This window comes from Mytilus edulis, chromosome 9 (genome assembly GCF_963676685.1).
Source record: "Mytilus edulis chromosome 9, xbMytEdul2.2, whole genome shotgun sequence".
Classification (NCBI taxonomy): Eukaryota; Metazoa; Mollusca; class Bivalvia; order Mytilida; family Mytilidae; genus Mytilus; species Mytilus edulis.
In genome coordinates this window covers 69,726,553-69,870,731 of record NC_092352.1, presented here as the reverse complement: position 1 = coordinate 69,870,731, position 144,179 = coordinate 69,726,553, and the positions used below count along the sequence as shown (strand labels likewise).

The 144,179-nt window shown below is 32.0% G+C and overlaps 6 protein-coding genes across 9 annotated transcripts in view; 5 read left to right on the top strand and 1 right to left on the bottom strand.

The window, feature by feature from the left end:
- LOC139488918 (uncharacterized) overlaps nt 1-11,584 on the top strand; it is a 16,905-nt gene extending 5,321 nt beyond the window's left edge. The window contains exons 5-10 of the mRNA XM_071274886.1: nt 145-231; nt 1,322-1,673; nt 2,350-2,523; nt 6,653-6,781; nt 7,451-7,565; nt 11,329-11,584. Of these exons, the coding sequence (XP_071130987.1) occupies nt 145-231; nt 1,322-1,673; nt 2,350-2,523; nt 6,653-6,781; nt 7,451-7,565; nt 11,329-11,584 (1,113 nt within the window). The remainder of the gene's footprint in view (nt 1-144; nt 232-1,321; nt 1,674-2,349; nt 2,524-6,652; nt 6,782-7,450; nt 7,566-11,328) is intronic.
- A 17,076-nt stretch (nt 11,585-28,660) lies between these two features.
- On the top strand, nt 28,661-33,695 carry LOC139490414 (uncharacterized). The gene is made up of 3 exons (XM_071277214.1): nt 28,661-29,030; nt 29,930-30,366; nt 32,756-33,695. The coding sequence occupies exons 1-3, from the start codon at nt 28,695-28,697 to the stop codon at nt 33,669-33,671; spliced, it is 1,689 nt and encodes a 562-aa protein (XP_071133315.1). The 5' UTR covers nt 28,661-28,694; the 3' UTR covers nt 33,672-33,695.
- Nucleotides 33,696-63,125: 29,430 nt separating this feature from the next.
- On the top strand, nt 63,126-65,348 carry LOC139488926 (uncharacterized). Its single transcript, XM_071274903.1, has 2 exons — nt 63,126-63,416; nt 64,007-65,348. Exon 2 carries the CDS (start codon nt 64,044-64,046, stop codon nt 65,049-65,051), a length of 1,008 nt encoding a protein of 335 aa, XP_071131004.1. The 5' UTR covers nt 63,126-63,416; nt 64,007-64,043; the 3' UTR covers nt 65,052-65,348.
- A 921-nt stretch (nt 65,349-66,269) lies between these two features.
- Nucleotides 66,270-80,230, top strand: LOC139488925 (galactoside alpha-(1,2)-fucosyltransferase 2-like). 3 transcript variants are annotated; one of them, XM_071274900.1, is made up of 6 exons: nt 66,270-66,344; nt 75,131-75,227; nt 75,499-75,649; nt 76,447-76,500; nt 77,695-77,763; nt 78,698-80,230. In XM_071274900.1, the coding sequence occupies exons 4-6, from the start codon at nt 76,449-76,451 to the stop codon at nt 79,687-79,689; spliced, it is 1,113 nt and encodes a 370-aa protein (XP_071131001.1). In that variant the 5' UTR covers nt 66,270-66,344; nt 75,131-75,227; nt 75,499-75,649; nt 76,447-76,448; the 3' UTR covers nt 79,690-80,230. The 3 variants fall into 3 exon arrangements, with proteins under 3 accessions (XP_071131001.1, XP_071131003.1, XP_071131000.1); XM_071274902.1 differs by lacking the exon at nt 75,131-75,227; XM_071274899.1 differs by lacking the exons at nt 66,270-66,344; nt 75,499-75,649 and adding an exon at nt 72,597-72,970 and having other exon boundaries at nt 73,581-75,227; nt 78,698-80,006.
- On the bottom strand, nt 71,299-71,625 carry LOC139490135 (uncharacterized). Its single transcript, XM_071276986.1, has one exon. The coding sequence runs from the start codon at nt 71,623-71,625 to the stop codon at nt 71,299-71,301; it is 327 nt and encodes a 108-aa protein (XP_071133087.1).
- A 12,887-nt stretch (nt 80,231-93,117) lies between the features above and the next one.
- LOC139488924 (kinesin-like protein KIF19) lies at nt 93,118-140,610 on the top strand. 2 transcript variants are annotated; one of them, XM_071274897.1, is made up of 20 exons: nt 93,118-93,439; nt 95,481-95,561; nt 104,938-105,048; nt 112,390-112,477; nt 114,602-114,738; nt 124,023-124,148; nt 125,023-125,302; nt 126,019-126,203; nt 127,226-127,382; nt 127,912-128,008; nt 128,676-128,753; nt 129,755-129,810; nt 130,156-130,343; nt 130,783-130,996; nt 131,550-131,674; nt 132,549-132,646; nt 132,981-133,506; nt 135,541-135,595; nt 139,681-139,743; nt 140,343-140,610. In XM_071274897.1, exons 1-20 carry the CDS (start codon nt 93,377-93,379, stop codon nt 140,456-140,458), a joined length of 2,844 nt encoding a protein of 947 aa, XP_071130998.1. In that variant the 5' UTR covers nt 93,118-93,376; the 3' UTR covers nt 140,459-140,610. The 2 variants fall into 2 exon arrangements, with proteins under 2 accessions (XP_071130998.1, XP_071130999.1); XM_071274898.1 differs by lacking the exon at nt 93,118-93,439 and adding an exon at nt 94,521-94,598.
- Nucleotides 140,611-144,179: the final 3,569 nt, after the last annotated feature.

Here is a 144,179-nt window from a genome sequence, read left to right as displayed (position 1 = left end):
TAGCCTTGTCTGAGGGTAATAAACGAAGGATCTCTAATGGTAACATTTACCGAACCGTGAGTTATCAACATCGAAATTAAAATTTGCTTTTTGGAGTATAGTGTGTTAGCGGTAAATGTATATGTTTGTTGTTAAATATTATAGCACTCTATCGTTGAAGTTGAAACAGGGACAAAGACTGTTAGTCGGTATGAAATACCAGCAACTAAGGTTGTAGAGGAAATGTTCAAGGTAATATTTAATGTTTGTACAGTTTTACCATTTGACTATTCCTTTCATATGACACTATTGTCATCATATCTTATCATACATGTACCTTGTGATATGATTTTAAAAAAACATCGTTAATGCAATAATATCATAACTTACTTGTAATTGTAAGTGAATTATAAATGTATGGTGAGTTGTTCTACATAAGAAATAATCATATAAATTAAAATGAGGTATGTCATAAAAAAAAAAAAACAAGAACTTATAGTACTGTAAACAAAACTTAATTAAGAACTAATTCTATCCTGCCATGCTCTATGCTCATTTTAACATGGGTAGGCATTATATTTGTTAACATCTTAATACCGAGCGTTAGCGATTTATTTCGATTCTTATAGGAATATTTGAACTTTTTCACTCCGAAGCGGACCTATAGTAGACGCTCGGAATGTCGCCATTTTGATTTCATGAACCAAACACGTTATAGAAAATCAGCATTTTATCAATAAAAAAAGAACAGAAACATTTAAACTTACTTTTAGAATGTTTTTATTTAATTTCCTAGCGAGCAACACCAACAAAAATGTCCACTTTGATCTCTGGCGTTGTTCAAAATTCATCTGACGTTGCAATTCCAATTGTGACGTCAATAACGTGCAGCCCATGCTCTATTTGAATTAGAACATGGCTTTGTACCAAAAGCGTAAGAAGAACGTCATATTAGAATTTCGAGTTTAGCCCTTTCTATCGCATTTCACGGCGATTTAATTTCTCGAATCTTCAATTTACTTGTAGATACATTGTAATATTGTTAAATTATAGTTCGTTTCTATGCGTGTAACATTTTAGTGTTGTGTTTCTGATGTGTCGTAGTTCTCCCTAATATTTGATGTGTTCCCTCAGTTTTAGTTTATTATTTTTTCTCAATCGATTTATGAATTTCGTTCAGCGGTATACTACTGTTGCCTTTATTTAATAAAATAAATATCCAAATTGTATTGTATGTCCAAGTACAAAATGAGAGAGAGAAAAGAAAAACTCAAGTACAAACAACTTTAATGGATCAAATCTTGAACGATTTAACGATTACATGCACACATTTTGTTCTCAGAAATACACTGATCCACCAATATGGAAAGTCGTTATGGTGAAAGGCGATGGAAGTATGGCTTATGTTAACACTTCGCATTTAGCAGATTCTAATCTTCAACCATTAACAACTGGTGTCACACCGAAACAGTTCAATGTTGGTCGAATGGGTATACATGAACCATTAGAGTTTCATTTAGTGTCGATTGCACGATTTCTAGATGGTGACTTCTGGCCTAATGAAAACCAACAACATTGGGATAGCAGTTGTCAAAATTATAACATGCACAGAAATTTGTCAACGACAAAACAGAACCTGCTGAGGACTTTGAATGAATATCCTTCTTCCTATCACCTAACATCAATGCCATCGGGTAAATATAAGATTTTCAGTTGCTTTTCAGAGGTAATTTGTGCATTCTTGATTCGTTAAATGCCATATCAAAACAATCTAAAATCTTTTGAATATGCAGTACAAGTAGATATAGGAAGATGTGTTATGAGTGCCAATTAGACAACTCTTCATCCACATAACAATTTATAAAAGTAAATCATTATAGGTCAAGGTACGGCCTTCAACCATGGGCCTTGGCTCACACCGAACAGCAAGCTATAAAGGCCCCAAAAAATTAGTAATGTAAAACCATTCAAACGGGGCAAAAAAAAGGTTCATCTTACATCTCAGAAAGTTCGATAGGCTGTTTAGGTAGTGTGAAGGACATTTGAAGTTCATGTTCCAATAATAGAGTAACGGAAAAGCAATTTGGCACGTGAATTCAAAGAAAAAATATTGCTTAATTTTCACTTGCACTGTGCAATCAAGTTTGTTGAGATATTCACTTCATAATTGTGTTGAACACTAAACGTGCACTAGGACAGGGATCTTGCATAAAATGCATTTTGCAATGCGTTTGAATAAAAACAAAGCACGTAATAATTTCTTATGAAGTTATGAATACTAATTACATAAAACATTTCAAATATCAAATAAAACGTTATGTGCTGAAAATGTTTATTTATGAAAATCAAACTATGTATAAATTTTCCCAGAAACTACACACACATTAACCGTGCCTTTAATTTGGCCAACTGGAACATTTTCCCTGTATCAACCAGTATCAGGATGTCCAAATTCTCATATAATGTTTGAAACTGGATGGAGATATCACGACGACGAAGACACTACGCAAAACAATTCGTGGTCCTCAGGTCATCATTTAGCTGGTAAGCATTTTTAAAATAATACTATATTTTAGAAATTTTATTTGATTTCAAAAGGATGTTTATAGATAGTTCTTACATTTTGAATCTTGTTTGCCTTATAATTGCTTTTTTGGGGGCAAGAAATCCCTATATGTATTTTTCATTTTTGAAATCCAAATTTTAAATAGATTCATAATTAAGTATTGGAAATTCTTTTTATTTCTTCACTATTTATCTCTCCAATATTAATACATTGTTTGAAAACTCAAGACAAACAGGTGATGTATAATGACGAGGATTTTGACTTCGTCTACGTTGATGGAAAAATTTGAACAAACGTACCACACTCAAAAGCAAATTCAATAAGTGGTAGTCCATAAAAAAAAAACTACACCAATCGCTACCAATAAACAGAACAATAATTATTAGAAAAAACACACGGCATTTTCCTGATTTGGTAAAATCATTTGCCGCAGGAAATTGTGGGTTAATCGTGGTTAAATGTCTTCAAGGAGCAGAATATGAAATATTCATAACACTCACATTCATCAAGAAGGGTCAAATAAAAAACATGAAATTATTTCATAAATTTTCTCATTTCAACCATTTAGTGTTACGGTGTCAGTTCTGGAATCCATAAGTCGGTTTAAAAAAAACTTTTAAGATTGATCGTAAGTCATGAACAATTCAGTATACTTACGATCAATCTTAGTCGTAAGTTTTTTTTGGGGAAACTCCCACCAGTACTTTTTTTCCCTACAGATTGTTGTAAAATAACTATTGATTAATTGCCATAAGTGGCTACAATTCTCATGAAAAACACCATGTTTGGAACCTAAATAAAAAGATAGACATCATTTTGTCACCAACGCATGTTGAAATTGATGGATAAAGTTCTCTTTAATCATTCAGATAAAACAAGAGTCTTTCTCCGTTCACTGATTTTTAGAATTCGGAAAATCTGTAATAGTGCAACAGCTTAGTATCAAATTTGATAAATAAATCATGCAAATTTTGATACAAACATAGGATTTGGCACATATCTTCCTTAAGGTGTATTCAATCATATGAGGAGGGTTAGCCGACATATTTTATTTTTTCAAGGCGGCCATCTTGAATTTAAAATTGGCATCGTTTTGCTAAATATTTAAAATTTGAAAACAGATCAATACCTTTTTATTATGATATAGGTCATGAAAACTATTACAATTACAACAAGATGACATGAAAATATGTCCAAGAGAAAGTAATTGTAAAAATAAATCACCACTTCCAGTTAGGATTGTGAAAGTTCATACAATCGGGTTAAATGATAGTGGTAATGATATGCTATAAAAATGTCCGTTTGGTATATAATTAATTATCTAAGACAAGCAGTAAGGTAGATTAATTTATTATTCTATCATATTTTTCAATATATTTTGTTCTAACAGCTACAGGAACACAATGTTGTACATGTCAAACCAGGTTTGTCGGACTTGAATCCACATTTATGTAACTACTGGCAAGATGCTGCTGTGGCTGCTAATTGTGTCCAATTTAGAATCCACAACCCATTTGTGGGCTCATTAATCCACCCAAATCGCCAGGACTATGTATACGATGTTCATGTGTGACTGCTTCTTTCCATACATGACCACCTTGACATAAGGCTCGTTTGGTGTGCTCTAGCCATGCATCTCTTGCGGACGGAATTGTGTCATACTGTCTTTGTTTGCGTACAAACAATTCAGTAGATAATCAAGCCTTGATTCATTGATGTTAAATATTGTTGTGTGTCTGTCGTACATCACTACAAAACAAATGCCTCTTTCTATTTCATATCAGCTTCACTGACCAATGCATGTTTCTTACTCAATCATCCAAACACCTCGGTTACCTCATCAAATATTTTCCATGTGTGCCATGCCGACTTCTCCTCATTTCCACGAAAAGTGGAGACACTGTTTTATCTATTTAAAGCATGAAAAAATTGCATGACCTCTGATTAAAGGCCAACAGCATGAAACATTTTGTAAATCGGAAGCAATCTCACAGGTCTTTTCCTTTAATTTTCCAAATGCAACCGATAGTTTCTCTACGTGTTTTGTCTTGAAAAATGATGAACTGATAATCAGTGTCCACTTACACCTCTTTCAATTGATCTTTTGATATGAACAAATATCCTTGTGTCTGTTTCCTTGTGATTACAAGGGCTACTCATACTCATGAATAAATAGTCGGAGCATAGAATGACATTGTCGGGCAGAGAAAGTGGTTTTGGTTTTGTTTTAAGATATGCAAATTGATGAATATTCCGTATAAAATTCACATATAATAGATGATGGTCTTGGTGTATAGATTCTGCGTACTGACGTTGTTCATCATCATAACAACGTGTTACATTGTTCTATTATTTGTGTTTGTTCTATTATTAATATAACTAATACTTTTACTGTTTGGTATGTTTTTGATGATATTCATTTGACGTGGATCGGTTGTTATGCATCCCGTCAATGTGTTGTTTGTATTATCTTTGATTTTTCTGGTATACTTTGTACGTGTGACTTTGTGTGTGTCTTTGGTACATATGACGTGGCTCTGTACTATTAAACTTCCCGCAATTTTGTTACTGTTTTATTATAATGCCATTATGTTATTGTTCTATTATAATTTTGAAAATACTTCCAAGGACAAAACTATTTTATCCCTCTACTTGTTTGACGTTGACATTCTGATGTCAAACACAAGATTGTACACAAGAGTTGACCTAGCCATTCAGTTATAGGACTTCAATTATTTCAATCCTTTATGGGTTGATTTAAAACACAAAAATAAGTAAGCAATGAACGTGGTTTGTTAAATTTGATAAATGCTTTTTTTATGGTTCTTTGTTGAATAATTTTCGTTTTTGTCCTGATTGAGATTGTGACACGGTGATGACTTCTGCATCCCTATTTTGACAATTTTGTCTATTATGTCTGTTTTGTTCACGCATCGCTGTAAATATAATGGAATTTGATGCGACTGTAAAACTAGGTTCAATCCACCATTTTCTGCATTTGAAAATGCCTGTACGAAGTTAGGAATATGACAGTTGTTGTCAATTCGTTTGATGTGTTATTATTTTATTTGCTATTTGATTAGGGACTTTCCGTCTTGGATTTTCCTTGGAGTTCAGTATTTCTGTGATTTTGCTTTTTTCTACTATGCATAATGGATCCTTCTTTTTGAATGTCCATATAGATTTAGAAGCAATTACAGAAATGTCCAAATGCCTTGTTTAAAATGAATTGGGGAAGCATCAATATGGTGTAATAACGATGCTGCTAGAGTATCATACAGTTATTTCTAAAAGGCTAAAGGGAAGATTCCAGCTTCCCCATTGTGAATTTCCGTTTGTATGTATTAACATTCCAGCGGCTTTCGATGGATAAATATTCCAGCTGCTACGCTATTCCAAGTCCTGCATTTCCTATCAAGATTTCCTCGGTAGAGGATTGTTGCTCACAACGAAACGAAGAGTTCTAAGTGGTGAAGTTTAAGGACGTCATCACGAGTCGGTTGACCGTTATTAATCATTGTTTTTGAATATCCGTGATGTTAGCGGATATGTACATAATGTCCTTACTACGATCCCTTTATCTATTCCCGAAATGATCTACGAATTAAAATTATAACCTTGTTTGTACTAACACCACAGGTGCAACATTTTGGGCAATGTCTGCCTACACTTCAAGAGCAACGGCAATCATTTTTCTTGGTTTTTGTTTTTCCAAATCTTTAGTTTTCTATAGTGTTTTGTATACTATCGTTAGAATGTTGTGTGTTGTTGTTTTCTTTTGCAATGGCGTTGTTAGTTTTTTTTCGACTTTTGAATGTCTCTCTAGTATCCTTTGCCTCTTTTTAACAACTTCCTATTTTCGTCGAAACTATTTCTCCTATCCATAAGTTATGGTATACAGAATTTTTTTTTGTGTATATATTACATGGCAAAAATTCTTTGATTTCAATTTCATATATTGTATTTTTTATTTTATATATCCCATTCCTATTTAATAACATAGTTGTCACTTGTGTCATTTCACAAATATAACGACTCAATTTGTTAAATAACAAGTATCTAGATCTAGCATAGTTCATTTATTAATTGTTACTCTTTTCTTTTTAGGTGACACTCATAATAAGGTTGATTCAAAATTTTATTTCTGTACACAAGTATCAAGCATTGCTGGTGTTTACCATAGAAACTGGCCCGTGGGAAATTACTGTATTCTCAAGTATGGTACTTGCCCATCAGGTTAGTTACGTGTTTGTAAATTATTGTTGCCGTTTATTATTAGACTCCGTCGTTTATTTGTTTTGTAGTATACACATGCAGGTGTTCGAACTGAGGGAAAAGTACGGGACAACTCAAATTTGCAGACCTACATTGTTGGGCTAAATTTGAGACCAGGTTTATATGAATTATGTTGTTAGCCCTGTATAACTACTGGTTATCCGACGGAGAACGTTCGTCGCAAAGTTGCATAATAATTAAACGTAAACCCTATAATAGAATGAAAATTTGATAAGACGGCATGGTTAATCACATCATTATCATTTACGATAGCTGATCTGTAAGTGCATGAGAGCATTCCTTGTCGGGAATGTTTAACAGAGATAAGGTACAAAGGGACTAATAAATTGCAAAAGAAAACACCGTAACTAAAAACAGGAAAAAGAAGATGAAATGACAATAACAATAACACTTCACCCTACACAAGGGATTAAATAACACTAAACCAATTAAATTTAACTGACGTGCTACCGCAGTTTCGGTAAAACCTGCATCTTTTGTGACGCTTTCCATGATATAAAAATTCAAACAACGTTACAGGAATTTGACATTGAAAAGACTGGTAGTTAATCAGATGAACAAATCTTTAAATAAAAAAATAATTACCTTTTGGTTCTGTTTATCGTGAAGGTTTTAATGAAGGTAGCATTAACTGGGACGACGAAAACTCTGCAAATAAGAAAGGAGGAACTTTGCCAAGTGGAACATACGAGGCTTCTGATACTATCATTTATTATTGCTGCAGGTAGATTATCTAAATTTAAGATTCATGATAATATTGAGATGTGTAATGCGTAAATGCGTTTGATTTAGAACATGTTTAATACTATGGTAACAAAATAATAAATATAGCAAAAGAGTTCAACCCTTTACAAAAAAGATATCATCACGACATAATGGATTATATATATTTCATATATGACTCCTGGTATGTTCCAACTATCATTACAACAACTCCGTCGTCTTATCCTCAAATGTAATATCATCGAATTAGAAATCTAACCGGCTATGTGTTTGCTGATTACCTTACCAACATATGTGAGTTAAGTCCTCGTTTATATTTAAGTTTGTGCCACTCATTCTTTAATGTTCGTCGTTTTCTCGCTTTTTTGTAATGGAGTTATGTGTATGGAATTTGACCTATTTGTTGTTGCAAAACCTCTAATCACTGTAAGACCTTGATGCAGAAGTGTTTTTATTTAAATTGTCACTGCTTTACCTCAATAGTGGAAGATATTAGCAAGCAAAATCGAGGGAATTGTGCAAATGATGATACAAGCATGAAAATTACCACAAAGCATCATTATTATATACTTTGTAAGAAATAACTGCTGGCCATTAAAAAAAATATTTTTTTCAAGATGGCCACGGCCATTTTCTAAAATGGCTGTTTTCTTTAGTTTGAAAATACTGATTTTTCTGGAAAACTTTTCTTTGAACTTCTTTTAGTAAAAACCAATTACCAGGTGTGGTGGCTACCTTCCTTACATCACATATTTATTAAAAATGAATATTTGATATATCCAGTATTTGCGCATGCGCGAAAATGTAGCAAAATTCTTTCAAAAACATTTGAACTATTTACTATATAATTAGTGTTTTTGGATTTCTAATGATATTATGAATTGGTTTAATAACATTTTTCAAGGTTATGATACACATGTGTTTCACACTTTTGCGCATGTGCAAACTATTTATAGACATCAAGGGCGATTTTTATGCACTACCAGGCAATTCTCAGGTATTCGATGGTTAAGGCGAAAATGTGGTTAATCCCGGAGAAACATCAATTGTAACTGCAGATCAGCCACTTTTGGAAATGCCTAAGCAAATTCAGTGTACAATGGACAAAGGAAACAAAAGGAATAAATTTTCTCTATTCAAACGATTTGAACAATAGTCAACATTTAGAACATGATCTTGACCTTAATATACATCTGTTGAACCACAAATCAAAAAAAAACATCCGTGTCAGGCATTAATAGGTTTAACAGCAACACTCATTTAGTATATTTCTGATATATGGCCGAACATTTAATAAAAAATAGGGATGGCAACGAGTTCTTGACTACTCGGGTATTCGATCGAAAGGCCGAGTACTCTAGTACAATATTGGTACTTACTCGGATACTCGTTTGCCTTTTATAAATCTTGAAATATTTCTCCTCACATTTCCTATCATTTTAGTTCAGTTCTAATATCCCCTTCATAATACTATTTCAAATCCATTTACCTCGTAAAGGAGTTTACCGTGAGACTACTATTCATTATAGTAGTACCAGTAACGTCCGTTCTTCCGATGGGATGTTTTCATGTGCACTACATGTAACAAAGAAAAATAGAAAGTCAAACAGTCGTTCATCTGAATATGTTGACCAGATCATATTTCTTAACAAAAAGAAAATTGAAGTGTCCTGCGGTGAACCCTACGCAACTGATAAGATAAATCACAAAAATACTGAACTCCGAAAAAAATTCAAAACGGAAAGTCCCTAATCAAATGGCAATATCAAATGATAAAACAAATCAGACGAATGGACACCAACTGTCATCTTCCTGACCTGGTAAAAGACCGAAAAGAGAACGCTCTCCGTTACTGAATTAAAGTAACTAGTACGCTGTATTCGTAGATTTTTACTATTCGTACGCGTATTGTCAGCTTATAAATCATTCTGATTATAAAATGCTAAGTTTTCCCTGCTTTCAAATTTTTCCTGTTCGAACTCTTTCTGGTTTTCTTATTGTAACCGTATGTTGAGATTGAACAAATCAGTTGAGTGAGTGTTCGTGTGATATATTGCGTTGAAGGTTAATTTTCTGGTGAAATGACTCATCACGGTCAGGCTGGGAAACTGTAGAGGCAAATGATAACATTAAATCTTTACTGATTTAGTGTTTTAAATGTTCTCCTTCACAACAACAAAACATAGTGATGCGCCTGATAAAGGAGGGAGATACATAAAACACAAACATGCAAACCAAAACTACATGTGACATCTACTATTGGTATGGGTATCAAATTTGATTCTGAACTTGTTAATTATTAGATATACTTAATATGTGGAAAACAAAAAAGGCCTGGAAACATTCAATAAACACCATTGTCCTATATCATTTACTAGTATACATTAAGTCGAATTATTTGATTCGAACTTATAACGTCAAACCAATTGGGCCTCGTTATTTTAGTAGTATAGATATATATTTGATATGTATTCATTTAATATGATCCATATAACGAGGAAGTAGGTGAGAAATACCACCTAACAAAGATTTCAAATAAATTTTAAATTACATTAATCAAAATTACATTAATCAAAATTACATTAATCAAAATTACATTAATCAAAATTACATTAATCACATCAACACACATTTAACCAACCTAGCAGAATATATCCTGCTCAATGTATGCCATTATTGGTCGCACTTCAAAAACAGATTAGATTTGACCAACACAATTGTTAACGACCTTCAATTCCAGGTTTTCTAATACAAGAATCAACTGTTTGTGTCATACATGTGCATATATTTGTAATCAGTATTTTGCATAGTTTTGAATTTAAACAGTTACATTTGGTGAGCCATGCATGTGCATATGTATACAAACATAATGTTGAGCCTTCTTTTAATTTAATGATAACAAAATTACAATGTTGTATTGTCATTACTTTAAAATAAATTTATTTAACGATCGATAAAAAGTAAAATCACAAAAATTCTGAACTCCGAAGAAAATTCAAAATGGAAAGTCCCTAATCGAATGGCAAAATAAAAAATTCAAACACATCAAACGAATGGACAGCAACTGTCAAATGCATTTTCTTATGTAGAAAATGGTAGATTGTACCTTGTTTCATAGCTAGCTACATAACATATAGCAAAAAGTGGCATGAAATTGTCACATTCCCCCAAAATAATAATTGAGCCTAGCATTTCAATATCTTTTGGTGTTACCTTTTCTTCATCTATTTACATTACTCTATCAAATGAGTATATCAAATTTCGGTGTCCCTAGTCTCATCTTTTCGTAATTTTAAATACAATATTGCTGATGTCAGCCCACTATGTGGGCTATATTAATCCTCACCGATTCAAAGATGAATTATACATTATTGTAGCCTTCATATTTGAAAAATCCATTGTGGCAAAAATGCATATGGGCAGTATAGACCTGTAAAGTGCATTGAATCATGACGAAAAAAGGGGAGGGATAGACTGCATGATTTTTAGCTCATTGAATACAGATAATTTGTTGGAATAGATGTTATTCAAAAATTATTTACCCAATCTGCTATTCTAATTCTTTACATAATTTTATATTCAGTTGAGGAAGATTTTATTGACAACCGCTTTTTACGGGAGTACTAAATCAAATAACTTGAAATCAAATGAAACGATCATGTATTACTTGGAAATTTCACTTGACTTTCATTTACCTTTAGTTTTCAAAAGATACAAAATTAAAAATTAAGGTAAAAAATATAAGTTTTATTATATACTTTCAGAAGTGATGGTCATAATGCAAATAAAGTGTTTCTACCGTTGGACAAACCATTTTATCTTCTGAAGTTTACAGGTGACTGCCAACAGGTATATGGGATGACAGTTCAAGAGGAATTCTTTCAGTTTGATGACCAAAATACCAATAATCACGGCAGTTGTCATGGTGCCCATCCTTACGACACTGGATGCGACAAAGATCAAAATTTACATTTCTGCTACTATGAAGCTGATCACCAAAACTCTATTATATTTGGATAATACAAATGTAAAATAAGTTTTCAAGCGTTTGTTATATCACTACGACTAAATATTTTTAGCAGAACAAACACATTTTCGTTTTAGTCATATACTATATTTGACATTTGTTGAAACGTCATCTTTTTTATGTAATTGATCATGTTGCCTTTTTATCAATCGTAACATTAGTACGTTAAACTCTTTATGAATTTTATCATTTAAGACCGTAAACAACTCTTTGCTTTATAAATACGTTTTCGACTTTTCTTGTTGGTAAACATAATACGGAAAGTGTACACAGAAGTAGAGTTGATTTTACTACGTGGCATAGTTCCTCGTTATTTAAAAGTGCATCGATTTTTCTGTTCTCATGTAAAAAAAACTTATCAGTATGTATGATAATGATATCAGGGTTCAGGGTTCGTAAGCAATCTTTTTCAATGCTACATCTCATATTACTCATTGACATCTGTATGTTTGTACTTGGAATTTATTTCATTTTTGGTTTTGATCCTTCGACTGTATTTTTGCCTGGTCGTTTGGTCATTGACTGTTTGGAGAAATATATATTAAACGTTCTGATCCTCTCTTATATTATTAATGCGATAGCTCTAGAAAGACCAACTGATGAGTTCAAGTGAAGTGTTGCCAAATGTTAAAAATAGTTTTCGAATATCGTGTGTTGAGTTTCTACAGGGCATACACTATATGGAATTTTCCTGACAATGTGATATGTGTTATATGCAATTCTTACCACCTATATGTACATGTGAACGCACCGTTAATGCATGCTTTTCATATCCGTCTTCCCAGTAGTTAACCACATTTAAATTATATGAAATTGAATCATACAGATTTATGGATTTTTTTCCAACAAAAAAGTTAGCTATAAACAATTACATATAAGCATTAGAAATTATTCAATTGCCCATCTGCATGATTTAATGTATAATTAAACTTAAGTCTGGCACCAGTTACTGTATTTTATGTATCATTGTGTATATCTGCAGATGGGTATGAGTCAACGTTTATGATACAGTTGATATGTCTTTAAATGACCGACCTCTAGTGGTTATAACAAGACTTAAAGCCAATGTCGTTGTAATAAAACTAAGTTAAATATATTAAACTGGAATGAGGGATCATAAGATGACATCAAAAATAAGTTGATACTCAACGCACAAAACTTTGACTTAAACAGGTATCTTGATACATGTGATGAAATACTAAATAATCTTTGAATCTTGAATATAAGAATCAACGAGGAAATAAAAAATCCAAACCGTGTCTATAAGATTTTTTTTAGGATAGATTTACAAATAACACTTGATTGGAACATTTAAAAAAACCGCTTTCACCCCATTAACATAAGAATACTTATTGACATAATCCAAAGGATTGGTCCACGTTATCACGTGTACAGCTACACATAACAAAAACAGCCAAAAGCATACCGTTCTTAAAAAAAATTCCTTTTAGACAACATCTTCCTGCTATACCCCAAAACGCGGACAAATACATGTATTTTGTATTTAATATTCTCCGTTTTGATTTGGCCGGTGCAGGTCCCTGATATTAGTGATAACGTACTGGGGAAATCAGGGTTTAAAATGATTATTGATCTTGATGATGGGCTTGTATGTTCAAATGATTTTTCAACCAGTTGAATGATCTAGCGCGTACATGAATGCAGTATGTCTGAATTTTTATTTTTTTTAAAGCTGAGGGAAAATGTGAAGTATCCACAGCAATATATGGCTTGGACAGGTTTCGTTAGGAAACTAAGAGTTACCAGTAAACATATAGACAAATGTTTTGCCGGAATTGTATTCCAGATTATATTAATGCAACCTGTGGTATCTGTAAGTAATTTTGTTATGATGTGAACTAGATAATTGTAAAACAGTATACTTTTAATGCTAAGTTTGAAGTCACATGTCGTTATGACAGCTCCAGCTGTTGAGGAGCTCAACATTGAGCATTTACATGATTTCCTATGTATATTAATGATATTATCTGAATAATCATCAGTCTCATCTTTAAGATTTGGTTTTCTTTTTCTTTTAAATCTAGTTTCTGCTGTTTCATTATATATTTCTTTTGAGTGTTTCTTCTATATGTGTAAATGAGTCGTTGGTTAGCAAGGGTGATTCTTAATCCCTTTCTGAGTTCACTTTAACTTTTTCCAGGCATTGCAATCAAATCAAATGTATATGTTTGTTCTTGCTACACTGTGAAATATATAGTGGGAGAGTATGGAATGCCACAACTGTCTTATGATAACAATAACCATATAATTAAGGGCAAAGATTTATTATTAAGCAACTGTTCTATACTATAACGACATTTGACTATGATACTCTGTCAAATCACTAAGATACATTTATATACTACAAAGACACTGTGATACAACATGGAGCTACATTGTCATACTATTCTGTCATTTCACTTTGTTATGAAGATAATAGCTTATAATATGATGACATCTTGATATAACAATGAGCTACATTTTCAGACTGATTTAACTATGTGAAATCCAAATTTTTATAGAACTAGTTTCAGAAAAAGACCGAAATTTAAAATTATGTATGAGTTTTTAGAATTTTTAAGAATCCAAATACTAGTATGGTTAGTACCACTATTCCAGTAAACAGTTTCGCAGTATTTCTGAAGACCCTCTTTCACTGCGGTCAAAATTTAAGTTAATCTAATGGACAATTCTTTAGTGGAACATGCAAATGGGCCGGCAATGTACCGTTGTTTGTACGGAATTTTGTGAAGCTTAAGCAACACGACGGGTGCCGCATGTGGAGCAGGATCTGCTTACCCTTTCCGGAGCACCTGAAATCACCCCCAGTTTTGTGGTGGGGTTCGTGTTGTTTATTCTTTAGTTTTCTATGTTGTGTCATGTGTGCTGTTGTTTGTTTGTCTTTTTCATTTTTAGCCATGGCGTTGTCAGCTTGTTTTAGATTTATGAGTTTGACTGTCCCTTTGGTATCTTTCGTCCCTCTTTTAAGTATCGAATACAAAAAAAGTAAATCCTTCGATTGGTTGTTCAATGTTATGTTCTTGTCAAATGATATGTCTTTGTATGCGGGATTACCGGAGTGCTAATTTATTCCTAATTCTTTTGCAAGACATTCGTAGTAATATGGTAATACGATTTACATACAAAGACACTATTATTTCAAGCTTTGTCAGCAGAAACAAGAACATACTTATCACGAAGACATTTCAAGGCCTGTTTTTGCCTGAAAACGGAAACTCGACAAAATGAATCAGTTACATCAACAAATATCATATGATTAGCTCACCTGGCCCATAAGCCCACTTGCCGTCTGTCGTCCGTCGTCTGTCGTGAGTCGTCCATCGTTATTGACTTTTACAAAAAATCTTCTCCTCTGAAGCATCAGGGCCAAATTTAACCAAACTTGGCCACATTCATCACTAGGGTATTTAGTTTAAAAAATGAGTCCGGTAACCTGAACAACTAACCAAGATGGCCGCCATGGTTAAAAATAGAACAGAGGGGTCAAATGTAGATTTTGGCTTATATCTCTGAAACCAAAGCATTTAGAGCAAATCTGATTCGAGGTTCAATTGTTTATCTGCCCTGAAATTTTACCATGATGTTTACTAACAAATATCCTTCTTTACAAAAATATTTTTTATTTCAATTTGAGAAGAAATTATTTAGTCACTTTTATCATACACATATTTTGAAATAATTGAAGATAAAGATAAGGTTTTATAAGCCATGTAAGCATGATTTACAGAAAGACATAGAGGTCATTAAAGATTGCATATGTTGGCTTAAATGTTGATTCAATTATAACACTTTGCATCGGAAATAAACACATACATTCTAAAACCAGTTTTTGGCATTATACGGGTTATGTTGTTCTCATAGGTTTTATAATAGTAAAACACTAAACCCCTCACAGGAGTGGTTGTGCTTGATATTCATATGAAGTAGACCTAATCTGTCAATCAGTTCAATACAGGTCTGGAGCTGACATGTCAGTAACTGCTAGTAGTCCTTTATTAATATATGTATCATTGCCATTTTTTTTTAGTCTCTTTATTTACCTACTCTAACATCGCACTAGGACTTTTTTCAGTTTTAGTGTGCGTATTGTTGTGTGTTTCTTTTTTTACACTGGCTAGAGGTATAGGGGAACAGTTTAGATCTAAAAAAAAACAACATGTATAACCCCGCAGTATTTTTGCACATGTCACAAATCAGAAGCCTCTGGCCTTTGTTAGTCTTGTATGATTTTTATTTGAGTTTCTTGTGTATATTTTGAAATTTAGTATGACGTCCAGTATCACTGTACTTGTACACATTTTTGTTTAGGGGCCAGCTGAAGCACACATACGGGTGCGGGAGTTTCGTGCTGTATTGAAGACCCATTAGGGGCATCTGCTGTTGTTTGCTCTTTGATCGGGTTGTTTTCTCTTTGACACATTCCCCACTTCCATTCTCAACTTTATTTTATACAAATTAAATTTATGGCCGACACATTATACAATGTTATAGGAGTTTTAACTATTAAGCAACAATTTAAAACAAACTTTAAGTGATAACATATGTTTTCCCTCTTTATCTTAAACTCTATCATATATAGGAGATACATTAAGCAGCAAAAATAGTTAAATAGTTAAAAGTTCTAAGTTGCATCTTAAAAGATTATTTCCTTCAATATAGAAGGTCTGCGTCATATTGATTCTTTCCTGAATATTGACATAGATTAACTAACTAAAACCTATGACAAACGTAGTGATTTTATTTTTGTAATTCTCGAAATTCTATTAATAATTGAAAAAAATAGTTTAAGAACAAAAATTTAATGTTTTATGCTGTTATTTGAACCAACTTGAAATCCGTCAAAATATTTGAACATTTTAAATAAACTCATCATAGATACCAGGATTAAAATTAATATATACGCCAGACGCGCGTTTTGTATACAAAAGACTCATCAGTGACGCTTGAAATAAAAATGTTAAAAAGGCCAAACACACGTTGAATTGCAAAAGAAAGAAGGAAAACACACACCAACAGTATAACTAAATCCGACCAAGAAATATCATTGTTTTTCCAGTTTTAAATATATTGTTTTCTTGAAATTAATATTCGTGGTGACATTTCATATTTAAAAATTACTAGATTAAAACAATCATATCTCGTGATTGTGAAATTATAATAAAATCTGTGTATATCTTTATTTAACGCATGTTGTCATGTCCGTGACATGTTTTAAAACAGCCAATGAATATATATTTGCGGACACTGATAAGCTAGTTCAGCTGAATTATACCATACGTATGTTTAGTACGATAAATGACATATTTGTGAGATAAATGAAAGTCGTATATCAGTTCACTTTGTAGTTCATCATATATTTTATCAATGTTCGGACTTTGAATATATAAATAATAGGATTGGTCAGGGATACATTTCAAACAGAAATTTATCAGTACAATAACAAAGTTATCAGTTTTAATGTTTGATATCAAATAACTTAGATTAATATTTTGAAAACAACAAAGTTTCATTTTCAATAATTTTCTAACTGGCTATAGGGTAAGTAAAATGATGAGCCCGATATGTATGTTTCGCTTAAATCGCGGGTAGAACTGTTACATGAAAAATTTGATAATTTAACCAAACCAGGCGTAAAAAGAATACATCATACTGATTCATCAATGATGTATAAAAGCATATATTGATGTTAACTATCATGAACTTATAATAAATTAATAAGAATACCTTTCGAAGAGCGAAACACCTTTGAGAACTAAATCACCATGTTGTTTTGGATGTTACATAGATAGGTTTACAAAATACATAGCTGAACAAACAGCCAATATTGTTTGAAGTTAACTGTGCCTATTGAAGTCGACATGTTTTAAAATCATTGTTAATTTAAAGCAATTACATAATTTATCAAATGGAGTCAATTTGCATTACTTAGACGAGCTAATACATCAATGCTGCAAAATAGACCAAAACCCCCTTTAAGACATTCTATTACAAAAACGACATGATCATCCATCATTAGTATAACTCGATATTCATATCAGTCCGTACGACACGTGGTTTATGTGTATGTGATTAATTTAGTGATCGTCTGTTTTTTAGAGAAGAAATATAAAGTAAATTTCAACATAATAGCTAACTAATTATACACCTAAATAAAACCCCAAAAGACTTGTAGAGATAAATATTAAACAACATATGTATACGGAATGTTCTATACCTTATGTTAAGCTTTGGATGTTTCTTGGTAGTTTTGAATATACCGGAAAAGATTGCACGACATAATTCACTATAACTAAAAGTACAAGTTCCTGCATGTAACAAACATATCCAAAATATCATTCAGAACAAAGACATCGTCTAATGAATGTTTAACTACATTTATATGAACAGGCACATTAATATACGTTTAAACATAGTTTACTGTGTACAGTTAGTTCTCCATCATCCCTCTCTATTTTAATCTTGGTTAGATGACCAACAAAAAAGTCAGGAAGATATTATTTTTAAAGAAAGAATAATTGAGTTCACCTCGAGGTAGATTTTAGAATATGAGTAGTCCAAAAGAAAAGACAATAAAAGATTCTTAAATATTAGAGTAATTCATGTAAAAGTATATTTGTAGTCTAAATTGAAGTCTTTTGAAAATCAGTAAAGGAATCACGAAAAAACGCGATTGAATATGTGGAGCTCCAAACAGATTGAAACCAGGAGTGTTAACATTGTAATTGTATTTTGCATGCCTGCATCACTGGGAATGTGAATCCAGACTCAGTCCTTTTATTTCACAACCAGACATTTTTGGTTTTGTTTTCCTAAAAAAGGCAATAGGGGGAGGGTTGAGATCTCACAAACATGTTTAACCCCGCCGCATTTTTGCGCCTGTCCCAAGTCAGGAGCCTCTGGCCTTTGTTAGTCTAGTATTATTTTAATTTTAGTTTCATGTGTACAATTTGGAAATTAGTATGGCGTTCATTATCACTGGACTAGTATATATTTGTTTAGGGGCCAGCTGAGGGACGCCTCCGGGTGCGGGAATTTCTCGCTAAATTGAAGACCTGTTGATGACCCTCTGCTGTTGTTTTTTATTTGGTCGGGTTGTTGTCTCTTTGACACATTCCCCATTTCCATTCTCAATTTTATTTTAATGACTATTACAAGTATGTTTTTGATTGATTTCTACACATAATCGTTTGACATTGCTTAAATACGAGTTACACAATAGCGTAAATTTAGATTTTCATTAAATGTGATTGGTTTGACATATATGCCATTATTATTGATAAACTTTTTTTTTAGTTCAATTGATGATGGCGGATGATATTTATATTGACAATTCGTCATTGTCTCAATATTTTAAATTGCATTTGGCGCTTTTGCCACTACAGAAGCATCCAGTTTCATTATACAACACATGGTAAGATTAAACTACTCTGTTCATAATTTGGACAAATCTTAATACATCTTTTAAAATCTCTAAAGTCTTATAATTCTGTAATCAGAAAACCCGTCTGATAAATGGAAAATTAAATAATGATGAAAAGCGAAATAGAACAAACCAAACTTACATATCAATATAATGACGATAGTTTTGCTGTGTTCTTTTGCAGTGGTCAAGAACACCCAACAGATTTTTTTTTCTACATTTGTACATTCGTTAATGTTTGCTGGTCGTTTAGCTTTGTATCAAAAGTTGCTTTTCAAATGGAAACTAAAGCCAACCATATATTACAGATGAGCTTGATAAAATATTGTTATCAGAAAATTGTTCATACATAGTGTACCATAGACTTAAATAATGGTGTTTACAGAGTAAACTTGGTTAAAATAAGGAAGATTCTTAGTCGTGAAGTAAGATCAAATATAAAGGTCAAGTGAGTTTTTGATGTGTTTTGTTATTTGATTTTGCCATGTGATTATGGACTTCCCGAATTGATTTTTCTCTAAGTTCAGTACTTTTGTGATTTTACTTTTTATACTTTGACAAAATTGATTTTTTAGAGTGTTCAAATATATATATTCATTAACTTTAACCTCTGATCGTTCTGAATATGTAAGTAATATTCACCTCTGGAATTTTGCATCAATTGATTGATTGTCTTTATGTTCTTTTCATCTTGAAGTATTTCAGGAATATAAAGGACGATAATAAGTTGACAATTCATAAAATATGTAAGTCCTGCTATATCGGTCGTCTGTGAAAGACGGTAAAAAAAAAATTAGGAATGCTCGTAAGATTTTGGTTATATTATGCTGTATAGGATAGTGACATATATTTTGTCACGAAACAGGACACCTAGGGGAGTTGTGGAGAGGTTTATTTATCAGGCGGAGAGCACGATAGTTCTCCTTCAAAACACTTAATTAAACACTTCCATTCGATCATACCTGAGACATACTTCACCAGGCAAACTATTTGTATGTGTGCATATTTTGTTCTTTAGACATCCTTTTAGAAGCAGTTAACAAATTAATCTCATAGTATAATACATTAAGGTAAGGTATATTTGTATAAAAATGTTTTAAATAATAACAAAACAAATCATATGCTTTGAGTTAGACTTGCTGTCTTGTGGTGCATAATTATAATCGTGAAAGTGAAAATGTATATGTTCCTTGTTTATCTTTTCAGTATCGTTATTGTAGTTTCAGCTTATGTGAAGTTTATTTTTGAAGTCCTTCCACTTGTCAGTAGTTACCATGTAAACCTAGCTGTCACTGTATTTCTTTGTGGATCAGCTGTTTTATGTGTTCTTGTTTTGCTGAAAACGTAAGATTTTTTTTCTTTCTTTTTATGAAAAATCACTCTTCGCATATTACATATTGAAGCGCAGGCAAAATATTGACTGATGTCTACGCCTATTGATATCGATCAACTTGAATTTGAACTTACACATTATCCAGATAAACATTTTGTTTTTAATTTAATTAATGGACTTCGATACGGTTTTGACACAGGCATAAACGTACTACCAAGCAAATCTTTGGAATGTAAGAATTTATTGTCTACCAAGAAATTTCCCGATGATGTTACGAAACTGGTAGATGACGAACTTCGTAAAGGATACCTTATTGGACCATTTACCAAACCTCCGTTTGATACTTATAGAATTAGTCCGATATGTATTGTTGAAGGAAAATATTCGGCTCCTCACAACAATGATGAGCATCACAGCATCAATGATTTGATAAATAAGGAAGACTATTCATTGACCTATGTAAGAATTGACGACGCTATAAAAATAATTAAGTCATTAGGAATTAAAAGTCAATTATGTAAGTGTGACGTAACCGATGCATTCAAATTAATACCTGTACATAATTCTTTATGGCGATTTTATGGATTAAAATGGAATGACATGTACTATTTTTATACTCGTTTAGCATTTGGTTGCCGTTCAAGTCCCAAGATATTCGATACATTATCAGTGGCAATATGTTGGATCTTACAAAATAATTACGGTTTGCGGCACGTGTTACATTTGTTAGACGATTTTCTCCTGATTAACAATCCTTACGTAGATGCTACAAGGAATATGAACACAATGTTATATGTATTTAATAGTTTAAAGATTCCTCTCAGCGCTCATAAAACAGTTGGTCCATCTACTTCATTAGAATACCTCGGCATCATTCTTGATTCAATGCATATGATTGCTAAATTACCTGATGAGAAGCTTGTTCGAATTAAGGATATTTTATACAGCTATCGTAATAGACGTTCATGTACTAAGCGTGAAATGTTAAGTTTATTGGGTCATCTCAATTATGCATGTAAAGTAATTATACCAGGGAGATCGTTTGTGTCGTATTTATTGACATTAGCACACTCCGTTAGAGAACTTTATCATCACGTTACAATTACAAAGGGATGTAGAGATGACATGGCAATGTGGTTTAAATTCCTAAGTCAGTGGAATGGTATATCATTTTTTATCAGCGATAACGTTATTAATGCGTCCGATTTTCATTTATTTACGGATGCTTCATCAACAATCGGATACGGAGGTTATTTTAGGAAAAGGTGGTTTCAAGGCATTTGGCCCGACGATTTTATTCGGCCCGATGAGGAAACTTTCTCAATGGCTTACTTAGAAGTGTATCCGATTGTTATATCTGCTATTTTATGGGGGCATGAATGGTCTACTAAATGCATTCTTTTTCATTGTGATAATATGTCTAGTGTGTACATTATTAATAAGGGTCGTTCAAAGTGTAACGTAATTATGAATCTTGTTCGCCGTTTAACTTGGTGTGCGGCTAAATTTAATTTTGTTGTACATGCTGTTCATGTACCAGGGAAAGAAAATAACATAGCAGATGCTCTTTCTCGTTACCAGATGAAGCGGTTTCGACAATTGGCTCCGGACGCTTCTCCAAATCCATGCACCTGCCCTCCTCATTCCGAAATTCTGTGGAGTTAGATCAAGCAGTCGACAGCTTATGGAATAAAAGTATCAATGTGAATACCCGCAATGTTTATTTAACAGGATATAAATGTTTTATTCAATTTTGTGGCAATCATATCACTGGATTCAACTCAAGGAGTTTCAATATGTCTAAAGTTTTGGAAGATTTATTGATCTATTTCGTGGCCCATTGCCAATCAGTGTTAAAACTGAAATATTCAACAATCAAATTATATCTCGCTGGAGTTCGTTTTCATGGAGTTAATTTTGATAATGTGAACCCACTTTGTGATAAATTTGGTCATACATACCAACGCTTGCAAAATGTGTTAAATGGAGTTAAAAAATCTGAGAGTAAGCCATTACGACAAAAGTTGCCAATAACCTTTAAAATTTTACAGGAAATAGTAACTTGTTTGCAATGTGGATTTTTCAATCATGATTATATGGATTTAACATTTCAAACAGCATGTGTTCTGGCATTTTATGGTTTCCTGAGATGCAATGAGTTTACATGTAGAACTGTGTTTGATCCAGATTCAAATTTATGCGTTTCTGACATAAATTTCGTTTCAGAATCCGAAGTAACTGTTAATTTAAAAGCTACAAAGACAGATATATTCCGACAAGGTATTATAATTTCCTTGTTCAAGATAGAGGGCGTCGTTTGTCCGTATAAATTGCTATCCCAGCTGATGAGTGTCAGATTAAACCTAAACGCAAAGCAGAATGAATCGTTTTTCGTTGAAGACACCGGAAAACCACTTTCCCGGAACTATTTTATAAGCAAACTGAAAACAATACTCATAGCATTAGGATATAGTGACAAGGATTATAGCGGACATTCTTTTCGATCAGGTGCGGCCACAAGTGCTAGTTCTCAAGGTATTGAGGACAGCATGATACAAACACTGGGACGTTGGAAATCAGATTGTTTTAAACGTTACATTAGAACTTCTAAATTGGATATTAAATCCGCGCTGGAAAAGATTAAATAAAAGATACAATGCAGAAAACGTTTTTTACAATCGGTTATAACTTTGTAACTTGTCCTCCATCCCAGCTTTGTGTCTTTTCTTCTCACGTTGACACAAGGCTTCATCAGGCACAACATCTTCAATCTTTTGGGGTTACTCAATTTGCAACTTGGGCAGGCAACATAACGTTACATATTTCGTTTTGGGCTATGATATTTTATTTTGGCCAAATATAATATCGTTTCCCCAAAACATTTCTGAGTAGTTAGGGTGCCTACGTGCCTTAACGAGGATTAGTCTAATCTTGATTGCTCAACAGCTCTATTTCACGTCGGTCTATGCCCACAAAGATTTACACTTATGCGGTACCACGTGGAAAATCAAGTAAGGCTATACCGCTCGGGAACGGCTTGCTAAAGTACTCTGAGACAAGTAGACTGGTAGTCGTACACACACGTGTATGCAAATACCCCTATGTTGACGCATTTCTGTCAAAGATATGTGGCTAGCTCAGGCACAGTATTTTAGCGGCAAATAATCCTTAATTATCTGAGAACACACTATCATTTTATTTACATACTGTGTGTTTTGTGTCAACTGCAGGTAGCATGTAATTTGTTTTGTTCTTGATCTACAATATGACAGAACTGAGTGAATTACATGATACTAGAGAAAAAATATCCTCAAGCATTCACACAGTGTGCCGCGCACACTGCTCGGATAGTTAAGTATAATGTTGGCGTCAGTTAGTTTACATTCATCGCTTTTTATTCACTGACGCCAAGGAAGTTTTCTGTAACATAACGTGTTGCCCTTAAGCCCAAATATTTGTATAATAAAAATAATTATTTTATTATGTTTTATATTTTTTCAGTACTCGAACAAATCAGACTGGGTATCTTGAAATACTTCCTGCTGGACGTTTACAGGCTTTATATCAACAATAACTACTTTCGTAATTATGGTATATTGTCTGTGATCGTTCTTATAGACGGTCATTAAAAGCTATCAATTATCTGCGGTCAAGGTTAATTTATATTTATTTGTACATCTCTAATCCTTTTTCACGTCTGTAATTCTCTTATCAAAGTTCTATTAAGGTCAACGCATTGAGGTTTTATTAGTTAATTGGCTTTGGTCTGCTGTGTCGGTATTAACTTTGGATCATACGCTTGATGTGTATTTATTATGTTTGAAACATGTTGTATAAATTAGAAATTTTTAATTGATGTTTATATTAATGTTTCATGTTCTGTCCGACTCGGCTTCTGTTAAAATCATTATTTATTTAGGTGGACGATACACATTTTATTACTAGATTTATGATGTCTGTGGTAGAGACGGCAATGTTTTCTTAACCGTCTCATGACTTGGTGCACGTGTTAATTTTTCAATCTTTGTCAGGTTTATTCAGTCAGTTGCATTGATAGTTAGTAGCAGTATAGAAGTGCAAAATTCAAATCAACCCTCCAGCCGCCCCAACACCGCCGATTTTTATGAAGATGTTGTGCCTTTATGGTTCCCGTTATGTTACTATTTTAAATGATCAGGCCAGACATTTATGAACATTTTCTGAGTAGTTAGGGTGCCTACGTGCATTAACGAGGAATAGTCTCATCTTGATTGCTCAACAGCTCTATTTCACGACGGTCTATGCCCACAAAGATTTACTCTTATGCGGTACCACGTGGAAAATCAAGTAAGGCTATACCGCTCGGGAACGGCTTGCTAAAGTACTCTGAGACAAGTAGACTGGTAGTCGTACACACACGTGTATGCAAATACCCCTATGGTAACGCATTTCTGTCAAAGATATGTGGCTAGCTCAGGCACAGTATTTTAGCGGCAAATTATCCTTAATTATATGAGAACACACTATCATTTTATGTACATACTGTGTGTTTTGTGTCAACTGCAGGTAGCATGTAATTTGTTTTGTTCTTGATTTACAATATGACAGAACTGAGTGAATTACATGATACTAGAGAAAAAATATCCTCAAGCATTCACACAGTGTGCCGCGCACACTGCTCGGATAGTTAAGTATAATGTTGGCGTCAGTTAGTTTACATTCATCGCTTTTTATTCACTGACGCCAAGGAAGTTTTCTGTAACAAAACGTGTTGCCCTTAAGCCCAAATATTTGTATAATAAAAATAATTATTTTATTATGTTTTATATTTTTTCAGTACTCGAACAAATCAAACTGGGTATCTTGAAATACTTCCTGCTGGACGTTTACAGGCTTTATATCAACAATAACTACTTTCGTAATTATGGTATATTGTCTGTGATCGTTCTTATAGACGGTCATTAAAAGCTATCAATTATCTGCGGTCAAGGTTAATTTATATTTATTTGTACATCTCTAATCATTTTTCACGTCTGTAATTATCTTATCAAAGGTCTATTAAGGTCAACGCATTGAGGTTTTATTAGTTAATTGGCTTTGGTCTGCTGTGTCGGTATTAACTTTGGATCATACGCTTGATGTGTATTTATTATGTTTGAAACATGTTGTATAAAATAGGTAAACTCGAATATTTACGTTTTGTTTTTTGTTAACACAATGAAACTGTTTTTGTGGAACAGTATAATACCAACATTATTGATGTTAACATATACTCAATTATCCTTCGGGAGTACCGAATATCAACTAAAATTAATACTCGTCTAATTGGTTTTCTGTATGAATATTGCTACCTTATATGTTCTGACTGTTTCGGCTAAATTGTCATTTGAAAATGCCAGCTTCAAAATACAAAAAAAAGCAACAACAACATAAACGGTTACCATGCAGTTAATTGTTGTGTCAAACTCTCAAAAAACAACACATATCTCATCAGTTACAAACATATATATCAAATAATATTACGTTCAAAGAAACAATGTGTCTGAAAAATGAAAAAACAAACAGTTACGTTCACTTCGGGGTTTAGTGTTAAATAAATGTTCAAACAAATTAAAGGCGTTTGCAATCCCATGCTTTCAATTTCAGAACAAGTTAGATGAATGTCTAAATATTTAATTTTGTAGAAAAGACTGATCAAAAGAACTATAGAATATATAACTTATCAATAATCTTATTTCAGGTTGAAACGGGAGCTGCTGCTTTTATGTTTTATTATTGTCACGTGCTTGACAATATTAGCGAAAAAACGTCTAGGCCGGAACGCAAAAAGTAAGCATAATGATCAATAGCTAAGTACCAGTAAAATAAAGACTTTTGTTTTATTTTAGTAAAAGACAAACCTTTTGCCAACTACAAGGGTAGATACAAAAAAGTTGAGTATTTAAGCTTAGACTAGTGTAAGAAAAGAAAAAAAAAGCTTACTTGTAATTGATCGATTCGAAGAAACCACTAAAAAAAAACACTGACTAAGATATAAGGTTATGATATAGATAATAATTAACAAAGGTACAAGAATTATAATTTAATATGCCAGACGCGCGTTTCGTCTATATGAGTCTCATCAGTGACGCTCGGATCGAAATAGTTAAATAGCCAAACAAGGACAAAGTTGAAGAGCATTGAGGACCTAAAATTCCAAAAAGATGTGCCAAATACGGCTAAGGTTATCTATTCCTGGGATAAGAAAATCCTTAGTATAACTTAGGATATCTTGATTTGTTTTATTTTGTGTTGTTTAAAAGTAAATTTTCCAAATTCAACAACTCTATTAATTTTATGCATATGTATGGGTTTTCAAATTTACATTATTTACACATCAATGGGTTTTGATCATTTTAATCTTGCAAATCATGCACATTGCGTGCATGATTTGTATGTTTAGTACCCTTTATTATTCATTCGATTTCAAGTTTCACTGACAGAGAAGTATATAATTTATTGCAAGAATCATTTTTTAAATAACCTAAATTTACGATGCAAATACCGATCTTATCAAAATACATTGTAAATAGTTATCAAAGGTACCAGGATTATGCTTGTAACCCGACTGTCACTAGAGAAACAAGACTAAATAAGGTAATACAAAACATGTATTCGATATTTTGTTGTCTAACTCATTTGAGTATTCAACAGTCCATGAGCAAATATATGGTTGACTGCTTTTATTAAACTTTTACTTATGCTAATTTCATGCTGGCATTTATGTTACATTATTCAATATAATTAGACTATTTTCAGTTCAAAAAATAGGTGATCGACACCACAGGAACATTTAAACTAATCAGTTGAAAAAAAACTGCAATGCAAAAAAAGTAGTAAAGACCAATCAACACGAATCATACCTTAAGCCCGGTGGTATTATAAATGAAACGGAAGTGTAAGCAGAGCCCTTCCTGTCAAGTTGCATATGACGTGTTGCTCATGTAAATACAAATACGTCTATACGTCACATTTGCGACAAAGGGTACATTGTTATATTGATAAAGGCAATTAGAACTTTTTATCCGTCTTCTGTCTTCCATGCAGATGAATAAACTTTTGATAAAAAAAACATTTTAAATTGATATTTTTATAATGCAGATTAAGATTTATCTATATTTTACGCCTAGATGTAGCTAGGTCTGCCACACCTATTTTGAAAAATACAACAATATAAGCAGTTTTTTTGTTGTTTTTTTTTTTTTCAGAAGAAACATACCTCCTAGCTGGGTTGGATATTGTTAGACAGTTTGGTCTCACTAGTGTTGTCTGTATTCTTTTATCTTATTCATCAAAAATATTCAAGGATGTGTATAGGTAAGATATAAATAGTTTATGCTATGTAAAAACTAAAATCACAAAAACACCGAGCAAAATTCAAAATTAAAAAAACCATAATCAAATGGCAAAATCAAAAGCTCCAACACAACAAATGAATGAGCAACAACTTGACTGCACTTCTCTGAATAGTATTCAGCACTTCTATGTTGACATGAATTGTCCTTGGGATAATCACATTTATAAATTAACTGTTCAACAATTTGAAATACTAAGGATTTTATACTCTAGGACGAGATAACCGTAGATATGTTTTGCTAAACTTATTGATATATTGGGTCGTGGGTGCTCTTCAGCATTGTACTTTATATGTCTTTTTAAACTTTTTAATTCGAGCGTCACTGTGTAAGTTTTATAAAGACAAAACCTACACATAGAGAACAAAATTTTATGCAAGTTATCTATGATAAGTATAAGTGTGAAATTATTGTATATTCGATTTATAATCCTAATACTAACACATTCCTCTTAACATGTACTGCTTGACTTGTCAGTATCTAAAGATACATACAACTACAGCAAGTCTTTCTATTTAGATGGTACAAATTATATATTTTGATGTACGTCCCAAACTAAATTATTGTATAGTAATTTTCATCTTACACTTGTTGTCACATGAAACAGGTTCCTTGTAATTTTAATGTTAGGGAAATAATAATCAGTTTGAAAAAGCATGGCCTTGTGTTTTGCCAGAAATATTAATGAAATGAATAGACAGAATGTAGGAAAATACATTTTCACATATCTATAGCGATACATTCTTAGTTATGTTTTACTTAATACAAATATATAAAATAATCAATAATAGGACCGACCATTTCAATTTGTTTTGTATTATATATGTTTAACTCATTTGCAATTAGGCATAATTTCGAGATAAATCAAGCAGTAAGTAACTGGTATCATTATTATTGTTTATTTATATATTTTCAGCAAAAATATACGAACACATGCCAAGAAAATTGATATTCGGATGATATCTATTAAAGTAGCAGACACCACATTTCCACGATTGAACAATATATATTCATGGTTTAAAAGAAACAACTTAGATTTACTTCCATCTTATAACACGAAATCCGACCAATGTAATATTACACAACCTCATATTGTGCTGTTATGGACCAACCAAGCACCCGACTTAAAACTGTTAACTTCAAAGATAGGAAAAAAAGATAAAGAAAAAGTATTTACTTCCACAACTAAATCCTGCATTAAAGATGACTTGACTATGTTTTCAAAAAACATGGTACCTGTTTTACTGTTGTGTCATATTGCAATTGATGACAAAAACCATATCGAAAAACAGGTAATTTTGTTTGTACTTAATGTGTTTGAAACACATTTAATTAACTATTAACCTGTGTTACTTATTAATCATAAAATCTATCCAAAGCAACCAAAGCTACTTTTCAAATAACATCATTTTGACAAGTCAATATAATGATATACTAGTAAGAAGATGTGGTATGAGCGCCAATAAGACAACTCTCCATCCAAGCCACAGTTTATAAAAGTAAACCATCAGAGTTTTTTAAGCATACATCGCCGATGTAAGTGTGCAAGGCATCCGTTTCTAGATTGATCTTTATTATGTATGCTCGAGAAAAAAAGATAGTTTCATGCACAATTAGAAAAGACAGCCAAACCATGTCCAAATTTCCTTATTGGGGTTTGCAACCTTATTTATGTACAAAAGTATACCATTCTTAAAATAGAACTAATTCTTTGTTAAATGAATTGATTGAAGACAATTGCCTTTTTTGTAAGGTCATATTAATGACAGTATTAGTTACTCCTTACGTTTACTGTACAGCCAAGACGTTAAAAAAATGATCAGTAATATTGGACGCAGTTAACAACTTGAAAATATAATTTGTATTCAATAGTATTCGTTGGAAACAAATTTTCGCGGATTCGATGGTAAAGGTGAACCATGCAATCAAATGTTAAACGAATGACAAATTTCGTATAGACCTGTATGCAGACTTCGGCGAAACCACAAATTTAAATATCCACGAACATATTAGATTGTCTTCATCCACGCAATTTGGTATCCACAAATATAAATGATTCCACAGTATCTCTGCTGGTAATTATAATTACATAATTTATTATTGGCGATTTATGATAATAAAGTCAAAATATGACGTCTAAAAATATACTGAATTTTATTCAAATCATTAGTTGCCAAAACATTATTTGCAGGCCAGGCGCTTGATATCATACATCGAAGAGAATTGCCATACATTTACGGAGATAAATGTCCTATATATGGTGACAGGAGTAAAAGATTTCAAACTTAACCTTGAAGAAATTAGTTTTGAGATACAACGGAAATTGAAGACCAATCACGTTACAAACAACATTTTCTGCAGAACCTATACAATAGATGAACCAAAGTTAAAGGAGGGAATTGGACTTTATTTAGAGAAATCACTGACCAGATATATTTTAGAAATGGCAAAAAGGAACCAGACAAGTGAAATCATGAGTAATACGTTGACCAACATAAGAAATGGAAAATTTCAACAATTCCCGTTGGAAACATCGACCACCAAGGATTGGAAAGTAGTAGTCTCAGAATTTCAACCGAGCACACCAGATAATTGTGAGATGCATGAGCTGGAAGTTTTGTTAGAGAGGTACCTTATGCATATAGGGAAAGCTCCTTGTAAAGTGAATTTCAATTAAACATATCTCATCTTACCTGCTTTTTTTAGTATTTGTCCAAATTCTATTAAATATATGAAGTTTCATCTACCAATTTCGCAAATAGCCAAATTTAAGACATTACCCAGCATATTTGTAAATATTTGCCAGTGGAAGATTTAAAGAACACGTTAGTGTCAGATCAAAGACGGAAAAAGACTGATTATTAGTACATTGGATAAAATCTTTAGTTTCAATTCACTACTTAAAGACCCAGGTCACGTGTTACAAATCCTTTGAATAGAGTTTCCAGGATTTTGCCATATGCATTATCATTGAAAAAATATTCAAGGTAAAGATTGTATTTCGTAAGCAATTTACGGGAACTTTATAACTTAGTTCGATATTTTGAGAAATAAATGTCATTTAATGTGCGGTTGCGTACCATATTCTAGTATTTAAAATTGAATCGTAAAATTTAATCTAAGCAAAATTTTACCTCGTACTTAATTCGTACCTTATACGCAGGTTTGAATCAATAGGAGAAATACGTATTGTGTATCGACACACTTTTGGTAAATGTAACCCTTAAAAACCTTTAAAAAATATTTAGGATAATGTGAAAGATATAGATAGTTATATTCCGTTGCCGTCCGTTAACTTTTTATAAATTTCTTCTTCCTGAAACTACTGGGCTAATATGACCAAACCTTGAGCACAATCATCTTTCTGGTATCTTGACTTACAAAATGTTTCTGATTTTCCTGTCTTAAAAAACAGCATGGTTACCAAGACCAAGACCAAGCAGAACATTTTAATGATATGCAAGGTTTTTTTTAATTTGAAGTATTTTGCAAACCGTTAAAGTACGTAGAAAAAAAGTAAAATCACAAAAATCCTGACTCAAAACGGAAAGTACCAAATTAAATGGCAAAATAAAAAACTTAAACACATTAAAAGAGTGAATAACAATTATCCCAATCCATACTTGGTACAGACATTTCCAAAAATATGACTAAGGCAAATGTAAATTCTACAAACATGTGTATTTGGTCAAAAATTATCAGACGATTTATTATAATCACCGTAGTTGATTCCTTTCTTTTTACTTTCTTTAAATATTGCTTATTGTCTTATTAATACACAAGACTCTGTATTCTAAAACGAATTAGCAAGACAAGACATACTCGACAAAAAAGTAAATAGTGGAAATTGTCAGTTGGTTCTTTTAAGGAGATAACGATTTTTACCATGTTTGTGCGGGTTCTCTGTTATCCTGAAAACTATAACAGTCAGAGAGTTTAATACACCAAAAAACAAGAAAAGATTAATATTTTTTTTAAAGGCGAAATAATTAGTCAACTTTGACAAGTTATTGACTCTGAATGACAAATTCGTATTGTATTTCTATTTGTCTATTATCTTAAACAAATCTAATAAATCTAGATGTATTTTATATAAAAAATGACTATCAAGTTAAGATTTTCTAATTAGTCAAACCGATAAAATTATCAGTCGACTCCGAGCGTTAATTGTTTTCTTGGAAGTGGCGATCTTTACCTGTTATGCATTTTGGAAAAATAAAAAAAAAGCTGTCGGAGAAAAATTATCACAGTTAACATTATCAGCAAAACCAGCCCTACAGTTTGGTTTGCACATCATACATTTTCAGTTGACTCATTATATGAGTAAATTGCATGATCATTTTATTAACAATGTTTGCATGTTTGTCAAAACCGTGACAAATTCACAAACCTGTATACCGTAAAAGGAGAGGCAAGGCATGATCTAGATACAAGTCGCATAAATGAAATTGTCATTCAACTCCTTATACTTGTTGTTAAACACGTTATTGGTCTATTTTTAGCTACATTATGCTTTAAAAGTATAGTACAGACTTGCAAGTGATAAAACTAGAAATTTCACAGGGAAAAAAGCAGAACAGGTCAATCCTATGCTATATGGCATATGATTTTCATTTGCTTTAAATTTTATCATAGCTTCAGAGTAAATCAATGTATATAAACGAATTAACAGTCAAGTCGAATGTCCATAGCATTAAAAACACTACACATTTCTCAATAGGTTTATTTAATCTGTAGACATTTCAGTCAATCAAAGAAGCTAAATGTTTGATGAAAAAATAAAAGAATATTTACAAAAATTCAAGATTTGTTATCTCATAAGCAACACGACGGGTACCACATGTGGAGCAGGATCTCCTTACCCTTTCGGAGCATCTAAGATCACCCCTAGTTTTTGGTGGGGTTCGTGTTGTTTATTCTTTAGTGTTCTATGTTATGTCATGTATACTATTGTTTTTCATTGTTATTCATGTACTACATAATTTGATTAAAATATTGTCTTCTCTTTTCTCATTAGAACAAAAGACGTATCAGCATTCGGCTTTGACGACGATGTTATTTCCATTTATGTAAAAGAATTGCATCAGGAAGCTGACTTAAAACTATTCCTGGACAAATACTATCATGGAAAGATTTCGAAAATACAGATTAAAGTTTGGGATGATGGGAACAATATTTCCAACTATAATTTAAAGCAAGGAAGCAGAGTAGCCAGATCCGATGGAAAATTTGGAACACTTGGATTGTTTTTGAAAGACCAATCTGAAAACATTTATTTCACAACATGCGAACATGTTATTAAAAAAGATGATGATGCTTATAGCAACGAAAATATTGTAATAGGAAAAAGTATCCATGCAGTGAATACTGGACCAGACGTGACGAAGGTTGAATATGTTGACCTATCAATTGTTAAAGCAGAACCATCCATTATCCAACATTGTCAGTTGGGATTACGTAATAAAGCCGATGAATTCATTGAAGGAAAAATTATAGCAGCGCAAGTTATCAAATCGGAAAGAATGAAAAGTCCAAAAGTATACAAATGGGGTGCAAAAAGTGGTTTAACTAGAGGTACATATAAAGGCTGGATATCTAGAAAGGATGAAAACGACAGATTCGACCAAAACCTTCATAAAATTGTATGCGACACAAGTAATTTTTTTGAACAAGGTGATAGTGGATCTTTAGTATGCTTTGAAGCAACCGGATCACCACAATTTCAAGACGAGACTGTGGCTTATATATTTGTAGGAAAATTAGTATCTCCTAAGGAATGTCAGCTAGAACAGCATTCCCAAGATAATATGTATTATTGCTATCATGTTTCAAATGTTTTTGATTGTACAATAGGTGACAGTGAAATAAAACCATGCTTAATTCCAAATTCATCTGTTGGTCGTTATGCAACAGGAACAGGTATAGAGTCGTAATTGTTTCCAAAACTATCTGCTCCTTTAAACAAATGCTCCAAAATCGTATCAAATTTATTTTACCAGTATTTTGACATTACATTTTTTTCTTGTTGTTGTTGTAGTTTGTATACATGTAGCTTATAACATGTACTAAACGTATTTATTATTTGTGTTTGTTTAAACACATGCAGTACAAAATGTACTTGTCAAAAAAGTTGAATGAAATAAGTTTTAATATTTTATGAAATTTATTCTAAATAAGTATAATTAATATAATTTTAATAACAGTATCGACTGCTAATAATGTTGGTATCCGATGAGATACTTTAGCGAAACGAATCGAATTTGATTAACCAACTTCAAAGAAAACTAGATTAACGACAAACAGTGTACAAAATCATATAAAGTGTTCATTTTCACTGTCATATGCGAGGTGTCTACTACATTTAACTTGCACACTTAGTTAAGTGGTTTTGTTCTTATAACGTGACTCTGTACTTTAAAAGATCCCGTCAGTATGATATTGTTCTATTATATGTCATTATGATATATTTCTATTATGAATTACAATATACGTTGAACCACAAACGTCAAAATCATTCAATCGCGTAGTGGAATTAACTATTTTTGGATTCTTATAAATTCTATATATAACTTTTGGACTAGTTTAAATCTCGGTCTATTTCTTAAATTTATTCTTACATACTTTTGATTTTTTAACCCTGTATGCTAACATTCCCATGAAAATTTTAAAATTGTTTGTACGTACATTGATCGACAAATTTATGTGACGTATAAAATTTTCTGACGTCAGACACTCAAATCAATAAATGTGTTCGTAGATAGTAGATGTTTTTGTGTTCTGTTAAATTGTTCCTTTTAAAATTGTTAAACGATGTTGACTGATGTACCCATATTTTGACTATAATATTTATTGTGTCTGTTTATTTAACGCATCAATGTAAAAATATCGGAAATTGATGAGACTGTCATTAAAGTGAGAGGGTTAGCGCTATAGAACCAGGTTTAATCCACCATTTTCTACATTTGAAAATGCCTGTACCAAGTCAGGAATATGACAGTTTTTGTCCATTCGTTTTTGATGCGTTTTGTTATTTGATTTTGCCATGTGATTATGGACTTTCCAAATTGATCTTCCTCTAAGTTCAGTATTTTTGTGATTTTACTTTTTATGTTTCGAAAATACAAAATAATTTGAATGTATGTTTTCACACAATTTCATTAAAATATAACTTTATAATGTATGATAACATGTACAGGATTAAAGTCTACAAAAGTGTAATTAAAGCAGCTGATTCTACAACATTGTTTTAGTGTTATATTTAACATTGCCTTAAAAGTGCGAGGCTTGGATAGCCGCAAAACCCGGATCCACCTACCATTTCTATCTTAAAATATCCTGTACCAAATTATATAAATGTCAGTTGTTATCCTATAGTTCGTTTCTGTGTGTGTTGCATGGTCGTTTTTTGTTTGTTTCAATTCAGTGTTTTTGCTGTTAAGATGTTTTCCTCTTATAGTAGTCAGTGTTTACTGCTGTTGCCTTTGTTTACTTTAATTTTTACTGAATCCGGTCTTTTGCCACAGAAATTTTTCAATTTTCAATTTTCAAACAATTTTTATCATGTATTAAAAAGAAACTTAGATTGAAGAAAAAGGAAAAGTATTTCTGCTTCCAACTTTTCCAAGTGTGCATCCTCTAGTATCATAAAATTATGTTGTTGTTGTTAAAATTTTAAAGTCCTAACAGAACATTGCTATCATTAAGAAGATTAAAAATTTATGGTGACACTTGAAATTGGAACACGAACGTTAAAATGCTAACTTGTATGCGACTGGTTATTTTCTCATTTCAATTTCCACTTCCTTGGTAGTTTACATTTGTTTTTTTTTTAAATAACACTTTCGAAATGAAAAGATCCCTTTTTACACTCCTTTATGAAGGGAGCGTTCCCACACTATGAGTATACCATTCTCAGACGATGATCAGGTCTTTTAAATCGTAACACCGCAATCATCAAAAAGTTATAGCGGGTCCAAAACAAATCAGCACGTTTGAACCCCTAATAAAGGAAAGGAGTAATATATAGCAGTTTTAGAAAATTGTGAAAATGTAATCTATAAGCTATATTTTGGAAATTAAAATGCTTCTGCTACATAAATTGAGCTGTTTTTGACAATACAATGCACAAATATCGCGTTCTAGCAGCATTAAGTCATGCTAAATTACTGAAATCTTCAAAATGTTAGCATTTTGGTTAATTTTTAGACGGTTTCCGTCTAAAATGAAAGTGGCCGCATTCGTGTTCATTCATAATATTGAAATGTTAGTTGTATTTGATGATAATACAAAACATATATAAACGCTGAGTATGAACACGGATGTGGCCACGTTCATTTTTGACAAAAACCATCTGAAAAGTGACGTTTTTTGGCATATTTGTGTTTAAAAAGTGTCCAAAAACTTTTGTTAGATGAACCTGAAATTTGAGGCCAAAATCGGCCCTTACCGGACCTACTCCTTTGACTCAATTACGCCTTTTTTAACATCGTTACACTGGCTACCTATTCATTACTGTTGTCAATATAGTCTTCTTTTTTATGTGTACAAAGCCCAGCATGGCACGGCTCATGGCTTTCTTCAAGATTTAAGTACGAAATATTTACCCAGTAGATCCTTTAGGTATAAACCAGTATGCTCTTGCATCCTCCAAATAATGTCCGAACGAAAAGCTAAGACGAGAGGCGTTTTGACAAGGCCGCCCCTACACTTTGGAACAGTTTGCAATTGTCCATGTGGGGTGTACATTTTTTAGATGTTTTTGAAACAGCAACTCAAGACTCACTTATTTCGAATTGCTTTCAAGGATTCATATAGATTTCAAAAACTTTCAATTAACTGCCTTGATTTTTTTCTTTTTTGTGTATATTTTAGAGGACATGAATTTTATGTTTCATTTATTTCTTTTTTATTCTATTACTAGTTTTATATGTTTGTTTGATTTGTTTATGTTTGTGCTTGTTGATTTATTTATTTACTTGTGATTGCGTCCTTAGAATTTACGAAGGGTTTGATTTCAACTTCACTATTTGGAACCCCTGTTTGAATGGCTTCTTTGTGAGCAGCAACTCTCTTTCAAGGAAATCATAATAGGAAATACAATATAATATTATTAAAATTAATATAAGCAATAATATAGTGTTCGTGTTTTTCTATTTGTCATTTTTCTTTTACGGCTGGCTGTTTTGGATGTTGATTTTCGACTTATAAAATATCAAGTTTAATTATGTATGTAGATATTCCACTAAAGTGTATTGCTATATAGGTGACAGCCCGAGAATAAAAACAAAAACCTATTTTTGGGGTGGATACAGATACTTTAGATTTCCAAACAATGTATCTAAAATGCATGCAAATATTACGCAAATTGTTACAATTCTATGCCAATAACTGCAATATTTGGGAAAACAAGTATCGTTTCCTATTATAATTGCTCTGATAATAAACTCATCAAAGATAATTACACAATTGAAATCTTGTATTTGCGCCGGACGTGCGTTTTGTCTTAAAAAAGACACTTCGTCTTAGATGTATGTTTTTATTAGATGTTAGTGGCTTTGAACTAGCTGTCCGTTACTGCGATTACCATCAGATCAGTACTTAGTGTTTTTTTGTCGTATAAATATACAAGTAACCGGTCATGTTCACTCTTTTTTTTTGTAAGATGTATTTCTATTTGTATCCATCTGATGAGTTAAGGTTTACCAACTGATTTTTATAGGTCGCTCTTATGTTGTACATTTACACAACTGTACCAACTAAGGAGGAGGGCTGGGATCCCGTTAAAAAGTTTAACCCCGCCACATTCGGCATCGATGTGCCTGACCCAAATCAAAAGGCTGTAATTTAGTGGTTGTCGTTTGTTGATGTGTTAAACATTCGTTTTTCGTTCATTTTTGTACATAGATAAGGTCGTGCATTTTCTGTTTGAATTATTTTACAATTGTCATTTCCGGGCCCTAGATAGCTGACTATATAAATACGGAAAAGGCTATGTGCATTGTTAAAGGTCATATGGTTTTGTGTTATTTGGTTTCTTGTTAAGAGTTGTCTCATTGGCAATCACACCATATCTTTTTTTTTAATCATCGGTGAAGCTTAGATAAAAACTAGAGGCTCTTAAGAAGGACACAGATGAATGCATGACCAAATTGTGTTTGTAGATCTTACTTGAATGAAAAATCTTGCTTCTTACAATTTTCTCTATCTATAATAAACTTGGCCCTTTAGATACAGGGGAAGATATTTGGTAAAAATTTACAAAAATTTACCAAATAAATGAAAATTGTTAAAAATTGACTATAAAGGGCAATAACTTCTAGGAGTCAACTGATCATTTTGATAATGTTGACTTATTTGTAGATCTTACTTTGCTAAACATTATTGCTGTTTACAGTTTATCTCTATCTATAATAACATTCAAGATAATAACCAAACACGGCAAAATGTCTTTAAAAATTACTAATTGGGGGGGGGGGGGGGGGGAAGCACCCAACAACCAGTTGTCCGATATATCTGAAAATTTCAAGGCAGATAGATATTGATTTAATAAACAATGGAACCCCTTGTCATATTTGTGCTTCTTTGTTTAATATTTGTTTGTTTTAGATTGTGACACAGTGATGACTACTGTGCCCATATTATGACAGTGTTACCTATTATGTCTGTTTTGTTCACACATCGTTGTAAATATAATGGAATTTGATGCGACTGTCATACAAGTGAGAGGTTTAGCCCTATAAAACCAGGTTTAATCCACCATTTTCTATATTTAAAAATGGATGTACCAAGTCAGAAATATGAAAGTCGTTGTCCATTGGTTTGATGTGTTTAGTCATTTGATTTTGCCGTTTGATTGGGGACTTTCCGTGTTGAATTTTCCACGAGTATTTTTGTGATTTTACCTTTTTATACGCATTTTCTAAATTGAGGCACTTTTTGAAATGCTTGAAAAAATTAAAGCATTTCCTAAAATGCCTGCAATAATCAGTAATTTTCAAAAATGATTATATTTTCTAGGCATTTGAATAACCTTAGCCATATTTGGCAAAATGTTTTGGAATTTTGTGTCATCAATGCTCTTTATCTTTGTTTGACTTTTATTACTATTTTGTTATGAATGCAATGGTGAGTGCAGACGAAACACTCGTCTGGCGTATTAGATTTACTTTAAATAACTATTAGCATGTCGTAATGTTCTATAAATTTGTATTCAATTTGTAACTTGTGTATTTATCTATCCTGAATGTTTTTCTTCTTCATTTATTTGTATTATAGTCCTGGCATGTAATGGTGTCATTTTCGTGTTATATTTAACTTGCCGTGAAAACGGAGGGCTTGCCTAGCCACAGAACCAGGTTCAATCCATCATTTTTATTCTTAAAATACCATGTACCAAGTCAGGAAATGGCAATTGTTATTTTATAGTTCGTTTCTGTGTGTGTTGCATTGTCGTTTGCTTTTTTGTTGCACTTTAGTATTCCTGTTGGTTCGTTGTTTTCCTGTTATATTTGATGTTTTTCCCTCAGTTTTAGTTTGTAATCCGAATTCCTTTTCCCGAAATCGATTTATGACTTTCAAACTGCAGTATACAACTGTTGTCTCTATTTAGAAAATTGTTTTTAATAACAACCCACTTACTATATGTGACAATTTTGAATCTGTTTATGGCCCCGCAACGAAGTTGTCGGTGCCATATAGTTTTACCCTGTCCGTAATTCCGTCATTTCGTAATTCCGTCATTCCGTCATTCCGCAACAAATCATTATAGGTGGCACGGTAGTATTTGCATTCCAGAATTTAGGTTGCTCTTTTGTGTACCCTACTTAGGTAAATGAATCTAAACAGTGTGATTGGACAAAAAATACAGTATCAACTGAACATACTTTCCCAAACTGAGGGATGAATCATGTGTAGAAAAATATGAAATAATTTTACATACAGATGAAAATGAATTTTTGAGAATTTTTTTAATTTTGTATTCACTGCACCATAAAAGACCTAAAAGTAATAGTGGCCTTAGGTTTTTGAAAATAGCAAAAAAAGTAAACGGTCATGATATATATTTAAATTCATTTCTGAATAGTAAAATGAAAGTAATTCAGTTAACTGTGAATGTAGAATTTTTTGCAGTGTTAGAAAGTGGTGAAAATTCTAAAAAGGCTATCATTATCCCTTATGGGCCAGGAAATACTACCGTGCCACCTATACTGATTTTTTTTTTCTAAACGCCTTCAGATATTGGGCTGGTTTTAAGTATGTGAGTTAACATGATGAGTTACAGATCAAGTTTAAATTTCGTTCCGCTCTGCAATTTTTTGCCAAAAATTACGGGCTTTGGACTTTGATACATTTTTGAAATCACAGTTATACGGACCATTTTTCTAAATGCTTTTAGTTATTGGGCTTATTTCGGTATATGAGCTAACCATAATGAGTTACAGATCAAGTTTAAGTTTCGTTCTGCTCTGCTTATTTTTGCCAAAATTAAGAGTTTACAACTGTGAAAATTGTTGAAAATCACACTTATATGGACATTTTTCTATACGCCTCTATATGTAAGACTACCACCATATTGTATCCACATGACATTGTGTTATTGAAATTGCAGATTTTTCAACTTTTTGAGACGGGGCCATTCGTGTCGCTTAAATATTTGTTTTAATTTTTTTTATTTTAATGTTACACATACACAAATAAATATTATCCAATCAAGGTATAAAAGCTGTTTTAGCTTGATGTAGTAAAATTGTAAATGATTTTAAATAACTGGGAAATGTATATTCTATAGAATAAGGGTAGTGTTTCTGATAAAGTATTATTATAATTATAGAATAACTACTGGACGAATTTAAGTAGAGAAAAATATTCAACGAGTGACCAAACAACACATTAATTCACGAATGCGCGTAGTGCATGAGTAAATTATCAGTGCTATTCGGTCATGAGTTGAATATTTTTCGATATTTCAATTCTTTAATTAGTTATTCTTTTTATCACATTGGCAAACGGCTTTTTTACATAAATTAATGTAAAACATGTAAGGATCTATATCTTTTTTCTACGCATTCACAGTTTGGGTTGATTTGCCGTTATCGACGTCTTGTCAACGCCTATTGTTGTATGACGTCAGAGAGTGAAATAACCACGTTTATTTCACATGTGAAATTATCGGGTATATTTTAACTGGGAAATCAATGTAATTCATTGCAACCAATGTAATAATTATCATTATTATGTAACTCATGGTTAAATATATAGAAACCGTAATTAATTACAATATTATACCACTTTTAATCACGAGCTATTGGTTAAATTAATCACTTTGAGATTAGTTTTTGCAAATCATTAAATGATCTTATTATTTTTTTGTTATATAGGTATTAAAGTTTGATTAAAATTTGTCGAAATCTTTAATTCTAAAAACCATAATTATAACGTTTGTTTTCATTAGCCTTTGCATTTATGCCATATCTAATCAAGATAGTGTTGTTCATTTTTTTTCTGGTAAATTATCCTAAAGAATAACACTATTTAATCAATTGGCATGAACACAATCACAGACATAGTTCTTTTTCATTAATAAAAACTGAAGAGCAATCAATTTGTACTTCCTATCTCTACTGACGATGATAAACACGAAGTTATTTATTTTCGAATGGCAAAGAGACGATTTTTGAGCGGCCCTGGTTTAATTCACTATTTTCTACATTTGAAAATGTCTCTTCCAAGTCAGGAACAGTTGTTGTCTATTCGTTTGATGTGTTTTGTAATTTGATTTTATCATGTGATTAAGGACTTTCTGATTGAATTGTCCTCGAGGTTCAGTAGTTTTGTGATTTTACTTCTTATTTAATTATTCACAAAAACTAAAATGCTTGATATTCGAATTAAAGAGAATGGTAGCTTTTTACATTGTATTTTTTTTTTTTAAATAATTGAACATTTTTTGTTAATAAATCATTATTTTGAATATTTGAAATACGCAATTTATAGAATTTGTTGCTACTGTTTAACTATATACTCTACGGATTCGACAACAGTTTTTGAACATTTTGTTTGAAAATCGTCCTTTTTAGGGACTTCATATAAAACAACTAATGTAGATTAAAGGTGCCTTGTATCTTTTAGGCTTTATAAACAATCTTTGTTCCCTGTTATAAATGTTCGTACTAACGACATAGTAACATATTTACCTAAAAGGGGTAAAAAAGATATATTAGAGTCATTTTGTTAAAGTTATTTTTGATCATCAATATTTCTTTCCATGTGAAAACTTGTTATATGTTTTAAGATTGTAATATATGTGATAGAGTATATTTGATGTAAAAGCATCAAAGTTAACAAATATACATTTTAAGTTCATCTATATTCAATATTTTTAATGTCATAAAACTACATTTCAAAGTTAAAGATAGAATTAATCTTTTCAATAACAAAGTTTTATTGTCCGATCTTATCAATTAAGTTTATTTTTTTAAAGTTGAAAATTGTAGAACCTTGAATTTTACCCATAGCGGGATTGGTAGCTTGTGGTTTGTCAACAGCCACGTTCGGTCGTTAGAGATGTTCAAGCTAGGTAAAATGTGTACGCTGGCGCTATTCCGATAAAATGTGTACGCTGGTACTATTCCGGTAAAATGTGTACGCTGGCCCTATTCCGATAAAATGTGTACGCTGGCGCCATTCCGGTAAAATGTTTCCTTTAAGGTGTTTTAGTGCTCATTCAACTGGCACATATAATTTATGTTGGACAAAGCAAACAAATTTTCACGGAAGGACATGAATATAATTCAGAAATCAAGTTATTTGAAAAACAAGCCCCAAAAAGGGAAATTAACCTTTTAAAAGTCTGCACAAACAATTCCATGTCCAAATTGGTAGATTTACGCTTTTCTGAGAATTTCCAAACAATACTTTATCGATAAAATGACGTGTACTTAAATGTACTTCAAAATACTGGATTGAGCGGTAGGCGTTTGTTAGCTATTACCTGAACAAGTACTGCTGGTTTGTCGCGAAACGATATTGTGTCACGAATCATTTGGAAATAAAAGGAATGTTTTCAATAAAACTAAAAGTATTTGATCACCAACAGAAAGAGATCGGTATTACTCATGAACAGTTTACAAAATGAACATTCGTAAAATGTTGACTTGTAAGAAACAATACAAATTCAATCCTGTAACTTTGAAGCAAGCCGACACTAGTTTGGAGCCAAGAGATCCAGGTTAAGAGAAACAGAAAAATATCAGAAGGTATACAACTTAAGCAAAATGAGGATGTTAAATTTGATGTATGCCATTTTGTGCTTCTTCGTTACACTTGTTGTTTTATAGTGATTAAGATGATAACACAATGTTGACTGCTGTACCCCTATTTTTGACATTTTTACCTATTATGTCTGTTTGTTCTGTTTACGCATCGGTGACAATATAATGGAATTTGATGCGACTGTCATACAAGCGAGAGGTTTAGCTAGCTATAAAACCAGGTTCAATCTACCACTTTCTACATTTGAAAATGCCTGTATTAAGTCAGGAATATGACAGTTCTTGTCCATTCGTTTTTGATGCGTTTCGTTATTTGATATTGCCATGTGATTATGGACTTTCCGAATTGATTTTCCTCTGAGTTCAGTATTTTTGTGATTTTACTTTTTTTATACGCTTCACGCAAGAGCTAGTGAAAATGATTCGTTCCAGATGGACGGGGTGTAGAATTTACAGCGATTCCACTCCTAGGTGATTCTGTGGACTATCCACGAGAGAAGAGGAAAACCAAAGCAAGCAAAGTTAAGAATGAAGGACCAACGACGTATAACAAACCAACTTCAACTGCAACTTTTCATGTTAACGACAAAAATTTAAAAGCAAGTGGGAGAACCGGAGTTCGTTTAACTTCTTCCAGTTAGGTACTAAAAAAGGGACGAAAGATACCAGAGGGACAGTCAAACTAATAAATCGAAAATAAACTGACAACGCCATGGCTAAAAATAAAAAAGACAAACAGACAAATAATAGTTATCATGACACAACATAGAAAACTAAAAACTAAGCAAAACGAACCCCACCAAAAACTGATCTCATGTGCTCTGGAAGGGTGAGCAACATCTTAGTTAATGTAAATAATTTAGATAGCATTTACTCAGATATACTGCACGGTTAAGTTTTCAGGTGAATACAAATCGCCTATAGTAAATGATAGTCTGTAAAATATGTTATGAATAATGAAAGTATCCCAAATTCATGTATTTAGTTTTGATGTTATATTTGTTATTCTCATCGGATTTTGTTAAATGTCTTAACGTTTGTAGATCTTATTTTTGTCTGTTGCATTCGTGTGTTATGGTAAAGATAATTAATCATCCAGTTCATTTATTAGATTTTAGTTTGGATCAACGAAATTTATACGATATATTTGGTTTACAGTTTGATTCAGAAGAATCACCGACATAGCTAGATAATACAATAAATTATATATTAATTACTACTACAATTTCATATCAATTAGTATTGTAATTTTCAATTATTCAAAATAATCCTAATTCCGTCTAATTTTTGGAAAATCTTTTTAGAAATTCAAATGTGACGTTACTTTAAAAATTCAAATGTGACTTCACTGCGTTGACGGCTTTGGCTAACTCGGCTGTGTATTTTCATGTGCTAGTTTAGGTTGTTTTAAATGTATTGTATCCGTTTTTATTCTGTAATTAGTTTATCATGTGTATCTATTATATAGTAATTTTATAAAATTTACTGTGCAAAAGTATGAATTATTCTAATTAATGATGTTCTTAACCCAGGCAGAAAACCCTAGCCGTATTGGTCGCAAAGTTTTAGAATTTTTAGTCCTCTTTGTACTTTCAACTTTGTACTTTTCGAACTTTTTTCATCTGAGCGTCACTGGTTGGTCTTGTGTGGACGAAACGCACGTCTGACGTATTAAATTTTAAATCTAGTACCTTTTGTTAGCTATAAATCGTGTGTTTCTCCGTCCTATCTGTTCTCCCATTTATTTTTATTGTAGTCCTTATATGTAATGTTGTCATTTAAGTGTTCTATTTAACATTACCATAAAGCAGGGAGGTTTGGCATGCCACAACACCAGGTTCAACCCACAATTTTTTTTTTCTTAAAATATCTTGTACCAAGTCAGGAAAATAGCTATTGCTATATTAAAGTTCGGTTCTGTGTGTGTTACATTTTAATGTTGTGTTTATGTTGTGTCGTAGTTCTACTCTTATATTTGATGCGTTTCCCTCAGTTTTAGATTGTAATCCAGATTTTTTTCTCAATCGATTTACAAATTTCGAACAGCGGTATACTACTGTTGCCTTTATAAACTCGAGCGTCAACTTATCGAAAAGGTGTCTAGCCAGTTAACGGTCACTTCAAGTTTAATCATATATGTAGGTAAATTAAAAAAATAAATACACAAATGCAGAGATATAGGCTAAAATCTAATAAATGAACTTGATGAGATATAGGCACAACCATGTATGTTCGAAAAGTTATAGAAAAGGGATACGCTATTTCAGTACTACCAGAAAATATATATCGAAAAATGAAAAATATGATAAGGATATCGGGGAATTAGTTATTGGCCAGATTATTAAATTGACCAAACAAATGTTGCATTTCAGAAGTTAACGATACAGCTTGTGTGATTAATCCTTTAACAGTAGCTTTTAATAAATGAAAGAAGTCCTTTTCAGTTTCGATTTGTTGATATAACAATGAATGACTAAACCAGTTTAGGTTCAAATCTAAAAATGGGTCAGTGACAAGAAAGTTTGAAAAAGACAATAATTTATTTAGAGTGACTATCACCATCTGGAGGAACATAGAACTTATTTAGGTTTCACTTGGAATTTAAAAAGTAAAACACAGTATTTTGTAATTAATGTTCTCCCTTTTAAACTCATAGAGTAAATGTCAGGTAGTTTCAAGAGTAGTTTGGCCGCTGCAGGTCTCTGAAGAAAGTGATAAAGCACTGGGGAATCAGGGTTTTGATCTTGATGATGGGCTTGTATGTGCAAATAATTTACAATAAGTTGAAAGAACTAGCTCGTACATAAGATGTAGTATGTCTGAATTTGTTTTTTTAAAAGCTGAGGGAAAATGTGTTGTATCCACAGCAAAATATGACTTAGATAGGTTTAGTTTAGTGAACGTATAAAAAGGTTGGTCGATCATACCGGCATTATACTTTTTAGTTTCGTAAAGGAAAACCAATTGCACGTTGCAAACTGTTTTGCTGGAATAGTATGCCAGATTATATTAATGCAATCTGCGGTAGTTATATGTAGGTGATCTGTTCATGCTGAGAACTAGATAATTGTACAACAGTATACTGTTAATGCCAAGTAAGAAGTCTCTCTGACAGCACCAGCTGTTTAGGAGCTCAACAGTGAGCATTTATATGATTTCCTATTATACATTTCAGTCCAATCAAATGTATGTATAAATATACAATTACTGATCTACCGTCGCCTACATTAACCATACGTTAAGAGAATATCGATTAGTTGTAGTTGTCCCTAATTGAGCATGTTAATAAGGGGAAATGACCCGTTTTGATTATGATTTTTTACAATATCTATTGGTCTAGAGACTGAAATTATTTTATAAAATCATTCACGGCAGTTAAGGAGATCTATGAACTCAAACTTCCTTAAAATGCATTGTGACTTACAAGGCTTCACATTAACTCTTGCTACAGACGAATCCTTCAACACGAAACGTTCCAGACATGAGTAAGCGTTTTACTAAGTTTTACTTATAGGAGTTTAAATAGCTAGTCAAAATGTAAAAGATTAGATTTCACTGTTAAAAAAAAACATTTTTCACTTACAATGAAGTGATTTTGTGTGGCATTATGCATATAAGTCTGTTGCTTTAAGACAAGATTTGATTTAACAAAGTCTAAGATGTGTTTTCATATTTCCCTTTACCATAAAACGGTGTTTTTTTTGTGTTGGCTTTTTTTCGCTATTTCATGACAAAATGGGCATTTAAAATTTTCACTGAGTATACTTTTCGCTGAATGAGAAAATACACGCAAAAATATAACTATCCTCTTGTTATAGATGAAAGTAACACAACATTGATTGACTGGCAGGTTATCGAAAACAAAAATATACCAGTAACCCAAACGAAAGTATACAGAACTTTTAAGGAACGTAAATAAAATGGGGCATGCTAAAAATTGAAGGTTTTTATCAATACAGATATAGAAATACTCTTGTAAAAGTGATTCGTATTATTATATTTTTACATTAAAGTCATATGAAACGAGTGAGTGGTGAAAAATAATGTTTATCCAATTCTTGAATCAATACATGCATATATCATAAACTTAGTCCTCTGTGCACGATTTTCTCATTTTTTTACGCAAATATATCGTATAATCGTCAATTTTTTTTCTCTCTGTCTGTTATGATTTAACAAATATGGCTGCTCATTAAATGCCTTGTTTTGAAGCCGAAGTTTACCGATTGTCACCTTATAGTAAACAAATAACAAAAAACACGGGTATTGGGCACGTGTTTAACATGTACAATCAGATACTTGTTTATTTTAATGACAGATCCATACGTATTGCGATCACCGGATTTTAACCAAGAGGGTTACGCTCAGGTCACTATGCATACGGAAAATATGTCGACGAATTGCTTCCTGGAAGGCAACAATTAATAATAAGTAAACTTTCTTCTAAATGGTGACAAATTAAAGAATTTTCCTCAGAAAAAAGTATATGTACATAAGTTGTATAATGAAAACTATCCATTTAGTTATAAAAAACATATGCATATTTTTTTCAATTTGAGGTTTCTTGTGACTTTAAATGCGTAATAATTGGATTATGACACCTATCAATACAATAGCTCGTCGCTAATCAGCATCTTAAGGACGGACGAAAGATACCAAAGGGACAGTCAAACTCATAAATCGAAAACAAACTGACAAAGCCATGGACAAAAATGAAAAAGACAAGCAGAAAAACAATAGTACACATGACACAACATAGAAAACTAAAGAATAAACAACACGAACCCCACCAAAAACTAGGGGTGATCCCAGGTGCTCCGGAAGGATAAGCAGATCCTGCTCCACATGTGGCACCCGTCGTGTTGCTTATCTAATTGTGTTGTTGTCAAAATGTGTGACACGCATGTTTTGCTGATTTAATTATTGTGAAGACAGAGATTTTAATTAAGTTTGCTCATTCTTGTGATCTGTTCAAAGAAACGAAAGACTATAATTAACAGTATTGTATATAAAAATTTGATAAATCTTGGAATATGTAGGGAAATTTACGCGGGGTAACATTTTTGCGTTTCTTTAGCTACCGCGTACAAACCGAAAATAAAACACGCAAAAAGGCATCGATATAATGTATCTGAGATATCAAAAATAAAAAAAAAGTACAGAAGTTCTGACCTTACATTTTGGGACTTTTTTTATTATTATTTCGAATGGTTTCTAGCAGACTTGTTCTAAAACATATAATTCTACATTAGTCAAAAGAACTTTAATAATCTCCTCAACATATCACTAAACATTAAATGTGTAATAACATCAATACATCGATAGCAATTACAAAAAACATGATTTAAATCATTAATGTCAATAAGAAAAGAAAAACGTTTTAAATAGTATATTATTCATTGATGTTATACGCAGATTAATTGCTATATTGGAATATTATGGACGATCTGTTGATAAGGACGTCGCTTTTTCATTCGTTATACTCACACACGTAAGGTTGATTAGACCTCTACCATCTCCATAACGTAAGGGTTGTTCAATGGTTGAATAGCGTTTCTTCTACACAATATTTTTTTGATTTGGTCACGAAAATCTTTAATGCAAAATACGTATATGATTGGATCCAACAATGGGTTTAGTAAAATCAAAGTATTACAGTAATATAACCATCTTATGATGTCTTCACTTTGTCCGATGAATACAGAATAAATGCCAACAAAACAGCTGGGGACATTAGCTGTAAGTGTAACTAAAACTACTAAACCTACTGTTTTGAAAGCTTTTTTAGTTGTATTTGCCAAATTGAATATGTTGTCATTTGCATGCGCACGGTTGTTGTCTTGTTTCTTGTAGATCCTGATCAGTGTTATCGTATAGATGACGACGATCAATATACACAGTATTCCTACAGGCACGCGCATGATTATATCCACGAAGTCAGTTGTTGTACCAATATCGCACCACGTGGCATGTGTATTGAAGCGCAAAACATCAATTACAATTTGGAGAACTGAAACTATATGACAGGCAATGTATCCACAAATAATTCCTATACTAGACGTCAGTCTTCTTAAACTTTGCCGTTCTGTGAGAAATGTTGCATTGAGTCGCTCCAAGCACACTAGGAAACATTGATATAGGGAGAACATATATGTCCCTGATGTTACACCTGTTAAAGAAAGACACGCATAGCTGAATGGTTCGTCAAATCTAGAAACGGACGAACTCAATCTGTTAAAAATGATAATTTCGGTAAGAAAAAGAGTGTCACTTATGCTCAAATTTAGAACCAACTTGTGAAATCCCGAAGTTCGTAATTTTGATGATTTAGCAAATATAACAAGACAAAATATGTGTAAAAGCAGATCACAAGAGATAACTATGAGAAATGCAGTTGCTCGTAGCATTTTCTCTTTGTAGCTATATAGAGTTCCATCCAAAAAAATCGTTTAAAGATAGTCTCGTTTCGACTTTAAATTATTTATCTGTATGATTATTTGTAAAGTATAAGTATTTATTATATAAACAATCCCTGGTGAAAAGGTTTATTCATATCTAGATGATGTCTGATTGGTAGCTTACCTGCTAGAACGTAAATAATTGGATGCCACTTATCCAAAGTTGATGACGTTATCTTGCAATAAGTCTAATATCACCGGAATGGATATGATTTACATCGGTCAGAAATGTAATTAAAAAATCTTGGAAATAAAGTATTCTTCAAACTATTAATCGTAGAGTGAAAGCTTACAAAGGTTAAATGATGTGTTTTCTATGAATAATGGCATAAAATCCCACAATGATAACCCTTATAAGTTACTAAACGCAGTCAATAATGAATAAGTATGTACTCTCATATGAACTTTTGATTCGTTCAATATTCATTTCTTTCATTTAATTGGTCAATATTATCCAATATTATAGATGGTGCTGTGTTAGACAAGTCTAACAATATTTGTGAGTATGATAAGAAAGCCAGATGCATGCATTTATCGAAACACATTTTGTTTATTGATAATTCAGATTTTATAAATTCCTCTGTTTTTGTTTTATGCACTTTAAAGTTCCTGACAATTACGAACCTATACTAATACAGTTACACCATATATTTGGTAAGGACGTCAAACGATTTGCTGGCGTTACGAATTTTTCACGGACGGTACGATTTAATTGTCGTAACACGAGTTTGCTAGGGGTCAGCAATAGTTCTTAGAGTCTTTTACAGTTTACTTCGTTCTAGCACAATAATATACGGATAATTACGGTCAATAGAAAAATGACTTCAGGCTTCTGTAAAAATATTCCTACTTAAAGGGCCCAAGGTAGTTTTTGTTTTGTCGTATAGGTATACATAACATTATCAAACATGAACAATCAACAACTGATGATTTCGATTAATTGGCTGAAGTGGAATATAGGACACGAACTATCAGGGTAGTGGTCATGCTACGTGATGACAGACTTAGAGTTGACTGGAGGCAGAGGAGATGGTGGACAATGGACTGACGTCTTCGTAGACCTATTGATGTCCAGCATGATGTAAACATGTAGAAAATTAAGCAGCAATTGCGACCTTTTTATATTAGACAAATTAATGTTTCCGGAACTGCTGCATGTCGGCGATTCTACTTCGTTTCAATTTTCGCTACGTTTGTTGTTGAATTTTCAAAACATACGGGACAGGTCCCGATTTGAACAAAGAATTACTACGTTTCGATACGCTTCGTTGCGTATATTTCCGTTTCGATACGCTTTCAAAACGTAGTAAAACGTAGCTCTTGAAACGGGACAGTGTGACTGGGGTTTAAGCCTAGCGGAATGTAACAAAACGTGCTTACTACGTATCGAAGCGTATCAATGCGTGGTGGAAACACGGGTCTACACGTACGAATACGAAGCAAAACGTGATAGGAACGTAGCACAAACCTAGTAAACCCTAGCTTTCAAAATAACGGGACATTTTAATTCAAAACGTAGTTGAAACGTAGCATTTTAAAACGGAATAAAACGTGACAGTGTGACTGAAGGAGATGGTGGACCAGCTATGGACTTTCTTCTCTATGGACTATCCATATCCAGTATGATGCCCTCATGGCTGAACTGTGGATAATCAGGCAGCAATTACGACCTTTGTAAACATAGACCCATCTATGTTTCAAGAACTGCTACATGTCGTTGGTCCGATAATTACGAAGGAAACCACCTGGTACAGACAGACAAAACACAAAAAAATCATCGATTTAATGTCATCATAATGGATAAATCACAAGATAAGTTATAACTGATTATCTGTTTAGAACAAGAATGTGTCCAAAGTACACGGATGCCCCACTCCCACTATCATTTTCCATGTTCAATGGACCGTGCAATTGGATAAAAAAATATAATTAGGCATTAAAATTAGAAAGATAATATCATAGGGAACATGTGTACTAAGTTTCAAGTTGATTGGACTTCAACTTCATCAAAAACTACCTTGACCAAAAACTTTAACCTGAAACATGCACTTTCATTTTCTATGTTCAGTGGACCGTGAAATTGGGGTCAAAAGTTTAATTTGGCTTTAAAATTAGAAAGATCATATCATAAGGAACATGTGTACTAAGTTTCAAGTTGATTGGACTTCAACTTCATCAAAAACTACCTTGACCAAAAACTTTAACCTGAAACATGCACTTTCATTTTCTATGTTCAGTGGACCGTGAAATTGGGGTCAAAAGTTTAATTTGGCTTTAAAATTAGAAAGATCATATCATAAGGAACATGTGTACTAAGTTTCAAGTTGATTGGACTTCAACTTCATCAAAAACTACCTTGACCAAAAACTTTAACCTTAAGCGGGACAGACGGACGAACGAACGGACGGACAGACGGACGGACGCACGGACGAACGGACGCACAGACCAGAAAACATAATGCCCCTCTACTATCGTAGGTAAGGCATAAAAATGTGGTGGTTCGTACTATTCATTTAACATGTTTAATATCAATGATTTAAAGTTCGACAAATAAAAGTGGTTGGTTTGGATTGTTGGTACAATTTAGGTAGGGTAAATGATTTAGTGATTGATTAAAATGCTGCACTTTATTCTAGAAATGTGCACACGGTCAACAAGTTTAGAGCCCTATAAGATTACTAAAAGAAGCATTCAATTGTTTAAATTACATGTTTATGCTATAATCATAAAATAAAAATCGATTTCTATCATGACCGTTTATTTCTTTAAATAACCTGTGCACTTTATTATGATGGCACGTGTCCGATTATAAATGTTACACTTCATTGGAATATGAAGGTTAACTTAGTTTTAGTATGATACGCAAGCGTTGTTATACAATCAGAATAGCGGATTCTTCTGAAACATACATGAATTGTAATATTATTCTATAATAATTGCTTCATTCAGTCATTCTGTGACGCCCAATGACAAATATTCAACGCATATTATTTACTCAAAGAAAATAAATACCCCTCCTCTAATAACGAGATAGGCCGTGGACTATTCAACCGATCAAAAGACTCACGGGGTTGAGTTCCTTGAAACTAGCGAGAAAACGTAGTACTTGAATCCCCTGTTGCATTTATTTAAAAAGAGTTCGATTTTAAATCCATATATGTATATAGCGTAAAAAATAGTGTTTCCAACAGAGTCTTTGAATTGCCTGTTGCATTAAGGCACATAAGCGTATAAAAAATGTATTGCCTACAAGACTTTATAAGCTAGCAAAGTATACACTTAAAAGCTAAATAATTGTTCATTGTTAAACGAAAGGACCCATTCCCGCAAACACCCGCAAACATCCTTAAAATTTGAAAGTTCTCGTATAAATATAAAATACCAGTTCCAAGTTAAAAAGTTTTGACTCGAGCATCACTGATCGACATTAACACTTAAAAGGCGCTCCTTGTGTATGATAAAATTGTGCTGTTATGAAAGTTTACAAATGAGAGGTTTAGCGCAAAAAAAGCAGGTTCAATCCACCCTTTGCTACATTTAAAAATGCCTGTACCAAGTCAGTAATATGACAGTTGTTAATCCATTCGTTTGATGTGTTCTATCATCTTGATCATTTGATTTTGCCATTTGATTATGGACTTTCCGTTTTGAATTTTCCTCGGAGTTTAGTATTTTTGTGATTTTACTTTTTTCCTGTTCATAACCTTTGTCGTAAATTTACAATGATAATTATAGTTTTTATTCAAAAGATACATAGATAAATATCTATCTAGCTGATTTTAATTGACATGTTTGACCAAGCTGGTCAATTGATACATATTTTGATAGTTTATTTATAATACAACCGTGCCCATATAAAAGTTACAGAGAGGTTGAAAAAATGTATACAAAATATTAAATGTGATAACATAATATATATATATTATTATATACATTGAATCAGATATGATTAATTTTACATCATAATCATACTGATAAAGGATATCAGTTATCCTAGATATTTATAAATAATTACATTTAATGTTTCCATTATTTATATTGGTGTTGCTTTAACAATTTTTAGGCGTTTTCATATAATGTGTGTTTATAAAAATAGTAAAAATACAAATATGAGAATGCAAAACAAGTATTTAAAAATGTTGACAGAAATAGTTTTAGCGTTTAAAAATGTTGAAATTATGTTTGAGAAGAAGAAGTTGATACATCTTATGAAATTGCAAAGCAGCCTGAGTTTCTTTGGTTTTTATGAGTTCAACAGTTTCTTGATTTCATGATTTCTGCTTATTAGTTTGTTTTGTATCAATCTCTTCCTTTCATCTTCTAAAGCCGGCAAACAAAAATATGGTGGTTTTCTTCTCCAATGTCTTCATGTCGGTATATAGAACTCTTTTGTTCACTTCTGTTAATATGATACCATCTCCTACTTTCTATTGGAAGTGAAGGATTTGCAAAGTATATATACATCTCGGTCAATGCTAATGTTTGAATAATTTTCAAATTCCAAATTTACCTTGATTTTCCTGTATGTGATTCATTTAGGAGTGTTCAGGATATCCTTATTTATTTTAACTGGTCAATCAATCGAAGTTTTGAGACTTCCCGGTAAACATTATGTTAGGTCGGTATTTTGCTCATGAAATATGTTTGAGAAACCAGCATTGTCCAAAATGGTTTTGATGCAAGTTATCCATGCAATACCATCGTTGCATATATCAAAAGTATAAAAACATTATATAAAATGTTTTATCTACTAACAATTTGTATCAATATGATAATTTTATCATTCTACTATTAATGCTTCTTCTAATGGATATCTTCCGGTTTCCCTGCACAAGGTCATGCTTGTTGTAGATCTTTAAGTGTATGTTTCATTATTATACATTATTTCAATTGGCTAACAATAATCATCGTCATTCTGAAATCCAACTTCATTTCAAAATGAATTGTAACATACACGATGATTGTAATCGTGTTGTCATGATTATAGCGAAACAATGCAATTATTTTGTTGTTGTTGGGTTTTTTTTTGTTTTTTTTTGTTTTTTTTTTTTATAAATGTTAGACCGTTGGTTTTCCCATTTGAATGGTTTTACACTAGAACTTTTGGGGCCCTTTATAGCTTGTTGTGTGAACACGTTGACCGCGCGTACATTTTTAGAATGGACTTCGGTCAACCTTTTAGACCTCAATGAATTTACAAAAAGAAGCATTCAATCCTGAAATGAATTTACAAAAAGAAGCATTCATTTTTTTTTAATGATTTTACAAAAGAAGCATTCAATTCTTAAATAAATGCTTATGGAATTTAAGGTGAACTTGTTCGATAATGTTTCCAAATTCCAAAACTTCACGTCCGTAAAGAACAATTGGTTTCACCAGTTAATCAAATAAATCTATCTGACATTCTATAGATAAATTACAAATTGTAGAGGTATTGCTTTGTTTCATAAAATAGAATGACCAACGTAGATACAAGTATCTTGTTTAAGGGAGGGGAAATCCTACTTTGAAAAGGATCACACTGATTCACACAAATTTTTTCTGAAACTGACATTATCAAGATGCTTGATTTCTTGATTGACAACATATATGTTACGTTTGGAGGACGTGTTTTCAAACAGACTGTCGGCATTCCAATGGGAACCAATTGTACCCCTCTTCTTGCCGACTTGTTTCTTCATTATTATGACGCTGACTTCATACCGGAACTTCTTAGGATGAAAAAAAAAAGAAGTTAGCGGTATCCTTTAACTTTACCTTCCGCTAAATAGATGATGTTCGCTCACTAGATAAATCAAAATTTGGTGACTAAATTGCACGCATTTATCACATCGAATTAGAGATAAAGGACACAACAGATAAGGTAAGTCCGTTTAATATCTCGACTTACATCTAGAAATTGACAATGAGGGTCAAACAAAACTTTACGACAAAGGAGATGATTTCAGCTTCCCAACTTTCTATTTCTATGTTTCAATATTCCAGCTGCGCCTGCATACGGAATATATATCTTCCAATTGATACTATATTCCCGCGCTTGTATTTCCTATCATGATTTCCTTGATAGAGGGTTGCTGCTCACAGGGAAGCTAATAAACTAATTGGTTAAGCTTAAATCATTTCTTCTTCTTTTACGGACGTCATCACGAGTTAGTTGACTGTTATGGAATAACCGTTTCACAGATGATATCGGATAGGTTTCTTACGTCGTAACTACAATCCCCTTCCCTTTTCATGAATGTGACTTACCGAATTAGACTATTGACAAGGTTTGTAATAACATGAGCAACATGACGGGTGCCATATGTAGAGCAGGATTTGCTTACCCTTCCGCAGCACCTGAGATCAACCCCACTTTGTTTGTTGGTTTGGTTTGGGGTTTTTTTTTTGGGGGGGGGGCGTGTTGCTCAGTCTTTCATTTTCTATGTTGTTTCTTTTGTACTAGTATTTGTCTGTTTGTCATTTTCATTTTTAGCCATAGTATTGTCAGTTTATTTTCGATTTATGAGTTTGACTGTTCCTCTGGTATCTTTCGTCCCTCTTTTACAATTAAGTGTCTTCCCTTTTTTAAGTGTACTGTACATAGCTTTCATTGCTTTTTCTGATCGCTTTTTCGTTTTTTAATTGAAAGATTTAGATCTGGTAAGCAACAGTCATAGGCAGTTGAATTCTTTCACATTTTCAAGTTTGTTTTCTTTATAAATGAAGTGTATATTATTAGACTGCCTTTCTTTTGAGTAAATTCAAATTTTGTTTTTAGATGCATTCATTTTCAGTTTCCATGTATCGCAACAATTAAAAAAGCAATTCAGTTAGATTTGAAGGTCATCCCGTGTTTCTGACATTAGAACAGTATCATCGGCGTATTATATCAGGACTAAAGGCTTTACAGCGGATTCCATTGAGTGTGTAGCGAAAGGTAATATCTTTGGTTAGCTTGCTTGTTAGCTGAACCGTGAAGTCATTATTGTGTCAGGTATACTACCCGCCTAGTCCAACATACAGATTAATAGGTTTTCTGTCGGACAAGTCTATTCTTAAAGTAGGGTAGTTTACCTAAATTAACAATGACTTCACGGTTCAGCTAACAAGCAAGCTAACCAAAGATATTACCTTTTGCTACACACTAAATGGAATCTGCTTTAATGATTATGCATCCTTGTGTTGATTCAATGCTAAACATATTGCAATTTTATAGAAAATCCTTATACTCTTATAATTGGTAATTTGGTGACTGATAGATTATTGCATGCAATGCTAGCATTGATTTCATTAAAACAAGTTTATTAATGTAGTTATTGAATGGTTAAAACATATAAAAATATGGACCAAATCAAGTACACCTTCTAGGGTGCGCTCGACTTTAGTGACTCAGCATGAGGTATTTTGGAATTTACAGGTTTGTTAGAACTTTTTGTAAAAAATAAACGTCATAGAAAAGCAAGTGAGTAATCTATGTTTCAAATCTTATAACAAAGATCTCTGTATTTAAGGCTGTGGATTTTCTATAAAAATCTTGGTTTATTTGCCACAAAGTACTCTTTTTCTATCAAATGCAATGAAACAGTAAATAATAATGCTTTGCATCAAGTTTCCCCTTGGTATATATACAAAATAGCTTATCTCTATTATTCATTATGTCTGTAGTTTTGATACAATTGAAGTTTGAAAAGTTCGTACAAAAATGGCTACAGAAGGGGTCATAAACCTTTAATAAACAAAAGATTAGTTTAGAGGCAATTTGATATTCATGAAAAACCTTTTACATTCTTTGATAATAAAAATTTTGTAAGTTTTTTTTTTATAAACGACGAAAACAATAGAGGATAAAGATTGTCACCTTGTCATACTGCAGTGTTACACGGGAAAATATCTGACTTTATATTATAAATAACTCGTGAATGATTTAATATTGTTGTACATACTATGTATCAGTTTGTGCATTTTCCCATTGATATTATTCAACTTCATCTTAAACCATTATCAGTTTCTCAATGCTGTGTCGAAAGCCTTTACAAAGTTAATAAAAACACATAACAGATGAGAACAGCTATTTCTTTGAGGATCTGGCTAAATCGAATAGACATTGTAATATAAATAGGTTATCTGTTGTTGTATATTTTTTTTCTAAAACTGACTGTTGTGTATTATTGAAAAATTCTCAAAGTATTTTGTAAATTGTTCATTCAGAACGGACGTAAACAGTTTTAATATCAAAACAACTCATATTCGTTCAATCTTTATGAAGATATACAAAGCACAAAAATATTGAAACTCACCCAAAATGCTAACAAAACTTTTAAACACACTTATTCGGAACGGATACAGTTACGATACCATTAAAGATGGCATATTTTGGTATTCATCTGGATTCATTCATAGAGTCTGTACATCGGAAACAAATACATTTATTCTAAAACCAGTTGTTTGCATGTAACGGGGTTTCTTCTCATATATTGTATGATAGTATGATACTAAACCCTTAACTGCAGTGAGGTGCTTCGTGTTCAAATGAGGTCTAGAGCTGGCACGTCCTTAACTGCTTGTAGTCCTTCGTTAATTTATCATTGTCATTTTGCTTAGTTTCTTTTGTTACATTTTTCGACATAGAACTCGGACTTCTTTTGAACAGACTTTTACTGTGCGTGTTGCTGTATATGTGTTTTATTCCACTTTGGCTAAAGGTATAGGATGAGGGTTGAGATATTTGCTGTATTTTCGGCCACATCAGATATGCAACAGATTGAATGCAATGCTACATTTGATAAAACAACGAAAACTTCGCTACCTTCTGTATTATTGAGTATCGAACATATGTTCCACAGTGTAACAAATAGCGAACCATACAGTAGTGCTCCCAAAATTGTACCAGGGGTTACGTTTGGTGGAAATATTTCATCATATGCTGTCAGTGTTACTGTATCGCGATCATATAGACAAAAAATTACATTTGCATACAATGGATCACATATCTGTGCTACTGCGCAACATCGTCTAGAAACCGATACCTGCTGGGGTCGTTCCTCAACTGGATGTTACAATAAAACAACAACATGCGACTCTACCTGTTTTCTGTCAAACGAATACTATAAACGACATACTATAAATCTTTTTGACAGTTTAACGTCAAGTTCTAGTTTTGGAACTTGGACAGAGTCAGACTGGTTATCAATGTATACGACATCAAACAAACAACTAGAATGTTTCCATAGAGACGAGGGCTTCTACAGGTTCGAAAATAATCAGTACCTTGAAGAACCGAACTTACCTCGCGTTACATGTTCAATAGGGCAACGTTGTCGAATCACACTAGGAAAATATCTCCCTTCGTCCTTCCCAAAAGCATATGTAGGATGTGAAAAGGATAACGGACACTATGGTGGCTGTGAACAAGAACATGAAGTATGCAGCACCTGGCAGACATCACCAGATGGAAATAGAATAAGATGGGCTCTAATGTGTAAATACTGTTGCAATGAGAGTTTGTGTAACAACCCCACGAAATGCAGTAATTTAGATTGCGATCTAACTTCGAAAATGAGTCATGGAAATCGTGTGTTTTTGTTGTGGTTACCGTTTTATACTTATTTAAAGAATAGAACTGAACAGGTCGTCTATCTATGATAATAACCCTTATAATGGACTGTGAATAGATCCTGTTTTTAGTTGTAATCTCTGTCCGGTTTTTTTAAGTTTAACTGTAGTCGGTCCTGCCTTTTTTTATTAGTTTATCCTTCACAAACATTGTCATCCTCCCTTTTTGTATGCTTTTTTTCAAATTTCATCCTAACATCCACCCTTCCGTAAAAAAGTTATACAGATAATCCTACAGAAGAGTATTTTCACAAATAAGTACTAAAACACGAATCAAATCTTTTCTCTCAATGCTTGAAGCAAAAATTCATTCAAAAAATTATGTATACGTACAAAATATTCCATAATTTAAAGTAAGAATAAAAATATTCCATAATTTAAAGTAAGAATACAATTAAATTGATAAAATATGTTTAAGACAAGTTGCTGTCTTTAAAAAAAAGAAAAGCAATACATGAACCTTAGACCGCTGACTGCCGGGTCACTAAAAGATTGTTTGCTGAATTTGTGTTTGCTTTTGAATTGAAATAATTGACTGTCAATAGAAGAAGCCAGTTGAAAGTATATATTTACAGCTTCTCTTTGAATAGTTATTTTAAAGCTCGACTATTTTATTTATTACTTGGGAATGTACATAATTTTTCCGATTATAACCATTTGGCAAATCATAATTTCTACTAACCGGATGACTTATGCAAATTGCACAAACCTATCGCAATATAAATGTATGCACTCAGTTTGCTTTGTAATCTGGAATTCTGGATTCATTTATTTTTATCTATCATATCTTTATATTTTGTTTCCTACATGAATGCCTTTATATTCTCAACTCGTATTGAAGCTGTCTTTACTCATGGTATAGATGTTGTATGCGGCGAAACCTGTGGCATGCAATTGATTGGGGACCCATAAAACATCTCAAATTTTAAGGATTTCCTGATTTTACTTAAATCCATTCAAACATTCTACAGGAAAACTTAGTTTTGCCGAAGAATTTCTTAATTCAGAAGTTTATGAATACCTGTACACACTTTCAAAAGTAACCAATTTAAATAAAAAGGTATGTAGATGTAAAAAGATACCAGAATTAAAATGATGTACACCAGACACGAGTTAAGTCTACAAAAAAAGCATCAGTGACGCTCGAATGAAAAAAGTTAAAAGGCTAAATACATTACAAAGTAAAGGAATCTATTCCTTGGGTAGACAATCCTTAGCTTTTCGAAAAGGTCAAAGTTTATAATAGGACAGTGACTCAAAAAAGAAACAAAAGAGAAACAACTCGGAAGTCAGAATACCGTGAGTAATGATGACCGTGCTTGAAAGTCACATGTAAAGCTCATTCTGCCGTGTCCTGAATTTAGATAACAAAAACGAAAATAAGCTTTCACGAGTGTTATTGCATGCAAGTAGTATTTTAGCGCACGAAATAGTAAATAGAAAGCATCGCACTGATACTCAGGAAAAGAATACTATGGTGGCCGGATGCAGCCATTTCGCCTTTTCGCGTTTTCTCCTTTCTCCTTTCAACTTTCACGCGAAATCGAGAAATCGGGAAATCGGGAAATCGAGAAATCGAGAAAGCGAAATCGAGGAATCGAGAAATCGAGAAATCGGGAAATCGGGAAATCGAGAAAGCGAAATCGAGATATCGAGAAAATGAGAAATCGGAAAATCGAGAAATCGAGAAATCGAGAAATCGAGAAATCGGGAAATCGGGAAATCGAGAAAGCAAAAACGCGAAATCGAATCTGAACCGGAAGGGGAGAAAAGAACAATTTAGTTACTCATTTGTCCTTTATTTAATATAATCGATTGCATGTGTAGTATGATACAACAATACCTAATTCAAAGAAAAATGGAAGAATTTGAATAATGATGGATGAAATAATACTAGAATCTACTGAAAGCTATACGGACACTTTCATTTTGATTTGCTTTAAATTAAATTATCAACCTTTCTCTTTGCGACAAAATACATTCTCGTTCTGTCGATTAACAACCCCGTTAGTTTCACGTATATTAATGTGGTATATTATACTACAAGGATATAATTTTGTAAAAGCAGCTGAATGCTTGAATCACATTCTATTGTTAAAGAAATAGCTAGCTTCTCAATTCTCAAAAAAAATGTTTGTCAAACTGCTATATATCCAATGAATTTTTTGTGATAAAGTGTGTGGTTCATGGTTTTTTTTTTAATGTGACTGTGAGAGTTGAAGCTATTAAACCAAGAGTTCCAAATGGTGAAGTTGAAATCATCCCTTCGTAAATTTTACGGACGCCATCACGAGTTGGTTGACCGTTATGGAATAACCGTTTCACAAATATTATCGGATATGTTCCTTACGTCGTAACTACAATCCCCTTCCCTTTAATGAATATGACCTACCGAATTAGACTATTTACGGGATTTGTAATCACTTAAGCAACACGACGGGTGCCACATGTGGAGCAGGATCTGCTTACCCTTCCGGAGCACCTGAGATCACCCCTAGTTTTTGGTGGGGTTCGTGTTGTTTATTCTTTAGTTTTCTATGTTGTGTCGTGTGTACTACTGTTTTTCTGTTCGTCTTTTTATTTTTAGCCATGGCGTTGTCAGTTTGTTTTAGATTTATGAGTTTGACTGTCCCTTTGGTATCTTTCGTCCCTCTTTTTGAACACATGCTCATCGGTTTCGTTAGCTGCATCTGAATGTTGTTTGTCTTATCACTATGTTCAGACTAGAATAAATGTTATATTCAAGTTATTAAATATCCCGGCCAGGCGCGGATCCAGAGGGGGGGTTCCGGCGGTTGGACCCCCCCCCATTTTTTTGGACGATCAATGCATTTGAATGGGGACATGCAATTTGTCCTGGGTTAGGAACCCCCCTTTTTAAAATGGCTGGATCCGCCCCTGCCGGTCAACCCCATATGTTTATCTCAAAATTTCCTTTGTGTGAAAGTTGTTTTGTTGCTGGCTTCGTGGAAATAAACGGATCTAAGAGAAGAATTAATGGCAATTGTGTAATATAACGACATATGTGATGGCACAGACAGTAAACGTGTCTATGGTTGGTACAAAGTTAATTGAAAACAGCACGTTTAATAATTTGATGTGTCCGAAGTGAGTTTCTTGAATTACCTTCATCAGGAACATTCAAAGCCAAATATTTAAAAGCCGACGATGTGTAAGTACCGAAAAGTAAACGAGTGAACAACTTTTAAATTTTAACATACGCTAGCATTATTTTGTGTGAAATCATATCAGCTATAAACAAAGATATTTGCCTTCATGGATTCATGTTCAGAGGTTCCTTTAGAAAACACATCATGATGTCCATTTTTGTAATTGTTTTTCAATATTCATGTCTAACTTAACAAAACAATGAAATGAACTAGTACACATTTCTGTTTAGAGGTCAGCTGAAATTAAGGATTTTTCCCCCCAGGAATAGATTACCTTAGCCGTATTTGGTACAACAGTTTTTGGAAATTTGGGTCATCAATGCTTTTCAACATGTTCAATATTGTACTTGTTTGGCTTTATAACTTTTTTGGTCTGAGCGTCACTTATGAGTCTTATATAAACGAAACGCGCGTCTGGCGTATTACATTTATAATCGCTGGTACCTTTGATAACTATATAGGAAATATATATTTAACTCTTGGTTTTATTTTTTAACTATTACATAGAATCTGATCTTATTTTTAATTTTAAAGTACCGATCATTTCTTTTCTACGTTTCGGTTAATCTTGCAAAATTGACTCTGGTAAAACAACATATTTTCTTAATTTACAGATAGACAGTACAATTAATTATTATTTATAGTATTTATACGCACTTTATTTAATGATAAAAAGCAAAATCCGGAAATACATATATGTATATACACTATATATATTGCAGCAAATAAAACTGCCTTCTAGTAAACTGCGTACAATGATTTATAATATAACAATGTTTTATTACATCACAAACAACAGTCCTCGGATATCTATTTACTGGTGATTAATCGTCATCAAGGAGTGCAATTTCCCTGTTTTGTATTAGAAAAAAACCACTTTCTAAATGTTTATGTAAAAAAAAACCATTAAAATAAGAGACATAACAACAGTTTAGGATAAATTATCCCTTTAATTTGATTTTGAATTTGAATTTGATTCAGTACTGGATATCACTGGACAGGTTTAAATAATCTTAAATTTTATTATCAAAATTTTATATGATGCGTAATTTAGTGTTGACATGAATTTTCCTGTAGTTTCCGGATAATGTTGATATCTTACAAGTACTATTGAGTACATGTACCTAACAGTATAATATAAAATGTAAATAATGATAAATTAGTTCGATCATAACTGCATAAGAGTAGTAAGTAAACAACTAGAATTTCTTTTTTGTCATTGTTTCTGTAATGTACATTATTTTTTTTAAGTTCTAAAACATTCTTGACAAATTAGAAAAAATTATATGTTAAAATATTTTGATATGAGCGTCACTGATGAGTCTTATGTAGACGAAACGCGCGTCTGGCGTACTAAATTATAATCCTGGTACCTTTGATAACTAATTATATTTATGTTTCAGAAAGTGTTTACATATTCCGGAATTTACCTTGTACAATGTAATAAAAATAGTTTTATTTATTTATTTGCTAGTTATCTATAGATGATTCTAGAATTAGAATGAATTTGGTATATAAGCTAAGATTTTTGTTACTTGTTTGGTGAATAAATATCATTGTAGAAATAGTAGCGTCAATAGTATAGAAGTGATATTAGTTTATACGGATTATTTAGCAGTATTCTAATGTGATAATTTTTTTTATTTGATATGCTGTACATACTGTAAATAACCGTTATTTTTTTAAGTTGGAAAAGGATTCCGTGTTAGTCTGATTTCGCTACAATCGTAATACTAGTAGTTATGTTCGTGTTTAAAACATATTTTTCTAATTTCAGAAAAATAAAACTAACAGCTTACAAAAAGTAAAATACGATGGATAAAATTTTCTGTACGCTTGTCCTGGTACATATAACTTTGATTGCTGTATGTTCTGCCACAGCAGATGTGCCACCGATTGAGTGCAATACAACAGTTGATGAAACAACGGAAACTTCGCTACTTTTTGTAAAATTAAATATCGAACATCTGTATAGCAGTGTAACAAATGGAGTTCCATACAGTAGTGCTCCCAAAATCGTACCAGGGGTTACGTTTGGAGGAAATATTTCATCATATGTGGTCAGTGTTACTGTATCTCGTTCAAATACACAAAAAATTACATTTGCATATAATGGATCTCATATTTGTGCCTCTGCGCAACTTCGTCTAGAAACTGATACTTGCTGGAGTGGTTCCTCAACCGGATGTAACAATAAAACAACAACATGTGACTCTACTTGTTTTCTGTCAAACGAATTCTATGAACGACATACCTTGAAACTTTTTGACAGTATTACGTCAAGTTATAGTATTGGTACTTGGACTATGTCAGACTGGCTATCAGTGTATACATCATCAAACAAACAACTAGAATGTTTCCATAGAGACGAGGGCTTCTACAGATTCGAAAATAGTGAGTACATTAAAGAACCGAACTTAACTCGGGTTACTTGTCCAATAGGGCAACGTTGTCGAATCTCAATAGGGAAAGTGTTACCTTCGTCTATTCCAAAAGCATATGTGGGATGTGAAAGAGATAGCGGACACTATGATGGCTGTGAAAAGGGATGCAGCACTTGGCAGAGATCACCAACAACCGGATATAGAGAAAGATGGGGTGCTATGTGTAGATACTGTTGCAATGAGGATTTGTGTAACAGCCCCGTGAAATGCAGTAATCTAGATTGTGATTTAACTTCCACATTAACAGAAAATGATATGTCGAATTTGAGTCATAGGAATATTTGTCAATCATGTCTATTTTTTCTTGGTTTTATACCTAATTTATTCACTGATTTGAAGAATAGAAATAAACAATTCGTCTATCATGTCTATCTATGAACTCTTTAAAAATGGATAAAACTTGTTAATATTGACTATGAATACCATGTGTTAGAAAGAAAATTCGTACACTGAAGAAAATTAAATTTTTCATCATAGCTGTAACATTGAACATTGTTGAAGCAATAGTCTGTTATATTATAAAATATATATAATGTTATGAAGATTATTTTTAAGTCTAGGCTACTGACACATCTTATCTCTCGACACTTTTCATAAACATCCATCCAACACATTGTGTATCCTGTTGAACTACATTTCATAATTAAACATGTTAAAGGTAAAAGTTAATTAAAAGAGGGACGAAAGATACCAAAGGGACAGTCAAACTCATAAATCTAAAACAAACTGACAACGCCATGGCTAAAAATGAAAAAGACAAACTGTATTTGAATTACTTTGTTTTATTTTATTCATATCTTGCTATAAAATAATGATAAAATACAAAACTTTGTGAATGTTCCTGATGCGAAAAAGCTTGAGTGGGTTAACATAGAAAATCAGTGATGGTAAATGACTAGAAGAAAGAGTATTTGCAGATGTCCGTGGGAGGGGAGGGAAGGAATCGTCCATAGTTCTGCAGAACAAAGTTAAAACGTCAAAATATCAAAGAAAAATATTGATATTACTGGTGATCTACCACTGAATACTCAACCACTGCATGATTCGTATGTGAGGTGTTGTGAGTTGAAGAGCCAATACTTCCTCATAATGGATGTATTTTTTTTTATGCCCCACCTACGATAGTAGAGGGGCATTATGTTTTCTGGTCTGTGCGTCCGTTCGTCCGTCCGTTCGTTCGTCCGTTCGTTCGTCCGTTCGTCCGTCTGTCCCGCTTCAGGTTAAAGTTTTTGGTCGAGGTAGTTTTTGATGAAGTTGAAGTCCAATCGACTTCAAACTTGGTACACATGTTCCCTATGATATGATCTTTCTAATTTTAATGCCAAATTAGAGATTTTACCCCAATTTCACGGTCCACTGAACATAGAAAATGATAGTGCGAGTGGGGCATTCGTGTACTGAGGACACATTCTTGTTTCTTCTTAAATTTTAGATGATCAAGTTGAATCCATTAACCATGTTTACTAATCTTCATGCGCATTAGGATCACTGAATTTCCTTTGTTGTAAATCTCTCAATTAAATGTTCGCGTGATTCAACTTAATCTAATATTCGTATTTTTTTTTTAAATACTCACGTCATACCACTTATTAAAAGTGTTTACTTGATTCTTTTTAATAAAGTGTTTCGGATAGTTTTGTCTGAACCGGAAAGAGAGAAAAGAACAATTTAGTAAGTTAAAGTCTCCTCTAGATCTGCTTTTTTTAATTTAATTGATTGCATGTGTAGCATGATAGAACAATACATAATTCACAGCAAGATGGAACAATACTAAATTTAAAGAACGATTGACAAATAATACTAGAATCTACTATAAACTACATGTATACGGTTACATTCATTTTGATTTGCTTTAAATTATATGGTCACCCTTTCTCTTTGCGACATAATACCTTCTCGTTATGTCAGTTAAAAACTCCGTTAGTTCCACGTTTATGTATGTGGTATAAAACACTACAAGGAGATAACTCTGAAAAATGAAAAAGTCAGCTAAATGTTTGAATCACATTTTACTGTTAAGGCAATATTTAGTTTCTCAATGATCAAAATAATTTTTTGTCAAATCACTTTATATCTTATGATTTTTTTTGTGACAATTTGTATGGTTCCTGTATGCTAAAATTGGTATATGTTTGTCAAAGGGTCAAAGTACATAATATGGTTTGTACCACATTAATGTGACTTATCATCCTATCACCACTAAGGTCTCACATAAATGTTATATTCAAGTTGTTGAATATCCTGGCCACACCATATGGATTTATTTATAATTGTATGATTCCACAATAGTTTATCTGATTTGACTTCAAACTTATATGGTCTTGAACTATACATTATAATTGTACTGACGTTGTTCATCATTTTTATAATGTGTAATAGTATACTTTAATTTGTTTTTGTAATTATTACATTTACTCTTTTGCTTATTTTTGGTAATAACCATTTGATGTGACTTGGTACTTGTACATACCGTATTATAGTGCTATGGTATTTTTTAGTATTCTTATTTAATTTTGTTTTTGCTAAATTTAATGTGCTTTGTCTGTATGTTTTTCTGGGGTTTGTTTTATGACATACTTGCAACCCTTGCAACAACTCTTTGACAGGTCCGTAGGTGGCCTGTTGCTAGGCAAAATGTCTGTCCCTATCCAATATACTCTCATTTTCCAGTGGCAGTCCAAATTTCCCCGACCATCATCCCGAATGGCCTCTATTATGACAGGACCTATCTATTGTTTATATTGCTAACTTGTTCTCGTCCTGAACAGGCATGTAATATTTGCCACTGGACGTTAATCAACCAAAAACCAATCAATCAAGTTTATGCTGCATAAGATTATGATAAAATGTGAACTGCTGTAGTCCTATTTTTTTTTACATTTTTTCCTAGTATGTCTGTTTCTTTGTTCACATATTGTTGTAAAAAAATGAAAGTTTATGTCTGACAATTGAGAGGTTTAGTTAGCTATTAAAAAAGGTTTAATCCACAATTTTTTACACAAAATTCCTGTACCAAGTTATGTATTCATTCGTTTAATGTGTTTGCGCTTTTGGCATTGTGTTTTGAGTTTACCTCGGAGGTCGATGTATTTGTCATTTTACCTTAATTTCATTATATTTGATTACTTAATATCGATTTCCTAAATGGATATTTTTCAAAAACCTGTCTGAATTAACTCTTAGAATTACAAACCTAACTGTCTTCATAGTCTCTGTAATTTTCCCTTCTTCTTTATTGATAAAACAATACTCCACCTGCATTACTGCCTTCAACAATGAACAAAACCCTTAATGTATAATCAGTTACATTTCTGCCTTCAACAATGAACAAAACCTATACTGTATAATCAGTTTCATTACTACATTTACCTACAACAATGGACAAAACCCATACTGTATAATCGGTGACATTATTGCCTTCAACAATGAAAAAACCCTATACTGTATAGTCAGCTACATTACCGCCTTCAACAATGAACAAGACCTATACTGTATAATCAACTACATTACTGCATTGAACAATGAACAAAACCCATATTGTATAATCAACTACATTACTGCCTTCAACAATGAACAAAACCCATACTATATAATCATTTATGTTTCTGCCTTCAACAATGAACAAAACCCATACTTTAAAATCAGTTATGTTATACTGCTCTCAACAATGAACAAAACCCATACTGTATAATCAGCTACATTACTGCCTTCAACAAGGAAAACACCTTATTGTATTATCAGTTATGTTACTGCCTTCAACAATGAACAAAACCCATACTGTATTATCAGTTATGTTACTGCCTTCAACAATGAACAAAACCCATATTGTATAATCATCTACTCTTCTGCTTTCAATAATGAACAAAACCCATACTGTATAAACAGTTACATTACTGCGTTCAACAATGAAAAAAACCATACTGTATACTCAGTGAACTTATTGCCTTCAACAATAAACAAAACGCATACTGTATAATCAGTTTCATTACTGCCTTCAAAAATGGACAAAACCCTTACTGTATAATCAGTTACATTACTACATATGCCTTCAACAATGGACAAAATTCATCCTGTTTAATCAGTTTCATTACAACATTTACCTTCAATAATGGACAAAACCCATACTGTATCATCAGTGAAATTATTGTCTACAACAATGAATAAAACCTATACTTTATAGTCAGCCTCATTACTGCCTTCAACAATGAATAAGAACCATACTGTATAGTCAGCTTCATTACTGCATTGGACAATAAACAAAACCCATACTGTATGATTAACTACATTACTGCCTTCAACAATGAACAAAACCCATACTATATAATCATTTGTGTTACTGGCTTCAACAATGAACAAAACCCATACTTTATAATCAGTTGTGTTATTGCCTTCAACAATGAACAAAACCCATACTGTATAATCAGCTACATTATTGCCTTCAACAATGAAAAAACCTTACTTTATAATAAGTTATGTTACTGCCTTCAACAATGAACAAAACCCATACTGTATAATCAGTTATGTTACTGCCTTCAACGATGAACAAAACCAATACTGTATAATCAGCTACACTACTGCCTTCAACAATGAACAAAACCAATACTGTATAAACAGTTACATTAATGCGTTCAACAATGAAAAAACCCATGCTGTATAATCAGCTTAATTACTGCCTTCAACAATAAACAAAATCCATACTATATAATCAGTTATGTGACTGCCTTCAACAATGAACAAAACCTATACTGTATAATCAGCTACATTACTGCCTTCAACAATGAACAAAACCCATACTGTATAATCAGATATGTGTATGCCTTCATCAATGAACAAAACCCATACTGTATCATCAGTTATGTTACTGCCTTCAACAATGAACAAAACCAATACTGTATAATTAGTTTCATTACTGCCTTCAACAATGGACAAAACCCATACTGTATAACCAGTTACATTTCTGCCTTCAACAAATGAAAAAAACCCATACTGTTTAATCAGTTTCATTACTACCTTCAACAATTGACAAAACCAATACTGTATAATCATCTAGATTATTGCCTTCAACAATGATCAAAACCTATAATGTATAGTCAGCTACAATACTGCTTTCAACAATTAGTACCCATACTGTATAATCAGCTATATTACTGCATTGAACAATGAACAAAACCCATACTGTATAATCAATTACAATACTGCCTCCAACAATGAACAAAACCGATACTATATAATCAGTTATTATAAACCTGTCCTCTGTTTTTAGGGATTTTTGTAATTATCCTTGTGAATTCCTGAATAATCCGTGTACTCACTATGTCCATCTTACCACAGTCAGTACTATAATAATCCTAGTACAAAGTAAAATACATACCTATATCATACTTAGTAACCCTTAATTGAATTTTTTTAGTCATTCATTTAACTTGCATTTATTAGTCTTTTCAATATTCCTCTGAAATTTAAGTATTAAACATCACTTTCAGCGTTACTTTTACAATCACATTATTCTTCATGTACACTTTGGTTATTTGTGTTGTTGTATTGCTGTCCAATTAAAGTACATCCCTATCATCTCCTTTATCTTCACTTAACATTGAACATATTCTGAGATATAACATTTGAAAAAAATAAATATGAAATTCTCTTTCCAAATGCTTATGTATCTTTTAATTTGAATCAATAATACATTGATCAGTTATTATGCTCAAAGTATTCAAATTATGTTTCATTGGCATTTTACAGAATGGTGTTTTATCAGGACTCAAAATTTAAAAAAAAAGTTTGAAATCAATATTCAAACCATATATTCAGTCATCTTTCTAAAGGAAATTTCTTTCAGTTTTCTATCATCCTTTTTTAGGTGACTATGCAGTATGGGTTTAATCATTGTTCAAAGCACATAGTGACCTATAGTTGTTAATTTCTTTGTCAATTGGCTATCATACTGCATCTTCTTAGTTCTATTTACACAGTATAATATGACTACTGACAATGAGATATTGCAGCCTGTACCAGTATCAAAAAAGCATTAGGAATGTTGGGAGAATCATGAATTAGTCTAAGATAAAAAATAGAATTTAATTGAAAAAAAAACACAAATATCAAAGGTATTGCAATTTGTTGTCTATAGCTGTTGTCCTGGTAAAATTACAATATATATATAAAACAAAAATTTACTTCTTTTTTTCTCTGTATCTTTATATTATTCTGACTTTTGTTTCAAAATATTCCATTATTAGATTAATTTTTAAATCAAATTTAAGAATCATGAGAATCTGTCCTTTTCAAACTTATGCTATCATCAACACCTTAAATTATAGATAGGTCCTTATATACAAGGGAAATCAATAGAATCCAGAATTAATTTCAACTCATAATGTTGGTCTGTGAAGTTTCTGGACTGCAATTCTCACTAACGCATCCTATCGTTTAAGCATCTTCTTCACTTACATCCTATTTCGAAAGTTCGAGTTGTATATAACATGTAGAAAGCATGTAGAAAAATCACTAAATCCAGAATATTCGATCTTATAAAGTTTGGCCTTGTAGTGTCTAGACTTCCTTTGGCATTAAATACTACATCTTATATCAATAGTTCCTGATGAAGACAGAGCAAGGAAAATCTTTAGAATCCAGAATAGTTTAACTCATAAAGTTTTGCCTTTGTAGTGTCTCGACTTCCTTTCTCACTAACACATCCTATAAAGATACTTCCTGTTGTAGACAGAACAAGAGAGTATGGAAGTAAAATCCCCATAACATAGAGATGGTAGCAGTTTATACTTTGTCCTTGGTCAGTCATTATATGTAATGAATGATTGTTCATATCTGTAACAATGATTTTATCTGATGGTGTTGTTAGTATTCCTACAGGCATAAATGGCTTGTTTACAGTGTTGACATCAGGGTGTCCAGAATACGTCCCTAGAATGCCTCCTCCTGGTGATAACATTATTAATCTACCTCTGTCTGCTATCATAATCTGACAGATCCACCACACAGATGTTACCAGTACTGGCAGTAGTTACACTCCAATGGTAAGAAAATATTTGTTTGTTGTGATTATCATGTTCATATTCCTTTAGTTGTTTTCCTTCCTGATCCAATACAATAACTACACGTCTTTCCGTGGCAGGGAAAGGTTCTCCTGGAGACCAAGCTCCTATGATGACTCTGTGATCACTTGTCACATGGATACTGGTTGGTAACAATGGTTTTACATCATACCACGAATCTTTTATCTCCCCTGTCATGGTGTTGATTAGTTTGAGTTTAGTCTCACCTGTTACAACAAGAATGTTATTTGAATGAGTAGTTACTATTTTCTAAAGCTTAGTGTTTAAAATTGTTATAACTTCAGTTTTGTTTTCCCTAATTTTGACATGTTGTAACTTTAATTTGTTACTATCTGAAATCCATACTGCTATATGGTGAATATTAGTAAGATCAGTTGCTTAAACTTTGGATATTTCAATATGAATTTTAATATTTTGGATATAATAAACAGCAAGCTTGGTTAGAATGCTCTTCACACTTCATATCACTGAATATGATCATATCCTTTGACCCTTCAGGTTTTCCAGTGTCATTAACGTTAAGTATTTTATGATCTTTTCCAATCTTTAAATGGATTCAATCTGTACACTTGTCACACATGTGCTACATTTCCATTGAATTTTATTTCCACCTTCACATAACTGACATCCAACTGGAATTTGACCTTTTTGTATCGAACTTGGGAAAGCCATTTCAAAATTCAAAAATGTATGACTTTATAACTTCCTTGTTCATTTATCTATAGTTATCGCTATATATACAAGTCTATATATATCAATATCTATTTATATCTACTGTTTTGACTTGTGTATATGTACTGGCTTTTTCCATACATGGTATTTCACAGGTAGATTGTATCCACAAGAGTGCAATTCTATCTGTCTTATGCGAATAGTAAATACCAGTGTATATTTCCTTTCCATATTTCACAGAACCTTGTGAAATAGAGTCCCATTGTATACTATGTAAGATACCTTTTCTTTATCATTTATACTGAGATACAGAACCACATTATTGTAAGCGAGGCGTTGATACAGATCAGTAAGTTCGATAATACAAATAATGTACATTATCGTCAGATGAACAATAACATAAACCTTTACATTTTACTTTTCAATGCATGCCAAAATATTCACTGGTTTAAGTAATGATATTTATAAAACCGAAGACCAATATGTAACAGGGCATTTGTCCTATTGCTTATACAAGTACACATTCAGTAATAAGTCTGATAATTTAAGGTAGATCATAAGTAGATGTTTTTAAGACAGAATTTTTTTATAATTTGCCAAAATGAAGATCTTACAACGCTTTTTTCAAAAATATAACAAAAAGTATGGGTCACTGTGCTATTTTTCGAGCTATGAGTCGTTGAAAACTGCTTAAATTTGGTTAGTTTGTTCATGAACATGATGAAAAAATACATATGAGTGCATAAAAAAATTCTATAAGATAGAATTTTGAAATAAATTGTTAGAAGATAGCCTTTCATAATATATTTTAAGAAAATAAAAAGAAAACTATCGTCACCGAACTTGTTTTCTTGCCACAAGTAAAGGTAAACAATTTCCCTATTAGTCCAGTATAAATTTTGTACTTAAAGAGTTATCTCCCCTTAAATGGCTCATTTGAAAAAAAATGATTTTAAAAACCAAAAATCTTGATATTTGTTAAAACTTTTTGAATAATACAATAAATTTACAAGTTTTCTTTATAGAGATAAACAGTCTAACCATTAACATGATTAAATTGCAAATCTGTTTCCAAAGTTGATTTGGGTAAATAACTAGACCGATTTTGTACTGTAATTGTACAATCCAAGATGGCAGTACACCATGAATCTACCTTAAGAGTTCAAAAAAGTAAGAAAAAGATTTCTAAAAGTTTGTAATTAAATATTCTGAAGCCCGCCACCGGGTGTGAGATTTTCGTGGTGTGTTGAGGACCCATTGGTGGACTTCGGCTGTGTTCTGCTCTTTGTTTGGTGTTATGTATATTTGACACATTCTCAATTTCTATTCTCAATACTATTAGTACAAACATACAACATGTTCAAGTCGGATTCCCAGCTAGTTCCTATCATGTAAATTATTAGACGTATAAATTAAACCAAAAATAACATGTATTAATGAAATGTGGTTTATGGAAGAATGTAATTCAATTTTGAGAGCCATAATAAGAACCAGGATGCATAGAACTAAATGTGTTTTTTACGGAATCATTCAGCTTTGAATGAGTACATCATCAATTTTATAAAACCTATCTGGTAATTAGGAAGACCTCATGTGATATTGCTGAAAAGTTTGAGGACGGTTTCAATATATTTTTTTAAGATTATCTGCAAGGATATTAAAAGTAAAATTACAAAAATACTGATCTCCGAGGTAAATTCAAAACGGAAAGTCCCTAATCAGATGGCAGCATCAATAGCTCAAACACATCAAACGAATGGAGAACAACTGTCATATTCCTTACTTAGTACATGCATTTTTACAATAGAAACCGGATTTATGAAAAAAAGACAATAAATCAAATACAAAGATTGTTTTTTTAATTTATTTTTCTATTTAATACTTTCAACAAATAATTACATGTATAACAAAATAAATTAAATCATTATCTAAATTTAAGTACTGAGTAAGCTTATTTCAAAATCCATGTTTTAAGTGTTAGTTTATTTTATAAACATACATTCTTTTCAATACTATTTAGCTTAAAGTCATTAGAAACCTCAAATCAAAAAAAAATAATGCCTACGTTTTTTTTATAACTCAATAGATAGTTTTCATTATTAAACTTATGTTCATATACTTTTTTCTGAAGAAAATTCTTTAATTTATTCATTTTTAGAGGAAGTTTACTTTATTTTTATTGCTTCCTTTCAGGAAGAAATTCCCCGACATATTTTCCGTATGCAAATTGACCTCAGTGTGAACCATCTCGTAAAAATCCGGTGATCACAATACGCATGGGTGTCCTTAAAATAAACTATTATCTGAATTTAAATGTTAAACACGTGCTCAATTTCTATGCTTTTTGGTGTTTTTTTGTCGATTGTTGACAAACAGGTGACAATCGTTAAACTTCGTCTTCAAAACACGAATTTTAATTACCTGCCATATTTTCACAACAGCACTGACTGATTGAAAAAAAAATTAACGATTTTACGAAATTTACACGAAAAAAATGATAAATTCGTACACAGAAGACTAAGTTTATGATGTTTGTATGCATTGGGTCAAGAATTGGCAGAACATTATTTTTCACCGGTCACTCGTTTCTTATGACTTTAATTCAAAATTATTATTGTTTAATTTTATACATTTAAACTACTTCTCACAATAGAGAGGTAATTATTTTTACATCAGATATTCAAACGCTTGTATCGGATTTCTTTGTAGACACACACAAGGAAATCATAAAGCTTTGTTAGTTTAAAATACGTCAGCGATCAATGCAAATATACAATGCACACTACTAACCGTACATTTTACCCAGGTAAGCATGTTATTTTATTTCAAAAGATACTCATCGACTTAAACGAAACATAATAAGCTGTTTTCATCATTGATCTAGACCATAATTACAAATACAGACATTTCTTTAAAAAAATCTTTATTGGAGTTCACTAAGCATGAAACTGTAGAGAAACACACTTACGAACATTGGGTAAATGTAAAAATAAACAACATTTTAAGTGTGAAACCTTTTATTGCCTATTGTAATGTTAGATGCGTGAGCTCTGACTTAATATGATTAACTGTTGCAGTACTTCTTATCAGAGTATATTTCAATGTTTACTGGTTACAACCAACGGAGCAAAAAGCCATATTGCATTGACTTCCGGTTAGGGGCACATGTATATACTATTTTGTATTATAGTAAAAGAGAAAGATGAATCGATGAAAATTTTAAAGCAGGTAATTTTACTGGTTATTTAAATGTTGCTTTGATTCGATTATGTGTATTTCATTGTCTGTAAACAACGCTATGTATGCGTATGGCCTCGTCGAAGTTTCTAACACAAAGAAGAATTGTGATAACTGTACACAACCATATATGACATCTTCTGGTATCCAGCTTTTGCTGTGATCGACCGGCTATATTCATATGTTAAGTTCAATTCGAGGCCTTGTTTAAGTGATGTTGATTCCATTAAAAACAAAGCCGACGTTTGATAAGAAAAATTCACAAAACGTGTATACAATGTACAAATGACACATTGATAGCTATTCGACTAGACCACACGCTGCAATTTTCACAAAAAAAACCCAACAAAATAGATGTTAATAAAATGAAATAATTGTTCGTACAAACGAATATTTGTTTATAGAATTAAAATATATATTCAATACATCAAAAAATGTATCCATAAAAACAAATTATAATAAAGAATAAATTAATGTTTATTAATGAGTTCATAAAAACAAAAAATTGTTCGTAAAAACAAAAACATGTTTATAACAAAGATTATGTATTCATGAAAACATAAAATCAAAATATATTCATTCATAAAGTCAAATTATTCATTCATAAAATCAAAATGTTGATGCAAAAACAAGAAAAACTAGGATATTACGAATGTCTTTTGCAAAATGTCTGAAGTCTCAAATGAGACAAATTAAAGACATCTTCTGTAATGAGTTCGTGAGAATTGAGTTTTATTCATATATATATATTCATATGTTTAACGATATGCCTCTTTTAATTTACATAGATATGGGATCCAGTTGGAGAATTGTTAGCTGTTTTTTCTCTTCGATCAGATTTGGTAAGTAATTTCATTATTTTTTTTTTATTTTTTTTCAATTTCGTAAGCCTGTGTGTTATAGATTTATAAAATTCTATAATTATACAAAAGATAAGAACTCAAAACAAACTAAAAGACAACGGGTCATAATATTTAGCAATACATAATTGGTAATAATTGACTTTTACTACACGTACAACAAGTGGAGAATGGACGAAGTGAAGATATGTCTTTATTACCATATATATATATTTACAAATCCGATAAAGCCAAAAGGCACCCCTTATATACCTTCTCATGTCGTGATTCAGATACCCTTCTAATTTAATTTTTAATATTTTTTTTATCAAGTTACATTGCGCATATTAGTTATCAATGTATTTGAATGGCGTAGGATCATACTTTAACATATGCAAAAACAGTTGATGAATAAATGTCAAAATGAATTAATTAACAATTTGATACATTTTGAACAGTAACCATGATACGCTAAAACCAATAATATAAGTCATAGACATATTATATTGACCGGTTGACGTTTACAGACAAGAGAAAAAAGACATAAAATACGGAATGGAGATCGAAGTATGGCCAAATAAACAAATATTTAATACGAAAACAGAAACTCCGTTCTAGAGCCTCGTATTAAATAACCATAGACCTGTATAGTTTATATACTTTTTGTATCCGCATCGATATCAAACTGTATTCGACTGCTTCCAAATTGTTGACTTTGATTGTGTATTTATTTTTATTTTTTCTAAATTTAAAAGTTCGTAAGTTGTTAAACTATCTCTAAAACATTTCATCCTATATAACCACCTACTTTGTAAACATTTTCTATCAAATATATGTGTGGGTGTGGGTGGCAATTTCGGTCCAAGTTTGTTTTATACAGGTTTGTTTTTTATTAGAGGATATATTTCAAATATTTTATTTTTCTACTTCTTTTCTATTCTTTCAAAACAAATACAAAAATTTCCAGAAATATAATACATGGCTTTATACCAGGGTCTTAACAAAGATGTTTTGTAATATATATTTATTCTTTTTTTAGAATTATGTATGTGTCTTTTTTTAACGTGTCTATACACTTTGAAATAATTTGATAATAAAGAGACAAGAAAAATTTGACTTGTTGGACTCTATCTTGTATTATTTTAATATGTAACCTGTGAATGCAATTTCTTTTTTATGGACTTTAATCTTTTTCAGTATACGTAAGAATGGTACAAATAAATGTTTGGAACATAAGTGGCCATTTTCGTCTTCTCCTACAAAATAGTAAGTACAATTTAATGATAATATGTTTTCAAAAAATTGTTTTAAACATGTGTCTTATTGCAGACGAGTTTTAAAACAATTTTAGGGGGAAGGAATGGAACCATAAAAGGGTTTTATGAAGAAATGCTGTCACTGTTTTGTTTAAAGTCACCTTTGAATATGATATCCTCCTAAATTCTCGAAAGATTCGGATTTATTTAGAAATACATGTGAGGCGTCCAGGATAAGACTGTGTAGTACTTAAGTTGCCATTTGAGTTATACAAGCTTGCATGAATTTGAGATGCCTATGGAAAAAAGGAATTCCTTACTTAGGCTTCCACTTTTTTTCAAAAGCCTGGCTCCGTAGTCAAAGTACCATGGTGTACTCGAGTCAATTACTTTCAAGTAAAGGGTTAGATTCATAGTGGCAAGGTGAGAGGAAGAACATATTCTTACAAATTTCGAACTATCATTAATATCTTGTTGTTATTTTTAATTTTCATTTTGTTATGTTGTGTCACATATTATAAATATGTAGTTTTATGGCAATAAAGATTTGAATTTGAATTTGAATTTATACTAATTTGTTGTTTGTTATTTGCTTAACATTTGAAGCGGAAATATATTCAAACAATATTGAAGTTTGCTATATTACAAATTAGTGTAATAACATTTTGGTTTTGCAAGCTGGGACGAAAATGGCGGACCTTTAGACTGTCTGTCATTTGTATTCGTTAGTTTCAGGAGTAACGCTACAAGGGAAAATATAAGTCATTAGAATATTCCTGTATTAAGGCGTGATAGCGTGATTGGTTATTTTTAAGCAACTCTGTAAAGTTCGTTGTGCTTTTGATTTATATGCATGTGAAAAAAAGGTTTTTTAAAACTACTAAATTTTAAGAGTTCTGGTAACCCAATTACAACCATGAATAACTCGTTTTTTTCTTTAACAGGAACAGCGAAAAAATTTGCAGTCATTTGCATGCTTTTAACAGGGATTTATTATACATTTTTTTACCATCATTCTGCTCATCATGATTTACCCTATCAAGATCTTTCAGAAAAATATAATTGCAGTTCGATTGCTCATATGGATAAAATAGGAATCAAAAGAAACAAATCAGTGTGTGTAAAATTCGCTGGAGGATTAGGAAATCAAATGTTCGCTTTTTGTTTTGGATACACTATCGCTCGGAAGAAAAACATGCATTTGGTATTAACAAGGGAACATATTTTAACACAGTATTTCAAATTGGTTCCATATCATTGGAAGGATTATGATTTAAACGCAGGTATTTGTGGTTGTTTTCCATTAATAAAGGATAAAGGATTTGATTGCGGATATGACAAAAAATTAGAACATTTACCAAGTGACCAAGATTTATTATTTTTGGGATTTTTCCAATCCTGGAGATATTGGAAAAACTATGAGAATGAACTGAGACAAATACTTCAGTTTCAGGATAATATTTTACATGAAGCGAAATCTCAGTTTCATAATATTCTTTCAAAACACAAAAATGATCAAGGTATAACAACAATAGGGGTACATATACGTAGATTCGAAAGGTATGATACAGATGAATTTGGTAAAAACAATGCACCAAAAGAGTATATAATTCATGCCATGGACTATTTCAGAAATCTGTATAAAAAGTGTTTATTTCTCATTTTTTCTATTAAAATGAAATGGACTAAAAAGAATATTCCACAAACTGATGATATTTTCCTTGTCGAAGGCAATTCCGCACCAGTGGATCTTGCAATGTTAACACTTACGAATCATACCATAATGACCGTCGGAACATTTGGCTGGATGGCTGGATGGATGACACAGGGGAAGACCGTTTACTACAAGCATCCGGCCACGCCTGGGTCAGAGTTTTCTAAACTTTATTCGAACTATTCTGATCATTTCTATCCCGGATGGATTCCCATGGAATAAATTAAGTGAGCGACGATACGCGTCTGGTCTTGGATCTTTTAACGTGTCTAATGACGACTTGCGTCTTCTAAAGTGTCTAATGGCGGCTTGTGTCTTCTAAAGTGTCTAATGACGGCTTGTGTCTTCTAAAATGTCTAAAGACGGGTTGTGTCGTCTTAAGTGTCTAATGACGGCTTGTGTCTTCTAAAAGTGTATCATGGTAGTAGTGACTGACAGTACTATACTAACTTCAATCTGAAAGAAATACATTTCATGATTTTTACAAAACATCTAAAATTGTTTATAAATTATTTGTAGCAGCTGTACTTACCGTAAAATCTTTAGCACAATTTCTGGACATACATTAAGGATTTTAGTTATAATTTCGAGGGCTTCAGTTACTTTTGGGTGATACAAATAAACGACCTTATGAAATAAAGCAGCATTTGCCAGCATTAGGGCTTAAATACATGAAAAACGCATGTTTATTGTGTTCTTGTATTTCTTCCCCGGCATTTCATTTGTATACTATTTAATGTATATAAATAAAGATTAAAATAAATCAGCTGTTTTGCTTTACAGGGATGTGTTTTGCATTACAAGTAACTTTTCTATATTGTAAGTAGCCAATCTATCGGAACCCATCTGAATAAAGGCAATAAATAGTATTATACCGCTGTTTAAAAGTCATAAATCGATTTGAGTGAAATAAATCCAGGTTATTAAACCAAAACCGAGGGAAACAATGGAACAAGATAAATAAAACTCTGCTACAACACAAACGAATAAAAACACAGAAACGAACTATTTGATAACAACTGCTATATTCCTAACTTGCTACAAGACATTTTAGGAAAAATGGTAGGTTGGACCTGGTTTTATGGCTAGCTGAATCCCCAGCTTATATGACAATGTTAAAATTACATCTAAATTGACATCATTGCGTTACAGGAACACAGTACAAATAAATACAAAAACTCTCAGGACAGGGAAATACACACACAAAAAAAACAGGACATTTAAACATGTAAACCACAGAAAAACTACGACCCCCTAAATTAATATACAACAGTCCAATATAATTATGAACTGTGCGTCTCACGAATGTATCAACGCCACAAAAATTGATGGCACAAGTAAATTTCTAAAGCCTCGATATAAATTAAATTTGTAATGGTGGTATTAGTTGTATACGACAGTTGTTGTCTATTCGTTTGATGTGTTTTATCATTTGATTTTGACATTTGATTAGGGACTTTCTGTTGTGAATTTTCCTTGTAGTTCAGTATTGTTGTGATTGGGTTTTTTTTTGGTACTTTCTAACCATTACAAAATTATTTAATATAAACTTGTATTAATAAAGGTGTAATCATTTGTAGTTTCTAAACATATAGAAACAAATTGAATCAAAACCACAAATGATAAGACATAATACAATAGCCTACCAGAATTACAAATAAAACATCAAAACTAAATATATAAATATTGGATGTATAAAAACTGACACGTCTATTCGAATGTACAATCGAAAAAACAGTCATATACTAGCATACTAGACAACGTAGATGGTAAACCACAATCTAAGACGTGGTGAAAATGTCGTAAAGATCAAATAGTGATGATGTCCATAAATTTACAAAGCGTCTTGTTTAATGTTCGTTCCCCATTACTCTGTTGGAGCAGTTTCTGTGTAAGGAGTACACTTGTGTATATGAAGTCCGTATAATGTGAACATGCACAAGCATAACTTATCAACTGAGATATGTGAACATCATACGATGGGTCAGAGGGTATGTTAGTGCTGAAAACGGAAATTTCATACTTAGTAAGTGGAATAGTTCCGTTTGTCATAGATTTTAGTGTTACTTCGTCTATCTGCGTCAATATTGATGAAAAGGTCAAGGTATGAAGCAGTCCTTCTAGCATCAGTGGTATCCTTAATTGCAAATCACTGGGATATATAAGATGTACATTTTTGTAAGAATTTGACAAGGTAAAGAAGTTTCTCGGCAGGTCACTGGAGACGCTCTTTCGTCGAAATATTAAAAAATCGTAAAGTAGATTTATACAGGGAGAAAAAAGAAGGATATTTCTAGGCTATAAAACACGACCCAAAAGAGAAAAACAAGAGGTAACAAACAAACAATTAGGGAGTCGCATGAAATTCGCCAGAAGGGCATATGAACTTGATAAGTTGATTAAAAATGTATCATATGTCCTTGCATTTTGTTTGGTCGCATTACTATATATTGATATAAACTGTGTATATATGTACAATTGTGAGTGTAATACTAAATTAAACTGGAAAAAAACGTTTATAATATTATATACACTTTTTAGAATTCTGATTATTATCATCACAACTATGTAAGCACAACTACTATCGGCATTGCAGCCAATCTAAATGAGAAGATCACTTAATTGAGTAGTTTATTATTTCTGAAATCAATATAAAGAGTTCTTCGAGTAAACCAACTATCATGCCAAAATTTTTATCATTTAATTTTAAAGGTTCATGGGGTCACATATCTAATTACGTATGCCTTCAAGTTTGATGAAACATTTATAATTGTAATTTCCCCAAATAAAATATATTAGGGGAGACAACTCAGATCCTTAAATGTAATTGTGGAGTGGATCACAACCTAAGGGTGACAATCGAGGACATGTATAGGATATGGCAGATCATTCAAAAATCTTATGTTAATTGGTTGTCATACTTCACAATATCAGATTATTCTAAAATCTTTGATTCATTTGTCGTCCAGCTTAACAATGGAAGATTATTCTAACATCTTTAATTATTTGTTTTCAAATTCGTATTTATGGCAAAAGAAAAGAAATAGCGGTATACAGTTGTTCAAAAGTCAAAAATTCGTTTAATTCAAGAAAATCCGGGTCAAAAAACAAAAACTGAGGGAAACACATCAACTATAAGAGGGAAAAAAAGGAACAAACAAAAATTTAACTGATACAAAAACAAACGACAACATACACAGAAATGAACTATATAATAACAACTGCCATATTCCTGACGAGACATTATCAGATAAAAATTGTTGATTGAACCTAGGTTTATGGCTGGCCAAGGCTTTTGCTTATATGGCAATGTTAAAAATACCGCCAAAATGGCAACATTACGTGACAGGAATATAGTATAAATAAATGCAAGAACACATAAGACAGAGAAATGCACGAACAAATGATATAATAGAACATTTCAACATGTAAACTACAGAATAACAATAAATGTTAGTAGATGGTGCAATTATTTGAATTGTATACCAATGTCAGTTTTTCTTCTAAATCAAACTGTGTAAAAACAAAAACATCATGTACATATACACTCCTGTATATGAAGTTTTCTGCTTCATATGAGTACAAAAACAAACCGGCCAGTAGGGGTGCACCCATCTAAAATCTTGAGTTGATTTGTTATCATTCCTAACAATGGTAGAGTATTCTATAATCTTTGTTTAATGTGTTGGCACACTTAACAACGGCAGATAATTCTAGATTTATATCATAACGAAAATGAGTAACAAACATAAGAAAAAAGACAAAATGGACAAAAAAAGTAATAATAAATGGTAAGATAATAATACATATTGAAATATAGTAAAATAATATTTTACAGAAAATGGCCTTCAAAATAAAATACAAATCGACATCCCCTTTTCTTCCAAAATCAATACCTTTTGTTCTATACATCCGACTCAAAAGACATAAATCGGTATATCTTGATTAAGTTGGTATTTTAGTTCTGAAAACGAAGGGATACAATTTGGGTTATCTATCTTTGCACTTTTGAAGATTAGAACAAGACGGACAAAGTCATCTGATTAAAAAAGATGATTTCAAGTAAACGACACAACAGAAACACAACGTTAAAATGTAACACACACAGAAACGAACTATAATATAACAGTGGCCATATTACTGACTTAATAAGTAAAATAAATGTTGCTTATTAATTGTAATAGATAATTTCTTTTATCAACTTGAAATTCAAAATACGGGCAGAAATTTTATATTTTGATCACATTTTGTACATGTATCTGTCGTTGATTTTCTTGATGAATGAATTATGTTTCTTTGATATATATGACGAAGCTCTGTACTTATACATCCCGTCATGTATTATTGTGCTATATTAAATTTTTGTATTCTTGTCTTTACTTTCTGCTGATGTGTTTTATCTCTATGCCTTTTTGTGCATGTTTGTTACATATGTTTTTTGTTGTATAGTGATTCAGATTATAACATGGTGTTGACCGTTGTTCCCTTGTTGTTTTTTTTTTAATTTTTACAAATGAAGTCTGGGTTTTTTTGTACATCGTTGTCAATATAATGGAATGTGATGCGACGGTCAAATACGTGAGAGGCTTAGCTAGCTTACCTAGATTTTAGCCAACACGGCTGTGTATTTTTGTAATGTGTCCGTTTTTTTATTTTATAGCTAGTCGCCACTTCAGTTTAATCATGTAGATCTATTATATAGTCATTTTATAAAATTTACTGTTCACTAAAGTATGAATTATTCTAAATTTTAAATAATAACGATGTTCTTGTGTTAGGCGTATTTGTTACATTTTGTTTTTGGGACTTTTGGTCTTCAGTGCTTTTCAACTTTGTACTTGTTTTGGCTTCCAAACTAAGCGTCACTGGTTAGTCTTGTGTGGTCGTGGCGCACGTCTGGCGAATTAAATTTTTAAACTGGTTCATTTGTTGGCTATTATTCATTTTTTCTCTGTGCTATATTTTGTCTCATTTATTAGTATAATTGTAGTTCTGTTATCTATTATTGTCATTTTAATGTTATAATTAACATTGCCATTTAAGCGGGAGGTTTTGCATGCCACAAAACCAGGTTCAACCCACCATTTTTATTTTTAAATGCACTGTACCAAGTCAGGGAAATGGCCATTGTTATATTATAGTTCGTTTCTGTGTGTGTAACATTTTAATGTTGTGTTTCTGTTGTGTCGTGGTTCTCTTATATTTGATGTGTTTTCCTCAGTTTTAGTTTGTAACCCGGATTTGTTTTTTCTCTATCGATTTCTGAATTTTGAACAGCGGTATACTTCTGTTGTCTTTATTTATCAACCACATGTAAGCCATGTCGATTTTTATAAAAAAAAATCAAAGAATACAGTTAAGAATAAAAAGTAATGACTGAATAGTGCTCCGCTTTTTGTGACTGTCATGCACGTGATATGTTTATTTAGCAATTTGGTACATACGAAAATGCCGGTACCATGTCAAGAATATGACAGTTCATTTAACTTTTGATTTTGCCATTCGATTAGGGACTTTTTGTTTTGAATTTGTCTCGGAGTTCAGTATTTTGGGTATTTAACTTTTTTACATATAGTTTAATTTTTTCGTGTATCTCATTCGTTGATTGGGTCACGTGTTTTTCATATATGCTGTATTTCTCCCTTTTTTACATTTTAATTCGACGTTACAATTTTAATTTTTTTTTATCTTGACTCTGTTTTACCATGGTGAAAATACTAAAATCGAGTCAATATCATTTTCAAACTTAAACTATTTACATAATTATATATATATATATAATATATAAATTAAGGACCTTCACTCAGTAAATGCGTTATATGGACCTGTTAGGTTATATTGTATCACGGATTTCGTCATTGGTCAATATAATCCGAACTGGTCCATATATAACGTGCACGAATTGACAACCTCCGAGTCGTTTAAATTCCATAATTGATATATAATTACTGCAATTTATCACAAATTGATACATTACAAATCGGGGGAAAATGATTAATTTAAAATATATATGTAAAAATTAATTAATTTTGATAGTAAATTTGCAATATTTTATCACAAATAATTTTGACAGTAAATTTAAAATATTTTATCACAATTATTTTCATCAGCAATGAATATGTAAATATTTTATATGTTAATTGCTACTTTGCTTTACACTTGAACATATAAATATTATGCAAAATCTAGAAGGATTTTTTAAGTTATAGATTTTGGTACCGTGAGTGAATCAAGCTAAGTGAAATTAGCATTACAACTTTATCCTTTTTTAAGCAGATCATTTTTTGTCTTTGAATTCATGCCGAGTTCACATGTAATTTCGATTCGCATTAACTAATTCGAATTAGTTTAATTCGCATTCGAAACGTTTAACGTCCTAACGTCAATTTTAATTCGAATTGCAATGCGCGTCAAATTCGCTAAACTGTCCAATAGTTATCAAAGGTGCCAGGATTATAATTAAGTACGCCAGACGCGCGTTTCGTCTACATAAGACTCATCAGTGACGTAACGACGTTTAAGATCTACAAATAAATCAAACATGACCAAAATGGCCAATTGCACTTCAAATTCAAATTTAACAATTTGTCGTAAATTTTTGTAATCTTTGACAAAAGTCTTCTCCTGAAACACCCCAACCAAGTCAAAAACCAAACTTTGCCACAATAAGAATCTCTAAAACTTAAGCAAAAGTATAACAGTTCCATTAATGCATGCATCAATTGTAAATCAAAATATCAGGTGAGCGATACAGGCTCCTTCTAATTGAAGCCTCTATTTGAATTACTCAGGTTGATCATATATATGCCAGTAAGCATCCTACTACCAAACAACTTCTGCTGTACTTTTTCATGTTATATTGATTATCTTAATTTATCACATAAATTTGTTTCAAAGTACATCATTCTACTAGCATTCTATTCATTTCTATATTTCTATTTACTTTAACCATTCACAGCAATTTTGGGTATCGACTCTAATTCAATCTGTGCAAGTGCCTTCGGTATTTTTTATAGTTTATATAATCTTTTAAGCTGGGGTCACACATTCACGATTTTTACTGCCGTCCTTGACAGGACCATTCCCGATTAAAATTTGTCAAAAGTCTGATCAAGATCCTGTGAATCGTGGATGGAAATTCGATTTGTATCTTTCGCCAGGTAAAATTCGACCGAGTTTGTCACGACTGCGTCCCGATTCTACCGAATGCAATCCGACAGAGATCAGATAGTGACAAGACAGTGAACCGACGCTGACGGAAGTTATCCGTTCGAAAACTGTCGGCATAATCGGGATGATCAGGTACTGTCGGAACGTAATCCTATCACGGTCCGCTCTATCGCATTGCAAACGGCTTTGTCTGGTCTCAGTCGTATTGTATTCTGTTATTGTCGGGACTTCTCCAGATCATTCCCGTTCCACAGGACACCGTCCCGAATACACAGAACATTGTTAGGAATTCGATCCGATACAGCAGAATCTGTCACGACATAGGCACGATTGTAATCCGACTAGACAAAATCGGCTGAGTTTCCCCGAATGTTACGGGACGCACCTAACTGTCGGGGTGCTTTGCCGAACTATTCGGACCCTTCCCGACCAGTAGGAATCTGTTACGAACTAAAACGACTGCGTTCAGACAATAATAGGACATTCCAGATAATTGAGGATACTAATCCGACTTTTTCACTTTTCGTGTCGTATCGCTGTCTGATCTCAAACGGGAGCAATAATCGGCAATGTGTGAACCCCGCATTATCATTTTTTATATCTCACCTGTTTAGCTCATCTGGCAAAAAGGGCCAAGTGAACTTTTCTCATCACTTGGCGTTCGTCGTCCGTCTTCGTCGTCATTTGTCGTCTGTTAACTTTAATAAAAATATTTTCCTCTGAAACCACTGGGCCAAATTTAACCAAACTTAGCCACATGATGATTGGGGTATCTAGTTTAAGAAATGTGTCTCATGATCCTGTCCCCCAACCACGATGACTGACATGGCTAAAATAGAACATAATGATGAAATGTAGATTTTGGCTTATATCTCTGAAACCAAAGCATTTGTAGCAAATCTGACACACGGTAAAATTGTTCATCAGGTCAATTTCTATATGCCAAGAAATTGTCACACGTATTAGACAACCCGTTGTTGGTTTGTTGCCCCTGAATTTGTAACTTTAAGGAAGCTTTTGAGTTTTGGGTTAATATCTTCAACATTATTATAGATAGAGTGTAAACATCAAAAATGTACAGCAAAGTTCGATCCACGAATAAGTCAACATTATCAACCTTTTGTAGTCAATTTTTAACAAGTGTTTGTATTTCAGACAAATTTAACCAAACTTAGTCATAATTGCCATAAGGGTATTGTTTAAAAAGTCAAAAGGAGTAGGACCGATTTTGGCCTCAAATTTCAGGTTCATCTGACGAAAGATTTTGACCACTTTTTAAACACTTAAGTGTCTATTTTATTTGAATTAATTATTTTATGTGAAAGATTTTAACAGATTTATTCATTAAAAACGATCCGATTCAAGCTCAAATATGAAAAATCTACCTAATATGCCGGAAAATGTCACTTTTCAGATGGTTTTTGGTAAAAATGAAAGTGGCCGCATCCGTGTTCATCCTCAACCTTTATATATGTTATGTATTATCATAAAATACAACTTACATTTCAATATTAAGGATGAACACGAATGCGGCCACTTTCGTTTTACACGAAAACCGTCTAAAATTTAACTAAAATGCTAGAATTATGAGGATTTCAGTAATTTAGCATGACTTAATGGTGCTAGTACCGGATATATGTGCATTGTATTGTCAAAAACAGCCCATATTTATGTAGCAGAAGCATTCTACTGTCTAATAAATAACTAAAGGTTTACATATTAACAATTTTGTAAAACTGCTATATTTTGGGGCCAAAAAGGGGTCTTACTAAACCTACTCCTTTGAAGATATAGTGAGAAGTAAAATCACAAAAATACTGAACTCCGAGGAAAATTCAAAGTCCCTAATCAAATGGCAAATTCGACAGCTCGTTTAAACACATCAAACGAATGAATAACAACTGTCATATTCCTGACTTTGACCAGGCATTTTTTTATGTACAAAATGGTGGATTGAACCTGGTTTTATAGCTAGCTAAACCTCTCACATATGACAGTCGCATCAAATTCCATTAAAGTAACATCGATGCGGGAACAAAACAAACAGACATAATAGGTGAAAATGTCAAATATACAGCAGTCAACATTGTTTTATAATCTTATATAAAAAAAAATATGTAACAAAGTAGTACAGAGCCACGTCATATATGTAATGAACTTATGAAGAAACATAAAAAGGCATATAGACAAAGCGCAAAGCAAAAAATGATAGACAATCAACAAACAAGGTAGACTGTCACTCTTCATAAGAGTGAATGCCCTTAAATGGGGTTTTTATTCACCCTCTCTTGTGTTTTGAGCTAAAACTATAGAAGATAGAGGGAAACTAGACAGACTAAAACATCATTAATACAAGATCAACAAATGTAATGAAGTGTATTTTGTTTGATATGCACATAAACCAAGGTGAGCAACACAAACTCTGTAGGGCCTCTAGTTATACATACTGTAACTATTGGATGTATCACTAAACAAATTCAAAAAAACTGATTTGCCCACTGAATATTACTGAATATGGTCATTAAATCAAGCTTGTGCGTGACATTTGAATCTGCATATGACTTTAAAGTTCAATTATTGCATGACGGCTGATTCAATCAAAGCAAAAATGTATTAACTTTTTATTGGTGATTCTAATATGACGTGCTTCTTTCGATTTATGAATAAACCCATGCTCTAAATCCAATATAATTTTTTGCACATGCGTATATTGACTACTGCAGAATAATGAATTTTATCAAGTTGGCATGCATTTAATATATTTCATTAACTTAAAACACTTCAAAACTATTAAATGATGCACATGTTGTAAGTAATTCTTTAATTATGACTGTAATGTGTTGCATTCCGAAATTGACATATTTGACCTAAATACATCTTTGCTAGCCAAGGGTTACGGTCCACTCCCGCTCTCTTCACCCTTGGCAGATTGAGCCAACATTTGTGATATCCGTGTTGTGCCATCTATCGGAAGATTAAAGTCCCGCCCATTCCGAATACATTATTCTTGACCAATGGTAGTACTTGAACTCTTCAATTTGGAGGTAAAAACACGGTAGCGTCTAGATTCTACCCACTTGATAAAGCCGGAAACGAAAATATACGTCAACATTCATGCATTTCTGCATAAAACATACACAGGAACTTCTATTAAAACATTCACGTTGTCACTAAATATAGTCGTATGTTTAGTGAAGTAACGACTTGTTGCACAATAAACACGTGGCAATTGTTTACAAACACTTTCTACATTTACACGTGATCATGTTATAGGCGCTTTTTGATTGGATGCAGCGAGTTTCTACTGCAACCAATAAAAATCCTTACCTGTTGTCTCCGAAATATTATCTCAATCCGCCAAGGGTGAAGAGAGCGGGAGTGGATCGTAACCCTTGGCTAGCGAAGATGACCTAAATACGACAACCGACCATTCTGGCTGTTAAAAACTTCTCCCTCTGAAAAATCACAGTGCCAGCCGTTTGCTTCTTTTTAAAAAAAAGGGAGGTTATGGAAGAGCCTACACATACGCTTTACACTTATACACATCGGACATAGAAATTACCTAAATTGTCCTATCAGAATCGATCGAAATAATTGATGCAAGCTATACTTTATTATAGTTTTAACATGGGTTGGCATTATATTCGTGTTATTTTAGCCTTCACTATCGCTCGGGCAAAAACAATCACGAATTAATATAATGCCTATCCATGTTAAAACTACAATAAAGTATAGCTTGCATCAATTATTTCTTAAACATTGTTTTACTGCACAAAAAATGTGACAAGTGCTCTGTTTTGGAGACCGATGTGAGACTTTGTTGCCGTTTCTTTGTTGTTTTTGTTTGTTTTGTTAAATGGATGTAGGGAATTTGTTTCTGGCAAAAATGCACATTCTCTCCAATTGGCAGGTTACTGTGTTAATAACTGTGCAGTCTAGAAAAAATGTTCATGAATTCTTTTATTTTTTTAGAAACTTATGGTTAAATCATCTGCGTAATTATCTTTACAAAATTATGTAATGCTTATATGCATGCTATAATTAGACCCTGCTACATGTAACGTATAGGCCCGGGGATTACTTCCTATTTGTTTAGTGGTATGAGTGTGCCGCAAAACAGGTCACTTTTTCATGCCCTGCTGGTTAGAACAGGGTTTCTTTTTCATGTTCTGCTGGTTAGAACAGAATCGCTTTTCCATGCCCTGCTGGTGAGAACAGGGTCTTTTTTAAAACAAAGTATTTGTTGAACGAGGAATACTGCTTTCTCAAAAGTTGCAAAGACAGGGCTATTAATCAATCAAATTAAGGTCATCACTCAATAAATTTTACGGTCGACATGATAAGCTGATTGGCCATCATGACAAAAGTGTGTCAGAAATCATATCTGATATTCTTCCTCAGTCATAATAACCTTCCATCATTACCGAACTAAACAAACTGAAATAACACGACGGGTGCCGTATACGGTGCAGGAAATGCTTACCCTTCCGGAGCACCTGATTTCACTCCCGGTTTTTAGTGGAGTTCGTGTCGTTTCTTATTTATTATTTATATAACTGTTGATGTGATGTGTTGTTGTCTTTTGGTTTTACGAGTCTTTGTTTACTCCTTGGTTTTGATTGTTATAATTGTCTTTCTTCTCCGAAGTAATGATGGACTTACTTGCATATACATGTGTTTCGCCGGCCCTGTCTTCGTTCTGACATTTGGCGGTGAAAGTGCAAAAACCTGCAACCGCAGAACAACCGACTATGATGCGTGTTTGGGCAAATCTAACGACTCAACGTTCACTGTTACCTACAGTAACTAGTACCATGCATACACCAGGAACCTAATGTTCAATGGTTGCCGTTTAATTGTTGATGCGGTTCATAAATGTTTGTCGTTTGTCGTTTTTTATTTAAATTATAGACTGTTGGTTTTCCCGTTTGAATAGTTTTATAAGATAGTAATTTTTGGGGACCCTTTATAGCTTGCTGCTTTGTGTGACACCAGGCTCCGTGTCAGTTGAATACCGCACTTTGACCCATAATGGTTTACTTTTACAAATTGTGACTCGGAGGGAGAGTTGTCTCATGCATTGGCACTCATAAACCATCTTCTTAAATCCACTTAAAGCCTGTATAGTAAGTGTCCAAATCATACGTTATAAATAAAATAAATAGCAAGTAATCTTAATTAATATGTAAATTTTCCAGCTGTCCAGTGGCAGTAGTCCCAAACTGTCTTATGGTTCACAATAAGGCATAAAAAAGTGTTGCGCATTGTAGTGTGTTTGGAATTTCTAGTACTCGTAATAAAAGCAAAGAGTGCAATTCCATGATCACATCAGGAAATGTATTTCGTCTTCAGCACAACCAGATAAGCATGTTTAATGGGCATACTATCTCTAGGAATATAACAAAATCGCTATATGAATAAATGTTTAAAATGCAAAAAAATCTTGTTGAAAAATCTGTCAAGTACTTTGTTCAGTTTTTTGTGGTGTTCGTGTTGTTTATTCTTTAGTTTTCTATGTTGTGTCATGTGTGCTGTTGTTTGTTTGTCTTTTTCATTTTTAGCCATGGCGTTGTCAGTTTGTTTTAGATTTATGAGTTTTAGTTAAGATGTCCCTTTGGTATCTTTCGTCCCTCTTCTACTATATATGCAATGTTCAAATGCCATTACATGCATGCTGATCATATAAGTGAAATTCAAATACGTACATTTGAAAGTGTCTTAATAATTTCGCAAAATTTATGTGTTATATCTATACGATTTTTTTAAGCCGAATAGCATGCTGATTTTAAAAATAAATTGGATAGTTTGGATACTCATTTTAAAACAGTTTTAATCCTCTCCATTCCATAACTATTTTTATTTCACCAGGCTCAGATGTAATTCTGTCAGTAATCACAAAGTCTCATATAAAATGAAGATGGGAGGAAAATATATACTTGTGTCAGTGGCGGATCCAGAAATTTTCATAAGTGGGGGCCCACTGACTGACATAAGAGGGGGCCCGCTCCAGTCACGCTTCAGTGATTCCCTATATAAGCAACCAATTTTTTTCCCAAAAAGTGGGGCCCGGGCACCCTGCCCCACCCCCCCCCCCCCCCCTAAATACGCCTCTGTGTGACTGCAGATCATTCATTTAAAATAAAAGAAACACGAAAATTGTTATTTTTGATATTTCTTTCTCTTAATCTTAAATTCACACATTTATCCAAGATATACTAATGCATCTCGCCGTACCTATTATACATACTTCATTTATACAGGTCACACCGTTCTAAATGACCTTATAATTACATTTGGACAAATTATGTTAATTATTTTTTTTATGACGTCAGAAATCATCCGAAATCAATTAAGCAATCAAAGGTATTGTTTCTCTTGTAATGTACATCTATGATACCTAATTGTATTTTGATTATCACCTATACCTGTATACACCTGAGAAATCAATAACTTAACTGATTGGTGCGTTGGGAATTATCTAACCGTAACGGGATCTCGTTTCGACACGTTAGTTTTGTTGTGTACCTTACGGAAAGTCAAACAAATCGTTTTAAATTGATATATTGATAATGTCACGGTTTAAATTTATTTTGAAAAATGTGACAAGCAGTTGTTAGACTTTGATTTAACTGCTTGGTGGGATCTAAAAATCAGTTTTGTTAATAATTATGTTACTTAGGATGGAATATACCTGAAAGATACATATATATATAAAGGAATATTTTCATGGTCAATTGTCATGGCACAGCCTGCAAATGACACCAAAACGACGACGAAAGGGGGAGGGGAACAAAACCTAACGGTAAGATCATTCAGAAAAAAAAATGCTTCCATCATTTCACCTCGGTCTCGAGTATTTTAATTTCCACTTTATTAAAAAGTTATCTGTGAAATTTAATTAAAATCATCTTCAAGAAACATAAAATTTCCGTCCCTTTGTTTAAAGAATTAACAAATAACAAATTTATTTTATAACCATGTGTTTTTTTTTTTGTTAGTTATATTTTTATTAATTATGGTATTATTGAAAGGAAAACACCTTTTGATATTTTCTTTCACGGTTATAGCTGTTTTCGATATGAATGCTTTATAACTATTTCAGCCCATTATTCCTTTATTTAATCCATGAAGAATAAATTATATATTGAGTTCTAGGTCTTGATTTAATGTGTTATTCTATATCAAACAAATTCCAGAAGTTAAGGATGGAGACATGCAAACTACTCCCAATCGTTGTCACCAGTAAAGCAAAAACACGTATATATATATATACATGTACATGAGCTGATATTATAGAGACTTTTAATTGAAAATTTTACTTTAACCAAGGATTTGTATAGTCTTACTATATAAATCCTTGCTTTAACTCAATAAGGATTTATATTGTAAAATCTTACTAAACAAATCCTAGGACTAATACATGCATCTGTATCAATATATTGGTAGATCTACAGATGTTTAAAAAACTTAACACACACAGTATACGGCAAATACTAAGAAAGTGGGGATCCAAGGTGGATCCCGGGAGGCAGGGGGATTTTTGTGGTTGATTATATATTGAATTACTGAATCATGACTGGAGCGGGACCCCTTTAGGTTAGTCAGTCCCCTCCCCCTTTTATTAAAAGTTCTGGATCCGCCACTGATTTGGGATAAGGAAAGCTTATAACGATTTAGCATAGACTTGAAACCCTTATCTTATATATCCGGACAAATTAAAACCATTATAATCAATTTTGAAACCTTGAGAAACATTATTACATAATGTTTTTATTTTCTCGAGATTCCAGACAAATGCATTATTGTCCGCATTGCTGCAGTACCGTACTTGAGTTGACATTTAGTAAAGTGATTTCCGGTCGGAAAAAATTGTGTTGCCACGAAAAAAAACATTCCTGTATTACAGCATGAAGAACGACCCTTTCACAAAGAAAGAAGGCAACATATAGTACCATTTCACCGTAAAGCCAAACTTGGGCATTTGTTAACCTCTTCTCATGTAGCTGTTACTAGTCTAGCTGCGGAACCGTAGCTCGTTGGTCCTTGTGTGATTTTTCTGCTATATTTGCGGACGCGCGCAAAATAAAAAAAATAAATAAAAAAGGACCATAAGAGTTACGGTTCCGCAGCTATAACAAGTCATGCTGCTGAATTCCTGGGAACAGACTCAATAGTAGTACAGTATGTCGGTTAAAAGCTCATTAGAGCTTATGTTTGTCTATGTTTTATATACCATGCAGACTCTAAATAAAGCTTATTTATTATTTATTACAATGTATTTATTACAGTAGATCGGGTATCTTTTAGGAATCCTGGAATTTTTTTTGCAAATTTCGGGATGAGGACCCGCTGACCCCCCCCCCCCCCCCCCCCCCCCAATAATATATACCTTTACTTTTCTCAGAGACATATAATACAAGTCACTTATTTACTGACAAAATCTTGTCTCGTCTTGTCTTCTGTCATGTCTGTTGTATTGTTCAGCAAATAAAGACAAACCACAACAATGAACCATTGATATTCACATTCACACAGCAAATTTACATAATACATTGTAGATTATAGATATATTCATACATGTAAGCAGGCCATTCATTAGGATCCGGTACCCGGTACTTTGACCTTCCTATGCTATTGACAAGTACCCGCCTAAATGTAGGAATTTTTATATAATATTCATGGAATAAATTGAAAAGTACCACCTACATGTAGAAACGTGGAAAGTACCAGTCAACATGAAAGATAATGAAACCCCTGTGTAAGGATAACTTATGAAACAGGCTTAAATTGCAAAACAATTTCTGATTAATCATAGATTATGTTATATATAATTTCTATTTTAGGTAGCTTTAAGGATACGACCTCTGAACGAAGATGAAAATTACAATGGAGCGAAAAGTATTGCACATAAAGTACAAGCCAAGGTATTTAAGAAGCTTATAGCATGTTATATATGAGTCTATGTTTAGCCTTAGAATCATTGCTTGAATGTCAGATTGTTTATACATTTATAGAATTTATGTGTTTTAAGTGCAGTTCAATATTTTTGTGTGGTGAACATTTTTCTTCTAATAAGTTTTAACACAAAATCAGGCAACCCTGATGCAGTTTTAAATTATCATTACTCAATCAATGAATCAAGCCTTCATTTTTGGGGGGAGGGGGGCACCCTATGAAGCTGTCCTTACAACCTGAAAATAATTATATAGCCCATACCAATATTAATTACTACATTACCTTTACATTAGCCCTAGTCCTAAAAAACCTATTCTTACCCTAACTGTCATATACATGTAAGCATATAAGTTGGAGGTAAGGCTACATTTACACAAAGTACAGCATGTAGGGTACGCATGAAAATTAATGCTTAATCATGATTTATGTTAATCTAAAACCAAACAAACAAAGGAGGGGCAAAAGATACAAGAGGGACATTCAAATTCATATGATATACATGTATATACTAGATAAAAAAAAAACTCACAACTCCATTGCTAAAACTGCATAGTAAACATATTTAGCCTTACCAAAGAAATAAAGTATGGAAAAATTATAGAACAGTCTGATCAATACTGCCTTAGACCTTGAAAATATTTTTGTGTAGGACAGGAAATTTGATCCTGCTGTTGATTTCATGTTGAAATGGATTACTTTTTCTGAGATGTCAATTTCAATGCTTTTTTCTTGTACTTTTGCTCAAATTGGATTTATTTTTTGCCTCGTCAGTCCTGTAATTAAAAGTTGTTATTTCATGCCAGATTATATTGTCTTTATTCATCCCATCATAAATAAGATATGACATTTTCTATTTATGTATCTTTGATTAGGAGATAAAGAAAAGAAATTATAACATATTCTTAGCATATATATAAACATCACATACGGTTTTAATCACAATCTTTGATGGTAAAGAAATTTATTATTGGAAATCTATATTGAATATATCAATAAAAACTCCTTTGAAAGGGTAAAATAAATAGATAATTCAATTGTTGAATATATTTTAATTATAGAGATTTCAAACTTAAAATGAATTGAATACAAATTATATATATTTTTTTATATTTAATAACAAAGTAAAAATTAGTTAAGTTATGAAATAAACATTGTATTAGCCTAGATTAAAACTTTTGACCCATGTTCATTGATGTTTAACTTTGAATTGGAAGAGAAAACAGCAAATGAAATTGTTAAAAAAATCAAGAACACAAAGAAAAAAAAAGTGCATTTGGTACTGAGGTAGACATTTGGTAGTGTATATTAATTAATATTAAATAAGGACATATTGTACGCTTGCAAATGAAATAGCTAACCAAAAGGGTGCAAACGACGTGGGTCTAAGCAATCACAGGTCTTCATATATATATATGGCCTTCAATAATGAACAAAAAGAAGTTCATTAATTTTGTATTAGAGCTTGACTTTAATATTATCGAAGAACTTTTATTTACTTCAGGTCTTTTTATCTGTACTAGTGTTGTCAGGCTGCTGCCTCATTGATATATACCAACATCTCCTTTTATTCATATGTAGGCAACACAATGTAAATTGTTAAAAGAATAAGACTTTCAATCCAGAAAGCTAATGAATAAATTACAACTTAAACTGGGGATGAACTTCTGTGTTCCAATAAAAGTATTATAGTTTCTCATGCTATTAAAGTTCCTGGTAATTCCTGTATCATGTCCATGAAAAGACTCTTCTGGGAAAATAATTATTGAACATACTCATTAATTCAGTAATTATTATTGAATATGTTTTTTAAATGGTCCTTCAACCAGGTTCATATATCGTAAAGTTATAAAGTGTCCTGAATCTGAATCCATGAAATTTAAAGGTCAAATGCCTTTGTACTGAGATAAGAGCATTCTGAGAAAACAGTTTAAGAACTTAAGGGAAATAACTATGAATTATCCATAATTCATTTTAAAAATAATATTACATTGATATGTATAAAATGATAAAACATTTTTCTACCTTAAATAGGACATTGACAGAAAAAAAACAAAAACAACTTTGTTTTGGTAAACATTTAGGAAAACCATTGCCCTGGAAACTAAATAAATAAATTAATTAAAACCACAACCATTTATAAACCACACACAGTGCTTAATAAGAAAATGTTTGACCCTCCCCCTTTTCAGTATAAAATCATATGCAGTTGGCTGACAATCAGATCTAGACAAACATGTTTCTTAAGACTATATTTCTTTGATATAAAATCTGCCATGATTGTGGCATATATACCATTTATACAGTGTCAAAATCTCAGTTCAGTGGAAAATTAAACACTTCCCTCCAAACCCCATTTAACTATATATAACAAGCCAAGGCTCCGTGTTGAAGGCCGTACTTTAACCTATAATGGTTTACTTTTTAAATTGTTATTTGTATGGAGAGTTGTCTCATTGGCACTCACACCACATCTTCCTATATCTAAAGATACAAATGAAATAAACCCGTCCCTTTTTAGCCACACACAGTAGTATATAGACAGATAAAAGATCAATAGTTTACAAATTGCCGTTACAAGCTTTGTCACTATATAACGTAATCTTGTTTATAGATCTATAATCACTTAAGATCTTTTATATAAACCCTGTACTTACAAAAATCAATTTAACTTAGGTCCAGTTTGTCGATATTAATAAATATCAATTAATTGATATCAAACTCGTGAGTGTCTCAACAGAGTTGTTGACCCTTACAACACCCTGCATGGAGTTAAGTCAGTACAGACTATTTATGCAGTATAATGGAATTGTCTTTGGAAAATCTCTGTATTATGTCCTTTTGTTTATTTTAGGTTTATGATCAGTTCTTATTAATTCGTAAAAACCAATTAAAACACTCCTTGAGGAAGTGTTATTAGTTCATGTACCTTTTCAATTTATAAACTTGAGCAATTTTAATTTAGTTTTTTCTTTCAATTCTTTATGAAATTGTTATTTTTGATGTATTTTTCATTCAATTCTTTATGAAATTGTTATTTTTGATGTATTTTTCATTCAATTCTAATGAAACTATCAGCTTGTACTTTTAAATCAGAGTTTATGTTAATTATGTTCTGAAGATTTAGAAGTTTATATACTGTCATATTGGGCTGTGTTCTGTGTTATCCTTTATTCTAATACTTAAGTTAATGTTGGGGCTTTAGGAGGAACATTCCTCCTTTCCTTTAACCCATGTCTGAATTTCATTTTGAATAAGGGCATTGGAATAGTAATTCAACATCTAATGTACATTACTATGTTGTGATGTTACGCTATTGTTTCAGACAAGGTTGAAGGTTTGGTACCATTAAAATGTTTACACTCTACATGTTTTGCCAACTGGTTTTACCCTACCGCTCTATCACCAGGTGCACTTCAGATGTTGGGTTCACTTATAGAATTTCAGATCTGCATTAACAGCATATAAAAATAAAAAGATGTTGTATAATTGCCAAGAAAACATGTTTATACCTTTCCCCTATTTTAACAACTCTCCACAAGTGACCAAATGACACAGAAATAATATATAATGTATATTAATTGCTTTTGACAATGAAAGACTATGTTTTAGTGACATATGTAAATTGCACAACTTCTATGTTTTTCTAAATCAAACATTAATTGATTCATGATAAATTCAGAGGCAGATTAAGGGGGAGGCCCAAGGCGCCGGGTCCCCCTTTTGAGAAAAATATTTGGTTGATTATATAGGGGATCACTGAAGTCTGAAGGGAGCGGGCCCCCTCTTCGGTAGCCAGTGGGCCCCCACTTATTAAAATTTCTGGATCCGTCACTGAATGTTTATAGTCATCAAATATTAGAGAAATAATTTGAGTCATATTAAAATTCACAGTTATACATGTAGGAGATAACTGTATTGTATTTTAAGCTCTGATGGCAGTAATTGGTGATTTGATGGTGGCAAATAAGTTCACTGGTGACACATTAGCGCTTTATTATGCCATGAAAATTGGGGACATTATCCAAACAAAATGAACGTTACAAAACATCTATAATACTAAAATTAAGAGGTCCAATTTGTCAGCCGTCATCGGGTAAAAACGACACATCAAAGAATTCAACTCTATATATAACTAATATAGGACAATGGTGTAGATTAAAAATTGCACTACTCCAGACCCTTTTGTTTTCCACATAATTAATATTGCCAATAATTAACAAGTGGGTCTAATCCGATACCGATACCAATAGTATATTCACCTGTTAGCTATTACCTTATCTGCACGTTCCGCATTTGACAGGCGCACCACCAAACGGTGTATTTAGGATTTTGCTATATACACGGGTCATAATCAAAGGGCTGGTCATCAACACTACTAAATTCAATCATTGTCAAATTGTTCCCTATTGTAGCTTTATTCAGCAATCAACAAGACTTTCTAAGATAACTTATATAGGACAATGCTGTTGATTAAAAAATACCCCATTACCTTGATAGCCTGGACCTTTTGTTTTCCAAATAATTAATATTTCCAATAATTGATAAGTTCCAGGTCGACGGGTTCAAACAGAAAGATTTGAAAGCAGAGAAAACTGTGTATCTTATAATCGACATGACTTTATCAGATGACAATACCAATTACTAAAATAAGGCTTAGGCATAGTTATATACTTTAATTCAGTCACGGACCCGCGATATCATGGGTGTGTACTTGTGTTGTATAAGAATTCTTGTTTATACCCATGCCATATTTTACCAAATCTTTAAGCATTTGTTTGTCAAATTTGTAATTTGCTATACCTTTGAACATCCTTAACTTATACATGTAACTCATTCTACTTTAATATTTAATCACATCTAAAATATATATGTACCTAAGTCCCTGTGGTCTTATGTCATTGTCATACAGTATATTATATATCTAGAGAATTAATCTGGAAAAAAGGAATTGTATCGTGAACAAAAGTTCAAAAGAGCTTTAGGATCAGACAAAACATTTTATTGACAATCCAATGTCTCTTGGTAGAAGATATTCTAATTGGTAAAAAGATCGGAGTTTGTTTAAGAAGATAAATTACTTAATTTCATGCAAGTCGTCCATATCTTTTGAAATAGATTGCATATGTATATTTACTTTAAGTATTGAAAATGCACGCAGATGAGATTATTTCCTAAAAACTTGGATATCTATGCATGCTAATGAATTTGGATTTGTTTGAAATAATTTGATATACTGGTGATTAGGCGCATATCACTATTTTTCTTTTTAAATTAGACATCCTCAAGTCAAAGTAGATAATAAAGGACACACATTTCATGTCAAATTTGCTAGGAATAGGTTGGCCATTTTGTTACTGAAGGTTCTTAAAAACATGAAGATTTATACACTTGAACCATGATTCCATTAAATGTAATAAGAAGTCTTTCATTAATCATTCTTAATCCATGAGGCCTAAGTTGCAAAGTTGTCTCAAGTAGTTTAAGTACTGTATTACACTAGAAGAGGTCATTATGTTTTCTAGTCTTTGCGTCAATCTTTTAGTCCTTCTGTTTTGTCAATGCACTCTGAAGCCCCTAATCAGGTTTACGTGTTGGTTTAAGCATTAAAATATTATATTGTTTTTAACACTTCCTTGGTTTTAGTAATATTACAATGATTCAGTTGTGGTCATATCAACTTCAAACTTTAGTATGCATGTTGCATCTATATATATTCATTATGATGTGAACTTTTTTTTATAAGTATGCCACTTCACATGGTAATGTGAAATTAGTGCACGTGCAGGACATCATGGCATCCTATGGACACATTCTTGTTTTATTTATGGTTTTGAATATAATTATTTGTTTGACGTTTCAAGTTTATAATACATTTGTACTACTCCCCTAAAGCTGATGTTGCACTATTGAAATTTAACAGTTGAAGTGAAGTTAATCAAGTTTATCATATTTTGAGGAAATTTCTTTTGATATGGTAATAAACTGTACTAATTTGGCATTATAAGCAATATTTAATAGGGTTGTTCATCTTTTAGTTCTCTCTTCTGTCAATTTAAAACAGATAAAATGTCACATGAATGTGCAAGTGCTGATAATTTAATGCTTCTTATTTTATGAAAATGCATATTTAGTTGCTTCATCATAGTTTTAATATTGCCAAAAACAGTTTAAGATATATAATTGTAAGGATCTTCCTTGACGAAAAAGGTTTAATGATATTCTATTGTACGGATATATAAAAGGCGAATTTGAAACCTGTTAAAATTTTCCAAATTGTCGAATTGGATTACTTAAGATAAAATATATGAAATATAAATTAACACCTTGTCCTGACTTGCACTTCAGAAGCAATAGAAACATAGATATATACAAAGATACTTAAGAGTCATGCTTATTGAAATATTATTTTAAAATTTATAAGCCATCGGAAGTTTAAAAGGTCAAATAAGAACTATGCCATCTATACATGCTATATGACAAAGAATCAGTAGTTAGATTTTCCCATAAAATTATTCATATTAGGGTGGTCTTTTTAGTAAATTTTACATACATATTGGATTTAAATGCCAGTAGCATTTTTCATCCATAGTATGATGACCAAAGTCATCCTAGCATCTCGACTTTTTAAATTCTTGTAATTTCTTTGTCCACAGCAAGTCCATTTTATCAATTTATGATTAAATGAGCTTTAAAAGAAAAATGAACATAAAATGATAATCTTCTCTCCATATCAAATATATAAGTTGATATAAATAAATTGATGAGCTTAAAACATAGGATGTTGTATGGTGACCAACATTGACTTGAAAATCTTTACTTTCATGTCACTGTTTACAAGTTCTTTATAGGATTGTTTTCATTTAATTTGATTCAAATTAAGATTGTCAAAAGTAAATTGCTGTAAGACTATAGTTTGTCAATGTTTGTTGGTTCATGTCTGTCATATTTATTTTTATTGTAAATTGGTTTGTTATTGATAAGGCTGATAGTTTTCTCAATTGAGATGTTTCATATTTTTCTTGTTGGGGCCTGTTAAAGCCGACTTATATGGTATGAGTTTTTCTCATTATAGAAGGCTGTAAGGTTGCCTATAATTGCATACATCAGCTTCATTTTAGCCTTAGTCACCATGTGTAGTTGCACACCACATCTCCTTATTGTTATGTATATGTTTATATCCACATTGAACAGCAGGGGCGGATCCAGCCATTTTAAAAAGGGGGGGGTTCCTAACCCAGGACAAAGGGGGGGTTCCAACTACATGTCCCCATTCAAATGCATTGATCGTCCAAAAAAAAGGGGGGGTTCCAACCCCGAAACCCCCCTCTGGATCCGCGCCTGAACAGCAGGAACTTAAACACTGTTGTTTTCCCTCTCAAAATGCTTTTAAAAGAAAAACAGGGCCGGTAAGATTTTAAAAAAAAAATTAAAATTTTTGCTCATTTTTTTTACTTCAACTATAACTAGACCATCTGCAATTTGTCCTAAAAAAAATAGTGTCAATAAAAACTTTGATGTATTTTCAAAGAATAAAATTTTTGGTCGGTATTGGTACCCTTTAAAATTGAGAATGGAAATGCCTCTAATGGGGAATATATATATGTCAAAAAGACAACAACCTGACCAAAGAACAGACAACAATTTTTATTTTATCTTGGCCTATCTATAAATTTTTGTTTCACTTTCTCCTCCCAATGTTATAGTCCATGTTATGATCACTGTTAGCAATAGTAATAACATGGGAGTTAGATGTTAGATCGGTACCTGGAGTGTCCCATGGTGGCATAACAACATTATAACATTTCACATTTTATAAATTCTTTATGTCGTACGTTTTACTGTCCGTGGGAAGTCAATTTATTGAATGATAGTTACACAACTATTAATCCATGAATCAGGTGAAATAAAATTTAGTTTATGTAGTGCAATGCTGGCTCTATAGTGACCAAAATCCTGCAGAATTTCACGCCTTTCGAATTCTTGTCATACATTTTTCAATCCATGGCAAGTTAATTGTTTGGATTATCTAGACACGAGAATTCAATTATGAGTCAGGTGAATTAATAGCAATAAAATATTCCATTAAATTTGTTCTTTTCAAGGACTTGTCAATATATAGTTATTACGATGTGATTGTCATATTTTTATCATTGGACGAATGTGAAGTTTTGGCCTATATTGATAATTGTGGTGATATTATAATCATCTACTTAAAAAAATCTTCACACCTAACTTTTTTCAATTTATCTCCTGATTATTATGAATTTATGCTTTATTTAATGATAAATTGAGAGTAAAACATTAGGTAGCTGCATGCATGTTCACTCAGGGCTCATGCACAAGTCTGAATATATGTTTATAAAATTGACAAAGGAAATGGGGAATGTGTCAAAGAGAGTACAACAACCCGACCACAGAGCAGACAACAGCAGAAGGGTCTTCAATGCAGTGAGAAACTCCTGTACATGGAGAAGTCCTTCCAGCTAGCCCCTAAACAAATACATGAAATATTTAAACCGTTTGAATAGTTTTACACTAGTAATTTTGGAGCTTTTTATAGCTTGTTGTTCGGTGTGAGCTGAAGGCTCAGTGTTGAAGGCCGTACATTGACCTATAATGGTGTTATTTTTTAAATTGTTATTTGGATGGAAAGTTGTCTCATTGTCACTCACACCACATCTATATACTAGTTCAGTGATAATGGATGTCATACTAAACTCCAAATTATATGCAAGATTTAAACTAAAATTAAAAGTCATACAGGACTAACAAAGGCCAGATAATAATTCATAAGTAAGAAGTAAACGAAAAATGGACATGCATGCAGGGATTCTATCAAATATTTAGCAAAACTCGTGAAGATTTTATGATCATATTTTTTTCATTAGATCTTGCAATATGAATTATGTCATGTATGTATAGTGCTCTCAGACATGTTTTATATCATCATGGTAATTACAGAATTATATAATAAAGCATCATATATCATGAGAATTAGAAAACAAAGAAAGTTTACAAATTATTTTGAATAAATCATGTTTCACATTATTGAAATATGATTATACCATCATAATGTATACATTTTATGTACAATATATCTCCATATGCTATGGCATCATAGGACAATTATACATCTTAATTTATTATTTAGCATAGTAGTCAGTCATGGGAATAACTCTAATACAATCTTTTATTAAAGTCAAGTTTTGTCATGAACAATGAAGGAGTCTAAGCTGCCTTTATTTCAGGATTTGCAGTAGAGCGGTGTATAAAATAGAATCAGTAAATCAAAAAATAAACTGGTGAAATGTTAATATAATATGTGTCATTTGTTGTATTTTTTAGATGGTTGTACTTATGGATCCTATGGAAGATCATGACGACGTCCTCCGAGCAAACAGGTCTAGAGAAAAACAGTTTGTTTTTGATTGTACATTCGACAGCAATGCCTTACAGGTAAATCTTACATGCAGAAAATTCACCATTTAAGAATCAATGAAATCTTGGTAATATTTCATAAGCATGATCAGCTTATACTAGCTTATGGATTATGACTGGTTGAAAATGTCCTAAACAATGGATATATTCAACAAATTGCATAATACTAGAAGAAACAGCTGAATCATACATCAGTAACTAACGAAATATTGTTCATTGCAAGAAAAAAACAACATGTAGGCTCAGTTATCCCCCTTGAATCTAGTCCCTTTCTCTTTTAAAAAAAAGGACGTAGACATTTTATTGGTTATTATATAAGTTCTCATTCCATGTATTCTTATCTTAATTATTAATTGTAATTAAGACCTTGTGACATACAAAACATTGATTATGTAATATATAATCCCAGAGTTAATTTTTCCCTTTCTAGTGTTACATAATTAATCACTGTATGACACCTGTAATATTATCATTAAATTCTGGTTTTGTCATCATGGTTTAATGAAATTATCAATAACTATTGGAATCAAAACAGTAGTATTCACATGATACATTTACAAAATCAGACTAATTGGATAAAAAGTTTTTTTGGGAAATTCTAAGGTTATAAATTGAATAAACCTATAATCAACCTGCAGTTACTAAATTTCAAATTGAATTATGAAAAACAATTTAAGTAATGAAATACCTTAACAAATATTAATGAATCCACAGTACATTAGGGCATGATTAGATGTTTGGGAACTGAATATTATAATGGTTGGAACAAACTGACTCTCTTTTGATACAAATGTAGTATATTATAGTTATCAGCAGGCCCGTAGCCAGGAATTTCCAAGGGGGGGTTATTTGAACCCACGAACTCGACTTTAACAGTCACAATTCAAACAGAACGTTGACTTTAACAGTGCTTATTTGTTTTAAAGGGGGGGGGTCATCCGAACCCCTCTAACCCCCCTGGCTACGGGTATGATCAGAAGCAATTATGATATAAGTTGTCATATTATTAAGAGATAATATTCTTGGATAGGTTAATTCCATTAAAATCCTTACAAATATCTTGAAAGGTATCACTCTTCACGTCCATAAATCTGATTCTTTATCTCATCAATTGTATACTAATCCTAGTAATAAAGCCAGATCTTTTTGACAGGGGCTGATTAATTTTGTAAAGTATTAATGAAATGGAGCAACTATCTTTCTTTTATGGACCACCAAATCCCATGTGATTTGTTGTGCATGTTTTTGACCTATTTTCGCTTGATATTATTGAAATTTTCCCTTTTGGTTGATTTATTATTTGAGCTACATTTTTAACTCCCTTGTTTAGTTGTATTTCACATCTTGATCTTTTGACCTGCTTTATTTAAATGTTGTACTTAAAGAGTGTTATACATGATATATGTTTATAAAAATCTGGCTATATTGTAACTTATTTGTACTTGTGAATAAGAGGGATTATTCCATATTGGTATTATTTTAGTAGGTTTCTCTATATGAATTGGATTTTGAATAAAAAAGCATATTCACCTGAGAAAGTGTTATTCTCCGTGCTAAACGTCACACGCTTTTACATGCAACGTTATGGTAAAATGTTTCATTTACAAAAAATTGGTATATGTTTGTCATTAAATACATTTTCTTCTCTCAGAATATGGAATAAAACAATTACTGTCTTTTGTTTCGGTAAATATGGGGTTTTATTGACTTTTGAAAAACTGATATTCACTTCGGCCGTCGGCCTCAGTGAATATCATTTTTCAAAAGTCAATAAAACCGCATATTTACCTCATCAAAAGACAGTAATTGTATACTATTCATTACGGTCACTGAATGCTTTGTTGAGAAAAGTTTAATGTACTATTTTAGTTTTTATTAAGTTCAGAGGTTATATATAGTCCCTTGAGAGTTATATAAAATAGTATATTAAGGCCACGAATAACTGGTCATGAACTCAGTTGAATTAATTAAAAACAAAACTTATATATAAGCAAACTTTTATTTTAAATGTAATTATTTAGTCATTAAACTTGTCATAAACAATTCCTTTTTTTCTCTTACATTTCCAAATACAAAGTGTCTGACTCCATCATGTTGCTGTTAGGTAAAAAAGTAAGGGTCTACATGTATGAGGGGGGATAGGTGGGGTCTTGATCCCGAAATCCTGGTCTTAAAAAAATGAAATCCCGAGGTCCCGAATTTAAATAAAGCAAATCCTGACATCCCGAAATCCGAAAAAAAGGATTCCCGGATCCGGAAAGGGTCAATCTCAAAAATCCCGAGCTTAAAAACACCCGATCTGGGAGTCCCGATAAAGGTCCTATCCCCCCTCATGTATACTTTTGCAGACCCATTGGTGGCCTTTGGCTGTTGTCTCTTTAATTTAATTTTGACACATTAATTTCCCCATTTTCATTCTAAATTTTATTTTGACCAAATAAGGTCAACTTTAAAGTATCTTTTAAAAAAAAAATTAGGAAGGGTTTCGGACTAACAACGCTTAAAATAATAGCTAAAAAAAGAAAGTAGCACTGTATAACTGTAAAGAAAGTATCATAATTTTCTGACTGACAAAATTGATTTGGTCAAAATTTAGACAATCTAAAGAAAGATAAATCAAGATGACCTAAAATAGTTGAGAAACGTGTTTTGTGAATTGCTTATCGGTATTAAGTACATAAACAATCAAAAGTTCAGACATTTTTCTTTCAAAAGTATTTTTTAAGTGCTTGGTCCAGATTTTAAAATGATTCTTGCTTAAGAAAATGATAGATTTTATTCAAACATGGTTGCATTGTTAATATTTTGGAATCTGTTCTTTAAGTACATATATATGTATTTATAGTAAGAGTACTGTTCAAATACTTATATTGAATTTTTTCAAGTGTTTGTTTATAAAATAGATTGACTTTTAAAATCAATAAACATGATAAGGGTAAATCTTCTATCAATCAAATTCATATGATATTTGATCTTAACTTTGTTGAATTGTCAACAATTCATTCAATAAGTTCAATAAGATGCCCTTTTAGTAAACTCAATAACAAAAGGATTGAAAAAGTCTTCAATTTTGAACTGTAATAATTGTGCTTGAAGTTTTAAGATATAAAATGAATTTAAGAAGATTATAGAAAGTAAAATTCAAAGAAATAGAAACAAGATCGATCTTAGTGTCTAGTACTACATTTTATGTAAATGTTTTATCCTTTCTGCTGAATTAATTCACATTTTGTAAAACTCATAAGTTTAAAACGTGCCTTAATAACATTATGGGGACTTGTCACACTAAGTAAAGATTATAGGTTTTATCCTCTAAATATCTATTTTTGTAAATTTTTGTTCTAATTTCTGTATCATTGACATAATTTTCTCTATGTTGATCTCCTTTCAAATATCCTAACCCCATTTTTTGGCACACATTCGTAAGTATAGTGCAGTATAAAAAAAATTTGGCTGGTGAAATTTGCATGAAATTATACATAATTTTTTAAAGATTTTGGTCCATTTGTATGTTTCAGAGTAAACTTTTTTCTCTAAACTTATAAGTACATGTACACATTTTTGTTAAATAGGATGATGTATTTTCACACTTTTCTGAGACCCATTGGTGCCCTTTGGCTATTTTATGCTCTTTGGTTGAGATGTTGTTTCCTAGACACATTCCCAGCTGTTGCCATTCTCAGTTTTAACTGTAACAAATGAATTCTGCACAACAAACCATTTTCAGTGGTTAAGTTTCAAAACACCATTGAATAATAAACTTTGTAAAGAGGGATTTATTTTCACCATCGATTTTTCAAATTTATTGAATGAAATAAAAAAAAAAATGATTGATTTCATTAAGTTGATAATATTAAAGTTGCAAATTTCATTGTCAATAAATCTCCATGAAATTATAAATTACATATTGAAATATATTCTGTAACCTTATAAACCTAGTGATGTAGTCTGCAGACACAATGATAAACTGAGAAGCTTTTGTAGCAGTCTTAGATTTTAATGCAACCTTGATACAGATTATTGCATTAATTTACATCTCATGATGCAGAACAAGACTCTATTCAAATGAAATGGTATAAACAATTTTTATCAATTAGAAACCAACACAAGGCCGTAATGAACAAAAAGACATCTAGATCGCAATATATATTCTTTGAGAATCAAAATTAAGTCTTTACAATATATATTTCAAGCTACAATTTTTATCAATTAGAAAACAACTCAAGGCCGTAATGATCAAAAAGACATCTATATGGCAATATATATTCTTTGAGAATCAAAATTAAGTCTTTACAATATATATTTCAAGCTACAATTTTTATCAATTAGAAAACAACTCAAAGGACTCAACTAACAAAAAGACATCTAGATGGCAATACATGTATTATTATACTCTTTGAGACTCTACAATATTTCAAGCTTCATTTTTTATTAATGAGAAAAGAAATGAAGGATGCAACTAACAAAAAAACATCTAGTTCGCAATAAACAATCTTAAAGAATCGAAATTAAAGCTATACAGTAACAATATTTCAAGCTCCAAATCAACTATATTTTATTTATTATCTATGTTGAGTTTAATTATAAAAGTTGTAAATTTTAACAGAATTATTAAAGACATTTTAAAATTTGCCATTGACAAATTATTCCTTGGGCAATACAAAACAACTGAGATATGACAAAAACCAATGACACAAGGCTGCTGACTTGATATATACAGTACATGTATATTATAATATGTTATTCAGGTCTCAGACAGGGTATATACTTTGACATTCCCGGCTTAGAGTTTATATCCCCTGAGCCGAGGTTCCAATTGAGGATAAAAACGTCGTATATACCCCAGCAGTTTCCTGAATATATTCTAACATCTCTGTGTTGTTATCCAATCACAAACCTCGACACATTTGTAATCCGTAATATACAGTCATATTTTGTTAGAAATATAATTGGGGGAAAAAACACAAGTGGAGCAGAATCTGCTTTACCCTTCTTGACATCACCTCTATGAATTAGGCTGGCTTAGTGTTGATCATTCTTAAGTTTTCTTAGGTTTTTTTTGTATATTGTTGCCTTATTATTGTCATTTTTTTTTGCCAGCAGCCTTTGTCAGTTAATATTTTATACATGAGTTTGAACGTCTCGTTGGTATCTTTAGCATCTCTTTTATATACATCATTTTTATATAGATTAGACCATTAGGTTTTCTGTTTGAATGGTTTTACATTAGTCATTTTTAGGGCCCTTTTGTATGTTGTTGGTTGGTTTGAATCAAGGCTCCTTGTTGAAGACCGTACTTAGACCTATAATGTGTACTCTTACAAATTGTGACTTGGATGGAGAGTTGTCTCTTTGGCACTCGTACCACATCTTCTTATATCTATTTAGCATTTATAAGTTTTGTGATTGGAGATTGACTGAGTTTATAACAATGGACATGATGGAAGAAAAGATTACTGACCTGACCTATCAAAGCTACTTATTTCAGTCATTGATTCATAGATCCTTCTATCTAATTTATTCAAATTCAAAAGGAAATTTCTATTAAGAAAATAATAAAATTCATGTAATGGAGAATAAAAAGGCACTTTTTGTTTGAATCTGTAGCCGAGGAATTTGATTTATTGGTTTCTAAAGTTCAGGAGAGTAAATTTAAGTACTCTAGGAGGGAAAGGTTGCTGTCCTAATAAGTGATCTTGCCCAGCTGTTCTACATACCAACATTGAAGTCATGGATTCACCCTTAATTTTATATCATTAATTATAATGTAAAATCTCTTTCAGCAAGACATATAAAGTTGACAATCCCTTAAATATATGATTAAGACTGTGCATTTGGAAAAGATATGTAACGTTTAACTAACTTGAAACTGCAACCCTGAGCAACCTTAAAACATACTAGAAAATTCCTATAGAGGTCTCCATGGATAAACAAGTATGACCTGCTTTTAGTAAAAAGACAATTAATTTAAGAATATTTTTTCTTATTTTCAAGAAAAAAGAATTTGATCTATATAAGATTACTAATTTATACAAAAGAATGATTTATACAGTCATTGTGCTGCTACTATTAGCATGATTAAGTATAATAATATAATTTCTTTTCTTTTCTGTTCTTATGATTATTATTTGAGATATTGGCATCACAGAAACTCAACCATTCTGTTGATTTCAGCATTAACACATCTTCAAAAAGACCAATTCTTTCAATTGATGTCACATTTTAATAAAACATATTTAGTCTCTGACTCAAATGTATATGACATTCAAAATTTCCCTCCAAAAAAAAGAATGCAATTTTTTTCGAATATAAAATCAAATCAAAACAAACCGAAAAACCTTGTGGATTTAGTTTCAAACCTTTGACCCCTCATCAAGGTGACATTACTATAATTATCTTAAAGATCATTGTCAATTATCCAAGTGTGGAAAAACTTAAAAGATTTTAAAGATTAAACATATAATTTGCATGTAATGCAAAAACAAAGCTATTGTTTACGATGACCTATTTCATATATTCTTAAATACACAAAAACAAAACTATTGTCTATGAAGACAAATTTTATATGTTCTTAAATACACAAAAACAATGGCATTGTTCAGATAAATGACAAAATTGTTATATGATATGCAGTCGGAATTATTTGTTTTTTCTGATCTGGCACATGATAATGGGATTTTTGCTGTTAAAACAAATGGAAATATTTGTATAAGAGCTTTATCATTGCATTGAACGTGATTAAGTAGAGCTTTTGTTATTAAACACTTCAAATTCTCAAGTTTAATGAAAATAGATAACAATATTTGTTAAATATAATGGCCAGGCACTTTATGAAATCAGAATTATCACTTAAAAATAGAAAAATTTTAAGTTTGACATGTTCTATGACCAGTAATGCAAGAGTGAAATTGTACAAAACATACATATGGAAAGCCAAGGGTTTTGAACCTCTTCTGAAGTAGGTCGACTATTAACCCCAACTTACCCCCTCAAAGACATCTTCAGGCTCTGTGCTGATATATAAAACAATGAAGTTTAAATTTCAAAACTTTACAAAAAACGAAAGCTAGGAAAATCATGGGTGGAGAATACTAATTATAAAAAAGAAAATGTGGTATGAACCGTCACATAATGATTGCCACTGAGACAAAGCTTCACAAGAGACCAAATGACACAGATATTAACAACTATCACTGCAAGGTCACCCTATGGCCTTCAACACTGACCAAATCCTATACCACATAGTGAGCTATAAAAGGCCCCAATATGACAAATGAGAGAACTAATGACCTAATTTATGTACAAAAAAATGAAAAGTGTCCATTTTGGTAAATATAATGATTTTTTTTTAATTTTCAGGATGAGGTTTACAAGAATACAACGAGATCTTTGCTGCCAAATATCATTAATGGTTACAATGCTACAGTGTTTGCCTATGGAGCAACTGGTAGGTTCTAGTTATTCAGGCTAACATTTATATTGCTTATCAGCTTTTCCAAGAGCAGTCATAATTCTTACAATGCATAATTTTTTGGAGACTGTAAAATAATCTATAGATCAAGTTAGCTCTCTTTATTCCTTAGGGTTCAGAAATGTACTAAGTAAGAAAAATATAGTCTGGAAATTTGCATGACACATTTGAACATGTTTTAATGTTGTCTCTCAAAATTAATTGAAAATTATTATTGAAAAATGTCAGGAAATCCAAAAACTAGTAAATAATATTTATTTGTGTTGGACAAACTAACTTTTACACTGAAGAAAAACTTAAAGTACAGTAATAGAAATTCAGCAAAACTAAAACTTTGACAAATTAAACTGTTATTCCAGATCCTGTATTTACATGATTTATCGACATGCTTTACAATAAACTAAGGTCAAATTTCAAAATCTATCAATATTTATAATCCATAACATCGTGATGTATATTTCAGATATATATACTCAATCGTTCTAATGCCCTAATGGGTGTGTCTTATAATAACATTTAATGTGCAATTACACCAAATAAAGTATTATACCACAAAGAAAAGGAAAATGTACAATCACCAAGTTGCATTTGAACTTTCTTGCCAAAAAAGTAGTGCATGAGCATTGATGTTGAATAGAAATTCAAAAGTTGGCAAGCATTTACACTAAAGTAACCCTCAATCATCGGCTAAAAGACTGGTGATTTACAATTTTCTTTACATTTGAAGTAGCATTTGCATGTATGAATCCTATTTATTTATTTATGTTTGTATAATATCCAAGGATCTCACATTTGTCATCTTTTGAAAAAAAATCGCATTAGTAATTCATATAGGATGTTTTAAATCAATACTTTGGAAGAACATAAATTTAATGTTGCTTGTTTAATCTAGCATTTAATATGTATTCCATAAAAGTATTATGTTAATATTTAATTCTACTTTTCGTGTGCGATGATGTATTGCGATACGATTGGACGTTATGAGATATCATGCTGAATGGTACATAAAGTTTTATAACGACTCAATCAAATATTGCTATGTCATTTGGAATAAACTGAAGAAGAAAGAAAAAGATATATCAATATTTAGAAGCATTCTGATAAACAATGTTGACTCACTGTTTCATAATGACTATAATACATTGATTTGATTAAAATTTTATTTTATTGGAGACTTTCCTGTAGTGTTCAAAGAATAAGATTTTCAGATTTGAAAATACTATACTGAATGATTGTTTTGATACCTTAAGAAACTGAGCTCTGCCAAAAAGTCATATTTTAAATCAAGTGTGTTCCTTCTGCCTGAATGATTTAGTGCATAATTTCTCAGACATACAAAAAAAATTAATGCAATTGTAGGACTTGTTGACCTCTGAGTAAGTCCTTAAAAAGGCAGTCAGAATTTAGAGTAATATCTGACTGATGCACTTTTATTGGTTACCCTATCATTAATTACATAACATCAAAGTAATTTTTATGCCCCATTTATGATGCTCCATTTATGGGCATTATGTTTTCTGGTCTGTGCGTCTGTCTGTTCGTTCGTACGTATATTCATTTGTCCGTCTGTCCCACTTCAGGTTAAATATTTTGGTCAAGGTAGTTTTTGTTGAAGTTAAAGTCCAATCAACTTGAAACTTAGTAAACATGTTCCTAATGAAATAATCTTTCTAATTTAAATGCCAAATTAGAGAATTTATCCCATTTTCGCGGTCAACTGAACATAGAAAATGATAGCGTTGATGGGGCATCCGTGTACATGGGACAGTCATTCTTTTTTTTATTGTTAACAATTATCTTAGTCTATTTTAGACCTTTCCCAACCAAGCACAGTTATTTCTTTTGTTGTATGCTTTGTTGGGGTGCCCATTCATTGGCCTCAATTTTGGCATGTTCTTTCTTTTTGTCAGTTTTCTTTAAAAACAAATCTAACTTCCATATTCTCTTGGAAATTTAGATTGATTAAAAGTCTTATTAAAGAATTTTATGGATATTAATTTACATGTGTATTTCTTGAAAATAGGGTAACAATGGTTACTTCAAGCTTAAAAATAAGTTTACTTTCTTCTGGAAATCATTTATATATTTGTATATTTTCAGGTGCTGGAAAAACATACACCATGTTGGGTACAGATGATGAACCAGGAATCATGGCCCGGGGACTGAACGATTTGTTTGTAGAGATGGACAGAACGAAAGAAGAAATGAAATACAAAGTCTCAATGTCGTATTTGGAGGTATCAACTTTAATATGTCTGATATATCATAACACAGAACATGTCATGCATGTGCCAGAATTTTATTTTACAGCATTAGGAATAAATTGATTTCTTAGTAATCTTTCACCTGAAACGAGCAAGTATAAATTTTGAATGAATATAGGACACAAATAATAATTATAAAACTTAGTCATCAGGAATATTTCATTTTGAATCTTAGATTGATTGTTGGTTGCTTTTAATCTAGTGAAACTTGAGAAATCTGGCAAAATCAAAATGATTCAGAATTATTGAATTAAGCAAATGTTTCATTGTATTTAAGAAGATATTAAGCATGCTTAGTTAATTGGATTATTTCTCTCTTGTTGTATTATTAACTATATTGTGGTTCCTAAGGGATGATTATTCTGTCTCTCCCAACCTCAGGGATGAAGCATTTTACCTGCAAATCTTCCTCCTATTTTTTATCGTTTTAATATCATATAGTCTGTGAGAACGACTAACTAACTTATAAGTATGAAAAAGAAACAAAATTTTCACAAAAGTGCAAAACTTGTCACAAGATTCCGATGGCCGCTTTTTAGGCGTAACCTTTAACAATGTTTAAAGAGTACGGAAATTACCCTATTGTGTCCCAATTTTCTGGTCGTCACTGGTTTTTTTATTGTGTTTCATTCATGATCGGTGAAGATGATATATCTTTATGATGATAGTGCTTTTTATAATCTTCCTTAATACAGAATTTGTCCCTCATGAATGATATTAATTTGATGGTCTCTATTGAATTTATTAACAACCTTTCTTGGAGCCATGTAAAAATTAACATATTAAATAGATACATATTTAAAAGAAAAATCTTTATTGACGAGGTTGTGGCAGAGCTTTATGTCATAAATTTATATATTTTGTACTTTTAATTTTGTGCTATTTGTATCTATTAGGACATGTAGGAAATTTAATATATTTAAACTTTACTACCATAATAAAAACTCTTTAGATAGAGACATTTAATTTTCTACAATTACAAAAAGTTTGTATCACCTTAAAACCGCAGATTAAGTTGAACTAGGTCACTATAGACTTTGACTTTATGTTTGTATGATATAAGAAGTCTTAAGAAACCTTTCCTTGACCTTAACCACCATTATTGTCGGTCAAGCTGTATGCATTACTTAGTATTGTTTATTACGGGAGCTATTTGAACCTTCATTTATTTCTTATTTGATTTTTAAAATTACTTTTCTTTACCTAACGAAAATTTATATAAATCATTATAATGTCAGCTTTAGAGTTCATGTTTTATACACATTTAATAGAAAATAAATTGCTAGGGCTCTTTTCAATTGTCAAATGACGTATGGTGTCAGTAACACCTAGATATTCTATAAGCTCTTGAGAAAACTAAGTAAAAAGCAAAAAGTAAAATAAAAAAAATACTGAACTTCTAGAAAAATTCAAAACTGAAAGTCCCTAATCAAATGGCTTAATCAAAAGCACAAACACATCAAACAAATCAATAACAACAAAGGAGCCAGTATTGAATGATGTTCTTCATCTCAAAGTCATAGTAGTCCGGCTGATTGGTGAAATAATTGTGGGTTTGATGATAAAAGCATAAAATTTGGCATGGTAGTAGAGATGGGTATTCTAAACAATATAAGCTATGGACCCATCTTGAAATTTCAAAATGGCGGCTTTTTTTCAAGATGGCCGCCGTCATACATCAAAATTAACAAATTTGACTAATACTAGGTTACCATATGATTTTTTTGGGGTGCAAAAGAGTTTTAAAGTAAGGAAACATGATTGCATTATGAAAAAACAAGCTTTATTTTGTCATTTTGGGTATTGGTAGTCTTGTAGCTGTATATTTTGAGATATAAACTAGTAGTGTTAGCAATGTCAAAACAGTGTAAAATTGTAGATCCTGATCAATTACCATCAACATCTTCTATATCTGCCGACTTTGATTGGAAAGCATGTATTTTTTGCCAAGAACAGACTAAAGAAAATTTACAGTGTCCCGCTTATAGCAAGCGATCTGACCTAGATGTAGGAACAGGATACAAAACACTTGAAACAATTTTAGAACGATGCCAGCTAATTGAATGGTTCCCGATTCCGATTAGATTAGAACGGTTTGGCTTTAAACTTGCAGCTGCACAATGCAAAATGGCACATACCATGTAGAAATAAGTTTTCAGAGTTACAGATTGACAGGCACGAAAAGCAGAAGAGAAAAGGAGAGAGTGGTGAGCAGGTTGGGACTAAAAGTAAAATTACACGACAAAGTGTTGGCTCTGCAACAATGACAATGACTGAAGATTGTTTCTTCTGTGGTGAGTCTTCAGGAGATCTACACAAAGCATCTACGTTTGAAATAGACAAACATGTACGTAAATGTGCACTCGACTTGCAAGATACAGTACTTTTGGCAAAACTAAGCGCAGGTGACATGATTTCCCAAGAAGCAATTTATCATGTTAAGTGCCTGACACATTTATATAATAGAGCAAGACCACTTAAGATTAGCGATGAAAGTTCAGACAATCGTATCCAAGGGATCGTTCTTGCGGAGCTGGTAGTGTACATAGAAGAATCACGCATAGACTCGGATGTGATTCCAATATTCAAGTTAGCAGACTTAATGCGGATGTATACCTTTCGAATAGAACAGTTTGGGTTAGACATATCTGTAAGAGTGCATTCAACAGATCTAAAAAAAAAACCGAGTTCTTGCAGCAATCCCAGACTTGCAGGCACATAAACAAGGAAGAGACGTGCTTCTACTATTTTATGACGATGTTGGTGCTGCGATCAAACTGGCAACAAGAACAAACTATGATGATGAGGCAATGATACTGTATAAGGCTGCACATATTGTGCGAAAGGACATGATGGCAATGCAATATATATTTAATGGAAAGTTTGAGACAGGCTGTCAACAAAACTCTGTTCCACAATCATTGAAAACAATAGTCGGAATGATCCTTGGTGGACCAAATATTAAAATGCAGTCTATTGAAAAACAGACTACACTAACTATCTCACAGCTGCTTCAGTTTAATTCCTCCATTTGCAGACGAAAGGATTCATCCCCAGTCTTCCATTCAACTGAACGAGAGCCACTTCTCTCCATATATTTAGGCCTTCTGCTACATGCTGAAACGAGGAAACTAGGTTTAATTTATAAAATGTACTCTTTAGGTTTATCATTATCCTATGACAGAATTATGAATTTATCAACTGCACTTGGCAACTTCATCTGTGAGGCTTTCAATATTGAAAATGTTGTGTGTCCAGCAAAATTCGGAGTGGTGTGTTTACAACTGCAGCCGTGGATAATATATACCATAACCCTAGTTCGACAACTGCTAAAGGATCGTTGCATGGAACTGCCATATCACTTTTTCAGCATCCGGTTCCAGGAAATGTGGGTGTCGAGAGATTAACTATACCAATTGATTCTACAGTATCAAAGAGGGAAAACTTGAAACCGTTACCAAAAGCTTATACCATCGTCCCTCCTGTTGTTCTTCCAAAAGAAACCTGCAGAAATACCAACGGTTCATGGTCCGATGATTAGTGATGGTACAGAGATAGCAAGTGCATTAAATTTAGAGTACAGGTATGTTCTTATTTTCAGACGTATGCTGAAAGACAAAAGTCTGGTTGAGAACCACAATATGATACCAGCTTTGAAAAGTTGCAACAAACAACTATAATTGTAGCTTTTGTTTGATTGAGTTTGATAGGTTAGCTGTTGTCTGTTGTGTTTAAACATGTTTGAACAATTCAAATGATAAATATTCTGCTCTTTCCATTACAGTATACCTTAGCGCAAACTGTAGAATTGTTGCCTAAACTATACCAATACTCACCTTTTTAATTCTGGCACTATATACATATATAAAGCTAATTCTTACCTTTAGAAAACTATATTCCTATTTCAATAATACTTTCCTTTATAGAAAACTATATACATAATACTTTAATACCATATGCTTTGTACATTTATAGCCATGCTTCAACTGCTCGCCTCTCATATGTGGTTCGTGTTGTTTATTCTTTAGTTTTCTATGTTGTGTCATGTGTACTATTGTTTTTCTGTTTGTATTTTTCATTTTTAGCCATGGCGTTGTCAGTTTGTTTTAGATTTATGAGTTTGACTGTCCCTTTGGTATCTTTCGTCCCTCTTTTTTAACACTCATTATTTGCATATTTGCTATGTTAATTGCTTGTTCCCCTGCCTGTATGTACACTTATATATTAGAAAACTTTACGATTTATTACTAACTCAATATAAATTAAAAACCATAATGTTACAAGTGGCTTAATCATGTGAATACCAAAATTGAAGCAGATGACATTGAAGAACTTTGTAAATGTGGTGGGGAATGTGACAGAGACTAGATGATAAGTGTAATTACTTTCGTGTAGATATGTGTTTGAAGTACAATTTGATAGAAAAAAAAATAGTTGAAGTTTTTAGCAAAGTTTTGGTTTTGTGCATTTCACTTGTTTTGGCGGCCATTTAGAAAATTTCCACCATTTTGAAAATTATTGAATAGTTCGAAGTAGTAATAGAACTTATCTGAAATGATTCCTTATGTTGTATTAACTCTAAAAAGATTTAGTTTCAAATCTCTTTGCTTTTTTTTGGGTAAATTTGTGAAATTTATAGCATCCGTCCGCCATCTTGAAAATTTCCGCCATTTTGGATTTTTCAGAGTGGGTCCATAGCCTAAATTGACCACTATATACATGTTTACCCTTGTGCAAAGTTTCATGCTTTTATCATCAAACCCACAATTCTTTTGAAAATATGCACTAATCAGCTGGACTATAGTGAGACCACTTATGCAGAGTACAATCTCATGTTAAATTTGATAAATCTATTCTTTATTGCTGTCTCATTGACACCCAACTGATGTCTTGTATATATCCAAAGTTGATATATGTGCTCTTGCTTCAATAATTTTTATCCTGTTTTTTTTTTACTTTTTTTTATTTTCTATGCTAGTCAGGACTATCTTTCTTCTCGTTAGTCTGTTCGTTTCAAGATATGTAAAGAAAATAAATGGACTAATTGGATAAAAGAAATTACAGGACTCAAGTCTTGAGTGTAAGAAAACATGCTCCAAGCACAATATACTGAATTGTAACTTGTTGTTTGGCTGTATTAGGGAATGTTACCAAATATTGGACCTTATTTCTAACCTTTTGCAAAGTGATATATCTTATAAACACGTTAAATATTTTTCATAGAGGCTCAGTAGTATTTATATTATTGCCATGCAAATTACAAGGGTATTTTTCACTATCAGCTTATAAAAGGATTTGTTTAAATTGAACAATATTATTGCAACAGCCTTTTAAGTACAAACACTTTTCGATTATTCAATGTTTGTTAACCTTACATTTAAATTAAAGGATTTCAATAATTTCAAATGATTGAAATTCTCTGTTTGGAATTTCGAACCTGAAACTGAATAAAGAAAAACAAATTGAAATGGATCTGTGAGGTGTAAAGTCAATAGAAGAACAAATGTAAATAAGGCAATAATAGTTTAATCTAAACAAAGATTTCAACAAATAATAAAATCAGATGAAATAGAAATAAAGGTGGGTTGGGAATTTAAGGCCCTTCAAATTTGATTTTTAGTTATCTCCATTTTTGGGTTTCAAAAATACATTGTACAATCAGTGTTTAGGAATATCGGCTGCTCTATCTAACAGTACTGGTATATTAAATATAGTACAATTATTGTTTTTACCTTTAAAACGGAAAGGTGGAAGTACCAAAATTACTGTAACAGCTTTAACTGGTGACATGATGCAAAGATATAAGAAGATGTGATATGAGTGCCCATGCAACATCTCTCTGTCCAAGTCACAATTTATAAAAGTTAAACCATTATAAGTCTAGGTACTTGGCTCGCACTGAACAGCAAGCTATAAAGGGCACCAAAAATATACATTTTATTGATATATTAGACAACACATGTCAATCATAGATCCTTTTAAATTCTTCATCTGGAATTATGATTTCAGGGTAGGACAGAGATATAAACGACTTTCTCATCCCTTCTTTTTCCAGTTTGTTTCTGGTATCACAATGCTTGTGTTTATAGTCAGAGTATTAGAGTTGATTACTTAATGCATCATTTACAGTTTACCACCATTGACTTTTGGTCAACTCTCTTAAATCAATCATAAAAGGAATTCCAATAAACAGACAGATAAATAGTCTTTTATATTAACAAAAAGTATAAATGGCTCTTGATTATGCTAAATTTTGTAGGAAATTCATTCACGAAAGGAGAAAGACTCACCTAAGTGATAATCCTTGTACAATAAAACTCAAATCTGTCAAAATTTATCCTTAATTGCTTTTATTGAAGTCATATATTAAAGATAGAAATATTTGTCAACATATCCAAGTGCCCAATATACAATTTATGAATGTCAAAATCACTTGATTGAATTATCTTTTCACTTCATGTGAGTCAATAATTCATTTTCCAAATTACATTTGTATGAGTATAATTTATTTTTTATAGGTATTAAGCATTAATTGGCTTGATAAGGGTTAAACATGACGTATATTAAGTGGTAAGATTATATGTTGATTAAATAACATTATACAGCCATTATGTATTTAATTCTTATATATTCTTTATAAGTTTATAAATAATTTTTTTAGAGTTGACAATATAGCTTGGTCTTCAATTCTGAAAGATTATTTATATATCTGAATGAAATAATTCTTTATATGAGTTTTAATTACTTTGTATAATTACCATAAGAACTGATGGATGAAAAGTGGGATTGCTGTGTCATATCTGCAATAATTAATTGACAACAAATTTAAAAGCACTTAGTACAGACTTCGTTAAGATTTGGCAATAAATGACTGCTATATCTATTTGAATTAAATGACAGCTATTGTATATGTAATAAAAGACGATTGCATACATCATAGCTATAGATATCAGTGTAGTTATATCATGTCTAATGAACAGTTTTCAAATAACCACTATTATATAATAGAAGGGTAAAGCAAATATTGGAATAAGATATTTTTTATGAGTAGACATGGTATAGTAAAGGGCTTTAACTGTGGAGTTTTGATAAAAATACTGCATTTAATTAATAAGTGTAATATAAACCTTTAAGTGATATTGGTTCTTAATGTATGGTCTGAATGGTTATAATAGTAGAGAATATTGATCAGTACTACCAATTAAATGTGTCTTAAAACTGGAGCAGTACTATAATAGCATTGAGCAACTGAAACTGTTTTAAAACTTTTCAAAAGTATTAAAGGGAACTAACTCTAATTACTTGTGATACAATGTAAATTTATCATACTCAAGGGAACTAACTCTTAAATCATGTGTGATACAATGTAAATTTATCATACTCAAGGGAACTAACTCTTAAATCATGTGTGATACAATGTAAATTTATCATACTCAAGGGAATCGAACTAACTCTAATCACTTATGATACAATGTTAATTTATCATACTCAAGGGAACTAACTCTAATTACTTGTGATACAATGTAAATTTATCATACTCAAGGGAACTAACTCTAACCACTTGTGATACAATGTAAATTTATCATACTCAAGGGAACTAACTCTAATTACTTGTGATACATTTAAACTTATCACACTCAAGGGAACTAACTCTAATTACTTGTGATACAATGTAAATTTATCATACTCAAGGGAACTAACTCTAACCACTTGTGATGCAATGTAAATTTATCATACTCTTGCACATTCCATGAAATTATTACTTCTGTTTTACCATTTATCTGATCCAACAAAAGATTGTTTCTTGTCAGTCTGTAGTTTTTTCAAAGTCATTAAATTAATTGTTTTTAACAAGAATCAAGTAAATAATAAATAAGCTCAAAAATTTAAATTTTAATGATTCCTCTTGAGAACATTGAATAATTGTCTCTTTGGAAAGTATACCATTATCTCCTTAAATTTATTATCATATTGAACAAATGACAACAAATTATGACTGAATCTAAAGGGAATAGAAAGTACAATATTATTTGAAAACTAATATTAAATATGAAATATTTGATAGGAAGACAATAATATTTCCATTTGTCATATAGTGAAAATTGTCAAGAGATTCATCAACATAAATATTACATTATAAGATTAAAATCTGTTTTTGTTCTAGGCATACCCGTAGCCAGGGGGGTTCGGGGGGTTCGGACAAATCCCCCCTTGAAAACAAATAATGACTGTTAAAGTCAACGTTCTGTTCGAATTGTGACTGTTAAAGTCGAGTTTTTGAGGCCAACAAACCCCCCCTTTGGAAATTCCTGGCTACGGGCCTGCTAGTTGAATATAACTATATCAATAAGTTATAAATTTTGGTTCATATATAATAAATTAGAAAATGATGATTCCTAATTTGTTCAAATTCTAATATAAACTTTAAAAAAAGGAAAAATGTTAACAAATTAGATTCTTTTTCTTGGAGATTGAAAACTGATATATGGTTAGGCAGTAATTGGCACAGCAATTGATTCTTTTATGGCCTGAAAAGCACTTATTTGCACTATGGTTTATAAGAGCAAATAATTATCTAGTAGTATAAAATTTAAATCCCTCTGGAGGTAACAAGGATTGTTTTATGTGGTTAACCATGAGACTGATAGAATTGCAGCTATCAGCAGAAGAGCTTAGTGCCAAAAGTGTAAACTATCATTAGAACCATATAAAAACTCTTACATAATGATATTATTCATCACTATTTAATTTACCCTAGAGTACAATTAGTAAGAAGAATTTACCTGTAAGGATTTTTTAACTGTAGGTAGATTCTATACTTATCATCTATGAACTACATGTATGCACATAGAGAATGTCATATGGCTTTACGCTCTTTGCATGTTAAGAGACCTTGTAACAACTCTTTAAGGGGTCTATAAGTGGCCTGTTGTAAGGTTAAATTTATGTCCCTATCCAATATACCCTCATTTTCCAGTGGAAGTCCAAATTTCCCGACAATCATGCCGGATGGCGTCTACTACAAGACCTACCTATTGTATTCATTGTTTACTTGTTCTTGTCCAGAACATGCATGGAATATTTGCCACTGGAGTGGATGTTAAGCAACCAACAATCAATCATATGACTTTTTCAATATCACATTTTTATCAACCCCAGACACTAATATTACCTAAGAGCTCTGCAACCATGATTGATGTCTATATCATAACAGAAAATAGTATGATTGTTATTCAAAATTTCTTTATCTATTTCAGATATATAATGAAATGATTCGAGATCTGTTAAATCCATCGTCAGGTATTCTTGACCTTCGGGAAGATGCCAAGGGTGGTGTCCAGGTGGCAGGTCTGTCTGAGGTCACAACAAGGTCAACAAATGAGGTAATTAGTCTCTGAGAAACTTGAATCTTAAACTTGAAATTATTTGATACCTAATATTTGTATTACAGGTTTTCCTATTTTTTTAGGTCTACCTCAAAGTTTCTATAAGCATTTGTTCTTAGCTCAATACCTACCTCCTTAATTTTTTTTCAACTAAATGCATTATATTATTACAGTTTGTTTAATGGTGACCTTTGAAAGTATGAAATAAAGATTTAATTTCCAATTAAAACCATAAATATAAAAACAAAGATGTGGTATGATTGCCAATGAGACACCTTTCCACAAGAGACCAAATGACACAGAAATTAACAACTATCGGTCACCGCCTGGCCTTCAAAAATGAGCAAAGCCCATACCGCATAGTCAGCTATAAAACGCCCCTAAATGACAATGTAAAAAGCGAGAAAACTAACGGCCTAATTTATGAACAAAGAATGAATGGAAAACAAATATATAACACATAAACATGCGACAACCACTGAATTACAGGCTCCTGACTTGGGACAGGCACATAGAGAATGTGGCGGTGTTAAACATGTTAGCAGGATCCCCCTCCTAACCTGAGACAGTAATGTAACAGTACAACATATGAACGAACGTAATAATAAAAATCAGTTGAAAAAGGATTAACTCATCAGATGGATAAATATACAAATACTACAAATACAAGTGGATTCGGCCGGGTACTTGTACACCCAACAACATACACTAAGTACTGATCTGAGAGTACTCGCAGTAACTGACAGCTAGTCCTAAGCCACTAACAACTAATAAAAAAAATCATGCACCTAAGACCAATAAAGCCTTGTTCGAGCTGCCTAAATTTAAAGATAGTTTGATAATTTGATAATTGATGTGTTTTGTCCTATAGGTAATGGATATGTTATTCCAAGGAAACAAAGAGAGAACTCAAGAACCTACTGCTGCAAATAAAACTTCTTCCAGATCTCATGCTGTCCTCCAAGTCATTGTCAAACAACAAAACCGAGTACGGAATACGGTGCAAGAAGTACGAGTCGGCAAATTATTTATGGTTGATTTAGCTGGATCAGAAAGAGCAGCAGCCACACACAATAGAGGCAAACGTATGGTAGAGGGGGCACATATAAACCGGTCACTATTGGCTCTTGGAAACTGCATCAATGCTTTAAGTATGGCTTCATTTTAATCTTGATTAATTAATGTCTCTTCTAATTAGCTGATATGCAACATATACTTTTTAATATTTAGAATAAGAAACAGCTTATCAAATGTGCTAATTATTTGTAATTTGTTATTTGTTTTTAAATATCAAGTTGGTTAAGAGCTCTACAGAGCTCATGTTTACCTTGTTGAATTGTACATATCATGCCCGACTATGAATAAAATTTACTTACTTACTAATCTTTAGTAAAGGAGTGGCAAAAGATACCTGTGGGACATTCAAACTCATCTAACAACACTATGGCTAAAAAGTAAAAAAACAAAGACACATACAATTACACAAGACACAATGTAGAACAGCAACACAAACCTCACCAAAAAATTGGGATTTATCTGAGGTACATCAGAAGGGTAAGCAGATCCTGCTTCACATGGGGCACCTGTCGTGTTGCTCATGTTTATACAAACCTGGTAAATGGTCTAGTTTGGTGGGTTGCATACACAAAAGTTGTCAACCATTTTAGGACAGTCACTCGAGAACAAAATTTAATTCATTGTTTTAAAATCTGCCATGCATTTTAAAATCCATTGAGAAGACTTTTATTAGGAATTAACATAAAAAAACACAAAATTCACAAAAATGTATTTCCAAGAATAATAATATTAAACAGTATGTGCAAATTAAAGTTTTAAGAATATTTTGAAAAATTTCACTATTTTTCAGGTGATAAAAATGGACACAAGTATATTAACTACAGAGACAGTAAACTAACAAGACTACTTAAAGATGCATTAGGTGGAAACTGTAAAACTGTGATGATAGCCCATATCAGTCCTGCCTCCTCACAATTCGAGGAGTCCAGAAATACGCTGGTGTATGCAGATCGAGCAAAACACATCAAAACAAAGGCAAGTTCAAATCATGTTATAATCTTCAGGGACTAAAGAGTTTAGAAAATTATTTGCTGGTAGACATTTTGTAAAAAATAAAAGAGATTTGGGGTATACACCAATACAGCAGCAACTGAACCACAAAAATAACTAGAGAACAATTTACAGATTTGAGCAATTGATAGACAGATCCATATTTATTGTATAGGGTGGTTAAGATAAAAGCATCGAGGAAACGATGATAGTCCGTCGGAAGGGGACGATAAATGGCTGACCAGTGTTAAGAGAGAGCCATATCTCTTGCATGCTAAAGACACCCTTGTAGATTTCGAAAAAGAGCAGGCTAATGCCGCTACAAGGCAGCACTCGCACCCGCAAAGTGGAAAGGGATTAATATAAGTTGCAAAACTTGCTTCCCAATCCACTATAATTAAATATGTTTAAACTAAGATAAAAAAAGTCAATAAGAAATAAATCAGTGCTAGGTCCTTTAAAAGTTACATTGATAGATATGAACAGTAATAGATCAAAATCACACCTACACAAGTAACAAACATACTAGATTAATAGTTTTAATTTTCAACAACAATTAACTCTTGACATTCAATTTTCAACAGGAATCAATTAATTTTACTGCTTCCAGCTTATCAGCACTGAATTTTAATTACCTGCAGTATATATAGAACTGCATTCAATTTAGATTACATTTACTGTATTAACTTGATAGACATTATTTAATAGTCTATGGGAGATAACTCAATTTTTTTTATATATCCTGAAACTGCTATTTTAACAAACTTTATAATGATATAACAAAATATAGATTTGGTAACCACTCATAGATACAAAAGAAAACACAATTTTTTGTCATGCTCACTTAAGTAATATATTTAAGTTTTTATATACCCTGCTGATTCTGTAATAAATAATTGAAAACTGTAAATTTCATTGCGAAAGTACTATATTGTTTTTTTTTTTCAAATAATCAAAATGAGGAAGATGCTGTAATATATTAATTTTTATGTTTGTTTTCTTTACAGGTTAGAAGAAATGTGACTGACGTGTCATATCACATAGCCCAATACACAAACATAATCCAGGAATTACGAGAGGAGATAGGACGACTGAGGGTTAAACTGAATGATAAGACCACTTCTGTTAGCCTTCATGGAGGATCTTCTATACAAGCTGTACAAGGTGAATAGAAAAACTGTTGTAAAAATTAAAATTTACAATTTGTACAATTATTCAGATACAAAAAATAACAATTAAAGTACTTGTTAATTTGAATACAAATGCTCAATTCCCCCTCCCTCAAGCTATTGTATGTTAAATTATGATTAATAATAGAAGAAATGCACTTTTTCTAAATGGATGACCCCTAATGATATGCCTATGGAGTGGTGGTAAGGAACAAATGCCTTTGAACTTTGGAGTATTTCACTGAAAAATTCGGGTATTTTTATACAAATTTTACACAGTTATTGTATATAGTCCCAACAGGAAAATGTGTCTCATTTCTAACACTGACCTAAATTTGGAAAAATAAAATAGCATCTTTATTTTTAACTTGCATAGTATTTCCTGTTTTAAAGTTTCATTACTGCAGTTAAGTTAAAGTCAGAAGGAATAATTTAATGTCCTACATACAATTGCATGTTTATCAAATTTTATATGTACCAGTGTAAATCTTAATATTTATGACATACCCTGTCTTTCTTTACAGCTCAAGTATTAGAAGCAAAGAGGAACTTAGATAAAGTAGAACTAAACAAACTGAAGGAACAACTTTTAATATCATTTAAAGATCAGATGGAATTAAGGTAGGAATAAGTAGGAATCAATGTGTAATAATTATAGATTATCGTTGATCATCTCAACGAGATTGATTTTCTCGCTTGAGCTGGTACAGCGAAAGTGAGAAAAGCAATTGAGTTGAGATGACCAATGATAATCTGTTTATCGCTATTTTACCTGTGACGACGTTGTCAATTTCATTTCAATTTCGTTAGCTTGTCCTTATAGTTTCTAGCGATAATTTTTCCATCTCAAGCGAGAAGCATGATATGAAAATTATCACAAAAAAAGATAAAAAGAAAAATGCACAAAATAGTGATAATTAAAGTTAATCTGGCATTCCATTAACTTGTTATGAAAAATTACTGACTGTAAAATTGAGAATGGAAATGGGGAATGTGTCAAAGAAACAACAGCCCAACTATAGAGCAGACAACATTCATAAAGAATACTATTTTTCATGGATTTAGGAAAAATTTCATGCTCTTGTTTATTTGATTTCACCATTTTTGCCAAAGTCTGCATACAATTAAACCTTCAAAAAATTTGTAAAATATAGAAAAAATTAACTAGTGGTTTACCTGCATGTACATATATATGTATGCAACTAAAAACCATTGGTTGTTAATTTTGACGAATCTTTAGTTTATGTGGATGATGTATTAATTTTATGACTGCTTTTTTCTATTATAGAAAAAGTTTGATGGAACTGAACAATGCCACAATGGAGATTAGCTTGGAGACGAATCGTAACCAAATGATTATTACTGAGTGAGTACATGTTACTGTTCCTGAAGATCACTATCTACCTACCTGTATTCTACCTGGATTACTGCGGCTTTGTTTCAATATGAAAAAGAAGACGTGGTATGATTGCCAATGAGACAACTATCCACAAAAGACCAAAATGACACAGACATTAACAACTATAGGTCACCGTACGGCCTTCAACAATGAGCACAGCCCATACCGCATAGTCAGCTATAAAAGGCCCCGATAAGACAATGTAAAACAATTCAAACGAGAAAACTAACGGCCTTATTTATGTAAAAAAATGAACGAAAAACAAATATGTAACACATAAACAAACGACAACCACTGAATTACAGGCTCCTGACTTGGGGACAGGCACATACATAAATAATGTGGCGGGGTTAAACATGTTAGTGGGATCCCAACCCTAGTTCATTAATGTCCTGTATACAAAGAATGTTTTGTTGCAGGTTTTACTATAAATAATTTTCTAGTTTCAATTACTATTGTAGATTGATTAAATTTTGCTTCCAAAGGGTTACTGTTTTGGGGATTTGCAAATTTTAACCTTCAGAATCCTTAGATCAATGGAAAATTTAATTTATGTAAGTTAAGAAAACATGATTTAGTGCTATACATTAATTTTACATAGACTGATTCAGAATACATGTATTAGGAATTTTTTTTAAAAGCCCCCAAAACTTAAAGAATTTTTTACAGCCTATCTCCTTTTCCCAACAAATCAAAAATACACCATAGTTGACTCTGACTGTCTGTTTATCATCTACCTTAAAAAGTTTGTGCATTGGAAGCTCAACTCCTCATACTTGGCCCTATGGATATTGACATAAGTTTACCCAGTAGCAAACATTACCTTAGGATGGATAAATATAATCTTGGTCCTACATTTTGCCTATTTACTTAAAACATTTGTAATATATAGTAATAGAGTTTGGGGAGTCATGTCTTTTGTGAGTTTACTGACATTTCATAAGAATAATTAATTTGTTTTATTTTAGATGGCAAGCAGAGAGAGCAAAGTCATCATTACGGAAAGAAGGTGGTGATAATGCAGGTTTGTAAAAATTATTTTATGACATTGAGAAGAGAAAATAAATTATAGACCTTACTATATGATTTATGTGGACTTGAATCTGTGGTTTTGTCAAAGTCTGCTTACAAGCCTATAGAAAATTCTTTGTCAGTTATGTTAATCTTTAAGAAATCTATAGAAATACTGCATTGCCTTTAAATAGTTTCTGAATGTTGTTTATACCCCCATACCCCCCCCCCCCCCCAAACAAAAACTATTTGTTTTTTCTCTAAACTACAGTGAAATTAAGTCATTAAAAAAACAGTGTAAACAATATTAATTTTAATTTAGGATTTTAAGATTACTTAAGTTCTTTGATTATTCCAGGACAAATGTCTAAATCTATGGAACTAGCTGGTATAGGATCAGATGAAATAGTTGAACCAGAGGAAGTTAAAGTTGCAAGGGATGAAATCAAAGTTTTACATGATGAAAAATACAGAACAGAAAAAATCAGAACCACTGTGTATAAAGAACTTGAACAGGCTAAATCAAAAACAAGAAAACTAGAAGAGGTAAGTTGCAGTTACTTCCCTTGGCATAGTTCCATTATATTCTAAATTATTTTTCTTTATGGAAAAAGTTGAGGCTTTTTTAAAATGAAATTTAACATTTTTAACATTGTGCATTAAAAAACAACTTTCATTTCAGATTCATTGCTTTATTTATTAAGATAAATTAAGAATCTTTTAGTGAAATAAAGCAACTGCAATTACACATAAAAAGTAAAAGAAATGAAGAGATTTTTTTTATTAATTAGTGAACCAAACTTTTTGGTTGCTTTTGCCATTGCATTGCTGTCAAATTGACATAAATCCTATCTTATTTTATTCATAGAAGTTTCTTTAGTAGCTTTCAGAAATTATGATGACCTTTCATTGAATATATCTGTTATTGGCTAGTAATAAAACTAAATGATATATTTGTTAAGATTTTCGTTAACTTTTTTGACAGACTGTACCTCAGAAAATCAGCGACGAAGACCAAACAGAGATAGTCATGTTGATGTGTAAAGTACATGAATTGGAAATAGAAAATACGGAGGGACAGTCCGCCTGTCTGATCAGAGACTTCCAAATCAAGAAGAAAGATATGGTTATCGTAAGGTTTCGTCAACACAGAACTCTATGTGATGAAATCATCAGGAAACAGAAAATTTTGTTAGAAGGTAAAGCTTTGAATTTTGATTGATTAATTCATATGTTGGAAAATAGATGCTTCAGATAATATTGGTAATTTCATAGAAACATTCGTACAAGAACTTCAAGGATTTCCAACAGATTGTAGATGTGTAACAAATTATGAAAATTATGGAAACTTCACTTCTGTTGTTGTTGAGATGTACCCATATATATGGTGAAAAAAAAAAGTAAAATCACAAAAATACTGAACTCCAAGAAAAATTCAAAAAGGAAAGTCCCCAATCAAATGGCAAAATCAAAAGTTCAAACACATCAAACGAATGGATAACAACTGTCATATTCCTGACTTGGTACAGGCATTTTCTTATGTAGAAAATGGTGGATTTCCATGTTATATCTAGAAACAACAGACATGTTACGGATATTTTATTTTAATATTTTCTTCTCCAGATTTTATCCTTCTTAAAATTAATAAACAAGGGAAGATTTTCATGATTTTATTTCAACTGCAAAATTATTCAAATCAAACCACAAGCAAAAATGTCCCAACTTTAAAAGTGTAATTATCTTCCACTCTAGAGAACGATATACCATTGACAAGAGAGTTAGAAGAACTGATGGAATTGTATAAGTTAGAGAAAGAAGATCGAATGTTGTTCAGTGAGGAGACACTTCTAAATCTGACACCAGAATACAGAAGCAAGGTACGATGATTCTTCATGAAGTCATCAATTTTCTGTGAATGCATTATTATTCGTTGGATAACAATTTTGTGGATTTTGTGGGTACAGGTGAACCACAATTTTAGATAAACAACAAATTGCAAATTTTTATATCTTTGTATACAGATTTTGGCACAGCAATGTAAATCAAATATCGCTGAAAATACCGGTATTCCTCAATTGACGAAAATTGGTACTCATGAAAATTAATGAATCAACAGCATGGCTGTTTATAAAGGGGGTCTCATTGGGGGGTTCAAATCCTAGATTCCGCTTACTGTTTTGTCAGGTTCCCGTATCCCGCTTACACTATGTACGTAAGCAGTTCTCATTTTTTTGTCATTTCCTGGGTCCCGCTAGACCTCATTTCCCGTTTTCACGACACAATAATTTGACTTTCACGTGTCCCGCTTACAAAAAATAGGCAATCCTGCGTCACGCTTAGACCCCAGTGAGACCCACTATAAAAGCTCAGAGGCAAATATTATTTGACAAACAATGACAAAGCAACGAAAAATTAAAGACTTTTCTAATTTGAAAAAAGGAAACAAATGCAGATAAGTTGGTCAATTTAAAAACGCACATCTTTAAGATTTTCAATATTGTAAAATTGATATGCCAAAAATAATTAATGGTATTAAATCTTAGCAGTTTAACATTTAAAGCAGTAAACTTTTGAAAGATTGAAGATGTAAAAATAAGTACAAAATCATCTGTTAATATTAGAGATTTGTAAAAAAAAAAAGAAAGAGGGCTGAAATGTATTCTTTTTTTGAAAAAAAATTAATTTAAAAAAAAAGAAGCTTACTTTTAATAGAACACTTCTGTAAATGTTGTTTATAATGATTTGTTTTAGGTACCATCAGTGGCTAGTACTAGACTGTATGGTGATGGAGAAACAGATCATATGAGTGCTTTAACAGAGGAGGAGGATCATAGAAGAGGAAAGAAAAGGTATGCATCAGGGATGCCTTAAAGAAATTGGCATTCAGTTAACCGTTTTAATTCATAGTTGATCTGTACCTACAAAATCCATCTGATTAGTAGTCCAAAATTTTAGGGAAACCACTGACACCAAAAATATGCAAACTAAGCTATATGTGCTTGAGTATTTTGTTATATCAGCAAAGAAAATTGCAAAACAGATAATTTTTTCGATGGAAAAAAAAAGAAATATATATGCAATCAACTTTAAAGAAAAAAAAAGACATGAAATAACTTTTACAAGTGATTCTGTACCAAATATTGCCATTCAACATTGCAATACTTACTTCTCTTTTCATTTCAGTGCAAAAAGTGACGACAAACTCTTTTCCCAGAGTGCTCAGGCTAGGAGGATAAAAGAAGGAACTTTATCTGGAATTTGGAGAAATAATTCTAATATGAGTGGTCCTGATGACCCTCCTTTAACACCAACTCCTAGAATAACCCCAGGGGAGAAAACAGATAGGACTGTTATTGCAACTGGTACTAGAAACATTGCTGCATTGGCAGCCAAAAAACGGACAATAATTGAACAAAAATATGGCGACACGAAGTCGTTATATAGACCTAACAGTGAAAAAGATTTAACGAACGATAGTTATTTATCTCAAAATATGTTAGCTAAACATAACAAGAAATTTTCCGATACAACTTTACCAATGATTAAAGATCCAAGTGATGATAATTTATCACATAATACTAAAAATAGTTCTTTTTCTGATAGTACACTTCCACCAATCAGACAAGGTCAGAAGAATTCACTTCAAAGAGAGGCTGATCTAAAGAAAAATAGAAGAACTCGTGGAAATGAACTGGGTTACTCACAACAGGTACAGATGAATTTTTTGGATACTGATTTTTTTTTTTTTTCAAAATGGTTGAATTATTTCTCTCAAGTATGTATGCATTAAAAGCTGTTTTGATCAATAAGAAATTCAAAACCAGAATTTTGTCAGGCGCGTAGCAACCCGTACGCAAAAACGCAGTTGCGTACACATCGAAAGTTTGACAAAAATAAAAATATAGTAAATCTAGTTAAAATAAAACTTAAGTAATAGAATTTATTATAAAGTGTTATAAAAATATGTTAATAGTCACTTTGTAACTATATTCCGTTCCGGAAACTAGTTTTCTCTTTACATTTTCGGGACCAGCATCGTGATTGTGCTGCTAATGCAAACAATTAAAATAGCTGAGTCCTCGGGGTTTCAGAATACAATAAGTGCGTCTACTATGCCTCCTTACTCTGACATCTTTTCTGAATATTTCAAAATGACTGATGAAATAAAACGTGATGTTCTATTAAGGGTAATATTTTTGCAACCTATTCGCCGTTTTTTTTTACGATCAATGTGTTTTTTACTCTTTTATTTTATGTTCAGTCGTGCAATATGGGTGCCTCGTTTATTTAATTATACGACGGTGTCTCGAGATTAAAAGTGCTTATTCTCCATGTGCAAAATTTAAAGTGCTTGTTTTCCTTGCTTTGTAAAAATAAAAGACTCGTTTTTGGAAGTTGATAAAAAGAACTCAGATTTAGTTTGAAGCTTTTCCTTGTAGCTTTTTATATATATTTTTTAGGCACTATATATTTTAGTTGTTACCTAATATATAAATAAGCTCTACCCACTACACATTAGAAGTTTTTTTTACTCTATTAAAAATAAGACTTCTGTGAGGTCATTTTCAGTCCCAGGAAATCGCGAGAATGCAGGATTTTGCACCATTTACTCTAGAGCTTCTAGGGCCTTGAGCGGCCCCCAGACCCTTCGCCGTATGACTTCTTTCCCCGGCATTGCGTACACATCAGTTTGACCTAGCTACGCCCCTGTTTGTCCAGTACCATTATTTCATTATTCTAATGTTGCATACATACCATATTTTTGTTTAAATTATTTTTTTAACTTTCATTTGCAAAAGTTATTATGAAGAACTATTTATTGCTGATAGAGCTGAAACAATGTCAGTAGTTCATTCCAACATAATTATTTCTAGATGATAGGTACCGATTATCAGGTTGTCTGCATGTTGATACCGTAAAATATCAGCTGCGAGACATAATATGAAGCTTTTTGTCGAGTAAGTGCAGCGAACAAGATCAAAAAGCCTTCATATTATGTCGAGCATATAATATTAATATGCTGATAACCTGATAATCGATTTATCGGGCTGGATTTGCGTCTTTTGGAAGTATTGTCTTAGTTTCACCAGCAACCGGATGTTGACTTGATAAGTTCGGGTCAAACTTATCAACATCGGTTCAAACATTATGATGTCGCTGATATGTCGGGGTCAAAGTTATTAAGGCCAGGTCAACGTATTTGACGTCACAAAGCCGTGATATGGAGTTTTATTAAGAGCTGAGCAGATTGATATAGACAGTTGGATGACCGATAAATATTACTATTACTGCTTTATAGATTTTAAATAACTAGACTTAAGCTTGAATGCTGGTTTGTGTAGTACCGTCTTTTGGGGTGTATAGTGCGCATTTGTGTATAGTGCTTATGTAGTTGTTTGATTTGTTTGATGATTTTTTGTTTTCTGAACATCCAGTGGTTAATATTTTTACTGATAAAAAGAGAATATCTTTGAATTGGACAGGAATTAAACAGTGCAGCAGGCCACATGCAGAGTCTGCATTGCAGACTTCTCCCAGAGTAGTTGTTAGAGTTGTTTAATTAATGTGCATTCTTCCTTCACAGTGTTGTACACTAAATTGTATCATATAAAATGATTAAAGAAAAACAAGTATGTTAAAAAAACATTTATAAGGTTTGAAATAAACTAGATTGATATTAGATAAATGAACCAAACTTAGATTAATAGTTCATCTTTTTATAAAGAAATTTTTAATTTTTTAGTTTGGTCGAGCGAGGAGACTGAGTGAAAAAAGCAATGTTAATACAGCACGCACAGGTAGGTACCAGTAATTTATTGAATAACGAAACTGAGTGAATTTTTTACCATTTTCTGATTAAGCCTTGGGTATACTAGCCAAAAATTAATTCTTTTCTATTATTTTCTATTAAATGCAATACATTGAAAAAATGTTTATGTTTTGATTTAAGTCCAGTTAATGTTGCTAACACTTTTGGGATGTAATTAAGATAATTTAAATAATATTTTAATGTTGTGTCTTGGTCAAGGATCCGGAAATTTTTTCACCTAATTTCGGTCATTTGGGGATAACTTAAAAGTTGGTGCCCTTTTAAACAAAGATTGTGTGTATGCTCATACATGTACAGTCATACGCGTATCATCAACGAACTTGTTTAACTGTTGCATCGCATTTACTTCAGAAATTTCCCTACCATGTTCCTTAAAATCGATCTTGAGCAATAAAAGAAAGGCACCAGTTTAATAATGAAATGATTTTAATGACTCAAAACGATAAACTTCTCAAACTTCGCTTACGTTTCTTTCGATTTGAAGACAAAATTATAACCAGATGTTTTACGACAATAGTAAAACGACCAATTCCGGAGTCATTTCCGGGATTAGTTTTGTTTATCAAATTCACAGGAAATCGTCGGCTTTTTAACTGTTTTACCTTTAATAGTGTTTGAATATTAATTATAATAGTTGGACTTGTTTAATTTAGCATGAATACATTTTTAATTTACGATTTAGTGTCTAATTTGCGGAAGAGAATTTCAAGCATGCGTATTAGTAAACAAAGCATGTGTGTTTGTAGTGAAACAATATTTTGTTCTACGTAAATTAATTTAATTTTAATTTAATTTTAAATCAGAATTGACAATTGTCTAAGCTGAGAAAAGTAATTAAATAATGCAGACAGTTGTTATGAACTTTTAATTTCTTTAAACTATTTATAGTTCTGAGCTCGTGATCAATAAAAAAAATTAATTAAAAACACAGGTAAAGAGATTAGCGATCATTAGCCAATATTTCCTGGAGGCATTACTATAGTTATTAGGAGGGCCCTCAGGATTATAACACTTTACTGGAGTGGCAGTTTTATTACAGGAAAAGGATAACAACAAAAAATAAGTTCAAAATGGCGATTTAGACAATGTTAGAAACTCGATCTCAACGAAATGACATTGAATGACCGAAATTATTTCTGTAAAAAAATAAAATTTGTCCTAAATCCCAATTACTCATTTAGGACAAACTACTTTCAGTTTAGGTCAAGACTGGCATATATGACCGTTTCCGGACCCTTGGTCTTGGTATGATTTGCTAAAAATGAAATCACAAATAAACAGTTTTATTAAGATTTTGAATTTCTGAGACTAAAATTTGCAGAAAGGTGCTAGGTTCATCTTTCATAAACACTACCAGTATCACAAAATTACTTTTTAGCTCACCTGGCCCGAAGGGCCAAGTGAGCTTTTCTCATCACTTGGCGTCCGGCGTCCGGCGTCGTCCGTCGTCGTCCGTCGTCGTCCGTCGTCGTCCGTTGCTGTTTTTGGTTATTATCTTGAATATTATTATAGTTAGAGATAAACTGTAAACAGCAATAATGTTCAGCAAAGTAAGATCTACAAATAAGTCAACATGACCAAAATGGTCAGTTGACCCGTTTAGGAGTTATTGCCCTTTATAGTCAATTTTTAACCATTTTTCGTTAATTAAAGTAATCTTTTACAAAAATCTTCTCCTCTGAAACTACTTGGCCAAATTAATCCAAACTTGGCCACAATCATCTTTGGGGTATCTAGTTTAAAAAATGTGTGGCGTGACCTGGTCAACCAACCAAGATGGCCGCCACCGCTAAAAATAGAACATAGGGGTAAAATGCAGTTTTTGGCTTATAACTCAAAAACCAAAGCATTTTGAGGAAATCTGACATGGGATAAAAATGTTTATCAGGTCAAGAACTATCTGCCCTGAAATTTTCAGATGAATCGGTCAATCGGTTGTTGGGTTGCTGCCCCTGAATTGGTAATTTTGAGGAAATTTTGCTGTTTTTGGTTATTATCTTGATTATTATTATAGATAGAGATAAATTGTAAACAGCAATAATGTTCAGCAAAGTAAGATCTACAAATAAGTCAACATGACCAAAATGGTCAGTTGACCCCTTTAGGAGTTATTGCCCTTTATAGTCAATCTTTAACCATTTTTCATAAATCTAAGTAATCTTTTACAAAATCTCCACTGAAACTACTAGGCCACAATCATCTTTGGGGTATCTAGTTTGAAAAATGTGTCCGATGACCTGGCCATTCAACCAAGATGGCCGCCACGGCTAAAAATAGAACATAGGGGTAAAATGCAGTTTTTTGCTTATAACTATGAAACCAAAGCATCTAGAGCAAATCTGACAAGAAGTTAAATTGTTAATCAAGTCAATATCTATCTGCCCTGAATTTATCAGATGAATTGGACAACTGGTTGTTGGGTTGCTGCCCTCCAATTGGTAATTTTTAAAGAAATTTTGCCGTTTTTGGTTATCTTGAATACTATTATAGATAGCGATAAACTGTAAACAGCAATAATGTTCAGCAAAGTAAGATCTACAAATAGGTCAACATGACCTAAATGGTCAATTGACCGGTCAACATGACCTAAATGGTCAATTGACCCCTTAAGGAGTTATTGCCCTTTATAGTCAATTTTTAACAATTTTCATTAATTTGGTAAATTTATGTAAATTTTTACCAAATATAGTTCTCTGTTACTAATGGGCAAAGTTCATGATAGATATAATTGTAAGAAGCAAAATCGTTCAGTAAAGTAAGAACTTCAAACACATCACCATCACCAAAATACAATTTTGTCATGAATCCATTTGTGTCCTTTGTTTAATATGCACATAGACCAAGGTGAGCGACACAGGCTCTTTAGAGCCTCTAGTTGTGGTTGAATATGAATTTTTGTTCTGTGTACTTGTAAAAACTATGGATCTTGTACATTCAGAATGCAAGATTTTTTTTTACCTATAAACAAACATTTTTAAGAGGCTATATATCTATTGATATTACAAATGTTATTTTGAACAATTAACATTGTTAATCCTAGTTTTCATAATTAAATAATGTGTGTAACTAGAAAAATTGTAAATTTCACAACTTTGATAGGCCAAAGTTCAGATATTGAACAATGGGGACATCCTACCTTGACCCCAGCATGTAAGGGGTTATTTCCTGAGTTGGCAAAGTCAACTGAAGGTGAGGTCAAAGGTTAGAGGTTAGATAAAGGTGACAGACACATGTAGAGCACTTTCACAAAGGAGAACAGGCATTGTTGAAGGTGATCACTAAGTAAGGGCAGATAATCACCAGTCTGGGTGTTTATTGGTTTTAAAAAAAAATGTAGAATCTAATTTTAATGCCATTTTTTCACAAATAGATACTAATAATTACAGGAATTTGTTTAAAAAACAATATAATAAAAAATATTTTAAGATTCTTATGCCTTTTAGTTATATTAAGAATCCTAGCTTTTTCTTTAATCTTTTTATGATGGAATTAATGTTTGTATATGGAGGAACCTTCTTTAATGTCTTTCCATGTATAGTATTTAAGACAAAAATGGGGTATTTAGTTGTGCAACACAAATTTTTGATTGGTGCAAAGTTAATAGGTGCAGGATAGAAGGTGATAGTTTGAATGTTGTATTGGCACTTTACACTACATCAATTTATTGTGTAACTGTGAATGTATACAGGCTTTTAAATAAAAATTATTTCACTTAGTAATTTTTTCATTCAAACTCAAAGCCATCATATTTCCTTTTCACTAAAATTTTAAAAGCTGAATTATTTATATTTTTGTTTTTAAATGACTGTTGTTTTGTCTTGGAGAAAAGATTAATTTAAAACAATTATTTTAAACTGATATTAGAGTTCAATATGTTAAATTAAACTCATTTTGGACTCAATTTCCTTTTAATTAAATTCAACTTGATTGTGAATTATCAGATTTTGGAAAAATAGTTTAAAAAAAATCATGTTTAGAGAAGCATCTGTTCGAAAAATGGAATTTATGGAACTCCCAACACTTTATAATGTTGTCATTTTTTTCTGTTTCTAGGAGATAGAGACTTGCTGTCACCTGTAGGCTACAGAAACAAAACAAAGAGACAGGGATACAGAGGTAAGCTGGAATATAATATCCAACATTCAATCAACTCTGGAAAGATTTGTTTTGATAAAGGTTTATCTTGGCTCTTTTCTGCTCTTTGGTCAGATTTTTGTCTCTGACACATTCCCCATTTCCATTCTCTATTTTATAATAAGAACAAAAGTTTTAATATGTTCAATTATGTCTGGACTGATATATGTATTGATACAGCAAATTTATAATTTGTAAGCAGAATTTGTTTACATTTTCTGCTTGATGGAATTGAAAAGCGAGACATAGGTATGCTGTTTCCGTCGGCGGCGTCAACAATGTATTAGTTTGTGATTAGGTCTAGTTTATTGTGAATGACAAGTTGAAAGTCAATCATATTTGGTATGCAGTTGTATTAGCATTGGCACATCTCATTTAAATGAAGATTGCTTAGCCAAATAACTCAGTCATGATTCATTGAATATTTGCCTAACTTATGTAAATAGTTATTAAAGGTACCAGGATTATAATTTTGTACGCCAGACATTATTGCTATTTTAATGTCAATATTTGCATAATCAAAGTTACAAAAAAGCGAGACATATCTCTGTGATAACAGTTTATACTATTTTATGTTTTAGATTCATCCAATGCAAGTACTCCTAAAAGGAAATCAAAATCAAAGAAAAATGTTCCCACAATTCCAGCATATAGACAAGGGGACATAACCATCACTGGATTTGCTGTACCAAGATGATGGGAGACAACTCTTGCCAAATAAGATGAAAAATTACTGCTGGTTACTGAACCCTGCTCATCAATGCAACAAATCATACAATTTCAGTTATAGACATGCATTTAATAAATACTTGTGGCATATTTGGTACCTTTCTCAATCAAATTTGTCCAAAGAAGTTTGTAAAAGTTGTTTGTTATTATAATTAAGTTTAACTACACAAAAACATAAAACATCATAGTTTGTACATGTTGAAAGTGAGATTTTTTCTTCATTTTAATCATCATGTAAAAATTTGTGATCTTTTAACTAGCAGAAAAGTTGTTTTTTTATCAACATGCTAAAGTTAGGTCTTATTGTTGCAAAAAAACTTTTAATCATTTGAAGATAATGTCTCATAATAATTGCTGTATGTAAATTATCATTATAATTATGAGTCATTTTGTCATATGAGAAAAGCAATGCAAAAATACTCTCAAAACAAATTGTCCAGTTGTGTAATATTTTCAGAAAGAAAACATTTTTTCATTGTCTTGTTATCATGTTTATAAGATAAGATAAGATAAGAATTTTATTAATCTAATCAAGAACCCATAAAGGGCATCATTTTACAACACAATATGATTTATACATTTTAGCATTTTAATCAAATTATTGTTTTGAATAAAGCCTTTGTTTTTTTTTATTTTAGCAGTATAATGTATTATTATACTACTTGAAGGAAATTCTTCTTAAATTGAAAAAAAATTTAAAAAGGCTAACATGTGGTTAAATCTCTAATATAACCACAATGCATCATAATTTATTTGTATTGTCGGTACTGTTACATTGTATTAGTCTTTATTGTTACTGTTTTGATCTGAACATTTTGTATTTGTACTTTAAGTGTCAATACTAACTTCTATAAGTGCTAGATAGTATTTTGTATGACTATGGTTACTTTGTAAAAAGTAGCCAATTATGTAATTTTTGCATATTTTTCGTATTTTATCATGTTATTAATTTATTTTTTGTTATTTGTTTGAAAATTATTTTGTCTGTCCATTATTGGATTGTCAATTCCGAAAACCTTGAGGCTGCACAAGTTTGTTAAGCTTGACTTGAAAGCATTTTGTTTTCTTTAGAAGTTCTGCACCAGTTTTTAACAGAGAAAATGGCTGTACTTCAATTTATTTACATGTTGCACTAATTACAATTGTTTGTCATTTTTGTTATATAAAGTAAGAACAGTCGTATGTTGCATTTGAAAATTTTGTTTCGTTCACTCTTCAAATGCACATATTTCCCTGTTGTATGAAGAAACATGATAGAAAATATAGCAAAATGAATCCAGGGGTTGAAACTCCCCACTTTATTTTTTAGGATCAATGCATTTGAATGGGTATATATATTTGGACCCCCCCCTTTCAAAAAGGCAAAATCTGCCCCTGTACTTGTAATGATCATCTAGGTCTGCTGTCTCAAATATACCAACTAGTATGTATGTTTCGAATCCTTTTTGCTAGGTTTTCTGTTTCATCTGATATTAAATTTCTACAATTTGCTTCGGAATCCATAATTGTTAATTTCTGTGTTAAGTGTTTTATAACTTGTTAGATTTTGTGTAAGTATGTAAAAAATGCGATCTGTGATACAATTTATCTGTGGGTATTTATCTTTTACAAATTATAGTTATGATGTTGAGGCCTTCCTTAAATTAATTCTTTGTTGAGTGTCAGAGGTTGAAATGATTGTATGAACTAGGAAAAGTGGGATGTAGTTCTCGCTACATTGAAGACCCATTGGTGGCCTTCGGCTGTTGTCGTCTGCTCTATGGTCAGGTTGTTGTCGCTTTGACACATTCCCCATTTCCTTTCTCAATTTTATTTAACAAGGGAACATCTATAATTGAAATACTAGGCATTCATAAATTTGTATCACCAGGGTACCAATGTTATTGGAAAAAGGAAAAAGAGTATTTACATGTAAAATTTATTCCATTGTTTTTATTTTTTTACAAAGTCTGCATTAGGGTATATATAAAGTTTGAAGAACACTTAAATTTTCATGGCCCATTTTTACTCCAGAAATCCATGAACGACATGTACTGGCATCAACAGTTCTTTTTATAATATTTGTTCAACTGTATAACCAAATATGACCAGGGATTTCATTACAAGAAAAGCAGAAAGAAACATTTTGAATCTTTTTGAACTTTTGAGATGGAATATTCAACAAAGAATATTTTAAGGAAAGATATATTGAGAATTCATCTTAATTTATGCATATCAATTTTCATGATTTGAATTTTTATATGACTTGATTCCTTGAATATTTTGGCAAATGACAGGAAAAGCCATTCTGCTTAACACATTGGAAAATTATGGCAGAAAAAAACCTCTGCACATTTACATTAAACTTGATACAAATTATGTACATGTACATTCATTTGTATAATTATTTATCTTATTTTAGACATGGTTTTTTTAAGAATATTTTGTAATTGCCTATTTGTCTTTTCAAAACTGTATTTTTACCAGTAAAGCAGAGAAAATTGATATACAACATTTTACGATGAACTCACAATTGCCTATTTTTTTTGTACATCTAGTCGTTTGTTTTAGTTATTTATTAGTTTTTACATTGTTACATGGTAGTTTTGTTTTTCTACATAGGTGATATTAGTTACGTGTGTATTGTCTCATGTTTTCAATTTAAATTAATGCCCGATTTGTTTTTTATGTTTTCCAGAGGGAAAATTTAGACAATTGTCAATGATATTATTGATATTTTCTGATTGGAAAGCTTATTAAGATACAAGAGGAAGTCTGTTTCAAAAAATGGCCTAAAGATAAATCCTAAACCCCAAAATCCCCCCCCCCCCTTTTCACCACAAACCTACTGATGATAGAAATTTAATGTAAAAATTATTTGGTATTGTTGCCGTACAATTTTGTAAATCTTTTTCAAAATTTACATCTTTCATTTGTCTTTCAGTAATTTAGGACAATTTGATTGGAAAAAGTTTTTGAAATATTGTAAAAATTTGAGTTTGAATTGTGTATAAAGGGCAGTTCCAGAACTCAATGGTTGTGTCAGAACCCATCTGTACTCTGTATCCCCCTACTCATCACACACATTCAATTATGAAGCAGACATTACTTTATAAGAAACATTTTAAGACTCCAAATTTTGGAGAGATTTTTCATACATTGTACATTGTCTTTTTATCATTATGTTTCTACTGTTAAAATTTCACAAGTTGATTAAAACTTTGATTGAAATGTTTAATTACATTGTTGATTATTGGACAAGATATCTTGTTAATATGTTTTGATGATATATATACATATATATTGAAAATGACATTATATTTAATAAAATATGAATTTTCGAAAAACAAATTTAGTTTTCTTGTAACTACAAAGAACAACAAAAAATCCAGAAACAACTAACCAATTTAATGCAAAAGAAAAGGGACTTTATTGCTGTTCTCAATCAGTAATCCTTTTATAAAACCAGAAATGAGAAACACTTATGAACAACATCAACAAACAACAACTATACTGAATATCAGGTAACTTCTCTTGTTCCAATTTACAAACAGCTCTCATGCATGGTAGGATTATTTGCCAGCTTGTGTACCAAATATTTTACTGCCATTTGATGTGACCAAACTTGGAGTTATGGGACTTTTAACTTTTTGTCTTGGTATTTTAACAATAGTAAATCAAAAATTGAACACTTCAGAGATTGTTGTACA

Coding starts and splice junctions, on each gene's coding strand:
- LOC139490414 (XM_071277214.1), top strand. CDS start 28,695: ATGATATCTATTAAAGTAGCAGACACCACATTTCCACGATTGAACAAT. Junction 29,031..29,929: donor AAAACCATATCGAAAAACAG/GTAATTTTGTTT, acceptor CATTATTTGCAG/GCCAGGCGCTTGATATCATA. Junction 30,367..32,755: donor CTGGAAGTTTTGTTAGAGAG/GTACCTTATGCA, acceptor TTTTCTCATTAG/AACAAAAGACGTATCAGCAT.
- LOC139488926 (XM_071274903.1), top strand. CDS start 64,044: ATGGATAAAATTTTCTGTACGCTTGTCCTGGTACATATAACTTTGATT.
- LOC139490135 (XM_071276986.1), bottom strand. CDS start 71,625: ATGTTATCACCAGGAGGAGGCATTCTAGGGACGTATTCTGGACACCCT.
- LOC139488925 (XM_071274899.1), top strand. CDS start 75,197: ATGCACACTACTAACCGTACATTTTACCCAG. Junction 76,501..77,694: donor TTTCTCTTCGATCAGATTTG/GTAAGTAATTTC, acceptor AATCTTTTTCAG/TATACGTAAGAATGGTACAA. Junction 77,764..78,697: donor TCGTCTTCTCCTACAAAATA/GTAAGTACAATT, acceptor TTTCTTTAACAG/GAACAGCGAAAAAATTTGCA.
- LOC139488924 (XM_071274897.1), top strand. CDS start 93,377: ATGGCACAGCCTGCAAATGACACCAAAACGACGACGAAAGGGGGAGGG. Junction 127,383..127,911: donor TTCTATACAAGCTGTACAAG/GTGAATAGAAAA, acceptor CTTTCTTTACAG/CTCAAGTATTAGAAGCAAAG. Junction 139,744..140,342: donor AAAGAGACAGGGATACAGAG/GTAAGCTGGAAT, acceptor TTTATGTTTTAG/ATTCATCCAATGCAAGTACT.